Source organism: Hyaena hyaena, unplaced genomic scaffold, assembly GCF_003009895.1.
Source record: "Hyaena hyaena isolate Hyena2069 unplaced genomic scaffold, ASM300989v1 scaffold_421, whole genome shotgun sequence".
Taxonomy (NCBI): domain Eukaryota; kingdom Metazoa; phylum Chordata; class Mammalia; order Carnivora; family Hyaenidae; genus Hyaena; species Hyaena hyaena.
The window spans coordinates 1429776-1566751 of record NW_024081057.1 but is presented as its reverse complement, the minus strand read 5'-3'; the positions used below and the strand labels follow the sequence as shown (position 1 = coordinate 1566751).

At 43.2% G+C, this 136976-nt stretch overlaps 2 protein-coding genes, 2 long non-coding RNA genes and 1 pseudogene across 5 annotated transcripts; 2 read left to right on the top strand and 3 right to left on the bottom strand.

Annotated features, from left to right (window-relative positions):
• Positions 1-31748: 31748 nt before the first annotated feature.
• On the bottom strand, positions 31749-32812 carry LOC120245531 (annotated as a pseudogene).
• A 6105-nt stretch (positions 32813-38917) lies between these two features.
• On the bottom strand, positions 38918-42022 carry LOC120245551. The gene is made up of 2 exons (XR_005531817.1): positions 41501-42022; positions 38918-39244 (listed from the first exon to the last, which is right to left on the bottom strand). It is a non-coding gene; the product is annotated as an uncharacterized LOC120245551 (long non-coding RNA).
• Positions 42023-42443: 421 nt separating this feature from the next.
• EIF2AK3 (eukaryotic translation initiation factor 2 alpha kinase 3) lies at positions 42444-109385 on the top strand. Its single transcript, XM_039252640.1, has 17 exons — positions 42444-42939; positions 56512-56641; positions 76246-76440; positions 79266-79396; positions 81443-81677; positions 82792-82954; positions 85088-85228; positions 86152-86274; positions 87905-88125; positions 88469-88581; positions 91884-92006; positions 94745-94894; positions 95912-96689; positions 100491-100658; positions 103565-103666; positions 106177-106239; positions 108170-109385. Exons 1-17 carry the CDS (start codon positions 42635-42637, stop codon positions 108368-108370), a joined length of 3342 nt encoding a protein of 1113 aa, XP_039108571.1. The 5' UTR covers positions 42444-42634; the 3' UTR covers positions 108371-109385.
• A 17386-nt stretch (positions 109386-126771) lies between these two features.
• On the bottom strand, positions 126772-131612 carry TEX37 (testis expressed 37). Of its 2 annotated transcripts, XM_039252646.1 has the most exons (4): positions 131529-131612; positions 130688-130724; positions 129861-129953; positions 126772-127333 (listed from the first exon to the last, which is right to left on the bottom strand). In XM_039252646.1, exons 2-4 carry the CDS (start codon positions 130712-130714, stop codon positions 126905-126907), a joined length of 549 nt encoding a protein of 182 aa, XP_039108577.1. In that variant the 5' UTR covers positions 130715-130724; positions 131529-131612; the 3' UTR covers positions 126772-126904. The 2 variants fall into 2 exon arrangements, with proteins under 2 accessions (XP_039108577.1, XP_039108578.1); XM_039252647.1 differs by lacking the exon at positions 130688-130724.
• Positions 131613-132183: 571 nt separating this feature from the next.
• LOC120245558 lies at positions 132184-134812 on the top strand. The gene is made up of 3 exons (XR_005531820.1): positions 132184-132237; positions 132808-133051; positions 134530-134812. It is a non-coding gene; the product is annotated as an uncharacterized LOC120245558 (long non-coding RNA).
• The last annotated feature ends 2164 nt before the right edge of the window (positions 134813-136976 follow it).

Genomic DNA, 136976 nt, shown 5'->3' with positions numbered 1-136976 from the left:
TCAGCTACTCCCTGCTGGAAAATCAATATTCGAGAGACAAGTAACAGTGGGGGAAACAAAAGGCTATTTTTTTATTCAGGAAGCCGGCAACCTGAGAAGATGGTAGACTAACTTCTCAAAGACTCATCGTCCCCGATCAGGCAAAGCCAGAGGGTTTTAAAGGCGAAGGCATTGGAAAAGGGAGGAGGGCTACGTGCAGAGAAGCAGGTGCCCAGGCAGCTAGAGTCGTATGTGGACATGACCCTAAACAGACTTGCTGGCGTTAGTGGCGGCTGTTTCTGAGTGTAGTAAGGCCTTATCTTCTGAGAAAGCTTGGGCCTTCGTTTCTCAAGTCCTGAAAATCTCAAAGTAGGCTGGTTCTGCTGTAGACCAAGGGACTTAGGTCAGCAAGCAAAGAATGCATAAGCTTGAAGCAAGTTAACCCTTAAGACGGTTGGAGTGCTGTTACACGCTGAAATCTTATCATTAGAGCTGAAGGCTCAGGACTACAAGTTTAGAACTCCCAACCTTAGAGGTTGTTTTGCACCAGACAGCTTTGGATGGCTTTCTTCCGGGATGGAGCCTGGCCCCGCACATACAAGTATGCGGGCAGAGACTTGGCAATCCTTGCTGATGACTTATGAAAGGATTCAGAACAGGTGTCCCCAAAATGTGCCACTTTGTCACGTGGACTATTTTGAACTAAAAGCAATCCAGACCCTGAAGAACTCAAGAGAAACTTTTGCCCCTCCTTAACTGCCTAGAAGTATCTAAATTGGGTGTCTTTTCTAGAGTTATTACCAATGGTAAATGTTACCTGACACGTGCATAGCAGGGCAAACGTCTAATTACCAAACATCTCTCTTATTGCCCTGTGAGTTGCCCTTCTCCCCTTCGAGGCCTATGTCACTTATCCTATTCCTTAGCTCAGGATCCCATATATATTATTTCATTTGTCTCACGAGAATTTGTCTCTGTGAAGCCTTGAGCAGCATCAGTCTGATTTACTAGGCACCCAGCCACACAGAAGGAGTGGATTTGTGTCTCACTTCAAAAAGGAGGCAAGAAAGAAAGAAAATAACCTGTTCTGATTTACTAGGCACCCAGCCACACAGAAGGAGTGGCTTTGTGTCTCACTTCAAAAAGGAGGCAAGAAAGAAAGAAAATAACCTGTTCTGCCACCTCAGTATATCAATTTCTCCAGGTAAGGCAGAGGGGCCCCTTCTAAGACTGACTGTACCTTTAGCCAGGGACCCTCACACCACTAGCACCCTCACCTCATTCAGGTGTCTGCCTGCTAAGTGGTCTTTCCTGCTCACTTAATAAAGTACCCCTGCCCCAATCCTCAGTCTCCCAACCTCCACCCCATACCCATCATATCTTCCTATTCTGCTCTAACATCGTCTTGTTAAGTAATCTCTTTCTTTATTGCCTGTATTTTCCCCTTCAAGAACAGAAACAGAAAATGTGTCTTCCGTTTGAATGAATATAGGGCATCAACCCTTGGCTCCTCCTTCCCCTCATCCCACCAACTCTCCACCCTCACCCCCACTCCACCTCAGATATGGCACAGAATAATTTCCCTCTTTGATTAGGTTACAGGCAGTTTTAAGAGCTTAAGAAATAGTTTTACAGGAAACAATGATAAAACAGCAGACCAAAATAACTCCATTTCAAATGTTTTTCCTGCCTCTCAGGAGCTGTTGGCTGTGTAAGAAGCACACTGCAGGCATTGGATGCTCTGCATGGCATTCCTGATGTCTTATACAGCAACTGTTTCCTTGCCGATTTCCCTGACTCTGGGCTCAGCCACAGCTTAGAGGAGAGGGCCTTCAGGTAGAGGCTTCTGAGCCTGGTGTCACCACACCGGCGTAGGGTGCAAGCAGGAGAGGAACAGACCTGAGGTCAGCTACATTTGTTCCCCCACCCCGATCCCATGGGAAAAGCAGGATACAACCTGAATACCATTTTAGTGGCCTGACATAAAGTTCTATTAGTAGGAAAAGAAGCTGTAGGAAATGAGTACTTTTTTTTTTTATTTTTTAAGTTTATATACTTTGAGATAGCACAAGCAGAGATCAAGAATCTGGGGCTCAAACACACAAACCGTGGGATCATGACTTGAGCCAAAACCAAGCATCAGATGCTTAACCAACTGAGCCACTCAGTCGCCCCCATCAGCATGTTTTTCTTAAGTTGGTTAAAGTTGGTTAAGTCCAGGATCTCCCAGGCTTCGATTTTTTCTAGATTATAATCTAAATATTTATTGGGTTTAGGACTCAGATGTTTGGAGTATAATATTTTAATAGACTTTACTATTTATTTATTTATTTATTTAGAGAGAGAGAGAGAGAGCGCACCAGAGGGGCAGAAAGAGAGAGAAGGAGAGAGAGAGAATCCCAAGCCAACTCTGCACTGTCAGTGCAGGGCTCAATTCAGGGCTTGAACTCATAAACCATGAGATCATGACCTGAGCCAAAACCAAGAGTCAGATGTTTAGCTGACTGAGCCACCCAGATGCCCATAGACTTTACTTTTTAAAGCAGTTTTACATTCATAGCAAAAATTGGACAGAAGGTACAGAGACTCCATATATACTGCCTGCCCCACACATGCATAGCTTTCCCCCATTATCAATGTCCCCCACCAGAGCGATATATTTATTACAGTTGATGAACCTACATTGACGCATCACTCAGTGTTCACAGCTTGCATTATGGGTCACCCTTGGTGTTGGACAGTCTATGGATTTGGACAAATGTACAATAACATGTACCCACCGCTGAAATATCGTACTGAGTAGTTTCACTGCCCTCAAAACCCTCTGTGCTCTGCCTGTTCATCTCTCCCTCCCCCTTGATCCCTGGAAACCACTGATCTTTTACTGTCTCCATAGTTTTGCCTTTTTCAGAATGCCATAGAGTTGGAATCGTATACTATGTAGCCTTTTCAGATTGGCTTCTTTCACTTAATATTATGCATTTAAGTTTTCTCCATGTCTCTTCATGGTTTGATAGCTCACTTATTTTTAACACTGAATAATATTCCATTGTCTGAATGTACCACGGTTTATTTATCCATTCACCTACTGAAGGACATCTTAGTTACCTCCAGATTTTGTCAATTATGAGTAAAACTGCCATAAGCCATGTGCAGATCTCTGTGTGGACATAAGTGTTCAGCTCCTTTGGGTACAGCAAGGAGCACAATTGCTGGGTCATATGGTTAAGGGGAGGTTTCATTTTATAGGAAACTGCCAAACTGCCTTCCAAAGTGGGTGTACCATTTTGCATGTTAACTAAAATTGAAATTTAAAATAAACAAATAAACATAAAACAAGGTGGCTGTGCCATTTTGCATTCCCATCAACAATGAATGATTCTTTCTGTTGCCCCTCACCCTCGCCAGCATTCTGGATTTAGACCATCCTAACTGGTGTGTAGTGGTATCTCATGGTTATTTGAGTTTGCATTTCCCTGTTGACCTATGACGTGGCATATCTTTTCATATGCTTATTTGCCATCTCTATTTCTTCTTGGGTGAGGTGTGTGTTAAGGCAGATGGCCCATTTTTTAATGTTTATTTACTTTTGGGAGACAGAGAGACAGAGTGCAAGGAGGGGAGGGACAGAGAAAAAGGGAGACACAGAATCCGAAGCAGGCTCCAGGCTCTGAGCTGTCAGCACAGAGCCCAACGCGGGGCTTGCACCCACGAAGCACGGGATCAAGACCTGGGTGGAAGTTGGACACTTAACCGATTGAGCCACCCAGGCAGACACCCCAACCCATTTTTAAATCATATTGTTTGTGTTCTTACTGTTGAGTTTTAGGAGCTCTGTGTATGTATATACAGCAGTCCTTTATCTGATGTCTTTTGCAAATATTTTTTCCCAGTCTGTAGCTTGTCTCCTAATTCTCTTACAGTGTCTTTCACAGAGCAGAACATTTTAATTTTAATGAAATCCAGTTTATCAATTCTTTCTTCCATGTCTTGTGCTCTTGGTGTTGCATTTAAAGAATCATTGCCAAGCCCACAGTCCTCTGGATTTTCTCCTATGTCTTCCCTCTCCTAGTTTCATAGTTTTGCATTGTATATTTAGGTCTGCAGTCCATTTTGAGTTAATTTTTATGAAGGGTATAAGGTCTGTGTCTAGATTAATTTTTGCATGTTCCAGAACTATTTGTAACAAATTCCCTTAGAGCTCATGTCCCAAGAATCTTTGTGTACTCCTCCTGGTTAACATGAAAAGTTCCTGCTATTAGATAACAAGAGCTATGATCAGGCTTTTCAGAAGTTCAAACCTTCTACCTTTCAGTAATGAAACACAGCTGGTGGATTAAATAAGTTTTTCCTACATTTTGCACACTTCCTATTCATCCAGTATGTTTAAGATTACCTTGTATTCTCCCCTTATATATTCACCTGAGACCAAAATACAGGCAGTACTGCACCTTCTATATTTTATGAATGCTTTAACTTTTACACCAGAAGTCTTTGAAAGAAATACATTTATCTCAAAGCCACACTATCCACGAGGGAGAGAAGTCACCATTGTTCTTTCAAATTATGCTCAACTGCCTCGACTGAATCATGCAATATGCACCAAATAAGATAGCTGCCAGCGATGTAAGCCCCCCCCCCAATTTGCTAACATCCTACAACATTGAACACAAATTACCAATTTTTCCCTCTCCTTAAAGAAATCTGCCTTTCTTTGTTCCCACAGAGAACACGTCTTCCCTTTCCCTTTCCTTTCTCCATTTACTCAGCCTAAGCAGAAGGTGTCCATTCCGTTGTCTCATATATTCATTCAACAAATACTTATGGAGCATCTAGTGCATGCCAGGTGCTGCTCTAGCCACCAGGACTACAGCAATGGGCCACACAGACAAACACCTGTTGTTCTGAAGCTCACATGCAAGTTCAGGTTCCCGCCTCCATTGCTGAGACCCAGAGCGTCTTCCAATGGAAGCGACCCCATTCCCTTAGCGCCTCAAAGGCGGATGATGCTATTAAAAGAGAAGTCTACAAAAATAGGTAAAGCAGCACTCTTACACAGGCTAAAAATGAATACATTGTTTCCTGTTCCAGGTAACTCATGAGTGAGGGAAACGAGTGAGGCATTACAACGAGTTTAAAGTAAAAAAAAAAAAAAAAAAAAATCACACATTTATATGGAGTTGGATGTTGAAATGAACACGCCGGTGGGGGCAAAACAACCTATTCCACAGTGGGACAGGGTCGTCAATTGAACCTCTGCTAGACAGACTTTCCATGGCCAAAGAGAAGGATGGCTATAGACGAGCAGACTCCCTATGGGAAGAATTGTGTATTGCTGTTGGTTATCTACAGCTTACAGACCTTCCAAGTAGCTTTCATAAAATCAGATAACCTGGAGGAGTGTCCTCTACCCTCTAGACAATGCAGAGTTTTCCACCGAAGCACAAAATTTTCCCTACAATGCTAAAATTAAGGCTCCTACGGATGCTCTCTCTCTAAAGCTACAGGGAATTGGCACAGGATTTCTCAGACTCAGCACTGTGGATATTTTGAACCACACAATTGTTTTAAGGAACTGTAGCATCCCTGGTCTTTGTTCACTAGAGGTCAGTAGCACTCCCACACCTTGCAGTTGTGACCAACGGTATCTCCAGACATTCCTACCCTCTGAGCAAAAGCCCTCAGATTTACTTTAATTAGACCAATGTAGGGAATATGCCCACTCAGTCAACAGGGGTGGAGGTGGGAGGTGGCGTGGGTTTTGTTTAGTTTGAGCCTCAAATTCTTTAGCAGCTAGAGTCACCTTGGCCTAAGGACTGTGGAAAGGAGGGGTGGAATAAAAATTAGGGCACTGTTACTGGGTGGGAGAAAGAAATGGATGCTGGCAAGTTGAAAATAACAGATGGCCACTTGTGCATTGGAGCACCAATTCTATCAATCTTTTCCTATTGTGTTCACCCTTATTGTGTTAGTTTGTGGTTCAAAGCAGACTGTTCCGAACTCCTTCTGGAAACAGGTGGGGTTATAAATACATTAAACAACCAATACAATGTTAAAATGAGTTGGCAGCTACTCTTTACACAGCCACCCTCTGCTAATGTCAGGGGCATGGTCTGTGAATGAGCAACGTGGTAAAGGAAAAATATAGCTGGAATTAAAATCTTTTTGTAGGCAATTTTCATTCTAGATATTTGACGCAAAGCAAGGAAAAGTTGATTTACAATGCTATCCTAGTTAAGTACTATCATAACCAACACCAGATCATTGGAGATGTCTCTATTTCCCTGCAGATGATACATTTAGGCAACAAACAAACAAACAAGAACCATTGTAATGAACGAATAAACAAATTCCAAGCCAGGGTTTTAGGAACAGGTTCCTCTTTCACTATATCCGATTAACCACTTTCTACCTACATGGCCTGCCTCCCTTGTAACTGTCTGCCCAGACCCTGTCTTTATGTTCAATGGCCCTCCCCAGTTCAGGCACTTGTCAATCAATTCTAGATCACCACAGAAGCTTCATAACTCCTGTCCCTTTCCCCAGTCTCAACTCCCTTCCACAACTGTCAGAGCAATTTTTAAAAAACCAAATCTGATCATGTTATCCCTGCTTAACTCTTACAATGGCCCCTCATGGTGCTCAGGTTAAGTTCCAAGCTTCCTCACAAGGTGCGTAGGGGCTATCCCGAGCTGACCCCTGCCTATTCCGTCAGCACTGTCCTCCCTCACTAGCATCCTCAGGGACCAAGCACCCATCGTAGCCAGCCAACAGAGTTTCCCCAGTGCACCACGGTCTGTCAGGCCATCATGCTTCTGGAAGACCTGATGCTTCTGCCTAGAGTGTCCTCTCCACAACCTTGCCATCCCCCCAGGCTGCACTGTCATCTGACTAACTCCTACTTATCCTCTGAGGCCCAGCTCAGGCCTTGCCTACTGAATAAACTTATGATGCCACTGCTTTTCACACTGAAACACAGTATGGGCCTATGCCCCTTTTTGCCCATTTAGAGGTCAGGCTCCTCGATTCAGAGCCTGGAGCTTGCTCTTCTTATGTCCATATCCTCGGGGCTCTTTGCTGGCACAAGGTAGACATTCAGTGTATGGTTATCGGTGGGGTGAATGGATGAATGGATGGATGATGAATGGACAAAATGAACATCTTAAAATTTTACTCAACCAAGAAATTGTATAATTGCTTACAGTTTATCAAAATATGATTTAACGTATATAACATATACAATTAACATATAACAGCATGTAGAACTATATGATGTAATGGAAAGAAAAAGGAATTGAGTTAGAAGAACTAATTTTTAGTTCTGTCTTTGCACTCACTGGTAAAGACTGTCTGCATTTCTTGGCTTGTGGCTCCTTCCTACATCATTCCGTCATCTTTTTTTTTTTTTAATGTTTACTTATTTTGAGAGAGAGTGTGTGTGTGAGTGGGGTAAAGGACAGAGGATCTGAGGTGGGCTCCAGGATCTGTGCTGATAGCAGACAGTCCATTGCAGGACTCAAACTCATGAACCATGAGATCATGACCCAAGCCAAAATTGGATACTTAACTAACTGAGCCACCCAAGAACCCTCCAAGATCTTGATCCATGGTCACATCTCCTACTGCTCATTCTCATCTCCTGCTTCCCTTTTGTAGAAACCTTGTGGATACACCTGGCCTACATGGATAATCCAGGATAATCACCTCTTCTCAAGAACTTTAACTTAATCACAGCTGCAAAATCCCTCTTTCTATATAAGGTAACATTCATAAGTTCTAGATATTAGGTTTTGGACATCACTATTCAGGCTACAACAAATAACTCTAAGCAAAACAAACAACAACAACAACAGAAAGACAAAAACAAAAACAAAACCCTCAATCTAACTCTCACACTTTATACAAAAAATTAATTCATGACTGCTCATAGATTTAAATGTAAACTATACAACTACAATTGTTTAAAAGACCCCTAAAAAGGAAAACTTCTTTCTCCTCTCTGCTCTAACTGCCACTCTCAATACTTTACTTTTGACACCAGATGTGTGGGTGTTTTCCTATCCCAACAGGTTCTCTGATTCTATTCAGATACCAGCTGGGTGTCCTATAATTCGATTCGGTTCTCACACAACCTATATGGAGTAAATGCAGACCCTACAAGTGAAGGGCTCAGTCCGCAAGACAGCCCCCACTTCCAGGGCAGCTGGGTGGCTCAGTTGGTCAAACATTTGACTCATGGTTTCAGCTCAGGTCATGATCTCACAGTTCATGGGATCAAGCCCTACATCAGGCTCTACGCTGACAGTGCCACAGAGCCTGCTTGAGATTTTCTCTCTCCCTCTCTCTCTGCCCCAACCCCCGTGCCCTCTCTTTTTCTCTCAAAATAAATAAATAAACTTTAATTTAAAAAATTACATAAAAAAAGACAGCCCCCACTTCAAGGCCAATCACAAGTCCCAGGTTATCACCTAGGCTTCTTACTAATTGGCTATAAATTGGAGGTTCCCACAACCACCTCTTTGGGTTCAATAATATGTTAGAATAGCTCGCAGAACTCACGTTAACAGTTTACTAACTAGATTATCAGTTTCTTATAAAAGGATACAATTTAGGAACAGCCAGATGGAGGAGATGCATAGGGCCAGGAATGTGGGAAAGGGCTCTGAGCTTCTGTGCCCTCTCCAGGGGCACTACTTTCCCAGCAGCTGCAATTGTTGACCGGCCTAGAAGCCCTCCAAACCCCTTATTTTAGGGATTTTTATGGAGGCTTCATTGCATAGGCATGATTCCTTAAATCACTAGCCATTGGTGATTAAACAGTCTCCAGCCCCTCTCCCCTTCCCTGAGGTGGGAGTGGTGCTGAAAGTTCCAACTCTCTAATCACAAGATTGGTTCCCCCAGCAACCAGCTTCTCCCCAACCCTGCCTAAGTCACTACATTAACCTGACCTCAGGTGTGGATGAAAAGGGATTGTAATGAATAACACAAGACATTCCTTTCACCTTTATGATCTCAAGCTATCTCAGGAGGTGGGAACAAAAGTTAAATACTATGACAAAGGATGTTCTTACAGCTCTTATCACTTAGGAAATTACAAGGGTTTTAGGAGTTGTGTGCCAATGGATAAAGACCAAAATATATTTCCTATTATATCACAATACCACAACTACATAGGAGAACGCTTTCAGGACCGAGGACTTGGTGAAGAGTTCTTAAACATGATACCAGAAATATAATCCATAAAAGAAAAATCGATACATAGATCTCCATCAGAATTAGAAACTTTTGCTCTGTGAAGGATACTGTTAATGATGAAAAGGATGGAAAGACAAGCTATAGGCTAGGAGAAAATATTTGCAAACCACCAGTCTGAAAAAAGACACATATCTAGGATTAAAAAAGAATGCAATAATGCTCAAAATTTAACAGTAAGAAAAAGCGGGGGCACCTGGGTGGCTCAGTCGGTTAAGTGTCTGACTTCAGCTCAGGTCATGATCTTACGGTTCATGAGTTCAAGGCCCATGTGAGGCTCTGTACTGACAGCTTGGGGCCTGGGGCCTGCTTCACATTCTGTGTCTCCCTCTCTCTATGCCCCTTCCCTGCTTGTGTGCGCACTCTCTCTCTCTCTCTCTCTCAAAGATAAATAAGTATTTAAAAAATTATAGAGAGAGAGAGAAGAAAAAAACTAAACAATCCAATTAGAAGTTGAAAAAAAAAAACATGAAAATTCATTTGACTGAAGAGGATATACTGAAGACAAATAAATACACAAAAAGATTTTCAACATCACTAGCCATCAGGAAAATGCAAATTAAGACCCCATAGAGTTATCACATTACATCTATTAAAATGGCCAAAATAAAAATGGGTGACAATATCAAATGTTGGCAAGGATGTGGATAAAGTGGATCTCTGTTACACTGCTGGTAGAAAGATAAAATAGTACATGACTCCAGAAAGGGGTTTGCCAAACTGCTTTCGTTAACAAACTAAACCTGAGGGGAGCCTGGGTGGCTCAGTCAGTTAAGTGTCCAACTCTTGATTTTGGCTCGGGTCATGATCTCATGGTTCTTGAGATTGAACGCTGCATTAGTTTCTGCACTGACAGCACAGAGCCTGCTTGGGATCTCCTTCTCCCTCTCTCTGCCCCTTCCCCATTCGTGTACACACACACTCTCTCTCTCAAAATAAATAAATAAACATTTTTTAAAAATCTTCAAAAACCCTAACCATGCAACTATAATATGACCTGGCAATTGCATTCCTAGGCATTTAGTCCAGAAAAACGGAAATGTGTCCACACAAAAACCTATGCATAAATGTTCACAAACATGTTCTCTTTTTTTAAATGTTTTTGTGTGTGTGTGTGTGTGTGTGTGTGTGTGTGTGTGAGAGAGAGAGAGAAAGAGAGAGAGAGAGAGGGAGAGAGAGAGAGAGAAGGAGCAGGATTGGAGCAGAGAGAGAGGGAGACAGAAGATCCAAAGCAGGCTCGATGCTGACAGCAGAGATGCTGATGCAAGGCTCGAACTCATGAACCATGAGGTCATAACCTGGGCCAAAGTCAGATGCTTAACCTACTGAGCCACGCTGGTGCCCAACAAAAGCTTTATGTCTAATAAGAAAAGCTGGAAGCAACTAAAATGCCTTCAGTGAGTGGATGGTGAAACAAACTGGCACATCCATTCCATGGCACTAGACTCAGCAACACGTAAGAACAAACTATTGATACACACGACAGCATGGATAGACCTCAGAGTTGTATGCCGAGTGAAGGAAAGTCAATCTCAAAAGGACCCATACTGTCTGGTTCCAATTAAATAATATTGTCAAATGACATTATAGAATAGGTTAATGGTGCTAGGCTTTAGGAATGGCAGACAAGAGAGGTGTGACTTTGTGTAGTGTCAATGCCTAACCATCACCTTTTTTTTTTAATTGTATGTAAGTGCCTGCCATTAAGCCTTTTCCATTTCCAATAAACACATTGCCAAGTCCACAACTAGATAAAAAACCAAACTGCCCCACCCATGAAGTGCCCCTTTTAGAAGGCCCTGGTTGCCCTGGATAACTGACCATCTGAGTGGCCCTGCTTTTCCCTCCCGTGTTTCCATTCCCTCAAAGGGTGAAACTGAGACCCCAGGAGCCCCACCCTCAACCCCAATAGAGGCAGAGCCCCAGGTCCATGCTGTTTCTCTCTACCCACAACCGCACTGTGTGGCCCTGGACAAGCAGGGTACCCTCCAGGACTTGTGAGTAACAAACTTTGTTTTTTCAAAGTTCTCTAATGATTGTCGTTGAGGTGTGTCTAATGATCATAATAAAACCCACAAGGACCAGTCCAGCCATGCCATTGGCTCCAAAAGGGGGAATGTCTGCGGGGGCTCGCAGTACGGGCAGTACAGGCATTTCTAGCCGATGGCATCACCGTCGATAGGCTGAGACTAGCACAGAACCGTGTGACTATAAAGGGGGCCTTTGTGGTGCTGGTCTCTTGAGCGGTTACATGAATTTACACGAATGATAAAACAACATACACAAACACTGTATTGATATCAATGTTCCAGGTTTGAAATTTTCCTGTAGTTATAGAAGATGCAAAATGTTTGCAACTCCCTGTAAACGTGTAAATATTTCAACATAAAATGTTAAAACATACAATTACATTGTATGTGAACTACACAGCAATGAAGTTAATTTTTTAAAAGGTCATCTGTTAAATGGGAAAATGCAATAGGAAAGCCTGAATTCATGCTTTGGAGCCAGAAAGAATTGGGCTGTGCCCTTTGTTTTCTTGTCTAATCTCAGAGAAACGTCTTGAATTCTCTGAGTATCCGTTTCATGATCTGTAAAACAGATACAAGACTATCCATATTACAAGGTTGTTGTGAAGAGAAGCAATCTATGTAGAGTGTCTAGTTCACATACATATTCCAAAGACTTTTGTTTCCCTTCTTTTCCTACCCTGCTATGGCATGCCCCATTATAAAGGAATTCACAAATCACTTAAAAATATTTGGGGGTGTGTGTAAAAAGATGGGCAAATAGGTGAAGGGGAGTGGGAGACACAGGCTTCTAATTCTGGGATGGATAAGGCATAAAAATAAAAGGCACAGCATAGGGAATTTAGTCAATGATATTGTAATAGCGTTGTACAGTAGATGGTGAGCATAGCATAATGTACATAGAAGTTGAATCAGAATGTTGTACACCTGAAACTATGGTAACATTGTATGCCAGCTATACAGAAATTTTAAAAAGTTTTAAATTCTTTGTCAGGTTTTTCTATTTTAGTGGTTAGAAATAATAGTCATAACCTAGGGACTCTCCCAGCTCTCACCTTCTGCGATACTTTGAGCCAATGCAGGAATTCATTGTGGTTTACTGGGGAGCGATGTTAAAAGTTACCACCAGGTGGCAGACCATCCTCTCTATTGGAGGATCTGTTTGGTCACTGGAGGCAATGGTAACCAGCTATATTTAGGTTATGAAGTCTTTCTCTGTTTCCTGCTGTGAAGAATTTCCGGAACAGCCCAATTTCCCCAGATTTTTTTGGCCCTGGGGTTTTGAATGTTGTCCAATAATGTACTCAATTAAACTTGGTTCAACAATATAGCAAATATTTACCCAGGCTCCTATGACAGATATGAGTAAAGGGCTGGGGACCAGAGCCATGTTAAGTGTTCATGCTATGTGGCACATTTGCTTGTAGGTTGTGTGTGCATGCTCACCACAAGGTGTTTTTCTATTAAATCCCCCTATGTAAAGTCCTACAAGGTGGCCTGCCAACCAGGGCACCACCTCTAGCTGTTGGGTAGGCCTTGGCTACACTTGGAATCTGAAACAGTGTCCACAAGCAAATCTGAGACAGCAAAGCCTAGGAAAGTGCGGTAAGGTCAGAAGTAGGTCACTCAGAGGACGTGGCATTGAGCTGAGCCCCAAATGAAGACAAGGAGGCGGCTATCTAACATTCTGGGGAAAAGCATGACAGACAAAGGGCCAAGTCCCTAATTGCCGAGTCCCCAACACAGGTGTTGGTGAAAAGCAAAATCCTCTCAGTGTGGCTGGAGCAGAGTGAAAAGGGAGTGGAAGAAGAGGTGAGTTTGTCAAGGTAGGCAGGGACCAGTTCAGGCATGGTCTCCTGGGCCTTGGGAAGGAATCTCGATTTTGTTCTTGATAAAGTGAAACCACTGGAGAGTCTTAATGCAGGGGTGGGGGTGAGGGTGGGGGGTGGACATGACCCAGTTTGCGTTGTTAAGAAGATCTCTCTAGCTACTGTGGGAAGACTGGGCAGTGAGGGAGCTGGCACAGAAATGGTGGAGACACCATTCAATTTGAATCAAACTCACTGTGTTGGACTGGGAAGAATCCCCCTACCGCCATCTGAGGCACAGAGCATAGTCCAAGGAAAGAGGACCACCACCTACATCCCCTCAACCAGAATCTCACCCTGGGTTCCCACAGCCTACTTTGTAGCTAAGTAGCAGCTGAGTCATCCAGCCTGAGACCTCACCAAGAGTCTGTGGTATGGCCCCAGGATGATGTCCCCAGATATAGATGCCAAGCATGTGGAACGCTACTGTCCACACTACTTCACGCTACTGTCCACACTACTTCACGCTACTGTCCACACTCTTCACTTGAGAGAGATGGGAGAGTGAGGAGATGTGGTAGAGCAACAAGAGAAACATGAAAGCAATGAACGCTCTCAGTGTTCTGAGTCCTGAAATGCACACTTGCTGCCCCATTCCCCCTGTTTCCCCCTTCTCTCCCATGTGATGTGGAGCGAAGCAGAAAACCATGGGAAGTTTCTTGTAGAATCTCAGGATGCAACTGTTAGAGTCCTTGAAATGAACGAGGGTGGGCACACAGAACCTGCCTTCCCCAGCGCGGCAGATGCACCTCCCCAACATGCCGAGTCATTGGAGTGGTCAGGTTCTAGAGAGCAGTGGAGCTTAGAGGCACCCCAACCCCGGCCGCAGGGCAGTGCTGAGAATTTGGGTAGCAAAGGCAAGAGCTGTAAGAGAGTGAGTGGACTGTAACAGATTCCTGAATTGGTCTTGCTGCCTGAATTTCTGGGAGCCCCATTTCACCTTTGGACTGGGCATGGGCAGATGGACAGTGATTTGGGAATGAAAGTCGGGGCAGACAGAGGCGGGTCAGCGGGTGCTAATGAAAACACTCAACTACACATGGTCAGTGTTCAGCAATACCACCCCTCTGGGGCCAAGGAGCATGTGAGACACACAGCTCTGCATTCTGTTGTGAAGAGCATTTGGTCCAGTGTGGTTCAGAGCAGCCACCAAATCAGGACTTGAAAGAAGTGAGGGGCATCGCGCCAACGTCGACCACCTGGGCCGCAAAGGCCGTCACCTGGGTGGGCAATGCCGGAAACAAAGAGGGGCAATGGGACAGAGGAAGCTGGGCCAGGGCATGGAGTCCAGTGAGTTGCCTGGTACACGGCCTATAGATCAATAATGGATATGCTGCTGGGAGTGTGCCAAGTACTCAAGGTAAACAAGGCTCAGGGCTCCATGGCTAATTGCCTCCGTGGCCAGTGTGTTTGATCTGGCAGGACCAGGGTGGGAGCAGAGACAGACGTCCCGTGATAATGACTCATAGCTGCACTAGTGACCATGCTGGAGAATGGGGCCACCTGAGAACGGGGCCACCTGAGAACGGCAGCAGTGGGGGAGGGGGTGGAGGTGAGCATGGGGAGGGGAACCCAAATTTAATCTGAGCTAATCACAAGGCGTTGTCAGCCTACGTTGTTCTGTCCTCCAGCCTTGAGGGCTGGGGGGTACAGTCATTTCATTCAGGCTCTGGGGGAACAGACAGGTGTCTATAAAGATAAGCTTCCCCTTGCTTACTCTTTGGTAAAGTCTGAGGTGAAGTCTGGATAAAATGAAGGACAGATGACTGATTCTCTCTCTGTATTCATAGGCCACCATCACTTTCAGCATGGTCCTGACTGAAAGCACCCCACTTTTTTAAAAAAAAATTTTAATGTTTTTAAAAATTTATTATTGAGAGAGCATGAGCATAGGAGGGGCAGAGAAAGGGGGAGACACAGAATTTGAAGGAGGCTCCAGACTCTGAGCTATCAGTACAGAGCCCAACGCGGGGCTCGACCTCACAAACTGTGAGATCGTGACCTGAGCCAAAGTCGGATGTTTAACCAAATGAGCCACCCAGGCGCCCCTAAAAACATCCCACTTTTACCATTGTATTTGGTCACCCACGTTTTTGCGTGTCTCCCTCACTCAGCTGTGAGCTTCCTCAGGACAGGACTGGTAGCAAACACCCTCAAAGTCGAGTAATTTTCCTGGCACATAATTGATAGTCAAGACTGTTGAATGAGTGAATAATTGTACTATGGTCTGGAATTTTCTGTTTTTTTTTTTTTTTTTTTTTTTAAGCTGCTACCACAGACTGCTTCCAAGTGGGACTTCTCTCCCACTATGACCTTGAATCAAAGGGAGAATGGAGACTTTGTAATTAAAACAAAACCCACGGCCTCTGAGCTGAACAGTAGACCCAGAGTCTCTATGTGAAGTGTGAGTGGGGCTATTGCCCTTTGTTCAGACCCTCTGGACTTTTTCCTCTGCTTGCCCAGCTGTGAACAAACTCTTCCTATTATACCTGTATCGCAGCTGGAACATCCAATCTCTACTTCAAGAAGGATGGGGCAAGGACACCCAATCTTTGAGTATGAGTGCTCCCTCTCTCTCTTTTTGTTTTTTTACTTATGTAAGGAAACATCTTGTGGACCTCTCCTCGCTAGTAGTTGTTTTTCTACTATTTGTTGACTGAACAAAGCTCATAATTAAAAATCTACTGTAGGGGTGCCTGTGTGGCTCAGTGGGTTAAGCATCCGACTCTTAATTTCAGCTCAGGTCATGATCTCACAAGTTTGTGAGTTGGAGCCCTGTATTGGGCTCTGCACACTGACCGTGCAGAGCCTGCTTAGGACTCTCTCCCTCCCTCTCTTTCTGCCCCTCCCCCATGCGCACGCACACGCACTCTCTCTCTCTCTCAAGATAAATAAATAAACTTTAAAAATATCTACTGTAAATTTTCTGATGATTTTAAATGTAGTTGTATTTTAATAATCGTGTCATTTCTACATTTATGAGACTGTCATATATCAGTGTATGACACTATTTATTCAGCCTACAGCCAAAGGCTTAGTGATTGTGTGGGTTTTCAGGCACCTTGCAGTGATTTCTTGGTCCTTAAGTTTGGGATGCAACATGCTACAAAGGAGAAGGTAGCTTGGCCACCAGGTACAACTTTACCCCAAACTCGGGAAACTCCCATTCAGTTGGGATCTTAGGAAAACAAGGGAGCGTCCCTTTCTTAACCCCTCAACTCTTCCTTCAGGGTCAGCTCTGACCTCTCACCCTTCTAGAAAGGCATTCTTTCAAAATCCTCCAAATAAGCATTTGATAATTCTAGTAGTTCTTAGGGGTTGGATGCCAGTTCAAAGGTCTTTGGCTTTGACTAGTAGAAAACAAAGCTAAATAAAACAAAACATGGGAGACTTTCACATATAAGAGAGTTCCGTGTCCTTAAAAGAACCCTGGATGCCATCAAGCATGTCCATGAGAATTTTTGGGCTCTACCATTTGTCTCCTTATAAGCTGCATCTGTTTGGGCCCCAGCTTCTTGTATTTTCTCCCTTTTCTCCTCCTTCCCCTTCTCCTTTTTCTCCTCCTCCTCCTCTTCCTCCCCCTCCTCCTCCTCCTCCTCCCTCTCCTCCTCCACCACCTCCCCCTCCTCCTCCTTCTTCAGTATTACAGATGTTACCCTTGGTCCATTAAAAGTTATTGGCTTTCTCTTATTCTAAACACTTGGTGTATTGGCCAATGTTTAGTTTCAAAGAACGGAACTCCTGCTACCTAGCTTATGCAGAAAGGATCTAATTCAAGATAGATCTAAAATCTAGATTTAAAATTTACGGCACTGTGGGAAGGCTTGAAGACACAGAATCCAGAAGGCTGAGCATTCAGGAACAACCCCCAAGTCCGTACCGAGGAAATGGTCTACCAGGGGCTCTGCTGCACGAGGAGGTGCCCCCCCCCCACTCCAGCTCTAGAACTTTTGCTACAACCCACAGGGCAACATGGGGGCCTCTTATTCTTTGACCTGCCTCACTTAGTTCTGAATTCAAATATCAGCTGAGTGTTTACAACTGGTGGGATAAGAATCAGATTCAGAGCCCTAGATGCAATGGGAAAGGAAATTTCTGGTTTCTTGCCTCTGCACTACAGGAAGGCACACTAGAAGAGGCTAGAACAGACATGGAGAGGCACAGTCCCCAGCATCCACTATTACCTCATCTTGACACTACCCCCAGTGGAAATCTTGGTATCCTACTCAGAGCTTCTGGTACCTCGTTAATCCAGTGAGTTACGGACCAATAGGAGCAGCAGCACCTGGGAGCTTTAAGAAATGCACTCTTGGGGCGCCTGGGTGGCTTAGTCGGTTAAGCGTCCGACTTTCGCTTAGGTCATGATCTCGCGGTTCGTGGGTTCGAGCCCCGCGTCGGGCTCTGTGCTGACTGCCAGCTCAGAGCCTGGAGCCTGTTTCAGTCTGTAACTCCCTCTCTCTCTGACCCTCCCCTGCTCACGCTGTCTCTCTCTCTCTCTCTCCTAGAAATAAATAAAACATTAAAAAAAAATTAAAACAAAAAAAAAGAAATGCACTCTCAAGCCTTATTCGTGCTTAAGTAGAATCTCCACTCTAACAAAACCCCCAGGTAATGTGTATGAATATTAAAGCTTGAGCAGTACTGGCCAGACACTGGTTCTTAAACTTGGCTACCCACTGGAATCACCAGGGGAGATTTTAAAATTACTGATGACTCCTTCCCACTCCCAGAGATTCCGATTGTGTCAGTCTAGGGTATAGTCTGAGCATTAGGATTTTAAAAATCTAATATGCCGTCAAGTTAGAAAACTACTAACCTGGAAAAAGAGAAATACTCACTTTGTGCTTTGGGCTTTGGCCACATCACTGGCCTCACAGATTAGCTGCTAATTCCCAATCTCTTACCCTGCTAAGGGTCTCAAGCAATCACAGACCTATGGTACCATTTCAAGGACTTGCTGTTTAATTGGTGAGACCATGAAAATCAGAATGGTGCTAAATACTAATATTTCCAAATTACCATGAGGAATACATTCCAAGACAAGGGAGTTGCAAGTCAGAGTACATCCTTTTCTTTTTAAGTTTATTTATTTATTTTGAGAGAGAGAGAGAACACAAGCAGGGGAGGGGCAGAGAGAAAGGGAGAGAGAGAATCCCAAGCAAGCTCTGTCAGTGCAGAGCCCAATGCTGGGCTCAATCTCTTGAACTGTGAGATCATGACCCGAGCCGAAATCATGAATCAGATGTTTAACTGAGCCACCCAGGTGTCTCTTTTCTTCAAGCCTCCTGCTTAGATGCTTGACACAATAGCCACCATATTACACATGTTCATTAAAAGGCCACATGAATGAACTGGATATTGATGACATCCTGTTTCATCACAGGTACAAATGCTTTTGGACTGGTAATATTCCTAAGAATATGCACTGTACATGCAACTGTACACTTGGATTAGAGCAATTTTCATTAGGATGACACTCTTGAGCTCCAAGACTTGAGGCCTAGTGTGGTCCACTGTATTCTATAGCAGATAAATCCTTGGTTTAGTTCCAAGATGGACCCATATTATAACAGAAAAACTTTAAATATAATGGCATTCAAGAATATGTGATGTTATGGGTTATAGGATCTGTATATCAAAAGAGGGTCTTATCTAGGCTCTATGCTCAAAAATATTTCTAGCTTTGGGTACATATGCTTTTTCATTCAAAGCTGGATAGATCCCACTTACAAAGACTGGAAAATTAGCTATAGGCATGAACGGCAACCTTGTGCATTTCCCAAAGTGTATATGCATTCTCCCTCCACCTTCTGGCATTCACATTGCTATGGCTTCTACACTCCATAATGAGGCCACCTTGGATTAGATAGTTTTCCATTTTTGACAAGACTTACCTGGCCCCACCCACCTAGACTCCTCCTATACATTGTCACTATTAGAAAAGTTAACATTCCTCAATGCTATGAAGCCTGAGCTAGTCTATTGTATAAAATGAACACATAGTATCAAAATCTATTTGCATGACTACTCACCAGGTACTGTTGAGGGACAGAAGCCTGGTTTCCAAAAGAGTTCTAGTTAGTATTGACATCTCCAAAAAGGAAAGATAGGGAAAAAAAGGCAAGGGTAAGATTTCAGAATGGGAAGAGAGGAGAGAGGTGAAATTTAGAAGCCATTTAATAGATGAAACTCTAAAATCACAAAAAAAAACCCCAAAAACAACAAGCCTTAATGAATCTGAGGCTGAGAGTCTAAGTAGGCCTGACCAAATCACCATGGCTGCAAATATTCTCTTCCCTCATCTGGACCCGTAGAGCATGACACAGGTCCCCTGGCTGTGTGCAGTCCATCTTTCCCCACCACACAACGCCATCCACAAATCTCCTCCCATGCTCTGAATCTAGTCCTTTGAACATCGAGGTACTGGATGGCACGGTTCCTGCCCGCTATTGTCTGGTAGCCAGCAACTCACATTCTAGTTCCATGCTGCCATTCTGTTCAGTGTTTAAATAATTGAACTTATAGCTTTTAGTGTTTGAAGGATGAGGAAACTCTTTGGAAAAGACACTTTTTTTTTTTCTACTTTACATATAGTTTATTGTCAAGTTGGTTTCCATATAATACCCAGTGCTCACCCCAAGTTCCCTCCTCCATGCTCATCACTCATTTACCCTCTTCCCTGCCCCCACATCAACCCTCAGTTTGTTCTCAGTATTCAAGAGTCTCTCATGGTCTGCCTCCTTCCGTCTCCATAACTGTTTTCCCCCTTTGCCTCCCTCATGGTGTTCTGTTAAGTTTCTCCTGATCCACATATGAGTGAAAACATATTGTATCTGTCCTTCTCTGCCCGACTTATTTGACTTAGCAGAACACTCTAGAATTCCATCCACATTGCTACAAATAGCCAGATTTCATTCTTTCTCATTGCCATGTAGTATTCCATTGTAGAGATAAACCACATCTTCCTGAGCCATTTGTCAATTGCCATTGTGCTCCTATGCATCAGCACTCCTGTATCTCTTGGGTAAATTCCTAGCAGTGCTATTATTGCTGGGTCATAGGGGAGTTCTCCTGTTAATTTTTTGAGTTACCTACACACTGTTCTCCAGAGCAGCTGCACCAGTTTGCATTCCCATCAACAGTTTAAGAGGGTGCCCGTTTCTCCACATCCTCACCAGCATCTAGAGTCTCCTGATTTGTTCATTTTAGCCACTCTGACCTGTGTGAGGCAGTATCTCAGTGTGGTTTTGATTTGTATTTCCCTGAGACTGAGAGATGTTGAGCATCGTTTCATGTGTCGGTTGGCCATCTGGATGTCCTCTTTGGAGAAGTGCTTGTTCATGTCTTCTGCCCATTTCTTCACTGGATTATTTGCTTTTCAGGTGTGGAGTTTGGTGAGTTCCTTATATATTTTAGATACTAGCCCAGAAAAGGGACTTTAAAGACAAAACTATAGAATGCCATGTAAACTAAAGCTGGTTTGACGCATTTAAAAGAAGCGTTCTGTCCACTTTGCACACTAACGTGGCTGTACCTGAGTAAGTGTTTAGTTAGGGCTTGCACCCATGGCCCCAGATTACACAGAGGGACAAGCAGCTTGAGAGGAAAGTCATTGCAAGTGACCCAGGAGCCTGGCAGAGTGAGCCAAACTCCACAGCACACCTGGGTGTAATGGTTAATTTCATGTGTCAGCTTGGCTGCACCATTGTGCTTAGTTTTTTTTTTTGTCAAACACCAGCCAAGATGTCATGGCAGGTATATTTTAGATGAGATTAAGATTTGAAGCAATAGACTTTGAGTAAAAGTCTATTGTGGGTGGGCCTCATCCAATCAGTTGAAGGCCTTAAGAGAAAAGGCTGAGGTCTCCCAAGGAAGAAGGCATTCTGCCTCTAAACTGTCTTGTGACTACATCAACTCTTCCCTGAGTCTCCAGCTTGCCGGCCTGCCTTAAAAATGTCAGATTGGCCAGCCCCTGAAATCACATGGGCCAGTTCCTTAAGATAAGTCTCTTTCTTACTCTCTATCTCTGTCTCTGCATACACACATACACACACGTGCACGCGCGCGCACACACTTGCTTACATCTGTTGGTTCTGTTTCTCTGGAGAACCCTGGTCAACACAGGAGGTGACTTGCCCACCGGGACCAGTTTTCCCCATTACACACACCCGGTGTGCTAGTGGGTTTTAGGCTTTGAGAAAAGAAGTGTAACATCAAGGGGAAAACTATGGCGCAGAAGCCCTGCCGCTCTCTGAGGAGCACCCCCTCTGGAGTGAGTTTCCTTGCTGGCCAGGGAGGAGACATCCATGGGGAAGTCACGTAGGAGGTCTCCGTGAATGCGGGCAGGCGGTGAGCGAGCAGTGGGGGAGCAGCGGCAGCCTGTGGAGCAGGACCATGTGAACAGGGTGTGGGTCTGAGCAAGGCAGGCACTGTCCATCTAGCCCTTCTGTTCGAGAAGAAGGAAACTTAAGTAGAACTGCAAAGTGGCCAAGCCTAGGGAGCACGGGGACTATACCTGTGAGCATCCCAGGAATATTTGTTAAAGACTTCGTGTAAAAGCACAGAGTGTTGAGCCTTGTACCGTTACCATCAATGGAGCTTTACTCTGAGGTCACTTGCTAGCGGGGTTTGGACATGTGGGTTACATTTGCCTGGTACTAAACTGATTGACAGTATTTTGGTACAAAGGAGCTACTTACAAATTCATCGTGGTGAGATTGGCTAGAAACATGGAATCAGGTTCTCAGCAATACAACCTCCTCCTGGGTTAAGCAGAGTCAAGTCGGTTTCCTGTGACTTCTCAGAGACTCTAAAACAAATGTGCTTGGGGTGCCTGGGTGGCTCAGTCGGTTAGGTGTCCTACTTCAACTCAGGTCATGGTGGTTCGTGGGGCCCAGCCCCATGTTTGCTCTGTGCTGACGCTCAGAGCCTGGAGCCTGCTTCTGATTCTTTGTCTCCCTCTCTCTCTACCCCTCCCCCACTTGGGCTATGTCTCTTTGTCTCTGTCTCTGTCTCTCTCTGTCTCTCAAAAATAAATAAGCATTAGCACAAGTTGGGGAGGGACCCAGAGAAAGGAAGACACAGAATCTGAAGCAGGCTCCAGGCCTGTCACACAGGCTGTCAGCACAGAGCCTGTCGCAGGGCTCAAACTCATGAAGCATGAGATCATGACCTGAGCCAAAGTCCAACACTTAACTGACTGAGCCACCCAGGCACGCCTACCCCTCACCAAAAATTTAAAGATGCTTTACCTGTTACTCCCCCACCTTTCTGCTTCTTTTGCTTGCAGAACAAATCCCTTAGTCTGACGTGGAAGGCTCTTTTCTTTGCAATCTAGCCCCGCCCCAGGCATGTTCCCCATACTTTCTGTACAGTGATGGGCTTCTGTAGCCAAACTCACCATTCCTAGAACCCAGCGAGTCCCAGCCTGTCTTTCTTTCAGTAAAGAGGCCTTGGTGGGTTGTTATGACAATAAAGGTCTATGTCCACAGGTCCTGTCCCAGCGTGTGCACCAAGGGCTTTCTGGATTTAAGTGAGAAATGTGTAGAGCTACTAGGTTCTTTGAGCCCCTTACACCTCTGAGTAACTGAATCTGAACTAAGAACCAGTCATAACACCTGGGGTTTATATTGAAAGGGCTTTTCTGAAAGTTGCCTTCTTTATGGTTTTGGTTATTTATATGCTTTGGTTATGCAGAGGTCCAATTATAGTTTCCTCCTTTAGCCACACAGCAAAGCAAAGCAAAGCAAAAAAAAAAAAAAAAAGTCTCTGGTATTTCCCTAAGCTGAGGAATACACCCAAACGCCTGTGCAGAATGGCGGTGCCATGTGGTCAGGCTGGCCGGCCAGGAGTCCAACAGAGACATTTGTGACCTGTTACAGTATTACAATTCAAAAGTTTCCTTTAAGAGAGAACATTCTCTCTGGTGTCCTCCAAGAATCCTTAGTTGGGGGCTGTCTCTTCTCCCTGCTGAGAAGACTTCCTCTTACACATTCAAGTTCGTGGTGTATTTAGCCTTTAAAGTTAAAAAAAACATGGGGCGCCTGGGTGGCTTAGTCGGTTAAGCGTCCGACTTTCGCTTAGGTCATGATCTCGCGGTTCGTGGGTTCGAGCCCCGCGTCGGGCTATGTGCTGACTGCCAGCTCAGAGCCTGGAGCCTGTTTCAGTCTGTGACTCCCTCTCTCTCTGACCCTCCCCTGTTCACGCTGTCTCTCTCTCTCTCTCCTAGAAATAAATAAAAAATATTAAAAAAAAATAATAAAGTTAAAAAAAACAAAACAAAAAAATTCTGAGGAATGTGGGAGTCCAGAGCTATGCATAAAAACTGCCTTGGTGCTCCTGGGTGACTCAGTTGGTTAAGCGTCAGACTTCAGCTTAGGTCACGATCTCATGGTTTGAGAGTTCGAGCCCCATGTCGGGCTCTGTGCCGACAGCTCGGAGCCCAGAGCCTGCTCCAGATTCTGTGTCTCCCTCTCTCTCTGCCTCTCCCCTACTCACATTCTGTCTCTGTCTCTCTCTTTCAAAAATAAACATTAAAAAAAAGTTTAATGCCTTTCTGTCTGCCTTCTTTTCAGAACCACGATCAAAGTTCTTCTATTAAACAGCAGTTTTGCCCCCTAATTTAGCAAAGAGGGAGAGGGTCATCAGTGAGGTGGCCAAAGGGCCATTCCTCCACATCACAGTCTGGCTTTTCCAGGTCTGGCCACTTCCCAGAACAAACTGGTAAATAAAGGCACGGCTCCTCCAGGCCTCGCCTACTAGCAGCCAGGCCACAGCCGCGTCTGCCTTCGGGATTTCAGAAAATCAGATACAGATCAGAGTCACTCTTGGCCTCTCTGAGGGAAACTGGGGGGCTGGGCTCCGAAGTCAGGTGACTGTCACCCCACTGAAAACACAATTACCAAGCCAACAGGAAGAGTTTATTATAAGCACACACTACCTGCTTCTCGAATTCAGGCCCTGCCAGGAAGCTACTTTCAAAGAGACAGGAGGAAGCTGCAGAGCATTGGCAAAAGGTAAGTATGGAAACATCTTACCTCCAAGTGCAGCCGTGGGAGAGGAAGCCTGTGCTCCGAGGACAGAGCAGAGAGGCAGACTCAGCAGGCTGACAGCCATCCACATCAGAACGTGGCTGTTGGAGGAAGGGTGAGGCATGGGCTGGCGCTGGCCTTTACCCAGCAACTCCCTTCCCTCCAAGTTGTCCAAACTCGGCACTCAGAGGAGGGCGGAGATCCCTACGGTCTCAGCCGGAGAACAAGTCCGGGCAAGCACTGCTCTTTCAATAATTCATTTATTCACTTGTCACCTGACCAGTATTTATGGAGATCCTGCAATATGCCTGCTTGGGCACAGGTGCTGAGGAGACAGCAGTTAGCCAGAGTGCCCGCACGCTGGCCGGGGACAGCAGGACACAGGATAGCATCCCCTTAGTCACCAGCCTGTCAAGATTACCTCTTGCCTTCTTCATTTTCCAACTACCAGTGCTATTTCTATAACACCCAGGAAAATGGTGCCGACTGACTCATGATCAAGAGTGTGAACATTGAATTATTTTTCTAGTCCTGGATCAGCACTTTTCACCAGCCTTATCTATGGCCAACTGCACTGATTTTAATTTTTTTAATGTTTATTTATTTTTGAGGGGGGAGCAGGGAGAGAAGGAGACAGAGAGAATCTCAAGGAGGCTCTGAGCTGTCAGTGCAAAGCCTGACGTGGGGCTCAAACCCATAAACCACGAGATCATGACCTGAGCCAAAGTCAGATGCTCAACTTAGTGAGCCACCCAATTGCCCCCTGACTATACTCATTTGAAAGAAAATTAATAGGGATTAGTCTATAACCAATAGAATAGACGCAGGGAGGGCAAGTGTTTACTTTCCCTGCTGTGTACATTCACAAGATAACCAAGAATTAAATAATGCCCTTAATACTATTAGTGCCTTGGCTTCATCAAAATAAATGTACAAGTGATAGGAAGAGAAAATGCAGGGAAGAAGAGGAAAAAGACACGGAGTTTCCTAAGAGAGAAGTCAGGACCTTGCCAGAGTGACTCAGTGTGATTGTGGGTAAAGCAATATTTGAACTTAATAACGCTATCTCTGGGGCCTCTCATAACCACTGCACCGAAGGTTATAGATCTATCTGGAAACTGATGAGTAGGGATAACAGCCGCTTGTTCTCCAAATTTCAGCAACCAAGCTGCAGAATGTGGAAGCCAGAAATTACGCAATGTGCCCAAAGAGGCATCAAAATTATAATTGAAAGACACAGTATATTTTCTATCTTTTTTTTTTTTTAGTATATTTTCTATCTTTATATTTTGGCTCTTGAAAGAATAACGTCTTAGAACCAGAAGCGTCCAGAAAAGCCATTTTGAAATTAGTATTTTGCTAGAAACATATTTTATTGTGTATTTAAAGATATCCTAGGAAGGAAATTCCACGGCTTCCTGGTCCACTGTTTAATAACTTTGTTAACTTTCCCTAAATCCACTCTCCTGAGTTTGTATGGTCTGGTTTTGTGATCAGGAGCGCTACTCTTCTGTTTTCACAATTCAGCATGCCCAAAGACACAACCCTCAGTGGGCAGTATGAGCCTCTCAAACAGTGGGATCTGCGGGAGATGGTAGTACAGGTGAACTGGGAAGGGGCAAAACATGAGGCTGGCTAACTGGGCCAATGAATGGAAACTTCTCTGTCAACAGCACATAGCAGAACTCTTGCCTTGAGATATAGTGAGTCCTCCTGCTCAGGAATCTTTCGTGTTGTTTCTTCTCTTTTATTCATTTGAACTACATTTTTTTTTTACATTTATTTATTTATTTTGAGAGAGAGAGAGAGACTGCAAGTGAGGGAGGGGCAGAGAGAGAGAGAGAATCTCAAGCAGGCTCTGCACAGTCAGCATGGAGCCTGATACAGGGTTCAAACTCTCAAACTGCAAGATTATGACCTGAGCTGGTCAGACACTTAATACACTAAGCCTCCCCCCACCTCCCCGGTGCCCCTGAACTATATTTTTTAATCTCCAGTATGTTTCAAAACCTCTGTTGGACAGGAAAAGGCAGGACAGCCATTGGTCCCCCGCCTCTCTAGTGCAGCCCTTGTTTCTCAGGCTACACCAGGGAAGAGAAAATTAAGGGTCTGGGTTATAGCCCAAGAGATTGGCCTATTACTGCCTACCCAGTCTTCCTGTAACTCCAGCTCCATAGTTGGCCATGTGAAGGCTCCACCCCAGACCTCTTCCTCTCCTCAGTACCAGATGTTTGTTGCTTTGTTCCCCCAATATCCATCTCGCCATCAGCTGATAGAGAAACTCTGATTTCCCTGTAGGAATGCACCCCTCTCCCACCCATGGAATGTTGTCTTGAGGATGCTTGTTGACCAGGGCACCCTGCCCTTCTCCAGCTGACAAGGGACTCGTAATCCAAGCTAGGTCAAAGGTCCCTCTCTCTAGGGCAGGTGAACTTTGAGTGTGACTTTCCAAAGAAAAATGACTGAGCTGGTCTCTCCTGATGCCTTATGTCCACGAGCCTGTCCACAGGGATGTGCTTTCTAGATTTCCCCCAAACTGCCACAGTTCCTGTACTTGCCGAAACCTGGTGGTTAATTCAGCCTTTCCTTTAGTTTCGTGAGCTATCCAATACCTGACATCCTTCCAACAACAATGTAGCTTTTAAACACTTCTCCTACGATGGTAAGAGTTGGCTTCTGTGGCTTGTGCAGAAGAATCCTGAGTGATATATCCTGCCAATGCCTTGGCATCAGTTATCTGAAGACAGCACAAGTCATGGGAACTGGTGACCCCAGGAAGACAGATCTGTTGTCCTCTGGCCATACGATTTGCCTCCTCTAGCTTCTCAGAGACCTGAAGACGCTGCCAGGATGGTGCTGCACACTCACGTTTGCTTGGCTCCAAACTCTGATACTTCTGGACACCTCTAACCCCTGGGTCTCCTGTGGGAGCCACATTCTCTCTCCACTGCACTGCTTGTCCTTGTTCATGTCGCCTCAAGTAGGATGTCCCCTAAGAATCATGGCATTTTCCACCTGGTATAGAATGGTCAGCACTACAGCTCTTTCAGATTAACAGCAATGTCCTTGATGAGGCGCCTGGGAGGCTCAGTTGGTTAAGTGTCCAACTTCAGCTCTGGTCGTGATCTCGCTGTTCCTGAGTTCGAGCCCCGCCTTGGGCTCTGTGCTGACAGCTCAGAGTCTGGAGCCTGCTTCCAATTCCAGGCATGTGTCTCTCTCTGCCCCTCCCCTGCTCGTGCTCTGTCTCTCTCTCAAAAATAATAAATAAACATTTTTATAAAGTAGTTATGTCTTTGGGGGATTTGGGACAAGCCTCTACAAGCTCCCCTGAGAAGCAGTTCTAAGAGAACTTGCATATGACCTGAGGGTCAGGTCCTAAAGACAGTGGCAAGGCAAATCACATAGAACTGAGACCACCCTATATAATGGGATATTCTGCTGCAGTGGAAAGAAAACAAACAAACAGGGAAGCTGTCTTTGAACTAAAATTAAAAGATCTCCAAGATATATATATATTTATTTATTTAAACTTCTTATTGCATAAAATTTTAAACATGTACAAAGGTAGACATAACAGCACAATGAAATGCCATAGACATACTTCCAGCTTCATGAGCCTTTAACTCATGGCCATTCTTTTTCCATCTGCACCCTTCCACTTCCAACCCTTCCTTCAAGATTCTTTTGAAGCAAATCTCAGACTTCATATTTATTCGACCCACAAATATTTTAACACGTATCTCTTAAACAGAACTACGATACTATGACCTGACCTAAAAACTAATTCTTCGATATCATTACATTGAGTTCAGATTTTCCTCATTTCTCATTTCCCACCCCCTGCACCTCCCATTGTTTTTTGTTTGTTTTTGTATGTTTTACCAGGCTCCAAATAAGGTACGATATCTAGGGTCCCCAAGACCACTCCTGAGTTCGGTGATTCATTAGGAGGACTCCCAGGACTCAGCATATGGTCATACTCATGGCTATAATTTATTACAAAGGACAGAAGCAACATCAGCAAAGGGAAAAGGCATATGGAATGAATTCTAGAGGAAATTAGAAGGAAGCTTCCAAAAGTCCTTTCCCAAAGGAGCCACGCACGACGCACTTAATTCCTCCAGCATTGAATTATGACAACACATGTGAAATGTCTGCCAGAGAAACTCACTAGAGACTCAGTCACTGTGGTTTTACTCAGGGCTGATCCCATACGGGCACCCACTGACTAGCATATACCAGAATTCCAGACCCCCAGTAGGAAAGCAGGTATTTAGCACAAGTTATATTGTTTTTTATAGTTTATGCACAGGAAGCCATTCTTATTAGTTAGGGAATGGTGAGAACCCACCCCTATCTAAGTTCCCAGATGCCAGCCAACGGCCATCCTTGCAAGTAGGCCTTTTTAGGGTACCAGGCTCAGGCCTGCGGTGTCAACACTTCTCCACAGGTGCACACATTGCAACTGATTGAGATCTCTTAAATCTTATTTTATTTTATTAAGTTTATTTATTTTGAGAGAGAGAGAGATAAAGAGCATGTATGCACACATGCACCAGGAGGGAAGGAGCATGTAGGTTTAGTTTTACAGATGAAAAGAGTTCTGGAGATGGATGGTGGTGATGGTTGTATAACATTATGAATTATGAATATATTTAAGCCCCGCTGAACTATAGCCTTAAAAATGGTTAAGATGGTAAATTTTATGTCCTGTGCATGTTACCACCACTTTAAAATGGAAAAGAAAATTACTTGGGAGTTCTTAACCAGTCTGAAGCCCAGGCTGCACCTCTGACCAATTAATTACATCAGGCTTTCTGAGGGTGGGATCCAGGCATTTATGGGTTATTTTTTTTTTTAAGTTCCCCTAATAATTTTCAGAATGTCTGGGTGGCTCAGTTGGTTAAGTGACCAACTCTTGATTTTCGGCTCAGGTCACAATCTCACAGTTTCGTGGGTTAGAGCCCCACATCGGGCTCTGCACTTTGACTGTACAAGCAGAAACTGCCTGGGATTCTCTGCTCATGCTCTGTCTCTCTCAAAATAAATAAATAAACTTAAAAAAAAACCTCCCTTAATAATCCAAGTGCTCAAAGCTGAATCCCTCCACACTACTGGAAAGTAGATGCCATTTCTCCTTCTCAAGCTCTTTAGAAACAACTGTGTGAAATGTTGTATAGGATCTAAGGTTCATTAAAAATTATATAAAAACTTGTATTATTTAAATGTTTATTTCTCTTGTATCTTTTATTCACCCCTTTCCCCTTTTCTTCCTTCCCATTTCCTCCCTTCCTTTCTTCCAAGTATACCTAACTAAATTTGTGTAAGTTCAGTGTTTGTATGATGCTCTGTCCCCTCCTCCCTCAATTTGTCTTCCAAAGCAGATTCATGCCTTCCTTGCCTTTCCTCCTTCCAATTTTTATCTCATCTCAAGATCTAGTTCCAGCCCCTAACTCACCACCCCGTTCCCTTCCTTCATCTTTCATTCTAAAGGTACAAACATATGAATGAATATAGCTCCCACCTAAGTAACATGCCTGGGACTTGCCTTAATTTCTAGCATTCCTAAGGTGGGTGTGTCCATCAAGTTTCTCTGGAATCCTCATTTTCTCATATTATTGCACACAGTTGGGTTCTCAGGGCTTAGTAAGAAATGTCAGCCGACTCAAGAGAAGAAGTCCTCTTTGGGTTCTTTGAGAAGAGGTATGGGGTTAGTTGTGGGCGGAGTTGGATGTGGAAAGCAGGACACTTTAGGGGAGGTGGAAAGATGAAAGTTTCAGTGTACCAGTCTCCATGCAAGACCCTAGAGACCCAGTTATGAAAGGCACAGCACATACCCTAAGGAAATCACAGTCTAAAGGGGACCTAGATAATTAAACAGGTGAAAATACCTTACAGTAAGTGCTGTGCTAGAGTTGAGCTAGAGGTGGGTTTTATGGGAACTAAAGGAACCAAAATTATTGTGAGGAAATGAAGGAGGAGTCAAGGAAGGCTTCCTGTAGGAGGCCTTAAGTATTAACTTATTTTTAACTTAAAAAATACACTGATAACATAGATTCACTGTTGCAAACTAGAGTGAACTTAGAAAGAACACTGAAGATAAACATAAACACCTTTTGGAAAATGTTCTAACTTATGCCAAGTCAGAGGGAGTTGTGAGACCAAATGTACAATCACTCGCTTGTACATGGTGGTACCCAGGGATGCCATGCTTGGTGACAAGTACCTGAAAATGCTGACCGAGTGCTATGCTGAGATCAGTGCTCTGCAAAGAAGCAGGTCCCTGGACAGGCAAGAGAGGGAAGACTGGACCCCAGTGTTTAGAGGAGCTCCCCTCCGTTCTCTGGTGGTTGGCAACAAAAGTTACCCAACCAATGAAAACACTGAGGGGTCTTTCTGTTTGGCATGTGGCTTGTGCCCCCTTTTACTTTTCATTGCATGTATCCCATAAACATCAAATGTGGGTCCCCAATTGCTGAGGGGTGAAGAATGCAAAAGGGGATATAGATTAGCTGTTCCTATACAGAGATACCAATTCTGCTAGGAACATAAAAAATAAACACTGTATTCTCCTGAGGACAAGATTACTTTCTGTCTGAGTGTGATATCTCAGTGCCTATGGGGTCGGCCACAGCTTAGGAATTTAAAATATGTGTTGAGAGGCACCTGGGCAGCTCAGATGGTTAAGTATCCAGCTCTTGATTTCGGCTCAGGGCATGATCTCATGGTGGTGAGGTTGAGTCCCCTGTCAGGCTCCACCCTAGGCGTGGAATCTGTTTAAGATTCTCTCTCCCCCCACCACCTCCTTCTGCCCCTCCCCCACTCATTCTCTCTTTCTCCCACCCTCCCTCTCTCTCTCTCTCAAAATAAACACTTTTTTAAAAAGTCTCTTTCCTAGACTCTTGAATGCTGAGAACAAACTGATGACCGATGGGTGTGTGGGGAGAGGGGGAAATGGGCACGGAGAGGGGCACTTGTGGGGATGAGCACTGGGTGTTATATGGAAACCAACTTGACAATAAACTACTTGCAAAAAAATAAAAAATAAAAAAATTAAAAGTCTCTTTCCTGGTTGTACAAATCTGTCAATATATTAGAAAATACTGAATTGTACACTTAAATAGGTGAATAGTATATGAATCACATCTCAATAAAGCTACTAAAAAAGGGAAAAGCGTCCCTCTTAATCTCTTACCCTGTGCCTTGGCCACCCTGTGTGTTTTCCCAGAAACAAAAACTGTGATCAGTTTTCTTCTTCCAAAGATATAGAGGTGTAGAAATAGAGACATAGAAATATACATGTATTTCTTTCCTTCATCTTTTTTCTTTTCTTTTTTCTTTAAGCAGGAAAATGTTGTACCTTCTCCCTCTTTTGAATATAAAACCCTTGAGAGACAGATGGAGTCTGACTGCCAGGATGGTAGATGTACTGGCCGTGTGGCCATAGAAGGGAGGTGCAGGCAGGCACCAGAGCTGTAAACTGGGTTCCCAGGCAGGGTGAGTGGAGTTGAGGCTGAATTGGTGTAAGGGTGGGAGATGGAGCAAACCAGAGACTTTAAGGAAGGCTTCGCTTAGCCACCCCATGGTGCTCAAATGAACCATGAGGTGCTAGTAGAGGAATCATCCTCCTTGGAAGTACTCCAAGGCTTTAGACTCAGTTTGTTGGGGGCCTCAATGCTTATAATCATCCTGAGAGCAATAATCTCTGAAGCTCCATGACCCATTATCTCCTCTGTTATATCTGTTTTCATAGCGGTCCCTTTCCCCTCAGTAGCCATCATCCCTATGGTACCTATGACCAAATGCTCTTCTGCCCTGCCTATCCTGGAATCAGAGCCTCTGTCGTAGTCTCTGCTGCTTCAGACATCATAGTGATATAGTGATCCCAGCCCCCATATCAATCCATATCCTGATGTGGGCCATCAGGGTACCATACTCCAATGTCCATCATAATACTGGCCTGCATCATAACTATCTTGACACTTGTCTCCAAAGCTATTATCACTTCTTCTAGGTAGATGGTAGTGAAAGCTGTCTGTTGCGAGATGGGCCCTCCAGTGGGTATCTGTTTTGTCAGAATCCTGATTTCTGTCTTGACCCAAACAATGACTGTTCCTGTTTTTTTTTCTGTGTTTGAGCAGCAACATCCACTTAGATTCTCCTATTACATACAGATTCAAATGAGCCTCTTCATTTGAGGCTCAGGGCACTGAGCAAGGAATCAAACTCAGGTCCTCAAACTTAGCATAACCAAAATCTCTGAGCCTCTCTGGGTTGCTGGGTTCGCATGGTCAATGTACAGCAGCAGTGATATTGAATCCTCCAAAGAATTCCTTTATGGAGTCTTCTGGCACAGCATAAGGCAAGTTCCCTAGAAAAACAGTGAGGGTGGCAATTTGGGAAGATGGGCCTGCTCAATATTGGGTTCGTGAGCAGCCCATGGAATGGTGGGCAGATAGAATGGGCAGCTGGAGTCCTCCTCTACAAATGTGCCAAGTGGTTGAAATATCTCCTTCCAGGTTAGCTGTCTCATCCGTCCAGCTGACTGTTTCAGGGACATAGGTGCTTCCTCCACCAGTTCCCCATCCTCAGCCAGAAAGTCTGTTAAGGAGACAGTCTTCCCTGTCTCATTCTTTTTTGCTGGGGCTGCCATGTTGGGAGAGGGAGAGCGATTGACCCATTTATGATTATGAAATGTCCCCCCTTATTTTTAGTAATCTTTTGTGCTTTAAAGTTGTCATTACCATAGAGTGGGAGAAAATATTTGCAAAAGATATACCTAAGAAAGGACTGTTATCCAGAATATACAGAGCACTCTCAAAACTCAACAATAAGAAAAAGAACAACAATAAGAAAAAGAACAACAATAAAAAAAGATGGGCAAAAGACCCAAACACACACCTCACTAAAGAAGATATATAGGGGCACCTGGGTAGCTCATTTGGCTGAGGATCCAACTTTGGCTTAGGTCATGATCTCATGGTTCATGACTTGGAGCCCTTTATTGGGCTCCCTGCCATCAGTGAGGATCCTGCTTTTGGGTCCTCTGTCCCCCCTTATCTCTGCACCTCCCACGCTTGTGCTCTCTCTTAAAAATAAATAAACATAAAAAAAAAAAGAAGATGCATAGATGGCAAAATAAGCATATAAAAACATGTTCAAATTATGTGTTATTAGGGAAATGCAAATTAAAATGAGATACCATCATACACCTATTAGAACAGCTAAAATCTTGGGGCGCCTGGGTGGCTCAGTCGGTTAAGCGTCTGACTTCGGCTTAGGTCATGATCTCACGGTTTGTTGGTTTGAGCCCCATGTCGGGCTCTGTGCTGATGGCTAGCTCAGAGCCTTGAGCCTGCTTCAGATTCTGTATCTCCCTCTCTCTCTCTGACGCTTCCTTGCTCACGCTGTTTCTCTCTCAGAAATCAATAAAACATTAAAAAAAAAAAAAAAAGAACAGCTAAAATCCAAAATAATGACAATACCAAATTCTGGTGAGGATACAGAACAACAGAAACCCTAAATCATTATTGGTGGGAATATAAAACGATATAGCTGCTTTGGAAGACAGTTTGTTGTTTTCTTACAAAACTAAATAAACTCTTACCTTTTACCCAGTGGAGTTGAAAACTTATGTCCACACAAGAACTTGCACATGGATGTTAACAGCAACTTTGTTCATGATTGCCCAAACCTATATGCAACCAAGATGTTGTTCGGTAGGTGAATGGATAAATAAACTGTGGTCCATCCAGACAATGGAATATTATTCAGCACGAAAAAAGAAATGAACTATTTATCAAACCATGAAATGACATGGAGGAAGCAAATGTATGTAGGATATTAATCATAATTATTTTATAGTCTGTGTCTGATATCTCCAGTATTTCAGTCTCTTGTGGATCTGATCTACTTCTGTGTTCTTCTTCTGATTTTCAGTCACTTGGTTCTACTTATTGACATAACTTGTAGATTTTTGTTCAAATGCTAAACACTGTGTATGAATAATTGTAGAAGCTCTATATGTTTTCCTTTTCCAGAGATCATTTAGCTTTCTTCTGGCAGAAAGAATAGAGGGAGGTCATCCTAACCTGATAAGGGTATATAGTATTTTGAAGCTAGTTTTTTAAAGGCAAGTTTATTTCTACTTTTTCTTTATTTCCAGGCTGTCTAAAGTCTCTGCTGGAGATGTTTTTCAGAGTTCCCACTTCTTGCTGGGTTTTGACTTCCACTTTTTGACTCCCCAGCTCAATGAGACCATTTCACTTTTCAGCCTGTTATCTCCTTCTTTCTGCTTAGGCTTTTGATATCCTACCTGCATGGTGCATGGCTAAGGAGTCAGCAAATGTCTTAGTGGGAAAAGGGGCTGGAGTGTTAACTCACTTTTCAATAATTCTCTTTTCTCTGGGATCTGAGCCCTTCCAATCCTGGCTCTCTTGCTAGCTGTGAACTCCATGTTGTGTTCTGCCCCAAGACTCCTAAAAGCTCCCTAAAATGCACCTCTCTGCTTGGGTCTAGGTCCTGCACTTTTTGCTTATAATTCAGCAAATGTCTCAGGGGGGAAAGATGGAGAATGTCACCCTGATCTCACATTTTCTTTCTTTCCTAGTCTTAGCCCTTTGAGTCCCAGGGACCTTGGTTGCTTTCTGATACCTTCAAAGTTTTGTTTGTTAAAGAAATCTAATTTACCATCATTCTCAGTGAGAGATATGTCCTAAAATTAGCTCTTAGATCAGAGCTGGAAGTATATGACCAAATGCTGACAGCTAAGATACAGTCTTCAGACTGGCCCCCTTATAAAATTATGTGTGGGGTGAGGACTGGATTCTCCCATCATTTTTTTTTTATTTGAACCACATAGAACTTAGAGGATACCATGTTTTTTGGTTTTTGACAGAATGAATCTTTTTATTTTTTCTTCTTTCCTTTTCTTTTTTTCTTTTTTGTTTTCAAGTAGGGGTGAGGGGCAGAGGGGGAGAGAGAGAAAATCTGAAACAGGCTCCACACTCAGCATGGAGCCAGATGCAGGGCTCGATCCCACAACTCTGAGATCATGACTTGAGCCAAAATCAAAAGTCCAATGCTCAGTCAACTATGCCACCCAGGTGCTCCCAAGGAATGAATCTTCTATAATATAAATATGCAAGTTATTTTTTTTCTCTGTTGCTTATAACAATTAAAATAGTATTACTTGGTGTTAATTCAATAAAAACAAATGTGGGGTGCTTAGTGGCTTAGTTGGTTAAGTGTCAGGCTCTTGAATTCAGCTCAGGTCATGATCCCATGGTTCATGGGATCCAGCCCAATGTTGGGCTCTGTGCTGGTAGCAGGAGCCTGCTTGGAATTTTCTTGCTCTCCCTCTCTCACTGCGCCTCCACCACATGTGTGCATGTTCTCTCTCTCCCTCAGAATAAATAAACAAACATTAAAAAATAAACATAAATGCAAGCTCGGGTCTGAAATGCCAAAGAGGTTTAGCCAGATGATCCAATAATTATATTTAATTAAAAAAAAAATGATCACTTAGGGGTGTCTGAGTGGCTGGGTCAGTTGAGCATGTCCAACTCTTGATTTCTGCTCAGGTCATGATCCCAGGATAGTGGGATCGAGCCTTGCATTGGGCTCCACTCAGAGTGTGGAGCCAGAGCTTTCTTAAGATTGTCTCTCTCTCTCTCCCTCTGCCCTTTTTCCCTGCTTTCCCTCTCTCTCTCAAATAAGATAAATCATCATCCAAATAAAAACATAATATTAAAAAATAAGTTATTCTGTACTTGAGGACCATTAGGAATATATTGACGTGGGGCTTGAACCCACAAACTGAGAGGTCATGACCTGAGCTGAAATAAGATGCTCAACCCACTGAGCCACCCAGGCACCCCTATTTATTATTTTTAGAGAGAGTGCGCACGCGCATGTGTGTGCCCATGCGCACATGGGGGAGGGGCAGAGAGAGAGAATCCCAGGCAGGCTCTGCGCTGTCAGCACAGAGCCCAGTGTGGGGCTCCATCTCATGAACCATGAGATCAAGACCTGAAACCAAAATCAACAGTCCAATGCTTTACCGACTAAACCACTTAGGCACCCCTCCTTTTTCTACTTAAGAGTTTAGCCTCTAAAAATCTCTGAGACTCACCTTTTTTTTGAGAAATGGCATGTATAATTGGACACACACACACACACACACACAGCCCGTATTTATTTGCATGTGTGGGTATATAGGTAGGGATTTGTTTTTGCACTTATGCGCACATGCCTACAGAGCCCACTTTTGGAGAGATCTCCAAGGGGACCAGAAATGATCATTTATATCTGTCCAGGACTAGACTGAACTGTGTACATTCAGGAGTTGATAATTATCAGTTACTATCCCCCTGAAGCCTCAACGCATTTCCTTAGACTCAGTCACTCAGATAAGGGAAGTCATGATGGGTGTGGTAGAATAAAGTATGTTCACAAATCTCTACCCTATAGTAGTAATACACATCTCCACTCTAGCCATGGCCTCTTGGTATACGGCTATGCTTCTCTGCCCTTTGACTTTGCACTTGGCAGTGTGGCATACATTGGCCCCAAGGATGTTAGCAGACATATAAAAGCAGAGGTCTGAAATATACACGTGTGGTGTTCTTTCTTATTGTTAAGTAGCATTCTGTCACATGGTGGAATTGCAACTTGTCTATCCATTCAGTAGTTGATAGACATTTTCAGTGTTTCCAGTTTGGGCAATTATGAGGAAAGCTGCTATAAACATTCACATATATGTCTTTGTGTGAACATATGTTTTTATTTCTCTTGGGTAAAAATCTAGGAATGGACTGCTGGGTCTTATGGTGAGTGTATGTCTAATTGTATAAAGGGTGGCCAAAGTGTTTCCAAAATAGTTTTACCATTTTACATTCAGACCAACAATATATGAGGTTCCAATTGCTCCACATCCTCACCAGCACTTGATAAGTTTTTTTTTCAAGGAGCTGTTCTAATAGATACATTGTGTGTGTTGCTTTGAAGCAATTGTTCATGCTAGATTCAGGCACAGATATAATTGGTTATTCTTATACACAGCACATGTAGTAGATTGGGTTTTTGCTCTCTTAAATCCCGTACCCATGTCCTTTGTCATGTGACTTTTTAGTTTCTCTCCTGAGAGGCATATTTTCCTGCCTTGATACCAGACCTGGTCATATGCTTGCCTTAGCCATTGGAACATGAGTGAAAGTGCCAGTACTGCAGTTCTACTTTTTTTTTTGAGAGAGAAAGAGAATGTGTACGTCCATGTGAGCAGGGGAGAAGGGCAGAGGGAGAGAGAGAACCCTAAGCAGGTTCCATGCTCAGCGTGGGGTCAATGTGGGACTCAATCCCATGACCCTGGGATCATAACCTGAGCTGAAATCAAGAGTTGTATGCTCAATCAACTGAGCCACCCATGCAGCCAACAGTTCTGATTCCATTTTTTTTTCAGTTTACTTATTAATTTTGAGAGAGAGAGAGAAAGCATGAATGGGGTGGGGGCAGAGAAAGAGGGAGAGAGAATTCTGATACAGCGCAGAGCCCAACATGGGGCTTGATCCCACAAACCATGAGATCATGACCTGAGCCAAAATCAAGAGTTGGGCACTCCACCGACTGAGCCACCAAGGTGCCCCCTGACTCCGGTTTTAAGAGGCCCTGTAATGTCCACTCATCTTTCTTGTGTTTCTGCCATTGCCAAAAGAAAAATGTGTTCTGGCTAGATCAAACCCCCAGATGAAGGGCATGAGTTCCTTAGGGGTATAAATGTTTCATAAGCACAAAATGATAAGATGCTCAAAATCATTAGTCATCAGGGAAATGCAAACCAAAACCACAATGAAATACCACTGCATACTCACAAGTAAAGCAAAAATTAAAAGACTAACAGTACTAAATGATGTTGAGGATATTGAACAACTTGAAGTTTCATATGCCATTGGTAGGAGTATAAAGTGAAACCACTTTGGAATATAGCTTGGCTTATTGGACATTTACATATCTTCTTTTCTTTTAAGTTTATTTATTTATTTTGAGAGAGAGAGAGAGTGAGAGCAGGAGAGGGCAAAGAGAAAGGGGAGAGAGAATCCCAAGCAGGCTCCACACTGTCAGCACAGAGCCCGATGCTGGGCTCGATCTCATGAACCATGAGATCATGACTGAGCAGAAACGAAGAGTCAGACGCTTAACCAACTGAGCTACCCAGGCACCCCTGGATGCTGACACATCTTCTCTAGTGAAATTGCTAGTCAAAGCATTTACGAAGGGAAGAATTGATATGGGTAGGCACTCAACAGAGTATGCCGCACAGTGAACTATACAGCGCTCTATCAGTTGACTATTGCCAAATAATGCTGTGTAACAAACCATCTCCAGGTGCAATGGCTTAAAACAACAAAAATTTACCCTCTCACATCCTTCACGCAGGGGTTGACTGATTTAGCCCGAGTATGAATACTGTTTGGCAGATTCTTATCAATTTAACACGCATCAACTACATGAGCCAATATTCCACTTCTAGGCATTTACTCAAGAGAAATAAAAATGTACACCTACACAGAGACTTGTCCATGCATGTTTATAGCAGTTTTATTTTCAATAGCCCCAACCTGGAAACATCCCAATGTTACAACAATACACAATGGAATACTACTCAGCAATAAAAATGAATAAAATGTTGGTACATGCAAGATCATGCATGAATTTTAAAACATTATATCGAGTGAAAGAAGCCAGACACAAAAAGAGCATATACTGTACAATTACATTAAAAATTCTAGAAAATCTATTGTGACAGAAGACAGATCAGTGATTACCTGCAGGCCTGGAGTGGAAGAAGGATCTGTGAGGAGACAGGAGGAAGCTCTCAGGCAAGGTGGAAATATTCTGTTATCTTGACTGGTGGATATGCCCGCTGAAACCTATCCAAGCAGGCACTTCCCATAAGTACATGTATTATACTTTGACAAAGTGGATTACAAGTTCTCCCCTTCATTCTCACTAGCAGAACCCCAGTTTTGTTCAGCGTGCCAGTAGGATTCCTTTGCAGCTCCAGATGATGATTTGACATGGTCCTGGCCTGGGAAAGGGAAGCAGAAGTCCCTTAGTGGGGCTTTTAGGAAACCTCTTGCCAGAGGGCAAATTCAGGCGGCACCAGATACAGGCTTTCTCTGCACATAGACTGAACTGAGGATTCTAAATCGCTGGTCTGTATTGCTCACCTTCGGGACAATGCTCAGTTTCAGAATCTCAATTCTAAAGTGGGCAGCCCTGGCTCAGATACTTAAGCACACCAGCTTCCTTTTCTGGCTCAGACTTATCGACCAGCTATCCTGCCTGGTCCCAATGGTACTTACACTTCCCTGAGGAACTAACACTTACAGGCCAGGGAGTCCCAGGCAGCTGCCATGACTCTCCAAGCTGCCCCCCAACTGGTAGGTGTTCTCTTGCTTCCTTCAAGTGATTTTCCCAGTCAGCTGACCATGACTCAGGATCATGACTCTTCTTTTTCCAAAATGGAAATATTTGCATGTTTTTTTTTTTCCTGAGTATAAAGCTTGACCCTCCTTACTGGCATTTTCCACCACTGTGCTCTTCTGTCTGTGCCTTTGCATCTTGACACTTATCTTTGTTTCCATCATATAAATATATGTGTGATTATTACAATAGTGGCTGTCTCCCTAACCAGATAAATGTGAAGTTTCAGAAGGGTAAGGATCATGCCTGTTTTTTTCATCCCCTTATTCCCATGGAATTCCCTGAATGGTAATGAATAAGTAAATGAACAAAACTTCCACATCAACTGCAGGTGGAAAGCAGACTCCTAATTCATTGGCTCAGATTATCATTCGTGCCATGATCGTTTTTTTGAGAAAGTTAAAAAACCATGAAGATTAGGTTCCCTAAAATATATACACTAGCTAATTTTGAATGAGCCATTACAAGTAGTCAACAAACATTTTTCACCTCATGTTAATTTCTTCACACCTCTCACTTTGGCAAGAGATCTTATTTCCTGTTTTGTTGAGCAAATCAGGATCAGCTAGTTTGAACTCTCTCATCTGTTTTCTCTTTCAATGTAAGTTATTCTTTAGGGGTATTTCTTCAACTTTCAACATGGAAGGCATACCTCTGCTTCCTCTGATACTCAGGGATCTTGCTTCCTTAATGACTCCCTTCTATCTACAGCAACGACAATCTCTTCTTGTCCATTTGTCTCTTTCCTTTCTGATGAATGAATTTGTTCATTCAGCCAATAAGTATTTATTAAACATTTACTAAACACCTTGCATTGTTTTAGGCTCTATTTAGGAATATGTTAAAGAGCAAATCTTCATTAGAACTTATATAGGAGTGGAAGTAGACAGATAATAAGCAAAACAAATATATAAATGATAGCGTTGGGGTGCCTGGGTGAGGCAATTGGTTAAGTGTCCGATTCTCTGTTTCTGCTCAGGTCACGATCTCTCAGTTTCATGAGTTCGAGCCCCGCATCAGGCTCTGTGCTGACATGGCAGTGCGAAGCTTGCTTGGGATTTTCTCTCTCCTTCTCTCTCTGCCTCTCCCCCACTCATACTGTCTCTGTCTCTCTCAAAAGTAAATAAACTTAATAATGATAGTATTTAAGGCCTAAGGAGAGTGGGGGAGGAGTTTAGGAAGTGACCTGTGGGAGGAATTTCAATTTTAAAAGGCTGGTCCAGAGAGGCTTCACTGGGAAGGTAACAGAACCTTGAAAGAAGTAAAGGAACAAGTCTTTTGAGTATCTGGGTGTTAGGGGCTGAAGAATGTACGTCCCCCCATTTCCAAATTCCTTTGAAGCCCTTACCCCAGTACCTCTGAATGTAACTATTTTTGGAGATACAGCCTTTAATGGGGGGTGATTCAGTTAAAATGAGGCCTAATGAGGGTTATGACCTGGGCTGTTGGGCAGGAAAACCAGTGAAAAGTGTTTTACACAGGAAAACACAGATGATACGATGAAGTCAGAATTGTCCTGTTAAGTTAGCATTGATGGCTTCAGTGAGAGCAGTTTTGGTAGAATTGAGCTTGAAAGCCTGACTGTAGTGTTTTTCAGAGGAAGAGGAGAAGAATTGAAGACAAGTTTAAAACACTGGAGAGTTTCACTGTATTGAAGAGCAAGGAAATGTGGTAGGAGGTGGAAGAGGAAGTGGGGCTTTTTGTTTGTTTTGCTTTAGGACAGATGAAATTAGAGGATGTTTGTATGCCAATATCTTTCAAAAAAACGTCAGAGTTTTGATGAGGCAATAGCCTCCCTGCTACAGCCTCCCAACTACCTTCCTCATCTATGAATACGCTGCTGATGGATGCATCTTACCGTTTCATTCATCTGCTCACAAATTTTCACGGTCTTTTTAACTCTTGTATGAAAAGTTCCAACGCCTTAGATGAACATTCCTATTTTCTCCAGTTTGACCTTCTGCAGTCTTATCTTTCTTCGTCAGAGCCCTATAAGTGAGGTACAAAGCATGCCAGTAGGCATGTGACTTTAGACAAACTAGTCAATGTACGGGGTATGGGCTCCTTCCCCTTTATAACGAGGAAGAGGGCGTGTCAGGTAGACTGGATCCTCTATAGACCGGCATCCCTAGCAGGCGGTAATTCTCAGCACCATCGCGGCCACAAGCAGGATACTCTCCTGAGCCCATCTTGCCCCTTCCACTTCTGGGGACAGCACGTCCTGTGCGGCCACTTGTTTTCCCTCCTTCGCTTTTGCTTTTCCAAACAGAACAGGTTTTAGAAGAGCCACAACGGCAGCTCCTTTAAGGTCGGCCGCCTCCCCGCCACCAGGGACTCGCCTCCCACTTTTCCTTTCACTTGGGACCATCCTCTCCACAGTCAGAATCGGCCACGTAGTAAGTGCCGCTTCCAACCAATCAAGGAGAAGTTAGCCCAGACCTTTGAGGAGCATCCACTCCTACCAATGACCTTCAAGTCTTCTCTAGCGCCTCATTTTGAGGGGCAAGGCCAACCCCAGCGATGGCAAATCTGCTCCGGGGAAATGTGTTCCGGGTACTGAGGGACTTGCCAATCAGGTAAGAACATTGAGGGAAGGGCCGTTTCTCATTGGCAACCGCCTCCGGGAGAGGGCCGGGCCTCGGGAGACGACAGTACGATTTGATTGGTAGGCGTGATGTTGACATCCGGGAAAAGCCCACCTTCTCCAACAGGGCGAACCTAGGTCTCCAGAGTGGCGGTGTCCGCAGCCAATCAGAGAGGAGACGCGCGGAAAGTTTGTTCAATGGGCGATGACCGTGGGAGGTTGTCACTCGGGTGGCTGTGGCAGAGGCCGGGCTAAGACGTGGCCGGGCAAGCTCCACTCAGCAGCCCAGACCGTCCGGGAGGCGGCGGGTTCCGTAGCGCGTCCTGGTCTTGATCGGAGGCTTTCAGCAGCGGGAGACGCGGGCGCCGGCGGCTGCACCTCCATGTTCCTGCGCGGGGAGGGACGCTGATGGAGCGCGCCACCCGCCCTGGGCCGCTCGTGCGGGCGCTGCTGCTGCAGCTGCTGCTGGGGCTCGCGGCTGGCACGGTGGCCGCAGGGCGCGCCACCGACCTCCCCGCGCCGAAGGTGGAGGCGGCGTTCGGCCTGGGCGCCGCGGCCGCTCCCACTTCAGCAGTGCGGGTACCGGCTGCGGGAGCCGTGACTGCGGCCGAGGTGACGGTGGAGGACGCCGAGGCAGTACCCGCGGCCGCAGTCGAGCAGGAGACGCGGGAGCCGGAACCCGACGACGAGGCCGAGCTACAGCCGCGAGGCAGGTGAGCGGCGCGGGCTGAACGCCCTGGACGGCGACCCGGGAGGCCACTTATTTACGCATGCGCTTCGCAGAGGCAAGGGGGTCCGTGGTTCCCCCTCGGTAGTGGCCTCTAGCACACGGAGACAGTGGTGACCCGGGGGTGAGTGCAGGGCCACGTTCCCCCTCCCCCCCCCCACCCGGCCAGCGACGGGTCTCTCTCCGGTCCTCGCTTGCTGGCGAAAGCAGCATCCTCGAGGGTGTCTGAGGGATGCCCAGGGAATGGAGCGCAAAGGTGGGAAAGAAACAGCACTTTCCCTCTTTTATTGTTTTCTAACTTTATTCACGTTGCAGTGACTCCCTCCCCTTTTTATTTAGTCTTCTGTGGATCACCCCATATCTCTGCTGGGGTGACAGCTGTTTGGGGAAAGGACTTTACAAAAACGGTTTCTATAATTCCCTTTAAACACACCCCCTGCAGTGGCTCCTGGACCAGGGGTGAGGTGAGTGTTGCTCTAATTGAGATCTGCAGAACATCCGCATCAGATCGCCTGCGGATGCTGGTTAACTGTACAGATTTCTAGGCCCCACCCCAGTTGTGCCGGATTAGACTTTCTTGGGGGTAAGAACCTGGAATCGGCAAGTTTAGCAAGCACTCAAGGCAATTCTTGACACACTAAAGTTTAAGAGCTGTGGGTAGGTCTTGAATTTTGGCAGTTCCTTGATATTAAGAGGACTTAAGCTATCAAAACATTTAAGATCCGGTTGTCTTGATGGATTTGGTTAGCCTCCTTAAAAGTGTTACTTCAAGATACATATTTTTAAACACCCTTTGAAAGTATGTACGCAAATGGAAGACATTTTAATAGTAAAATGTATAGTAAAGTAAAAGTAAAAATAGTGAAGTATTTTGCAGGCAGCTAATCTCAGCACAAGTGGGGAGAAAGTGATGTCCCCTCTATCAAACAGAGTGAGAGAAGGAGATTAGGTAAATTAAACCAGGGAGAACTAGGAACTGTATTAGAAAGTATTGTACGCTTGTAATTTAGCTTAACAAGTTAGATTTAATTTTCAGTTGAATACCAGAACTTTAATCTATGTGCCTGGAGGCTACTAAGGTAGGATAAGTACCAAAATTTTCTAGACCCTATTTGAATATTTACGTGTAGATTTTTTTTCCTATTAAGTAGCAGATATTTAACAAGTTTTCAGAGATTTTGCTAATGAATTAACTTTCCCGAAACAGTGTTTTTGTTTACCTTAAACTTCGGAGGCCTCTATTGAAAGTAAGTTACCTGATGTAAAGTAGATGTTTCATTTTTCTTAGGGACAGGTCCGCTGCAGCAGGGACTTATTGGCACATACAGCCCTCAGGACGCCCTGGGGTTAACAGAGGGCAGGCAGGTAGTCCCTGTTTTGCAGGAGGAGCAGTGTGTATTCTAGCAGCGAGGATTACATGAGGTGACCCATAATGACATGACAGAGCAGAAGCAGTGCAAATCAAGTGCCTGGGTGTCCCAGGGTTTTTGTGGTGTTCAGTGGGTGGAGTTTGGGGGTGAAGCAGGTAAAAAAATCAGAAAAGGTTGTGGCAGAATGAGTTGGTTTGTGAAATGTGAGTAGGATCATGGTGAGCAGATGCTGGACCTGAGGCAGCAGGAAGAGGCACAGAAGCTGAAAAGTATGTTTAGGGAACAGTTTTGCCTGTATACCTGTGTGTGTGTGTGTGTGTGTGTGTGTGTATGAGAGAGATACAGACATGCACCTGTGATATGTGCTAGGTCGGGAGTTGTGGAAGATGAGGTCAAAACAATAGGTTGGGACCAGATTGTTATGTAGAGTCTAACACTGGTAGCATTTGTCCTCACCTGGGAGCATGTTAGAAATCCGAATCAGGCACCACCCAGATCCACTGAAGGAGTGTCTGTTTTATTACACGATCGCCATATGATTCCCAAGCACATTACAGTTGGAGAAGCATTTTGTAAAGTATCTTGAATGCCAGGTCTCATTAAAGTTTGTTGTTAAGTGGATATAGAACAGAGGGGATAGATTTGAGAGGTTTGAGGCAGAATCTTGGTTCCTGGTAAATGAATTTATGTCTTCTTCTCTTGACACCCCCATCTGTGGATTGAGACGGGGTAGCCAGAAGATGGGGGTACACATGGGGAAGTGGGGAGATTGAGGAGGGCAGGGAAGAAAAGGGAAGGCGCTCAGTGTTGGGACATGATGACCTGGAGGTACAGGCAGGCCATCCAGAAGGAGTGATTTGGGAAGCAGCAATGATGATTGCCCGTAGTTGGAAAGAAATCAGGGTACAGAGTTGAAGCTGTAAGGAAGAGGAGGCTCGTGATAAGACCTCAAGAAATGCCTTCTATTTGGGGTGCCTAGGTGGCTCAGTTGGTTAAGTGCCCAACTTCAGCCTGGGTCATGATTTCGCGTGTGCTGACAGCTCAAAGTCTGAAGCCTGCTTCGGATTCTGTGTCTCCTTCTCTCTCTCTCTGCCCCGCCCCTGTTCTCTCTCTCTCTCTTTCTGAAAATAAATAAACATTTTTAAAAAATTAGAAAAAGAAGAGAAATGCCTTATGTTTTAGAGAAGATGAGCCAGCAGGGGAGACAAATCCCGCCGGCTGGGCTGGAGGTATAAGGTGAGGACTGAGAAGAATGAGGGCTTTGGTGGTATGCACACAGAAAAGAATTTACATGAAGCAACAGAGTGCCAGATTGCAAGATGGTAAGGATTCATCCGTCCTATTCAGCCCCACTCCCTCCTTCCTGCTCTGCTCAGCCTGCCTGACCGCAGGCAAGTTCTAGGAGTGGTTATCCATTCAGAGGAGGGAGCCTGTAGGGACAGGTTGAAAAAGAAACGAACAGAGGAGGAAGTGGAAGCAGTTGGAGAGGATCTACTTGGCAAACAGGAGGACCACTTCTTTCTCAGGCACAAGGAGAGTGAAAGTAGAGGAGCTGTAATGCCTGGCAGAGAGGAAGTGATCTGGGGCAAACAGAATCTTCCAGGAAGAGATAGTCCCTTGGTTAGGGGTCTGCCTGGTAGTTTGAGATAGTGGGGAAAGTTTGAGAAGCCTTGGATAAGTAAATTGATAGAGTCAACGAAAGATGCACATGCGGGTTAATGAAACTTCTTTCTAAGTGCTCTTTAAAACGGTGAAAAACCAGAGAATATCAGTGTTCCATAATAATTGACCAATATCCTGTTTGTTTAAAGGAGGAGGAACAGATTCGAATTAACCAAGCGTTTATTGCAAACAGCTGTGAAGAAGAACTATGGTACTTGCAAAACTGTTTTAAAAAGAGGGAGGTGGGGAATTAAGGTTGTCATATTTGCTCATTGTCTTTTGATGCCCAAGAAGCAGTATGAGACCCGCTGGTTCATTTATTTATTTTTTTTCTCTTGGTAGAATTTTCATTGGTTTTATCCTAACTGTTTACATCTCAAGAGCATGTAGATGAGTGAATAAACTTTTTTGTTTCTTTAAAAAGTAGCCTAAGTAAACTTGGTTTTTTTATTTAAAAATTTTTTTAAACATTTAATTATTGTTGAGAGATAGAGTGTGAGCAGAGAGGGGCAGAGACAGACACACACACAGAATCCAAAGCAGGCTTCAGGCTCTGAGCAGTCAGCACAGAACCTGACCCAGGGCTTGAACCCATGAACTGTGAGATAATGACCTGAGCCCAAGTCAGATGCTTAACTGACTGACCCAGGCACCCCCTTTTTGGTTTTTAATGTTTTATTTATTTTTTGATAGAGAGTGCAAGCAGGGAAGGGACAGGGAGAGAGGAGGACAGAGGATCCTAAGTGCGCTCTACACTGACAGGCTGGCAGCAGTGAGCCCAATGTGGGGCTCAAGCTGAGGAACTGCAAAATCATGATCCGAGCCAAAGTCGAATGTTCAAGCGACTGAGCCACCCAGGTGTCCCAACTGGGATTTTTGATAACAGCCCTGTCAGTGCTTCTGTTAAACCTTACATTTAGTTGAAATTTAAACGGGATGGTCACTGTGGGAAGCTGGGAAGAAAGTTGCGATCTCCTGTCACTGCTAGTTTTTGCGTACATCAGCACGGCTATGAGTTACCAGTTTCCTGACTTCAACACAAACAACAAATTGCTAAGTGTTACTTGGGGTGCCTGTGATGGAATGGGGTAAGGGCTATCGCACTAATTTGTAAAATATTTCTGCCTTTACCCCCTGCCTCTAAGTCCCCTCTAACAGTAGAATTACTGAATTTGATGTTAATCTGTGGTGCTTCTTTGTCTTCTGTAAACTCAATTATTGTATTGAACAATATAACATGAAAATACTCTGCAAATATAAGATTTCATTTTTGGTTTGTTTATTTCTGAGAGAGAGAGACAGCATGAGCAAGGGAGGGTCAGAGAGAGGGAGACACAGAATCTGAAACAGGCTCCAGGCTCTGAGCTAGCTGTCAGCACAGAGCCTGATGTGGGGCTCGAACCCACGAACCGTGAGATCATGACCTGAGCCGAAGTCGGACGCTTAACCGACTGAGCCACTCAGGCGCCCTGATGATTTCATTTTTTATTTGTTTCTCCTGTCTGTCCTTTCACAAACTGATCTGCTGTGAATCAGTGGTACAGAGTCTGGTCATCCTCAGATTTTCAGATTCATAATTAAACTTCTTTTCTATTTTTCTTTTTTCTTTTTTTTTTTAAAGCAAATTGTTATTTTTTTGATGTTGTATTTATTTCTGAGAGAGAGAAACAGCATGAGCAGGGGAGGATCAGAGAGAGAGGGAGATATAGGATCTGAAACAGGCTCCAGGTTCTGAGCTAGCTGTCAGCACAGAGCTTGATGCAGGGCTTGAACCCATGAACCATGAGATCATGACCTGAGCCGAAGTCAGATGCTTAACCGACTGAGCCACCCAGGTGCCCCTCTTTTTTTTTTTCTTTTTTTTTAAGCTAATAGAATACTGTGTACTTGAATACTAAAATCTCAGAAAACAGTGGTAAAAGGGAGCTTAGTCATCTGGTCCCAACACTGCTTACTTTTCTGACCCCAGACTTTTAAAATTAATTAGAAATCATATTTAAAAAAAAATTTGTGCATAATTTTCAAGGCAAGTTATAAGTGAAAATAAACATATGTTAGGCAAGGAGGGGCGCCTGGGTGGCTTAGTTGGTTGAGCGTCTGACTTTCACTTAGGTCATGATCTCGCGGTTCGTGGGTTTGAGCCCTGCATCGGGCTCTGTGCTGACTGCCAGCGCAGGGCCTGGAGCCTGTTTCTGTCTGTGACTCCTTCTCTCTCTGACCCTCCCCTGCTCACGCTGTCTCTCTCTCTCTCCTAGAAATAAATAAAACATTAAAAAAAAAAACATGTTAGGCAAGTAAGAAATTATCCTTCCTGTTTACAGTTGTCTTTTTAGCTTTATTGACACCTGGACCCTAGATCTGATATATGATAGGATTGAGGATACTCTTCTTTATTTGAACCCAACAGCCTTTACACAGTAAGCATTTTGCAGAAAGGGACGGGGTTTTCATCAGCGGCTGTGAGCTCTAACTCCAACATGCCTCTTCATTTCCTAAATACTGTTTTTCCCCCTTTCTGTAAGAGAGAAGCTGCTGTACCTTTTCCCAAAATATGGGGATATCAATACAAAGAGAACTTGTGGGTTACAGAACTAAATGTGAGGGGGGAAATTAATTTTAGTTTTTTATATTTCATCCTTTTGCATTTGTAAATGACCATTCTGATTGAAAATGTTCCCTAGAGCAAAGCGGAGTGTGTCCAGAAATGTGTTAATCTAATATAGACAGAATATCTGTTACTCATGTTGTCTGTAACATTGAAAACTTAAATGATATTCTTTAAGGTTTAGCTGATGTGGCAAAGTTATAAAGTATAGCTGCTAATTTTTGACATTGTTTGTTTTGATTTGGGGCAGGGCTAGTCTTGTGATGTGTTTAAATAAAGGAGGTTTGATTTGAAGATTTACTTAGTAGGTGAGGACTGAGAAGTACAGGCCAATTAGTACCAGTTTGTTGTTGGACGAGAACATATGCTTTCTCGAATAAGAGCCTATGTTTAGGTGGAAGATTCTTGGCTACATCAAAAAGCAGATTTAACCAAATCGCATTTTTAATTTTGTAGAAGTTTTTCTGTTTTCCTCTCCCTCCCCTCCAAGAAAGGAAACACGCAATTTAAAAATAAGCAGTTGTTAATGTAAAAACTCTTCCCTCAATATAATGTTCTCCTGTCACCTGCTTCTCTTTCACATGGGAAATGTCTACAGGTAGTAAGCTTCCTTTAAAATTATTGCATGAAAAATTTAGCATCTGCTTTATCAGATTCTGATAAACTTAATTGTAAATAGGCAGGTTTTCTGGTGCCTTAAATCAGAGCAAACAGTTTTTTAAAGTTGGATATTCATCGTGCCATAAATAAGGTCATTTCTGCTCAGTTGAGGGCAAATCAGAGCAATAACAGGATAAGTGGCATCTATTTGATAAGATTTCTGAAACAAACAAAAGCTGTACATTATAGTAGTAATATAGTAGTTGCTACTTATGAAAACTTATCGTTAACAGAATGATAGAGTTTAAAAACCTAAATTCAGGCTTCTGTCCAAAACCTCTTATTTGGTGCATGACCTTAGGCAAGTCACATCTTTTCACATCTTTCTCAACTTCTGTTTTCTTTTTGTTTTATATGTATTATGGTGGCTCCCCTGCTAAGATGTTTCATTCAAGCAGCATTGCATTTCATTTAAGGGCCAGGCACTGTTAGGGCCCTCGGGTGGCTGCATGGGCAGCTGAGCTTGCCTTTGAGGCCCAAGTCTGACAGGGAGATCATTGTGTTGAAGAATTAACTATACTATAATGGATAGTGAGTGATAAAGGAGTAGTTTGAGAGTAAAGCCAATGGGGATATCAAGTGAGTGAGTCCTTGAATGTGAAGTGTCAAGGCCCGTCTAGGCCACAGAGCCCAGAACAGTGATTCCCAAGCCAGGGCTCCTGGATCTCCAAGGTGAAAATAGAGATCCATGAGATTGTCAGTGTTTTTAAATAACCAAATGGAGAGTGGCTATTCAGTGAGGAGAAGGCTAATTAAACAGTCAAGTTTCTTGGGTTTGCACTAGAATTGTATCAAACTTAATATAGTAATCTTAGCTATGTCTTTTAAGAAATGCTCAGTATTTTGATTGGTACTTAAATATTTCCTCTAAAAATGGGGGAGTTCATTAGAAATGATGTTTACTCGGCAAATGAAATCATTTAAGATGCAAGGTAAAGAGTAAAAGGGAACTTTGTTGAAAAGTTTAGAAACCTACGTACATGTGTGTGTGCGCACACGTATATGCGTGCACATGTATGTGTGCGTGCATGTGTGAGGCAGTGGGGTGGGGGACTGTGCCTGATTATGAAAGGCTGTATGTATGTGCTATACCAAGCAGTGTGGCCTTTATTCAGTGAGCACAGGGAGCTTCAGAACTTTATCAGATCTCTGTTACAGAAACAAAACAGTTGGAACTGCACAGGGGAGAGAGACCTGAGGCAGGAAAATATGTCAGGAAGCCTTTTGAAGGTGTCCTGATGACAAGCGAGACTCGATTCTGGGACAAGGGCGACGGTAATGAAGAACAAGAAAACGATGTAAAAGCTTTAAAATAGAATCAATAGTACCTGACTTGTCTAAATGTAAAGCGTGAGGGAGAAGGTAGACATGATGTCTCATGTAAATGTTAAGTGACAGGGCAGATGGAGAAGGATGGGGGAGAGAAGATTCCTCTGAACACTTTGTGGCAGTAACGAGCATGCCCCCCTGGAAAATGGAACTAAGGCAGGGAGAGACAGTGGACGGTAAATCCTGTATAGGTTTGGGAGCCGTCATGTTCCAGGTGCAGTCAAAGCCATGGGCATTGGCTAACTCTAGAACTCCATGGCCCGCTTGCTGGAGATTGAGAGCTCCAGGAATGAGGGGGTGAAGGGAAGTGGCCTTGTGGAAGCCAAGGAAAGGAGAAGGTCCAGAATGAGGAGCTGGCCTTCAGCTGCTGCCGCAGCACAGACTCGTTGAGGAGAATGGGTCTGGCAGAAGGAGGAGGTTGTTGAAAACCTCCCTTAAGAGTAGCTTTCAGGGAGAGAGGCAAACCATGAGAGACTCTTGAATGCTGACAAAAACTGAGGACTGATGGATGTGGGGGGGAGGGGGGATGGGCATGGAGGAGGGCACTTTGGGGATGAGCACTGAGTGTTATGTGGAAACTAATTTGACAATAAACTATTTGTAAAAAAATAAATAAATAAAAAGAGTATGTATAGGAATAAAAAAAAAAAAAGAGTAGCTTTCAAAAATTGGGTGATGCATAAGAGGACAGTGCTGCCTTAGGATCCTCCAAACAAATACCTTTGTAAACTAAAGCAAGGTGTGAGAGATCGAAGTTTCAGGAGAGTTAACTGACAGACTTGATCAACAGACCTTCTTCATCCAGGTAATAGATTCGTTTTTTATGCTAAGGAAATAGCCCTTTGAGGGAAGTCAGTTTTGCCAAACTGGCCTTATCACAAGACTCAACCTGGGACGCTTGTCAAGCCATAGCTCCCAAGCTCTCTGGGGATGGGACGAATGAATGTTCCCTGGCTTTTCATAAACACCCCAGATTATTTTTATGATCAGGCAAGTCTGAGTTTATACTCAACTGGTGAAATAGCCATATCTTACCTGTGAAAAATCAAGTGGAATGAAGCCGTGAGCAGACGGACAGAGCCAAGTGGATGTGCACAAAACTCCTATTCTCAAAAAGAAGGAGAAGAAAAAGCTCCAGTTCTTTCCACTGGAAATGCTGCCTCTGCAGTTCCCTTCATTTCTTGAATAAGTTAAGGGGTTATCAATCTTGTTCATAGAAACCTGAAAGAGCGAGTGAATTGTGGGGAGATAAAATGGCTTTATATTCTCCCTATTTGGGGAGGGTGTTCATATTTCAGCTCTGATTTATGTTTGTTCTAAATGCTAACTGTTGCTCTCTGATTATCCCTGCATTATCTGTCTACTTGATGCTTTTCTCAATCCGTAGCATATCAATGAGCATCTCTCTCTTAGAATGTGATTAGATACAAGAGTCTAAAGGAGAGGATCTCTTTTTTGCCCGGTAGTGCCACTCAATTTCAGCCACAGCAGAAGGGGTACTTGCTTCCAGAGACATGCATGGGAAGGTGCCCATAGTTAATACTATGGCTAGCTTGTTGCAGAGGAGAAGATGAAGGACTTTGTGTGTGTGTGTGTGTTACACCAACAGAGTTGGTAGAGGATTTACTGTTATTCCTATCAAGCAGGTTAAAATATAAGGGTACTGCATTCAAATCTAAGAACCAGATTATATTAAGTATCAAAAGGCAGTTAAGAAGGCGACATGCTTATTTGTTCCTGCCCACATGTTGGTAGTCTTCTAATTATTGCTCAAGTGGACACTTCTTCTCTAGATACAGTATATAATCTGAAAATACATTGTTTAAAAAAACAGAATCTTTGACTCAGTTAAAATGTACCTCATATGATAGGTTTTCAGTGAAAGAACAGTTAGATGTTAAACTCCAAGTGATTTATTAAAATGTATCTTTGTATACACCTAAGACACACATCTGTATATTTTCTTGTGTGTTTTGAAGATGAGACCTAGAATTTTACCATTCTTCTCTATATGCCTCTAGCCCAAATACCTACATACTCAAAAAATAAAGGTTTTTGTTGTTGTTGGTATAGTAGAATGTCCAAGGTGACAAAGAATGTTGGTTCTGAATTTTAAAAATAGTGTCTGATGAACAGACACTTCTCCAAAGAGGACATCCAGATGGTCAACAGACACATGAAACGATGCTCAGCATCCCTCCTCATCAGGGAAATACAAATCAAAACCACACTGATATACCACCTCACGCCAGTCAGAGTGGCTAAAATGAGCAAATCAGAGAACTCTAGATGCTGACGAGGATGTGGAGAAACGGGCACCCTCCTGCACTGTTGGTGGGAATGTAAACTGGTACAGCCCCTCTGGAAAACAGTGTGGAGGTTCCTCAGGAAACTAACAATAGAACTCCCTTATGACCCAGCAATAGCACTGCTAGGAATTTACCCAAGGGATACAGAAATGCTGAGGCATAGGAGCACATGTACCCCAATGTTCATAGCAGCACTCTCCACAATAGCTAAAACATGGAAAGAGCCTAAGTGTCCATCAACAGATGAATGGATCAAGAAGATGTGGTTTATCTATACCATGGAATACTACATGGCAATGAGAAACAATGAAATCTGGCCATGTGTAGCAACATGGATGGACCTTGAGGGTGTTATGCTGAGCGAAATAAGTCAGGCAGAGAAGGACAAATACCATATGTTTGCACGTATAGGAGGATTAGGAGGAACTTGACGGAGGACCAAGGGGGAGAAGAAGGGCGGAAATGGTGGGGGAAAGGGAGAGAGGCAAACCATGAGAGACTCTTGAATGCTGACAAAAACTGAGGACTGATGGATGTGGGGGGGGGGATGGGCATGAAGGAGGGCACTTTGGGGATGAGCACTGAGTGTTATGTAGAAACTAATTTGACAATAAACTATTTGTAAAAAAAAATAAAAAAAAAATAGTGTCTGAAGTGTTTAAGCGGTTGCCTTAATTTTTCATGGGTTAACACTGTTTGCTTACACTAAGTTTTGTTTAAATTACAGTGGCTTTCATTCAGCTGTTTATTTGTGTTTAGCGATTACTGAACAGAAGAATTAGACATTTCTACAATGGCCATAGGAAGAGGTACTTGGCTGTGAACCTTGGATCACTAGCTTAATTAGATTCCCTAGCTTTTATTTGTAAATTGGCACATCTAAGGTATGACTTTTTTATACCCTTCATTACACAATAATATTCTTCCTCATAGTATCCATCTCTCCCGCAATTCCCAATAGATCTCTTTCAAAAGTAGGGTAATGTGTGGGGAGAGGAGTTAAGTTGTTCTCTTTCTTTTGGTTAGTTATCTAAAATTACTAGGGTTTGTAATGAGCAAAAATCTCTATTTTCACAAATTATTTTAAGAGTTATCGTTTGAAGAATTCAAAATGGGAATTAGTGTATAGTTTGGGAACTAAATTAACAATTTTATGTATTCACCTGATACGTTTATGCATTTGATAAACAATTAAGTGCTTTGAAAGGTTTCCAGTGAGTTTATTGAACTCATTTGTCATGGTCAACTTCTAGCCTCACTTTGATGTTGTGTGCATCGTACTGCAAGTGATATAGAAAAGAAAAAGTTTGCATTCATAATCCTAAGGTGGACTGTAACTATATGTAGGTAGAATTTGCATGGTCTTGAAGCAGACAAACATACGTAACAAATTCCTACTGTACGACATAGTCTTTCATCCAACAAATATTTATTGAGGGCCTGTTCTCTATCTGGGAGTACATGTTCCAGGCAGAAGGAACAGTAGCTGCAAAGGCCCTCAGGGAAAATCATGATGAGTTTGAGGAATTGGGGTAGTCATTTGGGGGGGGGGGGTACCGATTTTGGATGTGCGAACTTTGAGAAGCCTATAAGACTACCTGAATCTGGTAGACAGTTAGATATGTAAGTCCGGAGTTCAGGGAGAGGTACAAATACGGGAGTTGCCACCATATACATGGTATTTTAATCTATGAGACTGCATGAGACCAGCAGATGAAGTACATGTAGGTAGAGAACTCTTTAAGAGCTAGAAGAGGTGTGGAAGACCCAGAAAATGAAACTGAGAAAGAGTAGCAAACAACTAAGAAAAAAAATCAGGAGAGTATGGGGTCTTAGAAGCTGCATGAAGAGTGTGTTTCACAAAGGGCAGGGTGAAGTCGCTGGCCAGGTGCTGCTAGGGGGTCAAGTGAAGAGGAGACCTGACCCTGGGATTTTTCAGTATGAAGATTTTCAATGACCTCAACAAGAACGTTTGAAGTGGAGCGGCAGAGGCAAAGTCTTGATTAGGAATAATTTAAGAAAAAGGGGAGAGGACTTGGAGAGAGAATATGGAAGAACTCTTTCAAGGAGTTTTGTTCCAGAGGCAGGCAAGGAATGGATTGGAAGCTAGAGAGGAGAAATGGTTCATTTTGTTTAACTGGTTTTGTTTTTAAGTTGGGGGAAATAATAGTAGGTTTGAATGCTGATGGGAATGCTCTGGTGGAAGGGGAATGATTGATGTAAGAGTGAGACAAGAGATGTGAGGGCTGGCAAATAGAGATCTATTGTCTAAACAGAAGTGTTGGTAGTGGGTGGGGCCGTGAACAGTTCACCTGCAGTGATAAGAGGGTAGGTGGAATTCATGGGTCTCATGCTGATAAATCGAGAGGCGTGATGGTGGGATTTCTTTTGATTATATCTATCCCCGAGATGCCTGAGCTTGGAAGAGCTAGTGTTAGAAGTTGAGGAGAAAGGAGAAACAACATCGTTAACCTAGGACAGTGGGTGAGTAGACAGACCAGCACGCTAGTGCTGTGATGGTGGAACATCATTAATAGCCCCTTCCATGTTGGTGGTCATGATTAAAGTGAGTCTAGTCAGCAGGGGTATGTTTTCCTTTGGGCACATTCAACCGCACGGAAGCGAGTGAGAAAATGCAGAACATTGGGTTTAACCAGGGTCGAAGTTCTACCAGTCAAGTGTGACATGTGAGAGACGGGATGGGGAGTAGAGGTGGGGGGAGCCAAGAAGTGCTTAAAATGAAGGACTATGGAATTTACACTGGGTAAGAAAGAAGTGAGGGCATAATGGTAGGGATCTTTGGTGGGATCAGAGATTTGGGGAATGGGGAGGTAGAGAAGATGAGTGAGAAACGGGTTGGTGGCAGAGGATGGAAGGCTTGAAATTTCAGTGGGGCAGGGGAGATGTGGTGTTTGGTAATGCCAAGGGCTAGGAGCTCACCATGGCAGTGATTGAGGCAAGGTAAACAGATAATGAAAACCCAAAGAACACGTTAATAGTGACAGTTAAAACCAGGAGCTAAAATCCTCAGAGTGAGGCTAGTGACCCAAGAGTCAGTGGACAATTACTAGGAGGGGTAATGGGTGCCGCAATCTGATCCCAAGGAGTTTTAGAGAGGAGAGAAAGAAAATAGTCTAGAAATAGCAATGAGGCTCAAGGAGTGCGCCTACCCTGTCACGCGGCACAAGGGTCAAGGGTTTTGGAGAAAAGAATTCCCTTTGCTTCTGAAACAGTGTCCTCAGGGAGAGCCAGCTTTCTACTCCAGCAAGAAGGCAAGTGAATGTTGAGGGAGAACTGTGTTTCAGGGTTAAGGCTTTCAGGGCGCAGGGAAGGGAAGAAGGTGGCAGAACCAGAAATGTTGAGTTCCTTGTGGGGAGAAGGGGTGACCTAGGAGTCTGGGGCTCTTCACAAGTGACAGAACAGATAGAGGGCATACTGCAGTGGGCTTGGTGGGCTTTAGATAGATAGTGATAGAAGACTGTGAGTGTAGTGAGGAGGTGGGCCCTCCTACCCCAATAGGTGAAAGCCTGGGGATGGCCTGGTGTTCTTTCCAGTGTATGCAGTCAGTGCCTAATATCATAAATATCTTTTCAACTTTGTCTTATTGTGTTTTACATTTATAGATCATTAGTGATTATCAGCACTTTGGATGGGCGAATAGCTGCCTTGGATCCTGAGAACCATGGTAAAAAACAGTGGGATTTGGACGTGGGATCTGGTTCCTTGGTCTCATCCAGCCTCAGCAAACCAGAGGTAAGGGTTTTCTATTGCATGTTGATTGGAAACAGTTATAAAGAGCAATTGCTGACACTTGTAGTCTGTATTTGCTTAGAGAGCAGGGCTCAGGGCCTGAATGCCTGGGTGAGAGGCCTATCTGCTTTTCATGAGTGATGTCCCCTTGGGGCAATTACTTCACTTTTCTGTTCCTCAGTTCCCCTCCTTTAAGATGAGTGGGTAATGTCGTCTGCTTCTAGGATTGCTTTGAACATTAAAGGAATTAATCATATAAGTGAGTGAGAATACTATCTGCTGTGTCAATATAGCTCTTTTTCTGAGCTATAACATGATCACTGTTTCTTCCCCCTTATTATTATCACAAGATGCCTCAGAATAATCATAAGAAATACAAGTATCTTAACTGCATCTTAATAGTTAGAAATACACGCTGCAAAATCCCATAAATTAGTCCCTACATTTTCCCTCAAGTGTATATCCTAGTAGTAAGCATGACATTTTCTTCCAATGTAATCTTAGACCAATTTGATTAGTTGCAAAAACAAAAAAAGAAACCATGCTTCTGGAACTACAATGACACATGAGGCGACATAGCCCCTCAGAGCTTTAGTGTCCCCATCAATAAGTAAGGACACTACTTACTTTGACGAGGTTGGGTGTGGGTTAAATGAGGGAAGTTGATTTTTCTCACCTCTCGTCTTGACGCTGATCGATTAGGTCTCTGTCCCTTTCTAGGGCTTTATTCTCCTGTTGAAGTCATTTCAAATAAGGCCCTCTCTTGAGTTGTGACTGCCAACAAGGAAGTAGTCACCTCTGTTTTCTAGAATACCCTTAAGCCTTCTCTCTTACCTGGCTGCCCCTCTGGGACACTCCCTGTGGGTACTCTTTTTTTCTCTTTCATCACCAACTGTTCCCTTTCAAAAAGCTTTCCAGCCGGTATCAAATTTGGAAAAGATGAAACCTAACATAAGGGGCTTAAGAATGACCTGATTAGTGTTGCTGGAATTTTCTGATAAAAAAAAAACAACCCTGCCACCCGTGACCCAGCTACTCTCTAAGAAGTTGGCGTGGATTCCTTCCCAGAGCACCAGAGCAGGCGCTTCAGGAAATGACCCCACCCAGCCTCCACATCTGTGTGTGCTAAGCCCTCACTAGGTTTTCATAGTGCTTACCATTTATCAGACAGCAGAGTGTGCTGAAAAAAATCTGCCGAGGATACTGGACTTTTGTTGTATTGTGAATTATTAATATAAACAGGAATTTTATTGTAAATTATAATAATTTGAATCAGGTATAATATTCAAGTGAATTACGTACTCGAGCTAAACATTCATTGATTTGTGTTCTGCTGGGATTATGCGTGGGTATGCATGTTTCACTTTATTTTTTAACTAGACGTAAAAAGATGATCGGCAAAATCGGAAGACTGTAAGCTGCTTACATCTGAGGTAATAGTTCAGTGTGTTGTGGTAGTACAAAGCATGTGTGTGTTTGCAAACTAAGATACGCTCACGAACAAAAGATAAACTGCATGGTATGACAAAGTAGAATGCAAATAGTTGTGTTACCTGGAGTGCTGTTGAGTGTGTTTAAATGACATTAGCTGTTTTTTTAAGTGCAGTTCAACTTTCTCATTTACTCTGGTTTATCAGGGCTCTCTTGTTTTCAATGCCTTCCTCCCCACGTACCTCAAACCCTAGATCCTTTGGATAAAATACTGTGAAATGTTGAATCTCAGGCATGTTCCCAAAGTTTCACTGTGTCACCCTTAAGCAGTAAACGAAAAGCTCACTGGCCACCCTCCACGCAGGAAAAGAAATCTGAGGCCTCTTTTCAGACCTAGATTTTCATTTTCTGTCTTGTGGGGAAAAAGAGAAAATCTAAAGGTACTACCCATCTGGGATAACATAACAGATTTACTAGACTTTACTGCTGCCCCAAGTTCTTGAGACAGCTACATATCTACATATAGATAGATATGTAGAGATATGTACAGATATGCTCATGACAACATTGCTACCGGCATTGTAATATACAGGTTAGGGACTTTACACACAGCGGACTAGATGATAAAAGAGGGGGGTGGTGAACCCAGCCTTGCCCAGCTGTACTCCATTCTTCCTGCTTCGGAGCCATTTCTCCCTCTTCTGTGCACCTCCCCTTTATGAACTCAGCCACTGCTCCTCTAGTACACCAGGCCTCGGGGTTTATTGTCCCAAGACCCTTTACAATATAAAAATCATAGAGGGCTCCAAAGAGCTTTTTCTATGGGTCATATCTATCTAGTCTTAGACCATGTTAGAAATTAAAAAAGAAAACTTAAAAAGAGTTGTTATTTTTTTTTTTAATTTTTTTAATGTTTTATTTATTTCTAGGAGAGAGAGAGACAGCGTGAGCAGGGGAGGGTCAGAGAGAGAGGGAGTCACAGACTGAAACAGGCTCCAGGCTCTGAGCTGGCAGTCAGCACAGAGCCTGACGCAGGGCCCGAACCCACGAACCACAAGATCATGACCTAAGCGAAAGTCGGACGCTTAACCGACTAAGCCACCCAGGCGCCCCAAAAAGAGTTGTTATTAAATCATTTAAAAAATGAACCCACTGGATGATAGCATAAATAACATTATGAAGAGTATTTTCCAGTTTAAAAATATTGTAGTAAGAAACATGGCTTTGTTTTATATTTTTAAAAATGTCTTTACTTTCCGGTTCGATAGAAGATAACTGGATTTTCCCGTCTGCTTCTGCATTCAATGTGTTACATCGTTGTTTCGGTTGAACTATATGAAGAAGAAAGTCCAGGCACATACATATATGTGGTTAGTAAAGGGAGATGTATTTTAGAAGCCTCTGTAGATGATTGGGTCATTCTTTTTTGATACTATACCTAAACAGGTAGAAGTTTCTTGAAGGTTAGTTGCACTGTAGAATCTGAAACCATGTCAGTGAACATTTTGCACTCTTTTACATTAACATCCATTTGTGTCTTGCCTTTTCCTCATGAATGATGTTCTAACATCTGACATATATTGATTCAGTGAGTTACACAGCTCTTCCAGATATTGGCACATTTCTTTATAGAATATTTTAAAAATCAAATTTGTTATTATCACCACCGATCTCATCAGAAAAATCGTTAAGTACCGGGAAACTATTGAGCTTACATTGGTAGATACAGCTTTTCCAAAATTCTAATTTTCACCTGAAAACTGGATTCTTTTTCACAAATATGGTCAGTTGTTTTCTTTATAGTGAGAGGTTCACTTTGTGTATTTTTGAGAAAACGTCTGACAAGTACCCAACTCTCAGAACCACCATATCCCCTCAATTTTTCAAGTAGGAATGGAGCTCTGTGAACAAGCAGCCCACAGGGTAGTCACACAAGTGCTTTTCCTCAAGATGTGTTTCGTTCGGTAGGCGGCTGAAGTGCTAGCGCGTACTTCCTCGGTAGTCATGCCAGAAGAGAAAACACACGTGTGCTCAGGTCCCAAATGAATGAAATCAATACTTCTTATTGCTTCATCGGCACATTCTTGAGTGAAACTTGTCTCTCTCTCTCTTCTTTTTTTTTTTCTTTTTCTTTTTGCCACAAGTGTGTGCTGGTGACACTCCCAGTGTCAGTCACCATTGCTTTTATACCATCAGTGTAGGTATCACCACAGTGAGAAGGCAAATAACGCCTTAGCAGTAAAGCTTTTTGACTCTCTGCACTTCTTTTTTTTTTTTTTTTAAATTTTTTTTTTTTAACGTTTTATTTATTTCTAGGAGAGAGAGAGAGAGAGACAGTGTGAGCAGGGGAGGGTCAGAGAGAGAGGGAGTCACAGACTGAAACAGGCTCCAGGCTCTGAGCTGGCAGTCAGCACAGAGCCCGACGCGGGGCACGAACCCACGATCCGCGAGATCATGACCTGAGCGAAAGTCGGACGCTTAACCGACTAAGCCACCCGGGCGCCCCACTCTCTGCACTTCTAAAAGCATCCACAGGCCCCAGTTTGAGAATTGCCAATCTAGTGTGTGATAGAAATAGTATAAGAATATTTGTAAGATAAATAGGAATGTATGGTGAGCTCGGTCCTCTGTTACTCAGTAGGGTGTGCATGGCTCAGTATCTACAAGTTGTGTTCACAAGTTGGACAAAATACCCCAAAAAGAGGTTAAAAAACTGCTATTTGAAAGACCCTGAAACTGACACATAGTTATCATACCTTTTAAAATGCATCTGATACAATATTTTATGAAAGTCCCTAACTTTTTGTGAGAAATAGTTTTCTCTTTCTGAAGCCCAGCGTTTGGTAGGAAATGGTAGTGTAGGGAGGAGGGGTAGGTACAGCAGGCAGAAGGAACTGGCCTGGAGATAGAGCCTATGCCACCCAGGTGACAACAGATAGATCCATGACTCCTTGTGGAGACTCCTGTATAAGAATGGCAGTCTCCCCAAGCTTTCATCAAGAGTGGCATGAAGAAGAAACAGATGAAACCCAGCAGGCCAGGGAAGATGTTTTCCCTGTACAGCAATTAGTAAAGCTACTTATTAATCTAATGAGGAAGATCCGATAGACTATATAATAATTTTTGTTAATTTTTATGTATTAAGTAATCTCTACCCCCAAAGTGGGGCTCAAAGCCATGACCCTGAGATCAAGAGTTGCACACTCTACTGACTGAGCGAGCCAGGTGCCCAGACTGTGTAATAATTTTTAAGTTATTAATGATAGAGCAGCTGGTGATGAATCACATGTAGTTTTGCTGGAATAATAAAGTAAAGCCACACAGGAACTTCTCATGCTGTATGGGATTGTGGAAGAGGGGCTGAGATTCAGGGACCTGAGTCTCCTCAGGAGTCTTCCGTTAACTGACTAGATGACCTGTCTAAATTCTTCAGTTCAGCAGTTTTAATTTCCTTCTCTGTAAAATTATGGAGTTGCACTAAATCCTAAAGATTGTTGTAACTTCAGGAATCAGGTGTCATCAGAAACATGGAACTCCCAAATTATCCAGAGGAAGTTTTCAACTTCCCCCTTTTTTTAAAAAAAAAAAACACATTTAAGGATTCTTTAAAAAAAAAAGCACAGATATATTAGAAATTGCCATTAGGTGCATATCTCATTGCCTTCTGGCCGGCTCTGATGTTGTCCTTAAACTTTTCTAATCCGAGGGACATATAAAATAGTATATTACATTGTTTTAGTGGTGTTTTGATTATGTCAATGAAAAAATTGACATAAAGGATAGGAGAGGTTGACAGCTCCCTTAAAAACAAGGATTTACATAATATTTAGAATGAGCTGTATGCTGCAGGGAGGTTGAGGTGCCCTGGGACACAGATCTGATTTACCCCTCTTTCCTCTTGACTAGGTATTTACAAACTTCCTCAAAAGAATACTGATAATAAACCAAGCTAAAACTTGGGGTGTGTGTGTGTGAGAGAGAGAGAGAGAGAGAGAGAGAAAGAGAATATAAATGATAAACCTAAGTTCATTCCATCAGCATTAACAGTTGTGCCCCAGGTTCTCAGCCTAATACTTATGATAGTAGCTAAGAATTTTGTTTTTAATTTTCTTTTTTTAATTTATTTATTTTTTATTTATTTCTAGGAGAGAGAGAGAGACAGCGTGAGCAGGGGAGGGTCAGAGAGAGAGGGAGACACAGAATCCGAAGCAGGCTCCAGGCTCTGAGCTGGCAGTCAGCACAGAGCCCGACGCGGGGCTTGAACCCACGAACTGCGAGATCATGACCTAAGCGAAAGTCGGACGCTCAACCGACTAAGCCACCCAGGCTCCCCTGTTTTTAATTTTCTGAAGGACCTCCTAAAGTGAAGTCTGATTTGCTCTCCTCTGGTAATTTATATGCGGATTAAACCTTGAAAAAGCACTGAAGAGATTTGACTGTGGTTCCTCATTGATTGTTTCAAATTTTGTTGTGTAGCATATTAGCATAGTTTTTCTTTGGGGTGTCTGGGTGACATTTGGATCACCCTTCACCAAATCTAAGTAGATATAATATCCTTGAACCGTCTACTTTTCTGTGTCTTGGCACACATTCCTAATTACGAAGACCTTCCTTATCTTTATTTAGAATGCATAATTGTATACATCCAACTAGTTTGTCCTTAGATAATACCTTTACCTTTTCTTTATTTAGAGATACCATATTTGTTTTTTGTTTCAGTTTTCTGCTAAAGTACCTTTTTTCCCCCCTCTTAAAAAGAACAAACAACTCTATTATAAGTTATAGTTTGGGGTTGTGTCTTATTTTTGGCATGTTTCTCCCCAAGGGACGCTGCCTTTCTGTTTCAGACAGGTGCAGAAACGGCCAGCTATGATGCTGGAGCTTTCCAGCCTCCTCCCCACCTGTCATCAGACTATATTCATTGTGAAAGGCCTTCATAGGTAGGGGGATCCTTTGGAAAATATACTTTTAATGGTTAATTTGTTTTGTTCACAGAGAATCCATCAGTAGACCCTGAGTGGTACTTTATTAAAAGAGGATCTGTGATCTCTTTTAAAGTTTCTCTAATTTACACTGAAAGATGTCTGGTCATGTTGCAGTTTTTATTTGTACGAAAACTAGCATATTTTGAGCCTGGCTGTGTCATTGAAGAGTGTGGTTTATTTGGAAAAGCCACTGTTCAGTCATGTAGCAAGCTAATATGTAGATAATTGCTTAGGTTAATTGCTTTTCTCTTAATTATAGAAATGAAACCATGCTTTGATTTAATTTTGTTTTATTAATCCCTTAGCATGGCTGAAAGCATTGCTGTGAAAACCAGTTTACTCTAGCACGCATGTTGCCAAGTGAGAAATTGATTTGACCCTATTTTTTAGGAAATTGACTTCACATGCACATTATCTGCTTTATGAATGTAGAATGATCTAAATGAAGGCAGAGATAGTTGCTGAAATCTGTGTTTTTCATCATGAATGCAAAAAGTATACTTAAAAAGTGAGTGTGATAGTTTTCCTTGAGGTATGTTGTTCTATAGGTTGACTATAGGCTGAAGAAAGGAAGAATTAAATAATTATTATCTGCATGGTGTCTCAGTGCTCTCGAGCATTAATTCACAGTCGATGATAATAACCATAACAGTTTGCTTCATGGTTTGTTTTTTTCTCCATTTCCTTTTTTTTAAAGCAAAAAACAAAACATTTCCTCTTAAGCATGTCATGTGGGATGCCTTCTCTAATACGCAGATCTACCGAAAGCTCTCAGAATCCCTCACATTAGATCATCTAATTAGTTGTTAACCATGCCCCCTTTCTTAGTCTGTGAGGTACGATTCCCAGGAACACTTTCAGCAAAAAAGATACCTTCATAGTAATTTCAGTGTTTTCAGGGAAATTAAAAAAAAAGGTATTTCCTGCACAATGCTTGAACATTTTTTTCTCTTAAAATCATAAATAGTTAATTCTGGTACCTAGTCATTTGGCAGTTTGCCCATTTTGGTTTATTAAAAGTTATCATTTTATGTTCCATACATAGTGTATCATTTTTGAAGAATTAAAACATACAATAATATGCCTGTTAACTTTAATATTGTTAATTTTTGTAATCAATAAAGTAGTTTACCATCCTTCAGAAGGTCGAAGTGATAAAAGAGAATTTTAGGGTTGATAGAGATTTCTGGTAAATCAAAAACTGGTAACAGTTTGATATATTTAATTCTTAAATTGAATTAATCTTTAGTTTTCAGGTTTTTTGTTTTTGTTTATGTGAGAGAGAGAACAGAAGCAGGGAGGAGGAGCAGAGGTAGAGAGAATATAATTTTTTTAATGTTTATTTACTTTTGAAAAAGAGAGAGAGAGCACAGTCAGGGGAGAAGCAGAAAGAGAGGGAGAGAGAATCCCAAGCAGGCTCTGTGCTGTCAGTGCAGAGCCCAACATGGAGCTCGAACTTGCAAACCATGAGATCATGACCCAAACTGAAATTAAGAGCTGGATGCTTGACCAATTGAGCCACTAGGCACCTGAGAGAGAAAGAATCTTAAACAGGCTCCATGCTCAGGAGCCTCCAATGCGAGGCTCGATCCCAAAACCCTGAGATCATGAACTGAGCCGAAATCAAAAGACACTCAACTGGTGCCACCCAGGCACCCCCAAGGCTTTGTTTTTAAATGGGTGTTGTAAATCCAGAGTTGGGAAAGAAATAATTGACATGGCATAACTAAGCTCTCTACTTTCTCCATGAATTTCCTTTTGGAGCAGCTATTTAAATTCTAAAAGCTTTTTTCAAACTTTTGAAATTTGGTGTTCATGAACCATAGTTACTTTCTGAAGTTTATTTATAGAGAACCAAGGAAGGTTCATGATGAAATTTACAAGTATTCAGATAAAGAGTTTATATATTTTTAAATTTTCTTTAATGTTTGTTTATTTTTGAGAGAGAGGGAGAGAGAATGAGTGGGGGAGGGGCAGAGAGAGGGAGACACAGAATCTGAAGCAGGCTCCAGGCTCTGAGTTGTCAGCACAAAGCCCGATGTGGGGCTCGAGCCCACGAACGGTGAGGCCACGAACGGTGAGGTCATGACCTGAGCTGAAGTTGGACATTTTAAACATTTTTAATAAGTATACATATATACACATATACATGTGAATTACATTAGAGCTTCAAAATAGCATTACATTTACATAACAAGTCTTGTTTGATTAGTACTTGTAATTTGCAAGGTGATACTAAACTCATTCGAATTTATGTAAGTCTTACATAGCCTTGTAAAATAAATATTCTTATTGGCCTCTGTTTTTCAGATGAGAAGGTTGGGGCTCAAAATGGGTCAGAGATGTGTCTGATGTAGGAAAGCTGAAACTCAACCCTAGGTTTTTGAACTTCTCCCTTACCCTCTTTCCAATGCTTTATGCTTTTTGAAGTATTTCAGTACTTATCAGTATATTTGTGTTTTCTCTGCTGATAATTATAATTCTTAATGTGCTTTATGCAGAATAATTGCTGAAAGACGTCACGTGTGTAGCAGACCTCACATGCTGCTCGGCATGTTGTGAGCGCTCAACCGCCTCTTAGCCATCCCTAGTGCAGAGGTGACACATGCCTGAACTTAGCACGTCCAAAACAGAACTCCTCTTTAGCACCGTAGGAGCCTGGCAGGGCTGTGCGCTGGGGTACAGCAGTGCCTGGGACAGATGAGGCCCTTGCCTTCATGGAACTCATGTGGCACTTTGTGGAGCCAGCTGGGGACACGGATATGAAATAATCACAGCATCAGTCATATAGTTGGGTTGTGGTAACTGCCCCATGGAAGAGCGGGACCTGAGAGCGCCTTCGCAAGGTTGCCTGACTACCTGGGTAGGAGGCCAAAGAAGTCTCCCTGGAAGGGATCTCAGTTTCCGGCTGAGATCATAAGAGGAGAAGGAGCTGTCCAGGCCAGAGATGGGCAGAGAGGTGGGGGGAGAGACTGCTTTGGGAGACACGGCAGCTGGTGTGGCAGCCCGCGGTGGCAATTTCCACGGTGTGCTCAAGATGCTGAGGGGAAAGGGGGGCAGCAGGGACAGGGCTGGGGGTAGTCACAGATATGAGTGTGTGGAGGGAGGCCAGGGCCAGGCCATCCTGGGTCCAATAAGCTGCGTTCAGTATTTTGGATTTTATCCTGAGCCATCTGAAGCCCCTGACGGATTCTACGTGGGAGAGATTCCTCCACAGTCAGAACGGAAAGGATTTCTTGACATTCTTTTTTCCTTTGAGATTTTCAGCGAGACCCTGGTGAATCAAAGGGTTGTCTCAGTGAGGCGTTTGTATTTCAAGCCAGTCATCTAACCGGGGAAGCGTTCATAGACATTCACGAAGTATTCACACCAACCAGCAGTTGGAACCGGGAAGAAAACAGGAGAATCCCTAAAATCCCACCAAAGCTCGTCTTACCTTGAAGCGCTTTTCTCTCTCAGCCTTCCCTGACTCCTCACTCAGCCGGAAATTTTAAATGTTAGAATTCTAGAAGTTTGGGTGTAGGTCATCTTCTCACCCTGCTCTCTCTCAAGGGGGCTGCGCCTCTATTCCCATGACAGCAGCAGCTCTAATTTTTCTCTGTAGCCCAGACCTCTCATCTGTGAGCCGAAGACCTGCTCTGGCAGCCTGCCTGGGGAGCCCTCTCAGCCACTGGGAACTCACCACACGTAAACCCTGCGCTCTTCCTCTCTGTTCTTCTTCCTGTTCCTGTTCCTCGTTGACTATGAAATCCTCCCTTGGTCTTCATTGAATTCCAGAGCGTGTCCAAATCCCTCTCTGTTTTGACTGTGGAGGAATGGGGGGGGGGGCAGGGACAGGAGTGGGGAAACGCAGGAGGCCTGTAGCTCCCCAAAGCACTAGAAACATCTGGGGTCTGGGAACCAAAAGGCACACTTTCCAGAATAGCTGTGGACACTGAATTTGCAGATCAAGTGCAGTAAGTTAATGTGAGAAGTTTTGTAAACGGCGCAGGCGCAGTGTTCGTTTGTGTCCAAGGTCACATAACAAGTGGTAGGCGAAGGCAGGGCCCCGGGAATGAGGCTGGATGAGGTGCACTCATCTCCCTGGGATTTGGCTCCATTGAGTATGTCGGATGCCTACTGTTGTGTCACTACCTAGGTCAGCAAAACAGCTAGCGTGGCCAGGAAGGGAATTGTTGGGGGGGGGGGGGGGTTTCCAAACAACAAAAAAGTCAACAAGTTAACACTTCAGTGGAGTGTTTTTCATGTATCTTACATCTTCCCAGTGAATTTTATCTTTTTAGTCCCTGAGATCATCATTAGAAGCATCAGCTGTTGTATTATTCTGGAGATGCTTGGAGTTCTTGAGGTGGGACAGAGATATGTGCCCTTTTAGTGAATATTCCAGAATTGTTTTTTTCTTTCCGTTTCCCTTATAGTCTGTGTTCATTCTTCCTTATCTCTACTGTCGACAAGTCTGAGTCTTACCATATGCTTCTTATCATGTCTTTTCGTCCACCCTCTCCTCCCTTTTAACTTTATTGCTTCTCAGCTTATTCTTGGGGCTTGGCTTTTGTAGCTCTCAGGGCCAGTGTGTTCTTTTCCCCTCTTTCTAGGTTAGGGAGCACACGGTATACAACTTTTTGGATTTGAAAGTGTTTAGTGTTCTCTACTTGAGAAAATAGTAGTGCATGTAAATCCAGCTTCCAAAGCTACATGAGGGAAAGTTCTTGCTAATAAATACAGAAAGAAAATAGAATTAGAGATCATTGTTTTATTTCCTTTATTGAAATAGTAGGTCATCTGTTGATACTAAAATAGTGAAAAGTTGATTGAACACTTTAAAATGGAGGGATCAGGCTGACTCCTCCAAATCTACTGATGAATAATAGTAACGAATATGAAATAACACAGGGGTTGGCAAATTTTCATGTAAAGGGCTAGAGAGTAAATAGCTTGGGCTTTGTGGGCCAGATGGTCTATGTAGTTGTAGTGAGAAAGCAATACATAAATGAATGGGTGTGACTGTGTTCCTATTCAGGCTCTACTGATAAAAACAAGCAGTGGGTCAGATTTGGTTTATAAGCTGTCTTCAATACAATAGGAAGTATGTAGCACCACCTATGAAGTACTCTTATCAAGAAAATCTAACCTGCATCAGATCAAAGCACCAGGTCTAATCATACACTTTTCAGAAAATACTGGGACAAAAGAACAAGTTAAATGACATGCAAACTCCAGGCTGTGGGACATTCTATAGGATGAATAATGGTCTGATGACTCAAGTAAATCAATGCATGAGAAAAGGTGTTAAAAGGACTCCTGTGGGGGGAAAAAATGAATCCAGTGTAATACATGGAGTTTGAATTTCTTGTTGGAGCAAAACAGTAATACGTCTTTGAGACAGTCAGGAAATTTTAAATATTAGGTGGTTTTAAGGAATTACTCTCAATTCTGTTGTGTTATCGGCAGGGTAGTTACCACTCAGCAATGAATACTGAAGTATTGGTAGGTGAAATGACAAGATGTCTGGGATTTACTTTAAAACATTCTAGTAAACAAGTTTATGTAGCAGGTGAGTGGGAAACAGATGACACAATTAGCAACATTTGGTAATTGTTGAAACTAGATTATAGATACATGGGGGGTTATTAGTATCTTCGTATTTTATGTTTCAAAATGTTCAGAATAAGTTAAAGTTGCATATACCCCAGAAAGTATAGGTGTCAATGGTGGTGGTGGGGGGGGGGGATACTTAGAAAAAGAAGAAAGAACCAAATTAAAAAATAATTTTATATAATTAGAAGAATGTTTTTATGGCTGGTTATATTCATGGTAGTGGTAGCACTTCCTGTATTTTCTCAGTTGAAGTTTCTTCCGTCGCTTGGAAATAGGATTCTTATTTTCACATTCTGATTTCAAATAGCACTCCCTGATTACATGGGCCACTGGTATTCATTATGCCATTTAGGGTTTGTTCAGAGATAGAAATTGAATTATTTCAACTATACTGCTTTGTGATTGCACGGATAAAGATCTTGATTGGCTCTTTGGTACTGAGTTTGCCAACCAGTGTGACAACCTTTCATTTTAAAATTATGAACAGGAAAAAACAAATGGGGGGGTTAGAAACCATAAAATAACAAGAATTTATATTTTTAAAAAGTGACTGATGGAGGAAGCAAGTCACGCAATTAGTTTGAGAGGCAGAGAAGCGAATCAGAACAAATAGTTGCTTGCAGAGACGAATCAGTGGGATGTAAAAATGCATCACCATAACCTACATTTTTTTCTACCAAGAGATTTGCAGCTGACTATGGAGTGACTCATTCCTATGCTGGGAGGGTGAGGTAATGCTCTTGTGAGGGGTGATGTCATCTCACTACCTGAACTGCATGCAGACATCATTTCTTGTGGCTCTCAAGGAAAAGCACCATCTGCCTGCACAGATGCAGCCTGAAAGACTTTACTCAGATCAGTGCAAAGGTTAGCAGCCCTGTGTGTGAGTCATCAGCAACCAATTAGTGAAGAGCTGCTATTTCCAAGTGAGCTTTTAAAATCACAACCTCGAAGTATGCATGATGATTAAGTACTGAATCATAATGGTTTCTGTTGTTGTTTTGGGTTTTGCACTTTTCTCACTGAGTTAACGTTGTTGAAGATCTAACTTTAAAAAAAAGGTGGTTCTTCTCAATATGGTCAATCACCTCAAATCTTCTTGAGGTTTAAACCCTATACGTATATGTAGGTATATGTATATGATTTCTTTTAGTATATGTGCTGCCAAAGTGAGCACTAAACCATATTTTTAAAAGAATTTTTTTAATGTTTGTTTAGTTTTGAGAGAGAGGGGAAGAGAGGCAGAGAGGGAGAGAATGATCAGGGAAGGGAAGGGTAGAGAGAGAGGGAGACACAGAATCCGAAGCAGGCTCCAGGCTTTAAGCTGTCAGCACAGAGCCGGATGTGGGGCTCGAACTCACAAACTGTGAGATCGTGACCTGAGTTGAAGTCAGACACTTAACCCACTGAGCCACCATATGCCCCTAAACCATACTTTTAATTGTAGGATGTTCGTTTTCTTCTACATTTGGAGGCATATGTATAGATCATCTTTAACACAGAAGTGAATTTTAATCTGTGTTAGTTTGATAGTCTTTTGTTTGTTGTTTTTCACTTTTTGATGTTTTGCACTGAGGAGCCATTGCATTTCTTACAGATCTACTAGTGCTTTAGGAGAAAAGAGGTTGTTAATGGAAGAGGAAACAAGTCAAAATAAATGTTATCTGTTTACCACAGACCTTCTAGCTCCTCTTCCTCTTTCTTGTAGTGATGCACACCTGCTTTCCCTGTTTGTACTTTAACTAGTGCTGCTGTTAACATGACCAGAGAACCAAAATACCTATATTTTAACTTTATCATAATTTGAATGTACTATTCTGGTAAATAGGATAGAGAATACCTAACATAATACGAAAGGCAGACAACAGTAGATACTTGATTTTCTGATAGGTAACTCAAAATCATGTTGCCTTCATATTGTTTTTATAGGGCATGTATACTAATGACCTAAATCTCCTCTTAATGACAACTTCAAGTTGGACTTTCTACAAAACATAAAAAGGAAAGTTTTAATTTTTAAAAACTAAAATAAGAAAGCAAAGAGTAGGGACGCCTGGCGGGCTCAGTCAGTTAAGTGTCTGATTCTTGATTTTGGGTCACGGTTGTGGGTTCAAGCCCCATGTCAGGGTCTGTGCAGGCAGTGAGGAGCCTGTTTGGGATTCTCTCTCCCTCTTCCTCTGCCCCTCCCCAAGTCACGTGCACACCTGTGTCCTTGCTCTCTCTCAAAATAAATAAATAAACTTAAAAAAAAAAGAAAAAGAATAAAATAATAATGTGAAAACTCTAAGGTAATATGAGGTGCCATATACATACTGGTGCCATTTAAGAGTTTATTTAAGGGGCTCCTGGGTGGCTCAGTCGGTTAAGTGTCTGACTTCAGCTCAGGTCATGATCTCAAGGTTTGTGGTTTCCAGCCCCGCATTAGGCTCTGTGCTGACAGCTCAGAGCCTGGATCCTACTTCAGATTGCGTGTCTCCCTCTCTCTGCCTCCTTCCCCGCTCATGCTCTGTCTCTCTCTCTCCTTCAAAAGTAAATAAACGTTAAAAAAAGAGTTTACTTAAAATCAAATGTTTTTTTAATAAAGAGTAATAGTTGGAGATCTTTAAATACTCAGAATTATGACGAACCTTTGTTTTAATGGTATAGCCTTCTGAGTTTAATTACAGAGTTCCTGCAAGCTTTTTTTTTTTTTTTACCTTTCTTTTCTTTTTAACCTCTTATTTAGAAATAATTTCAAACTACAAAAAGTTGCATGAATAAAAATGATAATAAAAAAAAGGGCCAACCTTTATATACCCAGATTTACCTACCCCAAATCTTGTTTGCTTTATCATTTGAGTTGTCTCTCTTTCTCCCTTTGTTTCTCCCCCAACCCCTCCTACATACTTCTTTTCCCCTAAAACATTTGGAGATAAATCAGCTATCCATCATGGCCCTTTGCTCCTAAATACTTTAGTTGTATTCCTGATAGAGATATTCTTTTACATAATCACAGCATAATTACCAACATCATAATTTATATCGATACATTAATGTACCACCTGTATTTTTCAGTTTTATCAGTTGACCTAGTACGGGCATACCTCATTTTACTGTGTTTTTACCAATTGTGGGTTTGTGGCAACCCCACATTAAGCAAGTCTGTTCGCACCATTTTTCCAACAGCATTTGCTCACTTCTCTGTGTGTGTCACCACTGGAAATTCTCCCAGTATTTCAAACTTTGTCATGTACTTGTTACAGTGTTCTGTGATCAGTGACTGTGATTAGCTGAGAGCTCATACGATGGTTAGCATTTTTTAGCAATAAAGTATTTTTTAACTAATGTATTATGTTATTTTGTAGACATAATGCTCTTGCACACTTAATAAACTACAGAGTCGTGTAAACATAGCTTTTATTGGCACTGACAAACCAAAAATTCATTTGACTTGTTTTATGGAGGTAGTCTAGAACCAAACTCACAATATCTCTGAAGGATACCTGTGATATCTTTTATGGTGTCCTTTACCTCTAGTGTAGCCTCTGGTGTAGGGTCAGGTGGTACATCTATTTGTCCCATTAGACTCTTTTATCTAGAATTTTCTACAGACTTTGTCTTTTCTGACATTGACACTTTTGAAGAATACAATCTCTCTGCCATTTTATTTAAAACAAATAGACATTTTTAGAGGCGCCTGGGTGGCTTAGTTGGTTAAGCGTCCGACTTTCGCTTAGGTCATGATCTCGCGGTTCACGGGTTCAAGCCCCGCGTCGGGCTCTGTGCTGACTGCCAGCTCAGAGCCTGGAGCCTATTTCAGAGTCTGTGTCTCCCTCTCTCTCTGACCTTCCCCTGGTCACGCTGTCCCTCTCTGTCTCTCTCCTAGAAATAAATAAAAAAATATTTAAAAAAATAATAAAACAAATAGACATTTCTTCATTTTATGATTAGCCAGTGCTTCCTGGTTATTTAGATGTGCATTCTTAGAGTACTGAGGAGGTGACGTGCCTCTCCTCTCTTAAGGTATCCCATCCATCACTTATTGATGGTGTTAATTTTTATCATCTGCTCAAGGTATTATCTAAGTTCTCCACTCTGTAATTACTGGAGGTCTTTTTGGTTTTGTTTCTATTTTTAGTTTCTTGTAACTAATAAGCAGTCCATGGGGAGACACTTTAAGACCGTGCAAATATCCAACTCCTCATCAAAATTTCCAGCTTCCTAGATTTAACACCATTGCTGAGTTCTGCTTGATGCAGTCTTTATAGCGGTGGTTGCACAATGCTCATTTTTCCAACTTCACCCCTCCCTTCATATTTGCCAGTAGACACTTGGCATTTCATTCCTGGAAGAGCCCTCCCTTCTCCCCCATGTATTATTTATCTATTTTTTTACCAGTATGGCTCATCAATTCTTTTTATTTTTCTTCAGTACATTATAATTCAGTACTTAATTCTTTTGGTATTTCAATTGTTCCCGATTCCATCTGTGGTATTCTTCCATCTTTTTTTGAACACATCCTTACTCTCTAGAATAATAAGATTCTAAAGTCCTGACTTGTGCCCACCCTGCCCCAGCTCCAGAATCACATGTTTCTCTGAGGAACCTTGATTCCTTTGGTGGGAAGTAGAATTGGATAACGCAACCCAGGCACTAGGTTTGGATGTATTGCTTTCTCGGCCACTGTATACACACTTGTGTAAACGTAGAAATATTAGTGTATGGGGTCGGTATTTCTTAGAGGTGCAATGAACAGTTCTTGAGAATGTAGTGCTGTCTCAGTTCATAGTTACAGCAAAAAGTAAGGCACAGTACTAAGGAATGGGAAGTTTTTGGTTAGCAATCTTACACTGCTCAAATTTTCTTGGTTTTCAAAGCAAAAAACTAAGTGAAGCTAACTTGAAGGCCAGATAGGATTTCAGTGGGCATTTTTGGTACAGGAAGGTATTCCAGGAAGAAGAAATGACATTGACAATGACATGACTGGACAGTCAGAATAACAGATATGCTTTAAGTAGCGATGCCCAGTTTCTGCCCCTGTAGGGAATAGTGGAAGACAAGGAAGAAAAGGTTGTTTGAAGTCATGTTTAGAGGACTTTGAATGTCAGATTTAGGATTTGGGGTCTTTAATAAGATACTAGAGAACTGTTGAAGATTTTTGAATAGTGTCATAACAAGTTTAACTCTGACTCAGTGATTAATCTGGAAGATAAGTAGAGTTTAGGTTGAGGAAATTGCCAGTTAAGAACTGTAAAGAGGTTGTTATAATAGTTCAGACAGGAGGTACAAGGATTTGAACTAGAAAATGAAAGAAAGAAATAGATTAGAATAGAGATTTTCTACCAGCCCTTTAGAATCAGAGAGTGTGGCGCCAAGCTAGAGGGAGGGAGGATGTGTGAGCACTTTTAGAGCCAGTAGGGACGTTTTCAAGTTTGTATCTCTTTAAAGATAGTTTGAGTAACAAGGAAGTACATAGAGAAATTTTGTTATAAAAAAGTTAAGGTCAACATTTGCTTGCAGTTTTGGTTTTTGTTTATTAAGCCCATACTTCTTTTTATATTCTCTTTTTCTAAAGTTTTGGGCCTGGATAATCAGGAAAACAGTTGTGTCATTAGCTGAAGTTAAGTCAAATTGCATATATTTTTAAATACCAAAAGGTCAGTGTCACAAAGCCATGCACTAATACCCTTTCTCAAGAAATAAGGTGTTCGTGGGGCACCTGGGTGGCTCAGTCGGTTGAGCATCTGGCTTCAGCTCAGGTCATGAGCTCACGATTTGTGAGTTTAAGCCCCATGTCGGGCTCTGTGCTGACAGCTCAGAGCCTGGAGCCTGCTTCAGATTCTGTCTCTCCCCTTCTCTCTGCCCCTCCCATGATCGTGCTCTGTCTCTCTCTGTCTTTCAATGATAAATAAACGTTAAAAAGGAAGGAAGGCAAGAGAGAAGGAAGGAAGGAAGGAAGGAAGGAAGGAAGGAAAGAAAGAAAGAAAGAAAGAAAGAAAGAAAGAAAGAAAGAAAGAAAGAGAGAGAGAAAGAAAAAGAATTCGTGGCCAAAAACTCGAGAGTTATCCTGAACTCTTTTCTTTTGCTTATACTACTGTACAGGGAGACCATCATGAGATCCTATGGGCTTTACCTTCCAGATCTGACACCGTGCAATACCTCTGGTGCTGTCAAGCTAATTGGAGCCATCGTCATCTCTTGCCTTCGGCTTGCTCCCCATGCCTCCATCCTTCCCGCTATAGTCTGTCCATCTTCCTTGTGCTTCCTCCAAGGTGAAGGGCATACTTCCACCTTACGGCCTTTGCAAAGGCTGTTCCCCCAGACGTCAGCATGGTTAACTGGCCCAAGTTTAGAGTTTGCTCAAATGTTACTTTCTCAGGAGGGTCTACCCTGAGCTCCCTATTGACAGTCCCTTCCCCTCCCATACACACATTTCTAGTCTCCCTTTATCTTGTTCTAGTACTTCCTATACTATTTATTACCTCATATGCTCTGATTATTCATTATGTTGTCTCCTGACACCAGAGTTTGAACTCTACAGGGCAGTGATTTTTTTTTTTTTCTCTCAGTGGTCTCTCCCAATCAACATACGCATGCCAGGCTCATTGTAGGTTCTCAATACACATTGTTAAAAGAAGGAAGGACACGGGGCGCCTGGGTGGCTTAGTTGGTTAAGCATCCGACTTTCACTTAGGTCATGATCTCGCGGTTCGTGGGTTCGAGCCCCGCGTCGGGCTCTGTGCTGACTGCCAGCTCAGAGCCTGGAGCCTGTTTCAGTCTGTGACTCCCTCTCTCTCTGACCCTCCCCTGCTCACGCTGTCTCTCTCTCCTAGAAATAAATAAAAACATTAAAAAAAAAATTTAAAAAAAAATAAAATAAAAGAAGGAAGGACAGCTAAAAGCATAAAATCTATAAGCTTTGTTACCAGGCTTCTGGCTCATAGCAGATTTGAGAACAGAAATAAAGGATGGGATACTGTTTGAATCAACTTGTGTTCTGTGGATCTGAGCCTAGGATAGTAATTGCCCTGGATAAAACAGGACTGGAAAATACTGCCATAAACTGTCCATTTGCTAAAAAACATATTGTGTATTAGCACATTAATTGCTATAACCTGTCCTTGAATTCACTTGATCACAGAACTCTCTTTTGGTAGCTCACTTACCATTATGGCACACCCACTACAAACAGAGTTTGAGGAAAAACCGTGCTGGAGCACTATGCATGGCCCCAGGAGAGATTGGCAGTGCTTTCACAGTGCTTTTGGTTGATGAATTGTGCCCCTCCACCTGCTGCTCAGAGGAGGCTAGGGAACATCAGTCTCAAGATTCCAGCTCTTGGTTACTCCTCGTAAAGTTATGATCCCTTTTAAAATTCACCTGTTTGGGGGGCGCCAGGGTGGCTCAGTCGGTTAAGCAGCTGACTTCGGCTCAGCTCATGATCTCGGTTTGTGCATTTGAGCCCCACATCAGGCTCCGTGCTGACAGCTCAGAGCCTGGAGCCTGCTTTGGATTCTGTGTCTCCCTCTCTTTGTCCCTCCCTCGCTTGCTCTCTCTCAAAAATAAATAAACATTAAAAAAAAAATGTAAGAACGTTTTTGCCTTCTATTTTAGGTATTTGGGAATAAGATGATCATTCCTTCCCTGGATGGAGACCTTTTTCAGTGGGACCGGGACCGTGAGAGCATGGAAACCGTTCCTTTTACAGTTGAATCACTTCTTGAATCTTCGTATAAATTTGGAGACGATGTTGTTTTGGTTGGAGGAAAGTCTCTGACTACATATGGACTCAGTGCATATAGTGGAAAGGTGAGTGAAAATGTTGAATTATCTGGAGAGAAATCAATAAATAGGGCTAGTGGAAATAATTTTTTAAGCTATACTGTTACTGGTTGAGGTTTATTGTTATTTTTCCCTGAGGATATCATTTGTTTTAATAAAAGAACTACGAAGTAGAAAGGGCAGAATATTATTCAGAAAACTAAATGTATCCAAGACAACAAATAATCAGCAGATTCAGGAAGAGCAGGAGGAAGAGAATGAATCAATATTGGTCAGTTCTGTTTTTCATACATTATTTTGAAATCTTCATGACATTCCTAGAAGTCACACATTTTTGTTTCCATTTAGACAGATAAGGAACCCTCCATATATTAACAATAATCCTGATAAGAATAATTGCTACTTATTTATGAAGAGGAATGTTGTGCTTATTTTACAGATAAGAAAAAATTGAAACTTTTAGAAGTTCAGAAATTTCCAAGGTTCAATTTGACTTAGGTCTGAGGATAGATTCTCTCTAACGTTAGGTTTCAGATTATAACCATCATCTGCTTCTAAGATTGGTCTCCCAATATAAATCTCTTATTAGGAGTAACTAATTAAAAACATCCTTTTTAGAAAGGTAAAATCTTGGGGCACCTGGGTGGCATAGTCATTTAATCATCTGACTTTGGCTCAGGCCATGATCTCACAGTTAGTGAGTTCGAGCTCCTCATCAGGGTCTGTGCTGACAACTCAGAGCCTTGACCCTGCTTCGGATTCTGTGTTTCCCTTTCTCTCTCTGCCCATTACGGGCTCATGCTCTGTCTTCTCTCCTTCAAAAGTAAAGAAACATTTAAAAAAAATTTTTTTTAGAGAAAGGTAGAACTCTTTTTTTAACCCTTAACCTTGATATGTGAATATTTTGTATATAGACTTATGACTAAAACAAGAATAGAAAAATGATCTTTTGCCCCTTGAGGTTTTCACATGTTAATGTTTCCTTACCTAAATATTAGACCTATAGCCCCCTCTTGCTCTTGCAGATGCTTCTCTGCCTTCTCTGCTACCTATATCTGCATTGTACCAAGGAGGTCTTGCGACCCTGTCTTCTTCAGCATTCTCATCTGTGAAACAGTGGGATGGAACCCCATCACCTGGTTCTCTGATTTGATGTGCTTCTACAAAATTCGGGTGTTCTAGCACATCTGCTTCCTTTTGATTTTAGCTCAGACCTTACTAAGAGTCCTCTTTTGTCTTTCTAATGAAGGTTTGAAGGAAGTACTTTTAAATACTAGAGCTATTAAAAGAGGTTTAAATCTTTAAAATCAGGAGACTCTAGATGCTGGCGAGGATGTGGAGAAATGGGCATCCTCTTACACTGTTGGTGGGAATGTAAAATGGTGCAGCCCCTCTGGAAAACGGTATGGAGGTTTCTCAAAAAATTAACAATAGAACTCCCCTATGACCCAACAATAGCACTGTTAGGAATTTATCCAAGGGATACAGGAGTGCTGATGCATAGGGGCACATGTACTCCAATGTTCATAGCAGCACTCTCAACAATAGCCAAAACGTGGAAAGAGCCTAAGTGTCCATCAACTGATGAATGGATCAAGAAGTTGTGGTATATTTATATGATGGAATACTACATGGCAATGAGAAAGAATGAAATCTGGCCATGTGTAGCAACGTGGATGGACCTTGAGGATGTTATGCTGAGTGAAATAAGTCAGACAGAGAAGGACAGATACCATATGTTTGCACGTATAGGAGGATTAGGAGGAACTTAACAGAGGACCATGGGGGAGAAGAAGGGGAAACATAGTTGGGGAGAGGGAGGGAGGCAAACCATGAGAGACTCTTGAATGCTGAGAACAAACTGAGGGCTGATGGGGGTAGGGGAGAGGGGAAGGGGGTGATGGGCATGGAGGAGGGCACTTGGGATGAGCACTGGGTGTTATATGGAAACCAACTTGACAGTAAACTATTTAAGAAAAAAATAAAAATAAACAAAAGAGGTTTCTGTCTTTAAAAACCAAATACTTCTGGGGCGCCTGGGTGGCTCATTCGGTTGAGCATCCGGCTTCGGTTCAGGCCATGATCCCGTGGTTTGTGGGATCCCGCATCGGGCTCTGTGCTGACAGCTAGCTCAGAGCCTGGAACCTGCTTCGGATTCTGTGTCTCCCTCTCTCTCTGCCCCTCCCCTGCTCACGCTGTCTCTATCTCTCTCTCAGAAATAAATAAAACATTAAAAAAAACCCACAAATACTTCCATCATATGGGAACTCTGAGGCTGAGTTTTTAATACACCTGGACTCTTAGGGGCGCCTGGGTGGCTTAGTCGGTTAAGCGTCCGACTTTCGCTTAGGTCATGATCTCTCGGTTTGTGGGTTCAAGCCCCGTGTCGGGCTCTGTGCTGACTGCCAGCTCAGAGCCTGGAGCCTGTTTCGGATTCTGTGACTCCCTCTCTCTATGACCCTCCCCTGCTCACGCTGTCTCTTTCTCTCTCTCCTGGAAATTAAAAAAAAAAAATACACCTGGACTCTTATTAATGATATCATTGTTAAGATGACAACTCCTAATCTATTTCTTCTTGTGTCTCATCCTTGAAAATCCCCCAAATAAAACTAAAATTATCTAAATCCTTAAAATAAGGATTTTCCCTTAGTCATTCCTGAGGTAAATATTTATTGTTTCTTTGTGGTTCTAAATAATTCATTTTTGGAGTTCGTAGTCTAACTGATGCTTCTTAATTTGGGGTATTTCTGACAGTTCCCACAATTTGTTTTATAAATTACATAGATTCTTTTAATGTCTCCGATCTCCTGTAACTTATGTATTCTTTACAAAATGTATATCTGTCTTCTCAGGTGAGGTACATCTGCTCAGCTTTGGGTTGTCGCCAGTGGGACAATGAGGAGATGGAACAGGAAGACATCTTACTTCTGCAGCGCTCCCAGAAAACCGTTAGAGCTGTCGGACCGCGCAGTGGCAATGAGAAGTATGTATTCAGATAATGTGGCCGTTGATCATTCATTCAGCAAAACCCAGATGTATCAGATTTTTTTATTTATGGAGATTTCCTAAACTATTTTCTTGCCCTAAAAACATACAACTCCTTTAAGAGACAGGTAGGCCCGTAAATTAAAAATGGTCTCATAGGAGCCGCCTGGGTGGCTCAGTTGGTTAAGCATCTGACTCAGGCTCAGGCATGATCTCACGGTTTGTGAGTTTGAGCCCCACATTGGAGTCTCTGCTGTCACCGCAGAACCTGCTTCTGATCCTCTGTCCCCTTCTCTCTCTGCCCTGCCCCACACACACATACACATACCCTCACTCTCAAAAATAAACTTTTTTTTAATTAATAAATAAACGAAAATGGCCTAATGGTTTTTAACAACTCCTGAATCGAAACTCCCACCATGTGCTTCAGGAGATGATAGCCAGAGGAAGGCCCTTACAATGAATGTAGCAACCTCACTGATCTTAGAGATCAAAGTTCTTTGAATGTGGAAAGCACTTAAGACAAAGGTGATGCACTTTATTTCAACTTGGGCCTCTTTGACTCTGTAGTTAATTCTCTCTAGTAAGTAGTTTCATATGGTGTTTGACCATTCATTTTTAAAATAACATTTTAGTCTGTTTTCCTAAAGTGTTAAAGTATAATTCATTTGGTCAAATGCCTTTATGTTTCCCTTTTCAAATAATGAATTCCTTACGTAATTTTTACATTGAACTATGTGATTAAAAAGTAAAATGTTTGGATTCCTTATGCTGGTCCTAAATCACATGATTGATTTTTTTTAACCTACCTAATATTTAAATTTTAGCTTGCCTCCATAGTAAAAATAATTTGAGATCTCATCTTCATCTTTTGAAAGTGAACTAGACTTTCAGATATTATCTAATGTGATGCAATATAATTCAGTTTCCTTTCCTGTTTTCTCAAAATCGGTTAAGACTGTATTTCTGTGTTCACTGGACTGTGAGTAGGGCCTTGCATCCACTGGCAATTTGGCCTTCTTTTTCCTGATGGGATTTTGTTTCCTTTTTTAAAAAAATATCTTTAATGTTTGTTTATTTTTGAGGGAGAGAGAGAGAGCAAGCAGGGGAGGGGCAGCAAGAGGGGAACAGAGGATCCAAAGCAGGCTCTGTGCTGACAGCCACCCAGGTGCCCCTGGGATTTCGTTTCCTTAAGTGCTTGCTGGGTGTGCAAGCCACCAGTAGGAACAGATGAGTGCTTGCTGGGTGTGCAGCCACCAATTGGAACAGATGTTCGTCTCAACAGAATTTTGAGTTACCGGAATAGGAAGAGTCTGGGGTCTAGGATCCATGTTCCCTAAATTTATTTTTTAATAGATGTCAGAATTATTAGGCCATTCTCTATCTCAGTGACAAGTCATTATATTGTCAAAAGTTAAGTGATCTGTATATTCATTATAGAAGAAGCCTTGTTACTGCCACTTTATAGATGAGGTCACTGAAATTCAGGAAAGGTTCAATGACTTGCCAGATCTCAGGAGAGGTTTGAGATTAGAGCTCAGGTTGTATGACCCTCAGGCTTAGTGCACTGAATCATATTGCTTTTTGGGGCTGTTTTCATATAAATACAAAACCAATGCATTTACCTTGCTATGTACTTTGGTTTCATAGCACGAATTAATTTCTCTGCATTTGAATGAAATGTGCCCAGGCTTTAATTTAATTAAGAAAGCACGTTGCTGCTGCCCTCATTTTAAGGTAACTTTGATGTGTCTTTGAGAAAATCGTTCTGATTTGGAAATGTGAACATTTGTTACTTTCTGAGAGAAAATCTGCCCCATAGCCATCGTCAGTTTACAACTCAGAACCATTGTTTCTGGCAGATTCGGACAAAGTGATGCCCTCTTGTGGCGTAAACCAGCAAAGCACTCCCAGAAAATTGTATTGTTACTCTTTGTCTCCTCACAAAATTTTAGTGTTTGCCTCTGGAATCTAGAGCAGTTCTTTATGATTTGATCCCTTTACATAAGTGTCAGTTTCTAAAACAAACCTTTGTAAATTTAAGGTGGAATTTCAGTGTTGGCCACTTTGAACTTCGGTATATTCCAGACGTGGAAACTAGAGCCGGATTTATTGAAAGCACCTTAAAGCCCAGTGGGCACAAAGAAGGGTCTAAAATTATTTCAGATGTGGAAGAACAAGAAGCCTCCATGATAGACACAGTGATAAAGGTGTCAGTTGCTGACTGGAAGGTTATGGCCTTTAACAAGAAGGGAGGACATCTGGAATGGGAATACCAGGTACGTACAACCACTGACAATTTATCAGTACGTTGGTTTCCTTTCCCAGTTTGACCAAACTTGTTGGGTAGAGGGAAATCTCTCATTGTAGACTCTCAACCTGTTCTCTATGCCTTAAGAAATGTGTAGCTCTACACCCGTTAGGATGGCTATTCTGAAAAAGACTCCAGAGAACAAGTGCTGGTGAGGGTGTTTGCACTCTCATGCACTGCTGCTCGGAGCGGAAATGCACAGCATATGGAAAACAGCACGGAGGTGCTTCAAAAAATTAAAACAAGATCTACCATATGATTCAGCAATCCCATTTCCCAATATAGTCAAATGAAATCAGTATCTCGAAGAGATATCTGCACTGTCACATTCAGTGCATCATGATTCACAGTAGCCAAGATAGAGATGCAGGCTAAGTGTCCATCAGATCAAGAAAATGGGGTGTATATATATACATAGGGGAGTGTCACTCAGCCTTAAGGAGGGAGATCCTGTGAGATTGTGGCTGATTCTGGAAGACATGATGCTAAGTGAAATAAGCCAGTAATAAGCGCACAATCTTACATATGGAATTTTAAAAGTTGAACACACAGGGCAAAGACTAGAGTGGTAGTTGCTAGGGGCTGGGAAGTAGGAGAAATGGAGAAATATTGGTCAAAGGGTACAAAGTCTCGGTTATGCAGAAGGGATAAGTTCTGTGGACGTAAGTCATGACTATGCTGAATGATACTATATACTTGAAATTTGCTGAGAGTAGGTTAAAAAATTTTTTTTCTTTGTTGAGGTATACTTGATAAATAAAAACGACATATTTGAGGTGTACAGTGTGATAATTTGATATACGTATATGTTGTGAAATGAGGGTAGATTTTAAATGTTGACGCGAACAAAAATAATGATGTGAGGTGATGGATAGGTTAATTAGCTTGATTGTGCTAATCGTCTCACAGTATACCATCAAAATATGGCATTGCATACTATAAATATATACATTTTTATTAATTATCCCTCACTAAGCTGGAAACATTTTTTTAAAGTGTGATTTTTAAATGTCATTTTTAGGAGTTGAATTAAGTACATACTGCTGAGATGTATGTGAGATTTCTTTTCCGTTTTTGTTTAGTTTTGTACTCCCATTGCATCTGCCTGGCTGGTTAAGGACGGAAAAGTCATTCCCATTAGTCTTTTTGATGATACAAGTTATGCATCAAATGATGATGTTTTAGAAGATGAAGAAGACATTGTAGAAGCTGCTCGAGGAGCCACAGAAAACAGCGTTTACCTGGGTGAGTAGATGTCTCTTATCTAGTGACAGGACATAATGACGTTTAGGCTTTATTCCTGCATCGTTCCTTTCCATTTCAGGATGCCTATGGCAGTTGTAATTCCTAAGTACATTCTCTGGCTTAGGTTGCCCTTAAGATTTATACTTTGATTTACATTCCTGTTTTTTCCATTTATTCGTTCTTTTTTTAAAAAATTTTTTAATATTCTTGAGAGAGAGAGAGAAAGACAGAGAGCACGAGTGGGGGAGGGACAGAGAGAGAGGGAGATGGACAATTCAAGCTATCAGTCGAATTCATAAACTGGGAGATCATGACCTAAATCGAAGTTGAACATTTAACTGACCAAGCCACATGTACCCCTTCCATTTACCCAATTCTGAAACTTTCAATTACTGTGGAATATTCTTTTCCTCTGAGACCTATGTTAGAAAGACTTAAAGGAGCGCCTGGGTGGCTCAGTCAGTTAAGCATCTGACTTAGGCTCAGATCTTGATCTTGCAGTCTGGGAGTTTGAGCCCCATGTCAGGCTCTGCGCTGACAGCTCAGAGCCTGGAGCCTGCTTTGGATTCTGTGTCTCCCTCTCTCTATTCCTCTCCTCTGCTCGCACTCTGTCTCTCTCTCTCTCAAAAATAAATAAACATTAAAAAAAAAAGGCTTAGAAATGTTGCCAAGATAGGTAACATTTGGTTAAGTGTCTGACTTTGACTCAGATCATGATCTTGTGGTTCATGGGTTCAAGCCCTGGCTTGGGCTCTCTGCTGTCACCACAGAGCCTGCTTTGGATCCCCTGACCCCTTCTTTCTCTGCCCCACCCCTGTTAGAGTACGTGTGTGCGTGTGCATGTACTCGCTTTCTGTCTCAAGAGTAAGCAATTAAAAAAAAAGAAAAGAAAAAACCTTTAAAAAAAGAAAGAAATACTGCTGTCATAACAATATGCTATAAATTACTCATATATCCTCAGAGTCTAAAACTTTATACATTTGTATTACATCTGGATCAATTTGGTCCCCCTTAAAGATTATGTTTACTTATTTTTTCTATCTATCTTTACAACTTACCTGAAAAATAATAACAAAATTCTGGTGTGCTTCTGGGTATTTGAAGGCCTCAACAAAATAACATTTGCAAACCTTTGGGTCTAATCATTTGCACTAGTATTGGTGGTGAAATATTCATAAAATTCTGTAAGCTCTGTCAATTTGCTACCCACTCCTGAATCTCCATGAAGTGCAAGAATTTGAAAGAATAACATGTCACATATGTTTTATGATAGTATTTAACTGACATGTTAACAGTACCTCCAGAATTATAGGTGTTTAGTTTAGGTTTCCTTAAAAAAGTTACTTCATGGGGCGCCTGGGTGGCTTAGTCGGTTGGGCGTCCGACTTTCGCTTGGGTCATGATCTCGCGGTTTGTGGGTTCGAGCCCCGCGTCGGGCTCTGTGCTGACTGCCAGCTCAGAGCCTGGAGCCTGTTTCAGTCTGTGACTCCCTCTCTCTCTGACCCTCCCCTGCTCACGCTTTCTCTCTCTCTCTCTCCTAGAAATAAATAAATAAATAAAAAGATTTCTTAAAAAAAAAAAAGTTACTTCATTTAAGCTAATAGTTTTCTAAGTGTACAGTGATTTTTAAAAATTTTTTTTAATGTTTTATTTATTTTGAGAGAGAGATAGAGACAGTGTGAGCAGGGGAGGGACAGAGAGAGAGGGAGACATGGAATTAGAAACAGGCCCCAGGCTCTGAGCTACCTGTCAACAATGAGCCCAACGCGGGGCTTGAACCCATGAACCGCGAGATCATGACCTGAGCCGAAGTCAGCTTAACCGACTGAGCCACCTGGGCGCCCCAACAGTGATTTTGTTTTGAACTTTCCTACTAGAAGAGTTTTCCAGTGATTACTGAAAATAATTATTCAGTGAAAATTATTGCAACTTGTATATAACTTTCCTCCTCTGGTTTTGTTTGGGTCATATTTGAGCGCTTCAGGCTTGGCTCTTCTTTGAAAAGAGTGTTGTAGCCCATGAGGAAATAACTGGAATCAATCTCACTTTATTAAATCAAAATGATCCTTTTGGAAAAAACAAATCCTTGGTGCTTGATTCTAAACATAATGAATACCGTTCTCATTGACTCAGGGATGTACAGAGGTCAGCTGTATCTGCAGTCATCTGTCAGAATTTCAGAAAAGTTTCCTACAAGTCCTAAGGCCTTGGAATCTGTCAACAATGAGTATGCAATTGTTCCGTTGCCAACAATCAAATGGAAGCCCTTAATCCGTAAGTGAATCAGGAACTTTTGTAATAGTCGTGAGGTGATCAGAGGCCTAATCGTGACTGTCTTTGTCCTGCTGTTGAATACCACAGAGATTGCAACGATTATGTGCTCTTTCTTTGCTGACAAACTAGGAAGGTATTTGAGATGTCAGTGAATTTTAATTGTCTTTGATTTCATTGAAACAACAGCTGCTTCCGTAGAAATCAGTGTTAATAAAATATTTCTCCAGACAACAGAGAAATATTCTAACCATTCACTGATTGTGACCAAGTATTAGCTCTTAACATATTTATGTTAGGAATATTTATGAAACATCGCTTCTCGACCTTTTGGCTAAGGTCATGTGAAGAATATGTATGAAACATTATCTGGTCGGGGCGCCTGGGTGGCTTAGTCGGTTAAGTGTCTGACTTTCGCTTGGGTCATGATCTCACGGTTCGTGGGTTCGAGCCCCGCGTCGGGCTCTGTGCTGACTGCCAGTTCAGAGCCTGGAGCCTGTTTCAGTCTGTGACTCCCTCTCTCTCTGACCCTCCCCTGCTCACGCTGTCTCTCTCTCTCTCTCTCCTAAAAAGAAATAAAACATAAAAAAAAAAAAAAAAAAAAGAAACATTATCTGGTCATTCCAGCCTATTCTTTGAGACACTTAAATGAGTTGAATGCAGAGATTAGGCCACCTACTTCCTTCAGTTTTCTTTCCAAAGCGTGTGCAGTTGTTTATCACGTATATCACATCCTATTTTAATTACTTGTTTAAATGACTCATCTTTTCTACAAGACTATGCTTTTCAGGGGGAAGGAACTTTGAACCATTTCTGTGATTTATTTGAACAGAACTGTGGTTGAATATGTCTGTGTTTTGAATGAATGAGGTTCATGCAGTTTCACTGAAGTCTTAACATTTAAAGATTTTACCATTTTCTTTTAGATTCTCCTTCCAGAACTCCTGTCTTGGTAGGGTCTGATGAATTTGACAAATGTCTTAGTAATGATAAGTTTTCTCACGAAGAGTACAGTAATGGCGCCCTTTCCATCTTACAATACCCATATGGTAAGTGTGATGAAGCTTGCATTAAAAATGTTGAGGTATTTAAAAAATTTATTTATTAATTTGAAATGAATTACTAGAATTCAAATGAAAGGTAGTCATTGGAAGGTAGAAAATAAAATACCTTGGGAGGCATAGTATGAATGGTGGCCAAGGGTGTGGGTTCCAGAGCTAGACTGTTAGGGTTCAAATCCCAGTTTTGCCACTATTACTAGGTTGGGCGCACCTAACTTATCTGCGTCTTCGTTCCTTCATCTGTAAAGCAAGGAAAGGCATCCTAATGTTTATTTATTGGGTTGTTAAGAGGCCTAAATGAGAGGGGCACCTGGGTGGCTTAGGCGGTTAAGCGTCCGACTTTCGCTTGGGTCATGATCTCGCGGTTCGTGGGTTCGAGCCCCGCGTCGGGCTCTGTGCTGACTGCCAGCTCAGAGCCTGGAGCCTGTTTCGGAGTCTGTGACTCACTCCTTCTCTCTCTGACCCTCTCCTGCTCACACTGTCTCTCTCTCTGTCTCTCTCTCTCTCTCTCTCGCCTAGAAATAAAAAAAATTAAAAAAAAAACATAAAAAAAAAATAAAACTAAAAAAAAAAAAAAAAAAGAGGCCTAAATGAGAGAGAGAATGCACATACAGTCTTAGCCAGCACTGTGTCCTACAGATAGTAAGTGTTCAATAATCTTTCATTCTGGTGATTAGCTCTCGTTTAGTCAAAAGCCTGTCATATAATCTGTATGATATCAGCCTGTATAATGAAGAAAGTAGGTGTTTCCCATAATGCTGTGTGAAATGCTATAAAATGAAGTGATTTTAATTTTATCCTCCGACAAGGGAAATTAGTGCAAAAGTAAGAGTAGGTAAAATTTGACATGAAATACATTCCTGGGCATTTAAAGTTAGGATGTATTTAGATATGAAAGTATTCCAAACAGTTATATATTAAGAAAAATTCTCAAATCTGCATTAGGCAAAAGCATAGATTCCTCTTCAGTCACCCTAGAGGCTCAACTGGGAAGTTATTGTAGACTTTAAATGGACAAAAACAGAAGGCTCTGACCTAGAAACATCAGTCTTTATCTGATGCTGATCAAAATACAAGGTAAGAGAGAATTGTGTAGTCTATCCACATGGTACAAAATAGAAGCCAAAAAGATTGCTTTTGGCAATCTCATTTTGACAGCGTGAACTAAACCAATGAGCATGTCAGCGATGTTTTCTTCTCAGTTTGCAAAGAATGAGATTTACAAAAAATACGAATGGTATTTTATTGTTGTCTAAATGAAAGTAAAGTTTAAAATCCTTGGAGGAAGATTGTCTAACTCTTTCCTGAATTTAAAGAATTGAATTATTAATGAGGTAATGAATGGGTGGCCCTTTAAGTTTTCTTTCTAGCCTCATTATTCAGTACAGAGAAGATCCATGATACTTATGGAATAAAGTTAAATATGTTTGTGTAGGAAAAAAGAAAGAATAGGGTAATAAGGCTATTGAAATGTGTTAAAGAAGAGATGACACTTTAATAAAAGGAATTAGTAATAGAAGTGACAGGAAAATAGAGAATTTTTTAACAATCAAAGGTGGCTCTATATTGGCTTATCTTTAAAAAAAAAAAACTTTTTAATGTTTGTTTATTTTTTAAGATAATGGTTATTATCTACCATACTACAAGAGAGAGAGGAGCAAACGGAGCACACAGATCACAGTCCGATTTCTCGATAACCCAAATTACAACAAGAACATTCGCAAAAAGGATCCTGTTCTCCTCTTACACTGGTGGAAAGAAATAGTCGGAACTATTCTGTTTTGTATTGTAGCAACAACTTTTATTGTGCGTAGACTTTTCCATCCTCATCCTCAAAGAGTAAGATATTTTTTAGAATTCTAATGTATTTCAAACAGTTGGGTGAATAATGTGGGGGGGTGGGCAGGGGAAAAAGGGGCACTGAATTTACTTAGGTTTACCATGAAATTATTATTGCCCATCGGCTCCTCTCCACTGGCCTACCACCCCTTCACTCCTCAACCCACTGCAATCTGACTTTCACCCCTACCATTTCACTTCCCACTGACCAAGGAAAGGCTGTATTTTGTGTTCTTAGAAGACTTTTATTTTTGTCCATATTATAATGTTACATTATAGCTTAAGATGGTTAGCTAACTTCAGTTCGGCTTTGATAGTGATTTTATTTCCCCTACCTTATCAGCAAAGGAAGGAATCGGAAACTCAGTGTCAAACTGAAAGCAAATATGATTCTGTAAGTGGAGAAGCCAAGGAAAGTACCTGGAATGACATAAAAAATTCTGGATATGTATCACGGTAAGTCTTACCATAAAGTAGGTATGTGTGTGGTACAGCATCTGGTGGCGACTGCTTGAATCAAAGAAGAAATGACTTCTAAACTAAGATCCTGTTTAACTTATTTTTTCTTAGTTTATTTATTTTGAGAGAGAGAGAGAAGGGGAACACATGGGGGAGGGGGCAGAGGACCTGAAGCGGGCTCTGTGCTGACAGCAAAGAGCCTGATGCAGGGCTCAAACTCAAAAACAGCTAGATCATGACCTGAGACGCTTAACTGACTGAGCTACCCATGTACCTCTACCTTTTTTTAAATGCATGAATATCCAGGTAAATAAAACATGGATTTAACCCTCAAGTAACTTAAACTTATTCAAAGTGGTATGCACCCTAAGAAAGATAAAAATAGAGTGTTACAGAAGTTCAGAATTTCAGCCACCAAATTAAGTTCTTACCAGACAACTTAGCTATCGAGGGTTTACATGTACTGAGCTTATCATTAATAGTACCAAATTATTATTGTGTTATTAGAGTATGGTATAAATCTCTATATGTTACCTCATCCTCAATTATTTATTTCATCTTTATTCTGTCTAGAATAAGAAATAAAAAAATGGGGGGAAAGATACCAATAGGTCACTTTTAAAAATGGAAGAGGGAGGTGAGTCACCTAAAAAGTAAGCAATTCAAATAATTTGAAAGCAAAATAAAAGAGAGAATCTGTTAGCATCCTTCAGCTATGTAAGTTTTTATACTGTGTGGTACAGGGAATGGTACTGTGGTTCATTTTTTATATTACATGGTTTATCTCTACATTTTCCCTTTGTTTTGATATCATACTTAACACTTAGTAATATGGAGACAAGGAAGAGATATACACCCTCACTGTTCAGTACCGAGGGCAATGATTTGATGACAGAAAGATTGAAAATGCCAGCTAAAATATGTGATACTTGGACCTACTTGATCTACGGTCATCCATACTGTATTACGACAAATTGAGAGTTGACTATAATCAATTTGTTTTAGCTACAAGTTTCCCAAAGGAGAATTTACTAGGTGACTAAGAAATGGCAAAGGCTTTAGTACACCACTAATAAAGATGCTAATCAATACGTCCGCGGCCAGCAACACCAGCAGGTAGAGAGAGGGATAGAATTAGGGACCCAACAGCTCTTCACCAGGTAGTCCACTACTGAAGCCATTCATTGTTCATTCAACATTTACTCTGAACAACTGAGTGCAGAACAGTGTTCCCAGGCTTTGGGAAAAATAAAAAGACTAGGCCTATCCTGGAGGGGCTTAAAATCTCTGAGGGAAGACAATACTGGGCAAAACGGAAACATACAAGAAAAAAGCCGTGAACTGTAAGTGACTCAGTATGGTTGCGATGGTTCTGTAAGTGGAGAAGAGGCTGTCATAAATGAGGTCACATTTTCATTGAACCTTAAATTGTGAGTAAGAAAGAATTAGGTAAACACAGGGAGGAATGGGGTATAGTAAATAAGCATATATCTGTAAGGCTATTGTGAAGAGAATTAGAATAATGTACTCTGAAATTGAATTAGACTTTATTTTCCTTTAACTTTATTCAATATGGTGAGTACAGCTGATTGTTTTTCAAGTACATGAGCTCTATAATAATACCAGTGTTTACTGGATGCCTAGTATATTGTAGGCATTATAAAGAACCTGAGCTCTGGGTTCAGTCATGAGTTCAAGACCCAAGTTGGTCATTTATCAGTTGAGACCTTCGGCAAGATGATACTTACATTTATAGAGTCTATAATCCTAAATAAGATGTCTCTCATTTCAGATGATATATTTGTTTTCGTATGGATGTTTTCTTTAATATAGGGCAATAAACCAATTGGCCCTTCAGAAGTAGGGTGTGAATTTCATGGGCTTTCTAGCTGGGGAGATGGATTTGTACCGAAGTGCCTTGACTGGCTATTTTTAGGGATACAGAGTATTGTTCTTCATTCTCTGTGAAGGTAATTGGTCCATGGAGGATTTGGATCAATTGCCTCTCTCCTTAACTCCATGCTCTAGCCAGCTGAGCCAGCTACTAAATTAATAGGAGTGTGCAAATCATAAAGTAATAAACTTAGCTTTATGAGAGACACTAAAGATAATCTAATTCAACTACTCCCCATCTGGCTGGAAGAACAACTTCACAGCATGCATGCGTGCATTCATTTATTTTTTCATATATTGTTCGATAGATACTTGTTAGATAGACCTTCTGTTTGCCAGGTAAGCTCAGGCTCTGGAAATACAAAGAGAAACCAGAATGCTTTTCTGAATTCAAGGCGCCCACAATTCAGTGGCAGTGGGGAGAATGAACTGAGTACAAATAACTGCAAAATATCGAGATTATGTTTAAGTAGTTCAAAGTACTGCGTGCACAGTGCTATGAGAACATTAAGACAGGGGTGTGGGAAGGCCCTATAGCAGTGGCGAGATGAGTAGAATGAAGGAAAAACAAGAGTTTCGTTAAGTACAAAGAAGTAGGCCACCTTGGCAGAGCAAATAGCGGAAGTAGAAGCTCCCAAGTCATGAGACCTCGCGCAGGCTGGCTGGAACACAGCGACGAGTGGCGAAGTCAGGCATGGGAGGGAGACCAGGCTACCGTGTGCAGGTCGGCCTTTAAGTCACAGATGCTGAGTTAGCCGGTGATGAGCACACTGACTCAGGAGGCAACCAACCCAATTGCAGACAGCTTTGGTTCCTAGAAAGATTTCTGGCTTAAAAAAAAAACAAAACTTAAATATAATAAGACTGATTACATTTTTGCCATAAAATTTACAAGCACTGACATAGGATTAAACTGTGTTTTTCTAATTGAGCACAGAATGCCACAGGAGGCAAAAGTTTAGAGAATTAAGGATGGAATATTTGGCAGGTGATGGAAAGTATCAGGTTAGATCAGTTGCATGGTTGCTATAAAAACAAGTGGTTAACAGGTGATTTCCCAATTAAACAGGAGCTTTTTTATTTTTTATAAATTTCCTCAGAAAAAATTAGAGTGGGTTTGCTTTGTTTATATAAACAGAAGAACAAAGAATGCTAGTAGTAGAATTTAAACTGCATTCTCAGGGCGTCTGGCTGGCTCAGTTGGTAGAGCATGGGACTCTTGATTTTAGCATCGTGAGTTCAAGCTCCTCATTGCGATTAGAGTTTAATCAAATAAATAATTAAAAATTTAAAATACTGCACTCTCTATTAAAATAAGTTCTATAACTATAAGATTTACTGAGTTTATATACTTTTTATACATCATAAAATAAGATTATTAAATTTCCTTTTTTTTTTTTTTAAAGATATCTAACAGATTTTGAGCCAGTTCAGTGCCTGGGTCGCGGCGGGTTTGGAGTTGTCTTTGAAGCCCGAAATAAAGTTGATGACTGCAATTACGCTATCAAGAGAATCCGTCTCCCCAACAGGTAAGGGAGGGGTACTGATAATGAACTTGGAGCTAGCACCATATTACTCATCTCAGAGGCAATATGTCCTTCTTGCTATACTCCATAGATCCTATAGAAAACATAGTTTCTAACCTTCTGAATCTTACCTACTGAGTACTGCGAGGTAACCAGCTGTTTAAAAGGGGTGATCTATTTATTTATTTATTTTGAGAGAGAGCATGAGCAAGGGAGAGGCAAGGAGAGAGAGAGAATCTCAAGCAGGCTTCACACCCTCAGCACAGAGCCCAGTGCGGGTCTCGATCCCACAAACAGTAAGATCATGACCTGAATTGAAACCAAGAGTTGGACACTCAATCAGCTAAGCCACCCAGGTGCCCTGGGGTGATCTACTTAGAATACTTTGCCTCTAGGTAAAAAAATCTGTCCTTGTTTTTGATTCTTAACCATTCAGGGCTTCCCCACAGTGAATTATGATGACTGTAGACTTTACTACATAGCACCATTTAAGGAAATAATCCACTTATTGTGGGAAATAGAGAAAAGTATTAAAACAAAAATCCTCTGTGTCTTCTCTCCCCAGTGAAACTCATATTACCATTTTATGGTATTTCCTTTTTTTTTTTCTAATCATAAATTTACCTTCTTCGTAGCATAGTTACTATTACAGTACAGTTTTATCTGTTGCTTCCTTCATTGTATCCTTGACATTTTCCATGTTATTAAGAGTATTTTATTAAAATGCTAAAATACACTAAAAGTATCTTGTGGCTGGAGAATAGTCCAACTGATACATGTGAAATATTTTAACTGTTTCTTATTGTTAAACATTGGGTTTCAAATGAGTTAAGAACAACTTTGTAGTGTTCATCTTTTATATAAATGTTTTACCACATCTGTTTTCTTAGGATGGATTCCTGGAAGTAGGATTTCTGACTCAAAACAGGATCATGCTTAAGATGATTGCCTTTGAGGAATGCCTTCTTTTCCATCTGTTTTAGAAAACTCCTATTGATTCTTGATTAAATGTGCACTAATTGCTGAATTGTCCTCGTAACTGATAGTTAAATATTCTGTCCAACAGTTAGGGACACACAATGGGGATGGATTTGCATACTATGTGACTAATTCCTTTCTTTGATATATAATTTTTGAGTAGTTTAAATATTCATATGTGTAAGGCACTGTGTAGGATATGAAATTAAGCAAAACTTCTGCCCCCAAGAACCAATAACTCTTTGAGGCTTTTGTGGATATACAAAATAATTTTGTAAATATAGAAAATTACAACACAAGGAAGATTGTTACCTGGCGGCTTAGATTACTAGCTTCTCATGAGAAAAGTGCAGATATAGCTGAAATCAAGGAAGGCAAGCTTTATGGAGGTGGTGACATCTGTGTTGGGTGTTCAGGAGTAGCCTGTCTCTCAGTAGACAGATGTGCAAGGGAGGGATGTCTGACTACACGTGTGGCCCAAGAAGGGCCCTAGGAAAAGCACCTGGAGGTGGTACAGAGAGCAGTGAGCATTCTGGTGTGAGTGGAGTAAAGGGTAAAGATGGGGGAGTATGGAGGAGAAGATGGAAGATATGGGTTTCAGAACCTTAAATGCCAACCAAGGGGGTTTAGATTTTATTTCATAGGCAGTACAGTCTTTGAGTAGAGAGATGACGGGATCAAAGCAGAGGTGGCTCTGGAGTTGGTGTGTGTAGGTGACTGACATGAGGAAAGGGTCAGAGATAAGAATATTTGTTAGTTTTTTTTTTTTTTCATAAGTATAGTCCTAAGATATAGAACATTTGTGTGCAGTAGTGGGGATGGGTGAAAAAGGAGTGTCATGAATTGAAAAAGAAGAGCTGATGGGATTTGATAGCTGAAGAATTGAAAAATGTATCAGGATTCCCAGATTGGGAGAGTGGGGGCATTAACAACAACAGCCAAGCACAGAGCACAGAGTGGGAGTAGCCAACCATCTCCTGGGGAGGGAGGAGGATGTAACTTACATTTATTATGTTGTTTCAGGTGACAGTGGGATCTCTAGAAACGTGAGATTAGATCCACCAGAAACGCTGTCAAAGCTGAAAATCAAATCCAGATGCTTTTCTTTAACAAAATCTTTTTAATCTTTTAATCTTTTAATCTTTAAAAGATTTTTAAATCTTAAATCTTTTTTAAATCTTTTTAATCTTTTAAATCTTATTTATTTATTTTGAAAGAGACAGAGACAGCGTGAGCAGGGGAGGGGTAGAGAGAGAGAGAGAGAGAGAGAATCCCAAGCAGGCTTTGCACTGTCAGCACAGAGCCTGACATGGGGCTCGAACTCACAAAACCATGAGATCATGGCCTGAGCTGGAACCGAGAGTCGGGCGCTGAACTGACTGAGCCATCCAGGTGCCCCTAGATGCTTTTCTTTTAAAAAAAAATTTTTTTAAAGTTTACTTATTTATTTTGAGGGAGAGAGCGAGCGAGCAAGAGAGCATGAATGGGGTAGGGGCAGAGAGAGGGAGGCAGAGAATCCCAAGCAGGCTCTGCACTCTCAGCACAGAGGCCACGAACTTGAACTCACAAACCTTGAGATCATGACCTGAGCCAACATAAAGAGTCAGACACTTAACCGACTGCACCACGCAGCTGCCCCTAACTCCTCTGTTTCTAATTTTAGATTCAAGAGAGAATTTTATTGTCTTACTTTTCACTACTAGATATGATTACTTTTTCAGATAAGAGCAACCTTTAGTGTTGTCTTTTTTTCTGTATTTCAGGGAATTGGCTCGGGAAAAGGTAATGCGAGAAGTTAAAGCCTTAGCCAAGCTTGACCATCCAGGAATTGTGAGGTATTTCAATGCTTGGTTGGAAGCACCACCTGAGAAGTGGCAAGAAAAAATGGATGAAATATGGCTGAAAGATGAAAGGTAACTTGGTTAGACATAGGCTTAAAAACTAGTACTTCCTTTTAGGCTGGTTTTTCCCTCTGTGAACAGAGTATCATTTCTTTAACAAGACATGTGTCTTGTTTGTTCGTTTTAGGAAAAACTGCTGTTCTCTGTCCTGTTTTAGAACTTTCTCTAGCCATGTGTTAATTAAAAAGTTTATTTTTTAGAACATGAATTTTTGAAATTATTTGTAGATAGGACTCTACAAATTGTAGATCCCTAAGGGACTTCCAACAGCTTTTCTCATTAAGAGATCTTGTCTGCTTCTGCCTCCATTTTTTAAAAAATTTTAGATGTTTAGTTTCTCAATAGTTAACAATTCACAACCCCTTTTCAAAGTAGGTTACAAGTATTTGTAGCTAAAAATACTTAAACTTATGCAGGCTGAAGATAATTCCCATATTAAATAGGCCATGCTGTGGGAAAGAGGGCCCTTGTAAAAAGGACTGAGAACAAAGAGGAGGCAGGCAGCAGACAGACTGTTCACCAATAGCTAGGAGTAAACTCCCTGCCTGCGTGTACCAGACACAGCCCCAGATCCACCTGAAGTGATTTGTTCAGGTGACACTTGTTATAGACGCAGTCAGTAGCCAAACCAGGCCTCAGCACACACCCGGTGAGGTGGCCCTTGGCTCAAGGCCCTGGGAGCTGCTGCCCCAGTGTGGACAAAGGATTCCGAATCACGGCCGCTGTGGAATCCTGTCCTGGGTGGGCCCTCTGTGCCCCGTGTTTTGTATAAAGGCCTGGGCTGCTCTGGGAGAACGGAGAGTGGTTTCAGGTGTAAAACGAAGCTTTCCAATTTAAATTTCTTAGAAGAAATGGGTGGAATATGATTGTTCTTTGTCTCGTATAGCATGTTTTTATTTAATCTGTATGTCGTTTGTCATTTGGCAACTGGCTTTCTTACAGATGAAGCCTTTAGAATCAAGAGTGTAGCTCACATCATCTAATCAGCACATGCTGCCTCTCTTCCCTTTGTATCTCTGCCACCTTTAGCACAGACTGGCCACTCAGCTCTCCTAGTCCAGTGGATGGACCGTCCGTTAAAATATGCAGAATGGATCCTTTCTCTACAAAGGAACATATTGAGATCATAGCCCCTTCTTCACAAAGGAGGTCCTTTTCAGTAGGGATTTCCTGTGGCCGGACAAGCTCATCTGAGAGCCAGTTCTCTCCACTGGAAGTATCGGGAACGGACCATGGAGATACCAGTGAGTCCGTGGATGCAGCCTACAACCTCCAGGACAGTTGCCTTACAGACTGCGGTGTGGAAGACGGTACCATGGACGGCAATGGCGAGGGGCACTCCTTTGAACTTTGTCCTTTTCAGGCTTCTCTTTATGAAAGGTCAAGGGAGAGAACGTCCTCTTCGATAGTGTTTGAAGACTCTGGCTGTGATAACGCATCCAGGAAAGAAGAGCACAAAACTAACCGACTGCATATTGGCAACCATTGCGCTAATAAACTAACTACTTTCAAGCCTTCCAGGAGCAAATCCTCCTCTGAGCCTACTTTCTCTATTTCTCCTCCAAGACCGACCACTTTAAGTTTAGATCTCACTAAAAACACTGCAGAAAAACTCCAGCCCAGTTCGCCGAAGGTATACCTTTACATTCAGATGCAGCTCTGCCGAAAGGAAAACCTCAAAGACTGGATGAACAGCCGATGCAGCATAGAGGAGAGAGAGAGGGGCGTGTGTCTGCACATCTTCCTGCAGATCGCAGAGGCCGTAGAGTTTCTGCACAGTAAAGGGCTCATGCACAGGGACCTCAAGGTCTGTATCCGTGGAACGTCGCCTGGGGGTTTCAGTCTGACCTTCTGTGATCAGGAGCAGTACTTTCATACTTTGGAGATTTGTCTGTCTCTGAAGGGCCTTCGAGCAAAGGAGAGTAAAGGCATCAGAGAAAGGGAGCAGAGGTCAGAAGTAGCCTCAAGGAGGCTGCTGCAAAAAGAAGTCTCGTGTTTGGAAAACTTCAGGCAGAGCATACCTTCTCCTCTATAATGTGCTTATGTTCATTTTACAGTAGAAAGCATTCTCGGTCCTCCTGATGAGAAGGACTAGTGCACCCTAAGAAGATATACCCTGTGTTTCCTATGGCTTTGGGTAACCCTGACCTAAGTCCCAGAGGGCCCCAGAGTAGCATGGTGAAAGGACCCAAGTGGAAGAGCAAATGTAGGTTCCCCATTAGCCAGTTCTGAACTGGGGCAAACTCCATGCTTTTGCCCCTATTCCCAAACTATTTAGGCTTTGGAGAGGAGTGTGAGAAGCAGGAGGGAGAAAGCCAGCAAATAGCCATATGATTGTTTACAACTCTAAAGCCTTTGATTCTGTTTTTGATTCTGTTTTTTTGTATACACAGTAGTGAATATTGCAGCAATATGAGGTCCTAAATTACATAAGATTCTTACTAAAACAATATTTCTTCAGTGTGTGTTTCTGAAATAAGTATATGGAACTTTTACTTGACTAATTTCTGCCACATTCCATATGCTCATAACCATCGTCAATACACACGTAGGGAATATAGAAATACTCCCCTGATGATGAAGTAGCTTAAGTTATTGATTGCAAGTATTTGCAGTTTTGTTTCACATAACCACAAACTTTTGTTTTGGGCACCAAAGTAGCTACTTGGACACATTTTTTCCTTCTGAAATCACCAGTAGGTTTTTAAATCCGTGAATACGTTTTAAGAGTTTGGAATAATAGGGATAAGAATTAGGAATAGTTCCTGTTTTCCAAAGTAATTCTTATTGAGTTATATATGATCACTATGCTTCAGTGGTTTGGGGATGGGCCCAAAATGATAAGCAGGAATTCTTCTGCACTGTAGAAAAAGTTCAAAGATTATTTCTTTTCGTTGGAAGGGAGAAGTCAACTTCCAGGCAGCCAGATACACTTAACCAAAAGGTGCTGGCTATATGATTACAGTAAACGTTTATCATTTGGTGGGAAACACATTCTTCTTGTATTTAGCACTTCCTGTACACACAAGATGCCAAGTTGAAAGGCAGTGTAATTATGTTTTCACTGATAATAAGTATCCTTCTGCCGATTTTATATTACTGAGATATTAGTGAATATTTGTTGAATGCCATCTTTTAATGTCTAAAGGTTTTTTCTGCGTTTTCTATGCACCCAAAAAATTCCAAGAAAATTAATTTCCCCTTAGTTTTTCTAGAAATCAAAAGTTTATTCCTTTGTAAAGATATATTGTTTTTAAAGACTTCTAATTTGCCAGAAAAATTACTCCCACAATTTTTATTCCTGGTTTAAAAAGGTCTGCATTCTGTTCTTTCTGACCCAAGTCTCTAAGCCATGTTAAACCTTGAGGCCCTCCCCGCTCCCCAGCTTTTGTTCCCTGCTAAATTTTTGTCATCGGCACTTCCCATCCCCCAATCCTCCAGACTTCTAATCTCTTCTGTCTACTCTAGCTGGGGCTTCACACTGGGCTTTTTGCAGTTCCTCAGATACATTGGGTCCTATAGAACCTGGTGTTTCTCCTTTAAATTCTCATCTCACTTGTATTATTCCTCTGGTTTCCATGTCTGTTTTGCTTACCTGTTATATCCTTAGTACAATGCCTGACACATTCTGTATGCTCATACCATTTTATTTTTAATATTCTTTTGCTTGCGTTTGTACTAATACAATCAAAAAAGGAAATGTATTGGCCATGTAACTGAACCATCCAAGATTCAGGTAAAGCTTGATCTAGGATCAACAGATGTAGCCAGAACCTGGCCCCTGCCCCATCACCATTTCTTGTTTCTATTTTCAGCCATGGTCTCCCTTCACAGTCTCAGCAGTTCTCAGGACTTCATGTGCTAAGTCTTTGGAAGTGGTTGGATAGGGCATGGGAACAAAAGTATCTCTTTCCCCCAGTATTGATCAGAAGTCCTGGCTTTCTTTCTAATTGATAACCCAGTCTTCTGGCCAGGGGATGGAACCTTGCTGACTGGCTTATACAACCTTTGGGGTAGCCTCAGGGCAACTTCCACACGAACCATGGGTTGCTGCACAGTTGGGAAAAGTTCCCCAAGTTAAGTCAGGATATTTCTGGTGGAAACACAGGGAGAGATGATGGAGAACCAAAAAAACCAAAAAAACCCCAAAAAATAAAAAACAAAAACAAAAATTCTGTTACAGTGTTTGGCAAATAACAACGGACTCTGGAAAGGTAGGAGGGAGGGAGGAAGATGTGAGGCAGAATGGTCTATTGTTGTCTCTCACGTGGGGCCATTTGTGGGAGAGCAAGATGCTCTTACTATAGACTTTGGGTTATGTGCAGTCACTCACCACTTCAGAGTCAAAACTGTAGAATCGTGTTTTGGAGTTTAGAAGTAAATGTTATGTAATAGTATTTGAGGCTAGTGACATTCCAGTTTTTTGAGCTAAATGGCTTCCTTTCTGCTCATTTCAAGGGCTATGAACGGTGGTTATGTTAGCCAGGGTTAGAGAGGGTGCTGAAAGAAAGATGATGTATTTCACGCAGGGCGGGTGGAGGAGCCCACAAGAAATCTGGTTGTGGACATATCCCACAAACAGTAGCATATGAGAGTTTGGAACTTGGGACAGCGTTCTGGGAGTATATGGGAGCATACAGGTATAGAAGAGGCAGCACAAGGTAGTAGCCAGGAGCTCTTATTCTCCTTGGTAGCCTACTTCCCCCTTTCAGACACAAACCCAAAGGTCAGTCTGATTTATTCATTCATCAGAGAGAAGCGATTAGCTACCACAGGGCAACGATTGTATTGAATGATGGCCATGTGGCAGCGAAACAGAAGTCTTTTTCTTAGGGAGCCAGCCTGCCTGGGTTTGAATCCCTGCTCCACCACTTACTGGGTGGGTAACCTTGGACAATTTACTCAACTTCTCTGGGCCTCAATTTTCGCATCTATAAAGTGAGGGTCTAAAAGGACTAATACATTTGTAAGTATTACATGAGTTACTAGTGGTAGACTGCTTTATTTATTTTTTTATTTTATTTATTTTTAAGAGAGAGAAAGCATGAGCAAGAGAGGGGCGGGGGATGGGGGCAGAGGATCCAAAGCAGGCTCTGCGCTCACAGCAGAGAACCCAATGCAGGGCTCGAACTCACAAACTGTGAGATCATGATCTGAGCTGAAGTCAGACACCGAACTGACTGAGCCACCCAGGCACCCCCATAGTGGTGAACTGCTTTAGAACAGCTCCTGGTGCATTACCAGTGTTCTATATACCTTTGCTGTTATTATCACTGTTACTATCATGACTTAAGTCATAAACATAAAAAGCCTGCCCAGGGAGAGTCTAAAATGCTGAGATTGAGGACTAGGCCCTGGAGAAGGTGAGTCTCTAAGAGTTTAAATAGATGGTCAGTCAGTGTTAGCCCCTTTTGCCACCCCTCCCTTTTCCTTACTCAACTTAACATCGAATGAGTGCTTTTATTTTTATAGTAGTCCATTTTAAAGAGAAACATGCTTGAGAGTATCTAGTTTCTTATATTTTTCTTCTATGGTCATTTAAATAACTCTCTTCACTTTCTCTTCTTCTCCTTCTCCACTGTGCCTTTGTCCCTCTTATTTTTTCCAGCCATCCAACATATTCTTTACAGTGGACGATGTGGTCAAGGTTGGAGACTTTGGATTAGTGACTGCAATGGACCAGGATGAGGAAGAGCAGATGGTCCTGACCCCAATGCCAGCGTGTGCCAGACACACAGGACAAGTGGGGACCAAACTGTATATGAGCCCAGAGCAGGCAAGTTTTTTGTTTTCCTTCTAAATTGAAAATGGATTTTCACTTAGCATGGCCGCAAGCTAGATATGCCCCAGGAATCTCCATCCACATTCTCCTTAAAATACTCAATACAATAAAATCTGCAAATCATGAAAACTGATAGTAGTGTGTGTGCACAGACAGCACAGGTAGGGTGCAATTTCTACAACCTGAGTTGGGGATGAATTAAGAAAAATACAGTGCATAAAACACGCTGACCCCTGGACCAGAACCTGACAGCAACTGGAAATTTAGAAAAAGACTTTGAATGCCCCTCTCCCAAACTTAATTCCAGTTCCTCTTGTGTAAACTACGTAGAAACTGGTTTCAGAGGTAGCCAGAGCCAGAGGTACTGTACTGAGCCACCCAGGTACTCCTAAAATGTCCCTTTATTAAAAAACAAACAAAACAATGGTTAAGTGTCTGACTTCAGCTCAGGTCATGATCTCGCGGTTCGTGGGTTCAAGCCCCGTGTCAGGCTCTGTGCTGACAGCTTGGAGGCTGAAGCCTGCTGAGGATTCTGCGTCTCCCTCTCCCTCTACCCCTCCCCCACTCATGCTCTGTCTCTGTCTCTCAAAAAATAAATAAAAGTTTTAAAAAAATGAAAAACAGGGGTTCCTGGGTGGTTCAGTTGGTTAAGTGCCTGACTTAAGTTCAGGTCATGATCTCATGGTTTGTGAGTTCGAACTCTGGGTCAGGCTCTGTGCTGTCAGCTCAGAGCCTGGAGCCTGCGTGGGATTCTGTGTCTCCCTCTCTCTCTGCCCCTCCTCTGCTTGTGCTCTGTCTCTCTTGCTCAAAAATAAATAAACATTTAAAAAAGAAAAACTTTAAAAAAATTAAAAACAAAAAATGTCCCTTTAAAAGTCTCTCAGAATACCTTGTATGAACTGTTTTAACCAAGCTTCAGAAGCTGTGTTAAGATACTGTTTAAAATATATTTTATCAAAGCTCTCAATTTTTTTTACCCTTCTAGGAGAAAATGAGCAGAGAATGGCTACATTTTTCTTGGTTGTAATTACCAAGTAATACAGTCCAAGTTTTAGTATTGCATAGTGATAAACTCTCCAAGGGCATATTTATATTATATTCTACCCCCCTTGAGATTTTGCATATAATTCCTTAATTTTTAGATATTTTGTAGAGATCACTTAGTATGTGTTCCTGAAGCTACATTGTTTTTCAGATGTATTTAATAATACTTTTCTCCCTCTTTATATATTAATCTTATTTTCTATGTAGGGAATATAGGAATGTATAAAGAAAAATTTAAAAATCACTAAAAAATCTCTAAAACATTAACAGTGGTTCTCATTTCTTTTTTTCTGTGTATGTATACACATTTTACAACATGTTTTTATACATACTTTATTTTGGAAAACAAAATTGGGGTTCTAGTCCATAAAATTTTGGATAAAATAGTAAAATTAAGCATTTCCCACCATTATTAAATGTTTTTAGAAAGCTTTGGGTATATAGTATTCTTTCTGCTAACCAATTTATTCAACATTTGTTTTGGGCATTTTAGTTACAAATTTTGCTATTAGGAGTATTACTTAAATAACTATCCCTGTGTACAAATCTCCCCATTTCCACCTACCTTTGAGTGGATGAAATAAAATAGGACTGTTAAACAGAAGTCAGTGTTTACTGCCTGGTTGCTTTTCATGAAGATGTGTTTATATTTTCCAAATAGTGTATGAGGGTGTCCTTTTCACTGTACCCCTATAAGCTCTGTTTTTGAAGAGTTTGGAGAGTTTTGAATACTTCCCAAACCTCAAAGATAAGAAGTAAGGGAAGAGGGGAAGGTAATGTCACCGATCTGGCATTTGACAGTCTGGAGCTGATACTCTGTACACATAGAGGCAGGCTGGCTGGTGGAAGGAGTGGGGAGACTGGTGTCAGCTGCACTTTAGATACCAGGTGGCAGAGGTCTTAGAGTCCCCCCCATTAAGAAATGCCACTGTGGTCTACGGCCATACCACCCTGAAAGCGCCACATCTCGTCTGATCTGGGAAGCTAAACAGGGTCGGGCCTGGTTAGTACTTGGATGGGAGAAATGCCACTATGGAATGGTTTCAAAGTAACGCCCCTCTGTGATGTTTGCCAAATGTGAAGTTCTCTGCCGAGAGTAATTTTGACAAATAAAAGCGTTCTTCTAAGTCCTGGGAAGTTACTTTTAATTTGAAAGAGGCTTTGCTTTCTAGAGTAGTTGGGCTGCAATTCGTAGGTTCATTTTAACAAATAAGTTTTTATTGAGGGCCTTCTCTATACTTAGCCCAGTGCCGGATGATGGGAACACAAAAGCACACAAAAGCGGCAGTTTCCTTCCCTCCAGGACTTGATAATCTAGTTGTGAACAATAAGAAATATACACATGTAAAAATACAACTAAGAATGCAAAGTAGTCCATAATTAAGTACCATAATGAGGGCTAACCACAGTTGATTAGTGGTTTGGAGTAATGAAGATTTTCTCATAAAAATGGGTGAGGTCTAAGATGATTAGAAATGAGAGATCTGCTTTAGATAGTGCTGGCTTTGAAAATCTTCACCTCGAGGGTAGTCAAGCAGCTTTTACTGGCTCCCACCAACTTATTTAGCCCTGCAAGGCTCCAGGTTTCTTTGGGGCCTACTTTACTGATGCATATCTCAGAGCAGTACCTGGGCTTCCCTTCTGTAATGCTGAGTGGTTTAATTACTCTTGCTGTAGTGAGTTGAAGAAAAGAGGCTGGGAGAGATTATTAACTCTTTGCTGACATTTTTACCCATACAATTCCATTTAATCCCAAGAAGTACTAGGTCAACTTTTGGATTCACTAAGGCCATATTATCAGTTGTATTGTCTCTGTTAATTTTTTTCTAATATTTCTTCTTTATATGGGATTTCAGATTCATGGAAGCAACTACTCCCATAAAGTGGACATCTTCTCTTTAGGCCTCATTCTGTTTGAACTGCTGTACCCATTCGGCACTCAGATGGAGAGAGTCAGGGTAAGTTCCCCCTACTCAGAAAAGGTGCAAAAAGAAAATACTCAAGTTTACAAAAGAAAGAATTTTATTTTATTTTATTTTTTTATTTTTTTTATTTTTATTTATTTCTAGGAGAGAGAGAGACAGCGTGAGCAGGGGAGGGTCAGAGAGAGAGGGAGACACAGAATCTGAAACAGGCTCCAGGCTCTGAGCTGGCAGTCAGCACAGAGCCCGACGCGGGGCTCGAACCCATGAACCGCGAGATCATGACCTAAGCGAAAGTCGGACGCTTAACCGACTAAGCCACCCAGGCGCCCCAAAAAGAAAGAATTTTAAAAGGCGAACAAGTTATTCTTGATACCAGCAGACTAGCTGACTGTAAGTGGAACAGGTCACACGAGCTTTATAGGGAAGATTGGTAGACTGCTTCCATTGAAAGCCCCGTCTTCAAAAATTATTTGGTTGTTCCTTGTTGCTTAAATTCATCATTAACAATATTCTACACTCAGTAAATTTGTAATAAGTGCAAAGCGAGGGGAACCACGGGTAATGTGGGTCAGAAAAGAATTTTCCAGGGGCGCCTGGGTGGCTTAGTCGGTTAAGCGTCCGACTTTCGCTTAGGTCATGATCTCGCAGTTCGTGGGTTCGAGCCCCGCGTCGGGCTCTGTGCTGACTGCCAGCTAAGAGCCTGGAGCCTGTTTCGGAGTCTGTGACTCCTCTCTCTGACCCTCTCCTGCTCACGCTGTCTCTCTCTCTCTTCTAGAAATAAATAAAAAAACATTAAAAAAAAAAAAAAAAAAAAAAAAGAAAAGAATTTTCCAGACAGCAACTGGCCACATACTCATACACTTAAAAACTGTCAAATTAAGCATAATTAATGGTTTGGTTTTTCTTTGAAAATAAACCATGACCATGGCTTTTAAGGAAGACTACTGAAAGTCTTTAAAAAAAAAGTTTTTTTAAAATTTTAGATTGAGAACAGCCAAGCACAAGTTGGGGAGGGGCAGTGAGAGAGAAAAAAATCCCAAGCAGGCTCCACACTCAGCGCAGAGCCCTACGAGGGGCTCCATCCGATAACCCTGAGATCATGACTTGACCTAATATCAAATGTTGGATGCTTAACCAACTGAGCCACCCAGGTGACCCAACTACTGAAAGCCTTTTAAGAGGAGGCCATTGTCACACTTTATCCCATTGTTCATAAATGGTCACCCTCAACTTTTCTAACTGCTATTGTGGTACTTACCTCCATATTTCTAAAGTTTATGCTCTTATCATCATTTCTATATCAGTTTTAGATCTTATCTATTGACTCCTGTCCATGGTAGAAAAGGAGATAGTTTTCACAGAGTACCAAGGTTCATATTTTCCCACCAAAAGACCTACCAAGTAGTCTGTACAATAAATGAGAAAAAAAGAAGAAAATTAAAAACCAGAATGACTAAATTTAAGAACATTCTAAAAACTTCTAGCAAAATATGATACAAGTCCAACATATGTAAAGAATCAGAATTATATGCCATCAAAATTTATGTTGTTACAAGTATATCAAAGAACTCTGTCAAGAAAGTGAAAATCTCCTACAGAATGGGAGAAAATACTCGTGAACCATATATCTGATAAGGTTCTAGTATCCAGAATATACAAAAAACTATTACAACTCAAGAACAGAAAGGCAACCAAATTAAAAAATGAGCAAAGGACTTGAATAGACATTTCTCTAAAGAAGGTATACACATGGCCAATAAGCACAACACCATTATTCATTAGAGAAATACAAATCAAAATCACAATGAGATACTACTTCCAACTGTCTAGGACAACTACGATAAACAAAACAAAACAGAAAATTTCCCAGTGAACTTTGAAAAGCTTCTTTTTATACTCATGACTTAGCACAATTGACTTGTTTTTTTCGTTGTTGTTGTTTTTAGTTTTTTGTTTTTTTCACTCAAAAAAAAAAAAAGAAGAAGAAGAAAAAGAACAGGGGTACCAGGCTGGCTCTGTCAGCAGTGTGCAATTCTTGATCTCAGAAGTCATAAGGTCCAGCTCCACGTTGGGCATAGAGATTACTAAAAAAGAGAGAGAGAGAGAGGAATAAAGAATATACACTTTTCATATCAAATACAAAGAGACTAGATACAAATAGTAAAAGTTACCCACTTAAGGTCACAAATATTTATTCATGAATGATTGAGGATTTGGTTGGGGTTTTTTTTTTTTTTTTTTTTTACACAAATCAGTGTTTTCAGTTAAAATACAGGTGTCAGTATAATATGTACAATTCAAGCATAATTATATGTGAATTATTTTCTACATTTTGATGATTTGATGGCATGTAAGATTTGTGCTCTGGAAGCACTTATGTGTAGATTGTCAGGTCAGGAGAGGCTATTGATAAATTTTCCATCTGTTTAATATTCAATCTTCTTCTTAGTCACTTTGTGAGACTATCACAAAATACGTTTAAATAAATAGATCCGTATGTCAGAACAGATTTAAAAACAAGTAACACTTTTCTTTCTTTTTAGATCTTGACTGATGTAAGAAATCTCAAATTTCCACCACTGTTTACTCAGAAATATCCTCATGAGGTTTGTATAATTCTGATCTTTTATTTTCTTATGAATCAAATTTAGAACTTAAAGGCTCCTTAGCCATTAATTCATCAGTTTCCTGTTTTACAGATGAGGAAGCCAGAGGTCTAGTGAGGAAAGGGACCTGACCCAAGCATACACAGCTTGTTAAAATCACAGCCTGAACTCGGGTCCAGGGTCCTTGGTGGGGTCCTTGGCCCCTGCTCTGTGTTCCCCGCTGGGTGACGTCCCATGTGTACCTCATCGCAGCCTTTGGCTTGAATAAGGGCTGAACTCTGAGTGTACTCACGGGAACAGAGCTGCTTCTAGGACTGCGCCATTAATCTCTTTATTTTAGTGAATTTGGGAGGGATCTTAAAACCTGGCTTGTTTCTTTAAAAAGCAGGGGTGGGGGTCACTAATTCCCATTGATTTTGTGTGCTGGAGTTAAAGCACTCAGAGTGGCACTGTAAAATGGTTCAGCGAAGTGACAAGGAAACATTAAGCTGGTCTTGATGGTGGAAATTGTATGAAATGAACCTTTGAAGTTTGTTTTTGCTGCTGCTGTTATTTTTATTTCATAATATATTTGGTCCACACACACATCATTTTAAAATTCACACATTGAAAAAAATAAATAAAATAAAATAAAATTCACACATTGATAAATCTTGAATTTTTTAAATAATAAAATTGAAGTAAATCAGACTGTGTGTTAATTATCAAATTGGAAAAAGGCCCAAATTTATCTGTTACTACTGTAAGTATAATGAGGAATTGCATTAAAAATGATCTTTATAGGGTCACCTGGGTGGCTTAGACAGTTGAGTGTCCCACCTTGGCTCACGTCATGATATCACGGTTTGTGAGTTCAAGCCCCGGTCTGGTGAGCTTGAGCCCCACTCTGGGCTCCACACTCTCTCTCCCTCTCTCTCTGCACCTTGTGGGATTCTTTCTCCCTTTCTTTCTGCCCTTCACTCACTCATGCTCTCTCTCTCTCTCATAAATAAATAAATAAATTAATAAATTAATTTTAAAAATTATCTGTTATAGGGACACCTGGGGGGACACTCAACTGACTGAGCCACCCAGGCGCCCCTTTAATTGAAATTTTATTGAGATAATTGTATATTCACATGCAGTTATAAGAATTATTTTTTTAATGTATATTTTGAGAAAGAGAGTGAGCATGAGCAGGGGAGAGGGACAGAGAATCACAAGCAGGCTCGGAGTTGTCAGCATGGAGCTCAACATGGGGCTCCATTGCACAAAACCCGAGATCATGACCTGAGCCAAAATCAACAGTTGTTGCTTAACTGATTGAGCCACCCGGGCACCCCAAGATGGAATTACTATTTTTTAAAAACTTTTTTATATGTTTATTTATTTTTGAGAGAGAGAGACAGCACGAGTGGGGGAGGGGCAGAGAGAGACAAAGAATCCAAAAGCAGGCTCCAGGCTCCAAGCTGTCAGCACAGATTCCGAGGCCAGGCTTGAACCCGTGAACTGCGAGATCATGACCTGAGCTAAAGTGGTCGCTTAACCAACTGAGCCACCCAGATGCCCCAAGATGGAATTATTTGTAAAGACAGATTATGTCTGTGTTTCAAGGATATGATTTAAGACCCTTTATGATATGTTAGAAAACAATCAATTACCACAAAATGGTCCATGTTTATTTGGACCAGGGGTTAACAAACTATGTCCCACAGGCCAAATGCAGCTTTCTGTCTAATTTTATAATAAAGTTTTATTGGGACACAGCCATGCCCATTTGTTTACTTATCTATGGCTGCTTTTGTACTTTAATGGCAAAGCTGAGAAGTTGCATCGGAAACTAGCCCGCAAACAGTATATTTACAGAAGAATTTTTCTGATTCCTGATTTAGCAGACTGTTTCATGGTCTAAACCTGGCCTTTCATTAACAGGACAATTTTTATATTTCAGTATGTGATGGTTCAAGACATGCTGTCTCCATCTCCCATGGAACGGCCTGAAGCTACTAACATTATTGAAAATGCTGTGTTTGAAGACTTGGAATTTCCAGGAAAAACTGTACTCAGACAGAGGTCTCGCTCCATGAGTTCGTCGGGAACGAAACACTCAAGACAGTGCAGCAGCTCCTGGAGCCCTTTGCCAAGCAATTAACCTTAACTGATGCTCACCCCCTAATAGGTAACACAGGACAGCCTCTTAGGAATGTGGCTTTCTGAAATTGTGAACTTGAAATTTTTGTTCTTTGCTCAGTTTTATTTTGGACTACTTTTTCTAAGTCCTATTGAAACTGGATTTAGGGGCATAACCTAATTTGAGCCAACTCTGTACTGCTCTGCTCCAGGAGAAGGCTCTCAGTAAATCACATGTGGTCCTTTTTCTTTGTGGGTCTCTTGAAACGGGCTGGCCAAGTTTTATAGCCCTCACCTTTGCCTGGGGGGTGAGGGAGTGGTGGTATAGAAGCAATCCCTAAAATATAAAGAGAGAATTAGAGGGACATATTTTTATAGTACAGAAGAATGATGGCTCCTACATGTGGTAACTATATTGTTCTAGAAATATGCTTTCTAGAGACATGGTGGTGATTTTGAAACTAATTTCCAGAAAAAGCTGACTCCGTTTTTGACCTGGTGGGTGGATGAAGCATCTGCACTATTTTGGAGAACAATGGCACAAATTGTATAACGGTTTATGTCCATAGCTAGTTTTATAGTGACATTCGTAGCATTGAATAGCTTTATTCCTTAGATGGTTCTAGGGAGAGTTTAAGAGCTTTTTGTACTTTTACCTCCAATAAAGGGAAAATGAAGCTTTTTGTGTAAATTGGCCACAAGTTCTGGTTTGGGGAAGGAAAAAGCTGTAGTGAGACATGAATCATATATTACAACTAACTTCTTCAATTATGGACTTTTTAAACCTAATGAAATCTTAAATGTTTTATGTGTAATCCTGTAGGCTGGTACTTTCCCAAAACTGATCATTAATAACAGTTTCATCATCTAACTAGCTAACATGTTTTTATTTTTCACTGTAAATATGTTTATTTTTTATTTATAAAAAATTCTGAACTCAATCCATTTGGGTTGGTGGTGTACAGAACGCACTTAAGTGTGTCAAGTATTGTGACTTCTTTCAAGTCTAAATGATTTAATAAAACTTTAAAGACCTATTTATAGTTGACTCTTACTTGGGCGAATTAGCCCCAAATGGTAGTTTTTCAAATTTATCAAATAGAATCATAGGTCTATGAAGGGTCCTAACCCTCCTCTCAAGAAAACCCTCTCTGGGGCGCCTGGGTAGCTCAGTTGGTTGAGCATCCGACTTCGGCTCAGGTCATGATCTCACTGCTCGTGAGTTCGAGCCCCGCATCAGGCTCTGTGCTGACAGCTCAGAGCCTGGAGCCTGCTTCAGATTCTGGGTCTCCCTCTCTCTCTGCCCCTCCCCTGCTCACATTCTGTCTCTCTCTGTCTCAAAAGTAATAAATACTAAGAAAAAAAGAAAACCCTCTCTAACCTTTTCCAAATGGGTGTCTTCTCTGTCCTTTCCCATAGACTTGGCAAAACCACATCTCTTTCAGAAATCACTGGACCCGTAACTAGGAGACATTTGCTTGGGGCCTGCTCTGTGCCAGGGACTGGGAACAGAAAGAGGCCCCCCGTCCAGAAGGGAGTCATCACAGAGACCAGGGCTGGGGCCATGATGGCTGTGCTGGCATCACAGAGTGTCTAGAACATTCCACGGGGAGGCACTAACCAGCCAGGCACAACTTTCAGGGACCACAGTGCAGGATTACTTCCATTTCACATGCAAATGACGTCTGCCCCACAAAGTCAAGAGCAATTTGTAAGCTGGAAAAGCACATCACAGGTTGGAAACTTGTCTGTCTCCTTCCGGGAGACATCTTCCTCCCGGGTTCCGCTTGGCTCCCGGCCCGGCCCACCTCCCTATTTCTTCTTCATCTGTCGGTGGGCCGCGTTGTCCCCTTCCCCTTGCCTCTTCACCCTGGCGAGGGATCCTGTTGAGTTCTTCCCAGCACGCCACTCAGTCCCAGCCGCGTACCCTCTCTCCCTCAGAGCCCTGAGAGCTGGCCATGGCAAGTGTCCTTAATTGGCCCTTCCCCCGGTGACGCTCAGGTCCCAGACACGCGCTGGACCTGGGTGCCCGGGACCCGAACGCAGGTATTACAGTTTCTAGTCAGGGTTTCGTCTACTCCCTTGTACCAGGCTCTCGGAGGATTTGCCCATTTCTTTTATGGTAGAATCAGGCCTTTCATTTTCATTCTGCGCACGCCTTGGCTGGGGCTACCAGCAGGAAAGCCGGCAGGGCAGTTTTGGGGGCCGAGCCAGCGGCTCCTAGTAAGGCCTCAGGGAGCCAGAAATGAGTCTCCAGCATCCTCACCCAGAGCGCTTTCCCCTGACTCCACGCCCTACCTCTCCCTTCGGGTTGTTGCTTCTGGTCCGTTTCTGGCACTTTTCCGGAGCTCACTCCCTCCACACTTGCCTCTCCTCCTAGCACTCTGCACTTGTCATTGTCAGGCCTCAGAGAAGCCTGTCCTCCGTGCAAATCCGCCTTCTTTAGTCGCCAAGGCCCCCAGGATAGGGGCACACCTTCCAGCCATCCCAGCAAAAATTTGATGCACTTGCACTTGATCACATAGCTATGGGGTTGAATTTGGAGGCCATAAGGGGTGACTGGAGTAGCTGCAGCCCTCGGGAAGTAGCCAAATGAGGAGGGAAAGAAACAGACCGGTCACTGCGATGATATTTGGTAAAAATACCAAGATGGCGGGACAATCCTAATGCTGAAAACAAGTCTTTCGAATCTGGGAAGTTTCCTAAAGGAAGGGGACCCTATGCTTTAAAAGAGAGGAGAAACGTGCTGGGACACTTAGCACCCTGTGGCTCTGTCCAATGCTGTCCCCTTTAGCTCCTTCCTCAGCTGTCACTACAATGCACCCACCGCCTCCAGCCAAGCCTGCATGGGACAGATTCCGGTGGGAGAGCCATGCACGCCCACCAACACCGAGCCAGGAGGGAGCACTTCATCCAGGTTCCAGGTTCCACCCTCCCGGAAGGCAACAGTACTCCAGTGAGTAGCTGGTCCAGAGGTTAGGAAGACCGTGAGAACTTCATAAACGAGCCACCTACTCTGTCTTCTGCCTCCCCGTAGTCGAGTAAAAAACAGACATTGATGATGTTTGGGGTGGTTTTCCTTTTCCCTATTGTTTCTCACTGATCACTTTTCCCTGGCTGCATTTGCACCAAAAGCATTTCTATTTCTACATGAAAGTGGAGACGGAGCAAGTTTCCAGTCTAACCATGGGCCATAGAGTGACTTGGTCTTACTCTTGGAGAAGTCAAGGACTCAGCAGAAACGCTGGATGTTTTCTAGTCCACCTCTGGGGACATTGCTCTGCCACAACTAGGTTTGGGGGCACTGCTTAAGGAAAGGTACCCCTCCAGATTCTACCCATGCAACTACAGTAAGCTGCCACTAGGGGGCTCGCTTTCACTTTTCTCCCCGCCCCGCTCTCTAAAGAGACCATTATAACAACAACATAGCCTGTGTGTCCACGCATGACTGATGAGAACATACCTCAACCACCGCATGTCTCATAATGCTTTGGCCACGAGCTGCCTTTAAATTCAAGTGGACAGTGATTTAAAACAATAAACATGGGGCGGTATGTACCGACTGCTTGCAACAGCCCTGGCAGCCCTAATCCCTCCATGAGCATCCCCTCTGTGGAGCAGCAGAGTGGCCTCCTCTGGTTCCTCGGCACCCCGGACTGCACAAAGACAAGACTGGGGAAGGCAGCCGGACTGCACAAAGACAAGACTGGGGAAGGCAGCCGGAACAGCCCAGGGGAAGGCTTGTGGGGAAGGAGAGGAATAAGAAAGAGAGCTCTCAATCACGGCAGTGGAGACAAGAGATGAACTTAAATGAATACAGGTGAAGGAAGGAAAGATGGCTCCCAGATTTCGGGTGCAGGAACAACAGCATGGTTTGGGGACAGATATGCCCTTTGAAAACTGATGAATTTCCCAGGACTCAATGCTAAAAGTTTGCGGCTTTATTCAAGAGAAAATGGAAAACCGTTGAAAGTTGCTGGGCTGAAAAAGGACCTGCTGAGATTTTAAGATCATCATGGCGAGTGAGGAAGAGGGTTGACTGGAGAGAGAAGGTGCTGGAGGCAGAGGACCAGGCAGGAGGCTGTTACCCAGCAAGAGTCAGAGGCCCTGATCCAGGGCAGTGGGAGCTGAAAGACGTCCCTGTCGGGCCATTACCATGATGCCGGCCCCCAACAGCCCAGAGGAGGATCCGCTGCCACTGCTCTGTAATGTGGCCTCCTGAAGGATTTCTCCAACGGGGATGCCTCAGTGCCCCATTCCCTATCTCCCTTCATCTGAAATGACACAAGCTATTAGAGGGCACCCAGAGATCATCGTGAGGATGACGGCAACTTGGGGATCAGTCCCTGCCTTGCTGGCAGCAAGAATGTGGGTAGGAAAAAGCCAAAAGTCAATGTAGCATTTGCTGGCACAGAGCTTGGGTGCCTCTGGGAGGACCCTGGGAAAAGTGTCACTATCCAGAAAGGTCACAAACCTGCCCAGAGGCAGGGAGAGGGTTTGATACTGAGAAGTAATGAAGGGCAAAGGATGCTCTCTCTCCATTTGGAGAAATACTCAGGGTGACGGCTAAGTGAGAATACATTCAGCCTATGGATATTTTGCAAATGAGTCAGCAGCATAAGTGAAATTATAAAATGTCTAGTAAGCAGATAAATGACACATCTGCAAGTTGTGGAGGAGTGTGAACAGGACAACCGCAACTGAATGCAGCAACTTCTATATCTACTTAAATAAAATATATCCGTAGACATAAAGAAGGTTTAGAAGTATCCACAGCCAGGGGCATCTGGGTAGCTCAGTTGGTTAAGCGTCTGTCTCTTGTTTCCAGCTCTCGTTCACGAGTTGAAGCCCAAGTTGGGTTCTGCACTGTCGGCTTGGGATTCTCTGTCCCTCCCCTACTCACGTTCTCTCTCTCTCTCAAAATAAATAAACTTAAAAAAAAAAAAAAAGGAGTATCACACCCTACCCAACGCCACACTGGCTACCTAAGGAGAGTGGAGTTGGGGGAGGGGGAGTAAGGGGAAGATTATTAACCTCAGTATCCGTCTCAGTATTGTTTGACTTCTTCCAACAGATTACACTGCTTTGGGGATTAATACTATTAAATTAACAAGAGAAAGGAAACCAATAAATAGCGTGTACAATATGTTCATTGATCTCATTTTGTAACCTGCTCTGTCGTTTAGAAGGATTTAACGTGGTCTCATTTAATTCTACTGAGGCCTCTGCAACTCAGATATTTCATTGCTGTTCTGCACCTGAGGAAGGAACACAATGATTGAAATAACTACGGGGACACAGCAGGAAGCTTGTAATAATGCCCTCACCAGACCACGGCCCTCTTAGCATAACAATTCCACTTGGCTGAATTCCCTTCAATCCAGGGGGCATTTGGGGGAGTGACAGGTGACAAGACCTCAGCCGGCTCTGGCATCATTGAGGGGCCACATTACTATTGTTTAAGATTTTCCTTGTGTGGTTTCCCAAAGTGCAAATAACACGTTGTGAACATTCAGCAGGAAAAGATACAATGTTTAGCATAGAAACTGGTAAGTAGTAAACACTCAGTAAATGAATAAGTGAAATCATAACCTCAGTTTCCTGAACTCAAAAATGGGCATAATTGGGTAAGATTTATTGCAAGGACCAAATGACAGAAGTGTGGGTTAGAGCCATACAAGTGTGCACGTATATGCAATTCTGTGATTGCATATGTGCAATTCTATGATTGTAAGGCCAGAGGGAAAGAAAGATATAGAAAGAACCAATGGCTGTTACTGTTGGGTACTCAAGGAGCAGAAAGGAAGGAAACGGAATGAAGAAAGACCACTGCACAGTAAAATATGTAGTATTAAAACGATTCTGCAAAAGTGTAGATATGCGTGTGACAAGGACTGAAGGCTGGCTTTTGATCACGCTAGGATAACGTGTTATGTTGATGTGAAAGTATGGTGGTCATTAAGGCAACCGAGGCGCGTCCTTTGTTATCCTAAGGGGTTTGGGGCTGCCTGTAGGGCAAGGGCGAGGGGCTAGTGTTTGCTAATTCCTTCTTTCTTCCCGGACTTTGACCCCAAGCTGCCGGTCAACGGGGCAGCCTCCCTGTCTTCCCTCCATTGCCTCCGCGGGGAGCCGGGGAGCAGTGTGGCCAGAGGGTTTGGAGATCAAAGATGTGAGGATGCGACCCGGACTCTCCGGGCCCGGGGCCGGACGTCTGGCTCGCTCGCAGCCGGGAGCGGCGCCAGGAAAGTTCGGGTAAGAACCCGGCCCCGGGAGGCACGGGAGCTCACGCTGGCCACGTGGGGGCGACAAGACACCGAGGGAAGCACGGAGCTCCGCGTTCCCCCGCGGATGCCCTGGGCTTGCGATCCCTTCGTGGGGCCGCTGCCGGCGGTGCGCCGCGGTGCTCGCTGGGGAAGGGGGCGTGCGGCAGGGGAGAGGCTGCGCGGGCGCCGGGGGCGGGGGCGGGAGCCGCGGGTCCTCCGCAAGTGGGCAATTGCGGTCCGCCGCCACCCTCCAGCTGTGCGGCTCCCGGAGGGCGGGCCCCTGGTGGCTTTGCGTGGCACCCGGTTCTGAGCCGCCTGCTGCGCATCCAGTCCTGCACGTTCAGGAAGTCGCACCTAAGCCTCACAGCCACCTTAGGAGATGTTATCGCCCCGTCTTATGGAGGAGGAAGCTGAGGGTTGCTAAGTCTAAGGATTTACCCCTCTGTGGGTATAATCAGGCAAATCACAAGTGAGTTCTATTTTAAAATAAATGAATGAATGAAGAGAACTCGACGTCGGTACTCCTCAGGGAAATGCAAATGAAAGCCACAACGGGATCTCGTTTTCTCCTATAATAGACGGCAAAAAGGTTTCCCTGGGATGCATTTCCATGAATTCTTTAGTCAGTATCTGTCCATATCGGAAAGCTAATTCTTCTTCATGTGGCAATTCTACTTCCGGGATCTCTTCTACAGAAATAATCGCACAGGTATATTAACCTCAGTGGGAAAGGCAGGTAAAGAGATTCTTTTATGCTGTGGGAGCCTGGGGGTTCACTGGGGCACTTGCTAATTTTGATAATGGGGCCCTCCAACCTTTTCTGTGTAATCACTGCCCTCAGGCACCTTCATAGGGGGAAGCTTCCTAGTGTAAGTACCTTTTACCTGCAGCAGAATGGGTGTGTGTGTGTGTGTGTGTGTGCTTAAAATACGCTTTCTTTGGGGACCTTTTTGAAGATTTAAAAGCATCTGACTTCGCTCAGGTCATGATCTCACAGTTCTCCAGTTCTAGCCTCTCATCGGGCTCTTTGCTGTCAGCAAAGATTGTCCTTCTCAATCTGCACAGCCAATCACACTGACCTTCTTCCTGTCCCATGAGTGCACCCAGCTGTCTTCCCCATCAGATGGCCTTGCACTTGCCACAAGTCCTCTCACTCCCAGCACTTCCGACTTTCGGGTCGCAGGGAGTTCTGCTCTGACCCGACCAGCGGTGCTTTGGGCTCTGTCAGTCTGAATCCTTGTCTTTTTTCTTTTTATCATGTTTCTAATCTTACGAGCTAGACTGCTGGGGTACACATCGTAGCTCAATCACTCACTCTAGCTTGTGACTTTTCTGTGCCTCTGTTTTCTCATCTATAAAATGGGGATAGTAATAGTGCCTGTCCTCACAGGGCTGTTACGGGCATTAGTTATCTTCTGTAAAATAGTTAGTGCAAGTTACTGTATTGCTTTATCACCTGTCTCTTTTTCCTGATAGGGAAGCTCCCTGGGATCTTGCCTGACCCTTCACTGTGGGAAAAACAGCCCCCAGAATGGTGTTTGACACTCATAAGGCCCTGTTTCTCCAGGGAATTGTACACTGCAGTGAGCATAGTGCCCACTGCATTCTTCTGCCTGTGTGTCAGAATGGCCTGAGGGGTAGTGCCATCACCAGATGGGGCCCCTAGATGCGATCCGCACATCAGCTCTGTGTCTTTGCAGCCCCCACGTGATTTTGATGCAGCCCCACCGTGGACTGGGCTGTGGGAACCGCTGGGTTAGATCACCTGAAAGTTTCCCCCAACTCTGCATCATATGACCCTACGATAGAAGTTTCACTAAAAAAACTACTTTTTTAAAATGTTGATTTATATTTGAGAGAGAGAGAGAAAGCTGGGAAGGAGCAGAGAGAGAGAGACAGAATCCAAAGCAGGCTTCCTGCTATCAGCACAAAGCCTAATGTGGGGCACAAATCTACAAACCGCAAGATCACGCCCTGAGCTTAAGTCAGACGCTCAACTGGCTAGGCCCCCAGGGCACCCCAGAAGTTCTATTTTAAAGTGAATTATTGGGGCGTCTGAGTGGCTTAGTCAGTTGACTGTCTGACTCTTGATTTCGGCTCAGGTCATGATCCCAGGGTCGTGGGATGGAGCCCCATGTGGGCTCTGCAGCTGAGTATGGAGGCTACTTAACATATTCTCTTTCTCTCTCTCTCTTCTGTCTGCTCCCCTCCCCTGCTCTCTCTCAAATAATAATAATAATAATAGTAATAAAGTGAATTCTTAACACAGGACATGTTCATGGGTAAAATTTCAAATAAGAAAAAGGATATGGAGTAAAATATGTCTCTACCTTGAACCCGAGTCCACCCTTCCAGGGTCCCCCTTGATTTCAGTGTTTTGTGGGTACTCCCAGAAATCTCCGAGACCTACACAGGCACATACACAGGTACCCTCTTTCGTCACAAATGAGAGATGATCTACACTTGCTTTCCTTGCTTACTGGTCCAGAATGATCATGCTGCATCTGAACATACAGCTGCTTGTGTTCTCTTTATGGCTATACCATGAGGCCAGTTGATAGACATCTAGATTTCTCCCAGGGTTTTACCATAAATATCATAAGTAATAATGCTGTATATAGACCTGTACATAGTCATTGAGTATCTGTGTGACTTTATGCATTGGGACATTCCTAGGAGTAGAACTACTGCGCTGAAGAGTAACTGCTTTTTTTTTTTTTTTTTTTTTTGAGAGAGAGAGAGAAAAAGAGTGCATGCTCATGACCTGGGGAGGGGCAGAGGGAAAAGGAGAGAGAGAATCTTAAGCAGGCTCCATGCCCAGCTCGGAGCCCAATGCGGGCCTCCATCTCATAACTGTGAGATCATGACCTGAGCTGAAATCAAGAGTCAGACTCTTAACCAACTAAGCCACCCAGGTGCCCCTGTAAGTGCATTTTTACCAACCAGAAAGGCTATACTAATTTATTTTATTTTATTTATTTTTTTACTGTTTACTTATTCTTGAAAGATAGAGAAGAAAGAGAGCACAAGCAGGAAAGGGGCAGAGAGAGACACAGAATCTGAAGCAGGCTCCAGGCTCTGAGCTGTCAGCACAGAGCCCAACTTGGGGCTCCAACCCATGACTGTGAGATCATGACCTGAGCTGAAGTCAGACACCCAAATGACTGAGCCACCCAAGGCTGTACTAATTTAAAGTCCTAAACCAAGGGATGACAGTTGGCTTCTCTGCTTTTCCAATAATACAGTATCAACTTTTTAATTTCTCCTAACCTAATAGTATAAAACGACATCTCAGTGGTTCATTTGATTATGAAGTTCCGCATCTTTCCATATTTTTAAAAGTCACACGTATTCCTTTTTCTGTGAACTTTCCGCGTCCTTGCCCATTGTTCTGCTCCCCTCCCCCTACTGCCCTTTACTGTGAAGCTTCTCAACAGTTGTCTACACTCAGAGCTTCTGTTTCTTCTGTCTCATTCTCTCTTGCCAGCCCTCTTCCTCCACCCTCACTCCAATCTGGGCTCCTTGCAAGTCATCAGCAACCTTGGCGCATCCAGCGGTAATCCTCAGGGCTCTCGCTTCCTGGCCCAGAAGCAGCCTGTGACCCCACTGATCCCATGATGGTTCTCTCCTCCCTGACACCTCTCTTCACCTGGTTTCCAGAACACCACACTCCCCTCATTTTCCTCCCACCACACGGCTCCTCCTCATCTCCCTGACTTCTCAACCTTGACCTGCCCCACACCCCAGTCCCTGGACCACTTCCACACCGTAGCTCTGGCGTCAAGTGTCCTGGTTGTCAGTACCCTCCACAGGCTGTTAAGTGCCAAGTTTCTATCTCCAGCTGGCCCTGACCTCTCCCCTGTGTGGCCAACTGCCTCCTCAAATCTGCACTTGGATGTCCTAGAGGCATTTCTAACTTAACAACGTCACCAGTTCCAAACTGATCTTCCCTCCAAACCCATTTCAACTGTCATCCCCTCCAACTCAAAGAAAAGCAGCTCACCTTTCCAGTTTGCACAAGCCCAAAACGTGGCGCCATCTTGACGCCTCTCTTTCTCTCATGTCTACCCCCCCGGCCCCAGCCAATCTGTTAAGAAATTCCATTGGCTGTCCCTTCAAATACATCTCAAAGCCAACCAGTTACCATCTCTACAGCTGAAGCTCTGGTACCATTAGCCAGCCCCTCCTGCATGGATTACCCTCATCCACTTCTCTGCCTCTGTCTGCCTTTGTGCCTCTCCATCTTTTTGTAACCCAGTGGCCAAAGTCTTTCTTTAAAGCTAGAAGGGGAAAATGGGATGGGCATTGAGGAAGGAACTTATTGGGATGAGCACTGAGTGTTGTATGTAAGCCAATTTGACAAATTATATTCACAAAAACATAAAACACTAAAACTAGAAATTGGCTTATGTCATCCCTTTGCTCATTACTTGTGAGTGGCTCCCATGTTGTGTGAAAGACCAGGAGCCTTTGCAACCCACTCACCCATGTGTAGACAATCATGTTGGACCCTGTGACTTCCCTGACCTCATTCTGCTGCCCTATGGCCTCCCGGGCCTGACCCTTCAGGGTCTTTCCTGGTCATTTGGCCCCACTTCTCACCGTGAGAAGATCTTTCTTCCCTTCGGGGCTTTGCTCAAATATCACCTTCACAGTGAGACCTGCACTGACGAACCACTTAACCTATGCCCCTCGGCACAACTATCTCGTCCTCCACACCTGCTCGACTTTTCTCCACACCACTCATGACTTCCCAGCGTATTATATACTTTGCTGATTTACTTTATTGTCATTTTCCCAATAAGTATTGAATCTCCTTGTCTTAATATTATTTTTATATATTTATTTATCTGTTTATTTTTTGTGATATTCCCAGCACTTAGTATTGTGCCAGGCGCCTAAGTGTTAAACAGATATTTGCTACAAGAGCAAATGATGGAATTAAAAAGTAATTTTTCTCCTGCACTGTTGGTCTTTTTCTCCTTGCTGTATAAGGGACTCAGATGCTTTTGTCATTTGTATTGTCAATGTTGTCCCAGTTTGTCCTTGACCTTTTGATTTTGCTTATGATAATTTTTCCACACAGAAATTTTGATTATCATTAGGCAATATTTTAATTTTTATTATTAAATTTTTTTTTAATCTTTATTATTTTTGACAGAGAGAGAGACAGAGTGTGAGCACAGGAAGGGCAGAGAGAGAGGAAAACACAGAATCCAAACCAGGCTCCAGGGTCCAAGCTGTCAGCACAGAGACTGACCCCAGGAACCGCAAGATCATGACATGAGCTGAAGTCGGATGCTTCACTGACTGACCCACCCAGGCGTCCCTGATTTTTTAAATTTATAGTTTCCAGGCTTTATGTCATACTTAAAGAAGCTCCCTTTCATATGTGTGCATATATATTTATTGTGATAAAATATACACATGACATAAAATTTACTCTCTCACCCATTTTTAAGTGTACATTTCAGTAGCATTAAGTACATTCACATTGTTGTGCTCCCTCCACCCCGCCCCCCATCCCCTCTTCTCCCAGCTGTGGACAGCCACCATTCTACTCTCTGTCCCTATGGCTTTAACTACTTTAGGTACTTCATGTAAGTGGAGTATATATATATTTTTTTAATGTTTGGAAATTAATGAACACATTCTGGCATAGTGATTGGCCCAGTCTTTTTTTTTTTTTTAATTTACTTATTTTGAGAGAGTGTGTGAGCGAGTGGAGGAAGGGCAGAGGGAGAGGGAGAGAATTCCGAACGGGCTCTGCACTGTCATCGCAGAGCCCCATGAGGGGCTCAAACTCACGGACCATGAGACTGAGCCAAAGTCAGACACTTAACCGGCTGAGCGGCTCAGGCACCCATGGTGCAAACATTCTTGAAATATTTCAATACGTGCCTCCTCTGATCTACCCCCTGCTCCCCCAACCCCGCCCACGCCCACTCCCAGTTCTGTTTATCTCCAGCAGAGATTTACTGGTGACTGCCCCAACGCTTCCAGGGACTCCGCATCCTCTTCTGCTGCTGCTCAAACTGTGACCCCCAGAGCCCCAGCGACCCAACTTCCAGGTACAAATACCGATTTCTGGAGTTTGCTCCAGACCTACCCACCATCCAGACCTGGGGGAGCAGAGGAATCGGCATTTTACCAAGGTGCTCAGGTGCAAGGCACTCTTTCAGAGCTCCGGCTCCGCAGGGAATGGCTGCTTGATCCAGAAAAGGCACACTGCCGAACACGGCCGGGTGTGCAGCCCCACTCGGCCTTAGCTACTTGTCCCCTCTGTGAAATGGGAATAAGAGTTCTTGTGTCACAGAGATGAAATGAGATTGAAAGGGAGATACCATCTGTGGCTGTGTTTTGTAAACTGAAGAATGTACACATGGAAGGGCCGTTAGCATTATCTCAGAGCCTCCCAATCCTGTTTCTGCAGCATCATAATCAGGGCCCCTCCTCAGCCCAAGGAATGACAAAAACATCCCTTCAAGTTGACTTCCAGCTGGGGGTGGGGCGCAGCGCAAGGCAGGGGCGAAGCTACAAGCAAGTGCAGCAAAACAGGCGTCAGCCTGTCGTCTTTTACGCCAATAATTGGAAAGGAGCCCTTTATTAAACTTAAACTTTTTAAAGTTCACTCGTGCACATTCTTATTCGTATCTTGCGAAATGAACATAATTACCCTCTTTTTACACATGGCAAAACTGACGGTTTTCATGGAAGTGAGATTTCATGGAAGGAAGATACTCCCATCCTGTGACATTTAGCCAAATCACCTGAGCCCTCCGTTTCCTCTGCTGTAAAATGCGGTTGAGAGCTGTTGGTGGGTTTTTTTAATTAAATTTTTAAAATTTACATCTAAGTTAGTTAGCATATAGTGCAACAATGATTTCAAGAGTAGATTCCTTAATCCCTTTACCCATTTAGCCCATCCCCCCTCCCACAACCCCTCCAGTAACCCTCTGTTTGTTCTCCATATTTGAGTCTCTTATGTTTTTGTCCCCCTCCCAGTTTTTACATTATTTTTGCTTCCCTTCCCTTATGTTCATCTGTCTTTCTTTTTTTTTTTGTAAAATTTAAGTTTTATTATTTTATTTTATTTTATTTTTTTTACAAATAGTTCATTGTCAAATTAGTTTCCACATAACACCCAGTGCTCATCCCCACAAGTGTCCTCCTCCATGCCCATCCCCCCTCCCCCCCACATCCATCAGTCCTTAGTTTTTGTCAGCATTCAAGAGTCTCTCATGGTTTGCCTCTCTCCCTTTCCTCCACCATTTCCGCCCTTCTTCTCCCCCTTGTTCCTCCGTCAAGTTCCTCCTAATCCTCCTGTACGTGCAAACATATGATATTTGCCCTTCTCTGCCTGACTTATTTCGCTCAGCATAACACCCTCAAGGTCCATCCATGTTGCTACACATGGCCATCATCTGTCTTTCTTAATGTCTTCATATGAGTGAAGTCATAGATTTGTCTTTCTCTGACGAATTTCGCTTACCATGATTCCCTCTAGTTCCATCCACGAAGTTACAAATGGCAAGATTTCATTCGTTTTGCTTGCCGAGTAATACTCCATTGTATATACCACATCTTCTTTATCCATTCATCCATCAGTGAACATTTGGGCTCTTTCCATACTTCGGCTCTTGTTGATAGTGCTGCAATCAACATTGGGGTGCATGTGCCCCTTGGAAACAGCATACCAGTATCCCTTGGATACTGAGGAACCCCCATACTGTTATCCAGAGGGGTGGCACCAGTTTGCATTCCCACTGTTGGTGGGTTTTCAGGAGGAGAAGGTCTGTGCTATGGCTGACACGGGCTGGCACGCCCGGCGGCACCATGAGTCCACCCCACGGCACCTGCTCCAGATTCCCTGCTTTCTCCCTTATGCTCAGGTACTTTGGGGGGCTCTAGAAATGCAAAAGGAATGAAGACCTTTGGGGTGACTGCTGGCAGGCGGCCGTGTTCTGCCCCATCATAAACTGGACAGGAAGCTAAGAGTCTTCTTCTGAGAGTATTAAAATGTCTATTGACCAAAGCAGGCTTCATCTAAAGCTATCGATTAAACACAGCTATTGCACTAGGCCAGAGCTGGGACTAGGACCGTGCAGGGGGTGGCCCAAACCCAGTTTGCAGTTCCCACGGTCCCAGAAGACTCCACTGTGTCAAGAGCAGAGTTCGGTGGGCGAAGCCGTGAGCCGTCCTCAGGAATGTCACTCAGGCAACTTCACCTGACATCACCAGGTACCGAGAGCTTCCGTGGCTGAAGGTGGACACACAGCCTCCTAATGTCTGGAGCCTGAAGCTGCCGGAGGCAAGAGCCAGGAAAGCTGCTACAGAAGATGCCCGGAGGCCAGGCCTGGGGCCACCTGCTTGCTGGGCTTCCCCTCAGAAAGCTCTTCCTCCCTCTTGCCCACTTCGTTCCTTCAAGATTTATTGAGCACTTGCTCTACACTGGGTTCCGGAACAACAGAGATAAACAAAACACTCTCAGAGAGAAATAAGACTGTTCTAATTCTAAAGACAAGAAAAATAAAAATGAAAAAGATGGAACAGTTCCTGAGCTGTGTTTGCCAGGCCCTAGGTGTTCAGTCAGGCCATCCTCCCAGCAGCCCTCAAAGGGATGCAAAGTGTTGAGGTGGGGGGATTGTCCAGACGGGCTTTTCTGAGGTAGCAGTAATTGGGGGGTGGGGGAGCAGGGGGTAAGCAGGGGGCAGAAAGACACAGCAAGTGCGCAGGCGCAGACGTGGATGTGTTGAGTGTGCGCGTCCGGAGGGCAGGGAGCCGGGTGGGAAGGGTGGCGCGGGTGCAGGGCTTCAGAGGCGGGCTTCTGCAGATGAGGAAGAATCGGGGGAATATGGGGAGGGCCTGCAGGGGGTGCTCCTGGATCCCGACAGAGGCAAGGCCGGGTCAGAGGGCTTTCCACTGCGGGGCTGTCGCGCCTTCGGTGGCTCTTGCCCAGGCACAGGGCAGGGTCACCTTCAGGCCTGTCTGTGGGACGGTGTGGCTGGCGCCTCACGTGCTGTGTGTTGGGTCTCCATTCATCGTCGTCGCTGGAGTCAGCGGCTCCCTGTGTTCTGCTCCGAGGGGCCCAGGTCCCAGCCAGCCTTCCCGTGGTGTTGTCCGGGCAGGACTCTTGTGATCCATTTCAGATCTTCAGCATGGCCAGTCCCAGCCCTTGAAAGTCCTGCACACCTCAGACTCAGCATCCAGAGGGAGCCCTGAATCTGCCCATCTTCTTGGTCGTGCAATTGTTCACCTCAAATGGCAGGTTGGGAAACTTGGACATTAGGGAGCATGAGAGCTACAGTAAGTATTAAAGGGCTTTCCATCATTTATTTAGAATAAAAATGTCATGCATCGTTCTAAAACCGCCTGAACCACTACTGGGTTAGAATCAGATAAATCTGGGATTCAGACTCTAGCTTGGCCGTGGGTGGCTTTGGACAGACATTCAACTTCCCTGAACCTCTATTTCTTCATCCATATGTGAGGACAGAACAACATGTGTGATGTACGCACAGAGCCTAGCCTACAACAGGTGCTGGGTAAAGGGTGGCTGTTCTTACATTTTCACCTCAACTAAATCACTCTGTGGAAATAACGATGTGTGAAAACTGTCAGCTGATCCACATGACCCAACACTGGAAAAAATGTTAGCATTGAAAAGTAGTGAGCTTTCACTCATAAACATTCTTTTACAGACACCCTAGAAGGCATTTGGGGTGAAATAGATTCATTAAAGACTGCAACAGGTCAAGGGGAAGGGAGGCACTAATAAGAAAGCATTTTGCAACCCGTGAGTGAAGAGATAAGGATCATTTGTGTAATTATTCAACCTCACCAGGAATCAGATTATACTATTCAACTAACAGACTTTTTCTTTCCCTCTCTCTCCCTCCCTCCCTCCTTCCCTCCCTTCCCTTCTTCCTTCTCCCCTCCCCCTCCTTTGCCTCTTTCCCTTTCTCTTGCCCTCCCTCCCTTCCCCTTCTTTCCTTCCTTCCTCCTTCCTTCCTTCCTTCCCTCTTTCTTCTTTCTCACTAAGCAAAGCCAGGATGACACGGATACTATGAACTAGGTACACTTATAAATGGCTAGCCATTGTCTAAAAGTACACCTTTGTTTTTTCCTTTCTTCCTTTCTCCCCTCCCTCCTTTCCTTCCTGTTTAATTTTTTGTTATTATTTATTTTTGAGAGAGAGAAAGGGAGAGAGAGCAGGGGAGGGGCAGAGAAGGAGACAGAAGATCTGAAGCAGGCTCCATGCTGTCAACGCAAAGCCCCACATGGGGCTCAAACCCACAACGTGAGCTCATGACCTGAGCTGAAGTGGGGCGCTCAACCAGCTGAGCCACTCAGGCGCCCCATCCTGCTTTAGTGTTTATGATGGAAAATGTAAGCACGTACAGAAGTGGGAAAAGTAGGATGATGGACTTCCATGCACCCATCACCAGCTACAGTTTTTATTTTGTCACCGATCTTGTTTTATTTATTCCCTTGTTCCAGTAACACTTTTGCTACAGCATTTTAAAGTAAATTTCAGGGACGCCTGGGCGGGTCAATCAGTTAAGCCTCCGACTTTAGCTCAGGTCATGATCTCCCGGCTGGTGAGTTCGAGCTCCACATATGTGAATTTGAGCCCCACATCAGGCTCCATGCTGACAGCTCAGAGCCTAGAGCCTGCTTCGGATTCTGTGTCTCCCTCTCTTTCTGCCTCTCTTTTTGTTTTGTGGCAAAAATGGACAGTCATCCACCCAAATACACCCTCTCCTTCTATTCTACTAACTTCTCATTTTTTACGGGGCACATGGCCACCCAGGGTGAAGGTGTATTTCCCAGCCTTCCTTGCAGTTTGGTGGGACCATGTGGCTCGGCTCTGGCCAAGAGGACAGGACTGGAAGTAAAGAATATCATTTCTGCACTGTGCCCCTAAAAGTGAATACCGCTGTATTCTTCGGGTTTTTTCTTGCTTTCTGCTAACAGAAAAATGTCAATAACTCAATGAGTCACCGTCTTAGCTTGGGCTACGGTAACAAAATATCACAGGCCAGGGTGGGGGAGAAGGGGGCTCCAACAACAGAAATCTATTTTTTCACAGCTCTGAAGGCTGGAAGTCCAAGATCAAGGTCTGGCAGAGTTTGCTCTCTGATGAGGCTTCTCTTCCCAGCATGCAGACGGCTACCTCCCCCACTGTGTCCTCACAGAGTGTTTACTTACTCTGTGTGTGTGTGTTTGTGTGTGTGGTGTGCAGAGAGAGTGAGCTCTCTTTCTCTTCCTATTTTTATTTTTTATTTTTTTAGTGTTTATTTATTATTGAGAGACAAAGAGAGACAGAGCATGAGCAGGGGAGGGGCAGAGAGAGGAAGACACAGAATCCGAAGCAGGCTTCAGGCTTCAGGCTCCAAGCTGTCAGCACAGAGCCCGATGCGGGGCTCGAACTCATGAACCATGAGATCATGACCTGAGCCGAAGTCAGATGCTTAACTGATTGAGCCACCCAGGCAACCCCCTCTTCCTCTTTTTAGAAAGCCACCAATCCTATCAAAATAGGGTCCCACCCTTATGTCTTCATTTAACCTTAATTACCTCGTAAAGGCCCGGTCTCCAAATATAGTTACATCAAGGGCTAAGTTCTCAACCTATGAATTTTGAGGTGCGGGTGACACAACTTAATCTATGGCACTCACCTTTGACCCAGTGATGAAGCCCTGCCCACCGTGCCTACCTCTGAACTGTTAGATGTGAGAAACTGGTATGTTGTTCAAGCCACTGCATCTGGTTCTTTGTTCAGCAGCTTCACCTACTTCCTGACTCATACATGTGTATGTTTACCAAAGTGCCACCGAGCAAGAGGGAAAGTGTAAAATGATGCCCTTGAAAGGTTACTGTTGATCGCTCCAGAGTGGGACCAGTTTGCAATCACACTCAACATTCAGACAACTATGGGGAACATGATGTTTCCCATTTTGTAAGTAAATGTCTATAACAGCAAGAATCTTCACAGCAGGACTTACTTGTAATGAGACCTCACACAGATTCCAGCCTCCATATACTCCGGTTTTCCTTCTCTCTCTCATCCTCCCCTCCTTCCCTCATCCTTTCTTCCTCCTGTGGGTGAGCAGCAGGGCTGCTGCCCCAGGGCAGACAGGGCGCAAAGTAGAACAGCTAGTCCCAGGGCTCCTGGAACACCTTCCAGCGCTTTATTTTCACTTCTCCTGTCCATTCCCCAAGGGCAGGGCGGGGATTTCCTGGTGGAAGGGAGGGTTTCCACAGGGCCCCGGCAGGAGCTCTCACGCTGCCTACTGGTAAAATGGCATCAAGGGCCCCCATCGGTTCAAGATGGGGAACTTGACTTCGTGGTGATAAGGACAGAGGCAGCCAGGCAGTAGTAAGTAGCCTTTGCCCTCCTCGGCAGCAGGCTGGCGCTCGGGCTCCAGGAGGCACGGAAAGTGGGCGCTCTGGCGGACGCGGTTGGGATCGCCCTGGGCCAGGTGCAGAGCGTGAGAGACCGGGTACACGGAGTGGCAGACGCTGCTGAACCTGCGTTCGCCGTCTGCTGTGGTCTCTCGGCCCTGGTCTTGCGGTGGGAAGAAACCTGGGAGCCCCAGGTCCCGGGCAGTCATGGGAGGTTTTTTGAAGGCGGGGTATCCATCCTCTAGCTTGGGATGGGAGCTGGGGACAGGCCTGTAAAACTCTTTGTCCCGGAGTTGGGCATCCAGCTTCACTTGCTGTGGAAATAAATCACACACGATCGAAGAGCTGAGCCATCTGAGAGGTGGAGCTTCCTTGGTTTCATTCTACACAGAACACACTTCTCTTTATTTAAAAAAAAATTGGGGGTGCCTGGGTGGCTCAGTCGGTTGAGTGTCCTACTCTTGATTTTGGCTTGCGTCATGATCCCAAGGTCGTGGGATCGAGCCCTATGCTCAATGTGGAGCCTACTTAAGATTTTCTCTCTTTCCCTCTGCCCTTCTTTCTCCCCTACTCATGCTCTCTCTCTCTCTTAAAAATTAAATTAGTTTTTGAATGGTAATGTATACAATCGAGGGAAATACAGTTTTTTATTTATTAAAAAATCTTTTTAATGTTTTATTTATTTTTAAGAGAGAGTGCAAGCAGGGGAGAGGCAAGGAGGGGGGTGGACAGAGGATCCAAAGCAGGCTCTGAGCTAACAACAGCAAGCCCAATGTGGGGTTTGAACTCATGAACCTCTAGATCATGACAGGAGCAGAAGTCAGAGGCTCAACTGACTGAGCTGCTCAGGTGCCCCTCTTTTTTTTTTTTTTTTTAATGTTATTTATTTATTTATTTTTGAGAGAGAGAGAGAGCAGGGGAGGGGGCAGAGAGAGAGGGAGACGGAATCCCAAGCAGGTTCTACTCTGTCAGCACAGAGACGGACTCAGGGCTCAAACTCAACAAACCGTGAGATCATGACCTGAGCTGAAGTCGGGTGCTTAACTGACTGAGCCACTCAGGTGCCCCGGTGTATCCTTTTCAATATAGTTTATATAGTTTATGTACATATAAACATATAATGAAGCTTCACACCCCCCTGGTTTGTACACAAATGCACATTATAATCCCACTCTGCGCTTTGTTTCCACCAAATACTGTATCCTAGAAACTGTCCCATCTTTGTTTGTATAAATCTTCTTATTTTAGGGGAGATACCTTGAGATAGGAAAGGATTTCTTTTTTTTTTTTTTTTTTTATTTCTGAGAGAGAGACAGCATGAGAAGGGGAGGGTCAGAGAGAGAGGGAGACACAGAATCTGAAACAGGCTCTGAGCTAGCTGTCAGCACAGAGCCTGACGTGGGGCCCGAACCCACAAACCGCGAGATCATGACCTGAGCCGAAGTCGGAAGTTCAACCGACTGAGCCACTCAGGCGCCCCAGGAAAGGATTTCTTAAACAAGACTTACAAAGAGCAGATGATACAGGGCAAGATGCCTACCTCTGACTATATTAAAGTAAGACTTGCGATTCACTGAGAGGAGGTTAAAAGACAAACCACAGCCTGTGAAGTTTTGCCACTTATATAACTAACGAATGAAACATGTCTAGAATATTTAAAGAACTCCTACAAATTAATAAGAAAAAGACAAACATCCCAATTTTAAAAAATGGGCAAAAGACAGGACAGACATCTCAGAATAATAAATATCCAGAAACATATAATCACGAGAAAATATTACTTCAAACCCACCAAATTAGCCAAAATCTGAAAGTCTATCAATACCAAGTTGATGGCAAGGCAGGACCGCTACAGAACTGACTGACTCTGCTGTTGTGTCAATGCAATGACTTTGGCAAATAGCGATGTTACCTGTGACCAGCAATGGGGTGGTGGACACATTAGGCTGCAGCACTGGGCAGTGAGGAGGGTAACGAGAACACAAAAACCCAGATGTCCAACAGGACCTACACGGTGGCACATTCATGCAGTGTAATGCCACACAGCAGGAATGAGTAATATATTATATAAAATATAACGTTCAGCAAAAGATAAAAGTCACAGAAGAGTATGAATAGTATGATCCAATGTAGAATAAAAGCTCAAAAGGCAAACCTAAACAATTTGTTTAAAGGGACACATACGTATAGAGTAAACCTATTTTTTTTTTTAAACACACAAGAGAGGGGCCCCTGGGTGGCTCAGTCCGTGGGGCATCCAACTCTTGATTTGGCTCAGGTCATGATCTCATGGTTTGTGAGTTCGAGCCCCTCGTCAGGTTCTACACTGACTGCGGAGCCTGCTAGGGATTCTTTCTTTCTGACTCTCTCTTTCTCTCTCTCTCTTTCAAAAATAAATAAATAAGCTTAAAAAAATAAACACACACACACACACACACACACACACACACACACACGGAAATGATTAACCCAAAATTCAGAATAGTGGGTACCTCTGGAGGTGGGAGGGGGTGGGAGCAGGGAGGCGCCCACGGGGCTCTCGGGTACTTCTAACCTGCTATGTTTTAAGCAGGCTGATAATGGGTCTGCTGGTGTTTGTTTTGTCAATGTTATTTAAACTGTAAGTGTATATTGTTTACACTCTTTTGTATCTTTGAGTTAGAGTTGGTGTACCTTTTAAAACACACACACAAGACATACACATAAAAGACTTCTTTAGGTCTCCTGGCATTGGAAGTTTTTCTAAGTAAGTGCCCCCAATATATACACCCCTAATAAAAATGAAATAAAGATCATTTCAGTCAGTCATTGAACAAAAGACAAGACTGAGTGACTTCTTACCTCTTGTGGTGTGACCCTGGAGTATTTGTGCTTCCCGTAGGGTTGATAGTCAATCATGTAAGAGCTCTGGTATATCTCTAAGTCCACAGGGGCCTAAAGGGCAAGGGAGATTACAAACCAGGAGATCCCATCTTGCCATTCTTCTATCTAAAAGCAGTTGCTGGCTTCTCATGGCCTATTGGACCAAGACCAACTTTTGGGCCTGGCATTCAGAGCCCTTCATGATCTGGCTTCTACTGACCTTTACCATCTCACCCTGCTTAGCTCCCCTCCATGCCCTCAGTACACCAGCCTCACTACTTTCTACTGTTCACAGGTACACATGGTCTTATCTCCCGCTGGAAACACCAGCTGTACTCCTCACAGACTGGCAAACTCCTACACATCCTCCAAAACCCAGATTAAATTTCTCCCCAAAACAACTATCTCACCCTTTTATTCCTCATCTTCCCCAAATTGAACTTTTTCTCCTCTGCTTTCATAGCACATTTTACATCCCTCATTACAGCACTTATCATGGTGACTTGTAATGGATTTCATGAAGTACACTAGATCAGGACCTAATCTCTGACATCTCTGCAGCCTCAAAACCCAGCGCAGGGCCTGACACAACCAGGATACCTAATAAATGCATGCTGAATAAATAAGTGAACCCTCAGAACATTGCAAATCTGTAGCTTTCCGCTATCCGGTTAAAAAAACAAGAAAAAGCCCCCATCATTTCAGAATGCTCACCCCAGGGGACCCCAAAGTGCCTGGGCCTGTTTGCTAAAGCTGCCCAACCTTGAGGTGGCCACAAGGGACAGACAGAGAGCCACAACACTCACCTGTCTGGGGTACACCACACCTGCCATGGCAGATGACCTAGACACAGACAAGCTGGTTAGCTCTGCTTCTGCCCCACGTCGGGAAATAGTCAGTGTCCCCAAAGCTGTGCCATCTGAGCACGACTGCCCCAGTCCTCTTAGCCCACCCTGCACATTACTCAGTCACCCGGGGGGTTGATAGCAGCAGCAGGGACCAATGGGCAGGTGGACAGGGGTCCTGGAACAAAGGGGCAAGAGCAGGCCCCAGATGGAACATCAGATTCACCTCTCAAGCAGGGCAGGTAGCGTGCCGGTAAGTCTGTAACAACCAACTTTTTGAGGCATATAAATAAGTGTTTACCAACTTCCGGATTTCTGAATGCAAATACTCCCACCATGGCCCATTTCAAACTATCAACATAATGGTGCACTGAGGAAGCGAGCTGCGAGCCTAGGACTTACAGGTGCCCTGACTCAGAAGTACAAACCATGTTTTCTAGTGGGGATTGGGGGCGTCCAGGGGGAAGAAGTGAGGCTCTGCACTCCCTGCTGAATGACAGCAGCAGGTAGGTCCAATCCCGCCCCTCACCCCTCAGCCCCGAAGTCCCAGAGGGAGCCTCACAGCTGGAAACTGGGGAGGAACCTGAGCTCACGCTATCTTGTGTGCATGGACCCCTAGACTCTTGACTGATACTCCGTCTCATTCCCATGGAACTCTGCCCTGAGACTCACTCTGTTCAGTGGGTTGTGGCCTGGGGGGATGGTTGCCAGTCCTCAAATAGTCCCTATGTCCCCTTCTTTTTGGGCATAGATCACTCCCCTCCTGGGGCTGGGGGCTGGCTTCAGCACAAACAGCACCTACCCCTCCTTTCACCAGGGGGATGACAATGCTCCCTCCCTTCCAGCTCCAGGTGCCCCTGCTGTGTGAAGAGTCCTGTCACTGTGCCCCTCCACCACACCTGTCTTTGAGGTGAACCCTGACGTGATGCAGGCTGCTTTGATCACAGCCCCCAGCCATTGTGATGGGTGACAGGCTAACCTCCTGGGTGTCTGCCCCTGACCCCCCTCTCAGAGCAAGCCGCTGAGGTTCCAGCACACCTGAGCCAGCATGAACTCTGGCAGCGGCATTGGAAGGTATCTGGGAGGCCGGGCCTTTCTAGTACTCTCCAGTCAGTCGTTTCCGGAAGAAGGTGGTAAACAGGACCCCACATGGATTTTGACATCAGACCTTGCTGACTCAATCCGCTGCATATCATAGCCCCTCCAGGCAGGTCTCTGTTGCCTGAAAGGCTGGTTTGTCCATCCTCTGTCAAAATTTTACCCTCTTATACATCCTTGAGGATGGCTATAATCCACAAATGAAAAATAATAAGTGTTGGCAAAGATAATGGAGAAATTGGAGCCGTTGTCTGCCCCTGGTAGGAATCGTAAGATGGTGCCACCACTGTGGAAGACAATATGGCAGTTCCTCAAAAATACCATACAGTTCTGCAATTCCTCCCCTCTCAGAGCAAGCCGCTGAGGTTCCAGCACACCTGAGCCAGCATGAACTCTGGCAGCGGCATTGGAAGGTATCTCTCCCTAGATGCCTTTCATTTATCCAACCAACATTTATTGAGCACTATTTTGTGTTGGGCATTGTTCTGAACTGTGCAGATTCAACAGTGAACAATATTCTATCCCTTAGGCCACCATGATTGAGTCAGGGAGAGGCTCATGACGTAAGGTGGGCTGATGAGCATCATCCTAGCTCCTGGCAGAGTCTCTCTCTTTCAGAAACAGTGGGCACTAAGAACTGTCAGGGCCTGGAGCTGTCTGAGGCCATCTTTGCCACCAATCGAAGGGAGCCTGGTCAAAGAATAAAATTGGCAGACAAAACAAGACCCACGAGATAGAGACAGAAAGTGACTGTATCATGAGGACACCAAGCCCCTGGATGCAACCATGCTTGAAGCTTACACTACATTCGGACTTTTGCAGTTTGAGTGAGCCAATGTATTCCTTTTCCAACTAAAGTTGAGTTTAAGAAACTTACTGCTAGAGCAGTTCCAACAAATTCAAGGTTGGAGAAATAAAGTAGTTATTTCTTCAGGTATCCTTCAGGTAAAGAACTTGGTCTTAGTCACCTTTTTATCCCTCAGGGCACTGTCACTTAGCTGTAAGAATTTAAGAAGTGCTTGTGAATGTAATAAGCCTGAAGGAAATGGCAAAGAACTCGGTAAAGAACGGAATCACTGCAGAGACACAAGTGGAGGGGAAGCGGGGCCATAACAGGACACTTTTGTGCCTCAAGGATATATTTCCAGGAAAATAAAACCAAGTTGCTTTTGAAGTCCTGACTTCACATCCTGATACTTGCTCTCTTCACGCCCTTGGTTAAACCGGGTAAGTTCAATAGAAACCAGTTTGATCATCTGTGAAACAGGTATGTAATATCCACCTGAAATGAATGTAGAAGGTCGAATGGATATGTCTGTGATGGTACTTGGTTATTCAGGCCAGTGTTTACCCATATTTTCTGAGTTTCTGCTCTATGCCCGACATTGTGTAGGGCCTGTAATCAGAGCGGTGGAGTAAAACAGAAGTGGTCTCTGCCTTCATGAAGTTACAGTAGAGCGAGAGATAAATATATTCTGTAAGTGTGTCTTTAAAAACAACTGTGACAATGCCATGGAAGAGAAACTGGGTGCGGGAACCTGAGCCAGTCTTAGAGGGAAGACCTGTGACATTATAACTCAGTCCTGGGGCGGAAGGCGAATGCTCTGGCCTATGGGACGCAAGGGTGCCCGGTCTGGTGTGGAAGACAGAGACTGCTCTACCAGGATAGAGTGAGGAGACAGGTGTGCTCCAGATGAGGCTGGGGGTGGGGGGGTTTGTCCAGTGGACAAGTGGGTTTTATCCTGCAAATAATGGGAGGGACTGGAGATTTTAAGCAGAAGGGTGAAGCAACATATCAAAAAGATCACTGGTGGACAATGGCCTGGGGGGAATGTGAGGAGGGGGAGACAGGATCCAGGCGAGGAGTTTGCAGGCCACTAGCTGATGGTGGTGGCTGGGACAGATTGGAGGAGACGACAGTAATATGGAGAAGAATGGGTAGATTCAAGAGGCACTTGGGGAGTAAACTCTATAGAATTTTTTTAATGTTTATTTGTTTTGAGAGAGAGAATGTGCAGGGAGAGAGAGGGAGAGAATCCCAAGCAAGCTTCACATTCAGAGCAGAGCCCAATGCGGGGCTGCATCTCATAACCTCGAGATCACGATTTGATTTCAAGAGTTGGACATTTAACCAACTGAGTCACCCAGTCAATCCCAGACTCCATAGAATTTAATCATTATCAGGAATCGGCAGGAATAAGACAGAAGCAGGGGCAAGACAGAGGTTTCAGAGATGATTCCCAGATTTTTGGAATGGGCCATTGGGGGTGGGTCACCCTTTGGTAAGGTAGGAAATGCCAGCAGAGAAGCCAGTTCGGGGAGCAAGACAACCATATTGTATTTGTGTGGCTTCCAAGCAGAGAAAGGGGATAAATACCTGGGTAAGAGAATCTAGAGCCCCAGAAGAAAGCTCTGGACGAATGATACACTCTCTGGACTTGCTGGTGATACAGGCAGTATCTGAAGCTAACAGAGAGGATTTGCCATGTTTTGGTAGCATAGCCTCCCCCCTCCCCCACCACAGCCTTGCAGCGCGAGGTTGCCCTAAAGAGTTTTCAGGCCACCCTAGTGAAAAGGTGAAAGGGTCCATGTACTCAGTCTGTTTTTTTTGGTTTCTGGCATTTGCCACTTTTACTGTGGTCAAGTTTCTGCAGAATCTCTGTGCTTCAGAGTTCATGCAGCAATGTCAATGCTTTAACCTACAGGCGCAGAGCCGAGGCCTCAGCTGGGCCACCCCATGGCCACACATCGTGGGCAGGTTCCCTCTGAGAGCATTAGAGCTCCCATTTCTTCACTGAGGATGGAAACGCAGAGACTCCCTCCTCCGTCTATGCTACTCGACAGCCATGACCTTTTGTAAGCTCACACGGAAGCACTGCAAATTCACCATGTACCAATGTTAAGGTTTCCGTGGTGTGAACCCTGTTATTTTTCTGAAGCAGCACAGGTAAGTTTCTCATAGTTTTTGCTGTCTCCTTCAGCAGCATGCAAGTGAGATCTTTTCAAGATTGGTAAGGGATGAAAAATAAATCTTCTTTTCTTTTTTTAAAGCCTAAATACCTTGGGGTCACATCATATAGAGTAAGTCAACTATGTGGCACACTAGAAACTAACATGAGTGTGTTTCTAAAAACAGGGTTAGGGTGAAGTAAATGTTTAAAAGCACACACAAAGATGTTGTGTGGATGGCTGTCAATAAGCAGTATACACAAAGCACAGGGCACACGGAACGCTCTCAATGAGATCCTCCTCTCCTTCCTTCGGTGAGAACATTCACCTCCCTATCTTCATTTCCTTTTTGATAAAATACGTATGCACACGGTTGGATGACGAAACTAAAGGAGAAAAATAGGTACAGTGCGTTGGCATCTGGCTTGGTATGCTGTAGGAGCCTAATTATTGTAACGTTCATTCATTTGAGAGAATCGGTTTGGCTCTTTCTGGAAGGAAAGCTGGGCCCCAAGTTTCTGCCTATGCAAATTCAGCATGTTAATATTGTTAAATCACAGGAGGAAATTCTTTTCCCAAACCAGAAGCCTTCGAGTTCCTCCAGGCTTATATTAAAGGGATTACAATCCATTTCCTTCCTAATACGGCTAATGCGCTATGGGAAGCCCTCAGGCCAGGGATTAAAGCATTTACGCCTTTAATTAGGAGCAAACCTTCCCTTAGAGCCTGAAACACAAACAGCAAGTCGACACTACAAAGGCCTCCTCCCAGAGCAATGGGGATACCGATCCCTCCCCAGGAGCCAGGAGCCTCCAAAGGGCTTAGCGGACGCCCGCCTTTCCCAAACAGGGTGCCTCAGCTAGGAGGGCCCTCAGCAGAAATGGACACCCCTTCATGTGAAGAACAAACAAACAAACAAAAACAGATCCTGTGCAGTTAATCAGAATCAGCGCCTACTCCCCAGCTCAGGGGGCCCAGCGGAAGTACCACATTTTCTGGAGGGGGCCGGACACTAGATCGTGTCAGTTTCGTTGGCCTAGATTTCCCCCGGGACGCACACAAATGGGTCATTAGCTTTCAAGTGGACAACTCTGAAAATTAAGTCGTGTTAGTGCTTCAGAGAGGTCTGTTCCCACACAGATGCCTTCACCGGCCCCCAACACAGGGTCTGTCAACGTTTTCCATTCTAGGTTCAGAGCAACTAGCCAGGTCACATACGGCAGACTTCCTCCAAGGGCAGCCCAGTGACCACCTGCTTCAGAGTTCCCTGGATATATGTTAACACCTAGATTTCTGCTCCCACCTTCTGTGGCAGAATCTTTGGGAGTAGGAGCCAAGCCCAGAATCTACCTTTTAACAAGCCGCACTGGAGATTTTTATGATTCTTTATAATGTTTTCTTTTATAAGTTTATTTATTTATTTTGAGAGAGAGAGAGACAGAGCATGCATGGGAGGAACAGAGAGAGAGAGAAAGAGAGAGAGAATCCCAGGCAGGCTCTGCGCTGCACCATGTGGGGTTTGAACTCACGAAGTGTGAGATCATGACCTGAGCCGAAACTAAAAGTAGGATGCCCAGCCGACTGAGCCACCCAGGTGCCCCAGAGATTCTTATGATTCTTATACTCAACAACAAGAAGACTAGGGCCGGGCCACCCCTAGCTTTTCATAGAGGGAGGTGAGGACCAGGCTCTTTCAGGGACTTGTATTCAGTGCAGAGAGCCAACAGGGCCCAGCCTGGGGTGCATGCAGGATGGTAGAGGTGCACAGTATGTGCGAATCAATACACAAAAAGCCAGTGAAATTGTTAAACTCGTATAAGAACTTGGGGTCTGCTGCTTCATCTGTTCAGCAACTCCTGGCTGCCTTAGGCGGGCCGTGTGTACCCCGGGGCAGAGGGTGGGGAGAAGGAGGAAGGGGGCATTGTCACGTGATAATAAGAGATGGAAAACACAGGTTTCCACCCTCTAGAATTTTACAAACTGGTGAGAGGGAGGAGGGGGAAGTGCCCAAAGGTAGGGTGGGCAAGCACAGGTAAGGGGTGGGGAAGGGAGGGCCATCTGGTATTGAGAGGGGACGACACAAATGGAGGAGAAGATGTGAGGATATCAAGTCTTAAATGAAGAGCCTCCTTTTGTCCAAATCCGGCCCATCTCTGAAGGTTCAGGCAACTTTTGACCTCTGGTGGGAGCCCCTTCCTGCCCA

Bases quoted from the DNA above. Each gene is read 5' to 3' on its own strand.
- EIF2AK3 (XM_039252640.1), top strand. From the start codon at position 42,635: ATGGAGCGCGCCACCCGCCCTGGGCCGCTCGTGCGGGCGCTGCTGCTG. The intron at 76,441-79,265 runs GTGAGTGAAAAT...CTGTCTTCTCAG, and splicing joins TCAGTGCATATAGTGGAAAG to GTGAGGTACATCTGCTCAGC. The intron at 82,955-85,087 runs GTGAGTAGATGT...TCATTGACTCAG, and splicing joins AGAAAACAGCGTTTACCTGG to GGATGTACAGAGGTCAGCTG.
- TEX37 (XM_039252646.1), bottom strand. From the start codon at position 130,714: ATGGCAGGTGTGGTGTACCCCAGACAG. The intron at 129,954-130,687 runs GTGAGTGTTGTG...CTTGCCCTTTAG, and splicing joins GTGTGGTGTACCCCAGACAG to GCCCCTGTGGACTTAGAGAT. The intron at 127,334-129,860 runs GTAAGAAGTCAC...TTATTTCCACAG, and splicing joins CCAGGGTCACACCACAAGAG to CAAGTGAAGCTGGATGCCCA.